The sequence below is a fragment of the Lotus japonicus genome, chromosome 1, assembly GCF_012489685.1.
Source record: "Lotus japonicus ecotype B-129 chromosome 1, LjGifu_v1.2".
NCBI classification, from domain to species: Eukaryota; Viridiplantae; Streptophyta; class Magnoliopsida; order Fabales; family Fabaceae; genus Lotus; species Lotus japonicus.
The window spans coordinates 122,422,810-122,563,071 of NC_080041.1; the positions used below are offsets into that span (position 1 = coordinate 122,422,810).

General features: G+C 37.5%; 15 protein-coding genes, 1 long non-coding RNA gene, 1 other non-coding gene and 1 pseudogene across 29 annotated transcripts; 9 read left to right on the forward strand and 9 right to left on the reverse strand.

The window, feature by feature from the left end:
- Positions 1–19,708: 19,708 nt before the first annotated feature.
- On the reverse strand, positions 19,709–26,123 carry LOC130723079 (F-box protein At2g41170-like; annotated as a pseudogene).
- Positions 26,124–26,298: 175 nt separating this feature from the next.
- LOC130730074 (F-box protein At2g26850-like) lies at positions 26,299–30,370 on the reverse strand. Its single transcript, XM_057581961.1, has 5 exons — positions 29,814–30,370; positions 29,675–29,736; positions 29,206–29,378; positions 27,957–28,031; positions 26,299–26,865 (listed from the first exon to the last, which is right to left on the reverse strand). Exons 1-5 carry the CDS (start codon positions 30,255–30,257, stop codon positions 26,675–26,677), a joined length of 945 nt encoding a protein of 314 aa, XP_057437944.1. The 5' UTR covers positions 30,258–30,370; the 3' UTR covers positions 26,299–26,674.
- Positions 30,371–30,730: 360 nt separating this feature from the next.
- Positions 30,731–31,806, forward strand: LOC130730076 (calmodulin-like protein 3). Its single transcript, XM_057581962.1, has one exon. The coding sequence runs from the start codon at positions 30,962–30,964 to the stop codon at positions 31,418–31,420; it is 459 nt and encodes a 152-aa protein (XP_057437945.1). The 5' UTR covers positions 30,731–30,961; the 3' UTR covers positions 31,421–31,806.
- A 12,606-nt stretch (positions 31,807–44,412) lies between these two features.
- Positions 44,413–47,570, forward strand: LOC130730077 (protein MAIN-LIKE 1-like). Of its 2 annotated transcripts, XM_057581964.1 has the most exons (4): positions 44,413–44,694; positions 45,222–46,208; positions 46,293–47,053; positions 47,145–47,570. In XM_057581964.1, the coding sequence occupies exons 2-4, from the start codon at positions 45,227–45,229 to the stop codon at positions 47,469–47,471; spliced, it is 2,070 nt and encodes a 689-aa protein (XP_057437947.1). In that variant the 5' UTR covers positions 44,413–44,694; positions 45,222–45,226; the 3' UTR covers positions 47,472–47,570. The 2 variants fall into 2 exon arrangements, with proteins under 2 accessions (XP_057437947.1, XP_057437946.1); XM_057581963.1 differs by lacking the exon at positions 44,413–44,694 and having other exon boundaries at positions 44,835–46,208.
- Positions 47,571–47,660: 90 nt separating this feature from the next.
- Positions 47,661–50,907, reverse strand: LOC130723195 (PKS-NRPS hybrid synthetase cheA-like). The gene is made up of 5 exons (XM_057574159.1): positions 50,719–50,907; positions 49,419–50,602; positions 49,008–49,315; positions 48,067–48,935; positions 47,661–47,972 (listed from the first exon to the last, which is right to left on the reverse strand). Exons 1-5 carry the CDS (start codon positions 50,890–50,892, stop codon positions 47,778–47,780), a joined length of 2,730 nt encoding a protein of 909 aa, XP_057430142.1. The 5' UTR covers positions 50,893–50,907; the 3' UTR covers positions 47,661–47,777.
- Positions 50,908–51,483: 576 nt separating this feature from the next.
- LOC130730078 (pentatricopeptide repeat-containing protein At1g80270, mitochondrial-like) lies at positions 51,484–54,965 on the forward strand. Its single transcript, XM_057581965.1, has 3 exons — positions 51,484–51,648; positions 51,754–52,297; positions 53,488–54,965. The coding sequence occupies exons 1-3, from the start codon at positions 51,614–51,616 to the stop codon at positions 54,739–54,741; spliced, it is 1,833 nt and encodes a 610-aa protein (XP_057437948.1). The 5' UTR covers positions 51,484–51,613; the 3' UTR covers positions 54,742–54,965.
- Positions 54,966–57,803: 2,838 nt separating this feature from the next.
- On the reverse strand, positions 57,804–63,987 carry LOC130730080 (uncharacterized). 8 transcript variants are annotated; one of them, XR_009016232.1, is made up of 5 exons: positions 63,747–63,986; positions 62,177–62,275; positions 60,182–61,390; positions 59,820–59,910; positions 57,804–58,560 (listed from the first exon to the last, which is right to left on the reverse strand). It is a non-coding gene; the product is annotated as an uncharacterized LOC130730080 (long non-coding RNA). The 8 variants fall into 8 exon arrangements; XR_009016233.1 differs by lacking the exon at positions 57,804–58,560 and having other exon boundaries at positions 59,330–59,910; positions 60,182–60,365; positions 61,081–61,390; positions 63,747–63,981; XR_009016235.1 differs by lacking the exon at positions 57,804–58,560 and having other exon boundaries at positions 59,330–59,910; positions 60,182–61,362; positions 63,825–63,987.
- On the forward strand, positions 58,226–63,252 carry LOC130730079 (uncharacterized). Its single transcript, XM_057581966.1, has 8 exons — positions 58,226–59,256; positions 59,367–59,499; positions 60,136–60,351; positions 60,676–60,831; positions 61,051–61,303; positions 61,868–62,262; positions 62,639–62,755; positions 62,848–63,252. Exons 1-8 carry the CDS (start codon positions 58,226–58,228, stop codon positions 63,181–63,183), a joined length of 2,637 nt encoding a protein of 878 aa, XP_057437949.1. The 3' UTR covers positions 63,184–63,252.
- A 1,625-nt stretch (positions 63,988–65,612) lies between the features above and the next one.
- On the reverse strand, positions 65,613–80,986 carry LOC130730081 (DNA gyrase subunit B, chloroplastic/mitochondrial-like). The gene is made up of 21 exons (XM_057581967.1): positions 80,736–80,986; positions 80,237–80,381; positions 79,826–79,906; positions 79,616–79,729; positions 79,467–79,523; positions 78,624–78,725; positions 77,956–78,106; positions 77,776–77,852; positions 76,442–76,552; positions 74,221–74,291; positions 73,820–73,961; positions 73,197–73,295; positions 72,914–73,042; positions 72,419–72,533; positions 71,650–71,717; positions 70,347–70,460; positions 69,503–69,619; positions 69,368–69,421; positions 69,172–69,277; positions 67,824–67,954; positions 65,613–66,109 (listed from the first exon to the last, which is right to left on the reverse strand). The coding sequence occupies exons 1-21, from the start codon at positions 80,891–80,893 to the stop codon at positions 66,041–66,043; spliced, it is 2,211 nt and encodes a 736-aa protein (XP_057437950.1). The 5' UTR covers positions 80,894–80,986; the 3' UTR covers positions 65,613–66,040.
- Positions 80,987–81,379: 393 nt separating this feature from the next.
- LOC130723206 (protein MAIN-LIKE 1-like) lies at positions 81,380–85,441 on the forward strand. The gene is made up of 5 exons (XM_057574168.1): positions 81,380–81,778; positions 83,229–84,243; positions 84,325–84,862; positions 84,970–85,084; positions 85,166–85,441. Exons 2-5 carry the CDS (start codon positions 83,229–83,231, stop codon positions 85,424–85,426), a joined length of 1,929 nt encoding a protein of 642 aa, XP_057430151.1. The 5' UTR covers positions 81,380–81,778; the 3' UTR covers positions 85,427–85,441.
- Positions 85,442–85,719: 278 nt separating this feature from the next.
- LOC130732576 (uncharacterized) lies at positions 85,720–86,664 on the reverse strand. Its single transcript, XM_057584593.1, has 4 exons — positions 86,218–86,664; positions 86,032–86,133; positions 85,884–85,949; positions 85,720–85,791 (listed from the first exon to the last, which is right to left on the reverse strand). Exons 1-4 carry the CDS (start codon positions 86,575–86,577, stop codon positions 85,732–85,734), a joined length of 588 nt encoding a protein of 195 aa, XP_057440576.1. The 5' UTR covers positions 86,578–86,664; the 3' UTR covers positions 85,720–85,731.
- Positions 86,665–87,091: 427 nt separating this feature from the next.
- On the reverse strand, positions 87,092–90,841 carry LOC130730082 (protein FAR1-RELATED SEQUENCE 5-like). 2 transcript variants are annotated; one of them, XM_057581968.1, is made up of 5 exons: positions 90,534–90,841; positions 90,116–90,276; positions 88,810–89,987; positions 87,567–88,719; positions 87,092–87,457 (listed from the first exon to the last, which is right to left on the reverse strand). In XM_057581968.1, exons 2-5 carry the CDS (start codon positions 90,269–90,271, stop codon positions 87,266–87,268), a joined length of 2,679 nt encoding a protein of 892 aa, XP_057437951.1. In that variant the 5' UTR covers positions 90,272–90,276; positions 90,534–90,841; the 3' UTR covers positions 87,092–87,265. The 2 variants fall into 2 exon arrangements, with proteins under 2 accessions (XP_057437951.1, XP_057437952.1); XM_057581969.1 differs by having other exon boundaries at positions 90,116–90,290.
- Positions 90,842–95,102: 4,261 nt separating this feature from the next.
- LOC130723226 (uncharacterized) lies at positions 95,103–96,260 on the forward strand. Its single transcript, XM_057574197.1, has one exon. The coding sequence runs from the start codon at positions 95,103–95,105 to the stop codon at positions 96,258–96,260; it is 1,158 nt and encodes a 385-aa protein (XP_057430180.1).
- Positions 96,261–100,454: 4,194 nt separating this feature from the next.
- LOC130723233 (uncharacterized) lies at positions 100,455–101,732 on the forward strand. The gene has a single exon (XM_057574207.1). It carries the CDS (start codon positions 100,455–100,457, stop codon positions 101,730–101,732), a length of 1,278 nt encoding a protein of 425 aa, XP_057430190.1.
- Positions 101,733–102,437: 705 nt separating this feature from the next.
- Positions 102,438–108,394, reverse strand: LOC130730083 (microtubule-associated protein 70-2-like). The gene is made up of 11 exons (XM_057581970.1): positions 107,935–108,394; positions 107,748–107,833; positions 105,973–106,038; positions 105,711–105,881; positions 105,370–105,540; positions 105,097–105,252; positions 104,839–104,985; positions 104,357–104,428; positions 103,790–104,275; positions 103,524–103,705; positions 102,438–102,781 (listed from the first exon to the last, which is right to left on the reverse strand). The coding sequence occupies exons 1-11, from the start codon at positions 108,107–108,109 to the stop codon at positions 102,763–102,765; spliced, it is 1,731 nt and encodes a 576-aa protein (XP_057437953.1). The 5' UTR covers positions 108,110–108,394; the 3' UTR covers positions 102,438–102,762.
- Positions 108,395–114,981: 6,587 nt separating this feature from the next.
- LOC130730084 (transcription factor TGA2.3-like) lies at positions 114,982–121,629 on the reverse strand. Of its 4 annotated transcripts, XM_057581971.1 has the most exons (13): positions 121,480–121,572; positions 121,329–121,385; positions 120,834–121,012; positions 120,042–120,145; positions 119,243–119,316; positions 118,961–119,152; positions 118,703–118,753; positions 118,570–118,629; positions 118,207–118,284; positions 118,014–118,065; positions 117,464–117,735; positions 116,177–116,425; positions 114,982–115,597 (listed from the first exon to the last, which is right to left on the reverse strand). In XM_057581971.1, the coding sequence occupies exons 3-13, from the start codon at positions 120,944–120,946 to the stop codon at positions 115,451–115,453; spliced, it is 1,392 nt and encodes a 463-aa protein (XP_057437954.1). In that variant the 5' UTR covers positions 120,947–121,012; positions 121,329–121,385; positions 121,480–121,572; the 3' UTR covers positions 114,982–115,450. The 4 variants fall into 4 exon arrangements, with proteins under 4 accessions (XP_057437954.1, XP_057437957.1, XP_057437955.1 ...); XM_057581974.1 differs by lacking the exon at positions 121,329–121,385 and having other exon boundaries at positions 118,961–119,146; positions 121,480–121,629; XM_057581972.1 differs by lacking the exon at positions 121,329–121,385 and having other exon boundaries at positions 121,480–121,629.
- A 7,265-nt stretch (positions 121,630–128,894) lies between these two features.
- LOC130734958 (small nucleolar RNA U3) lies at positions 128,895–129,114 on the forward strand. The gene has a single exon (XR_009018290.1). It is a non-coding gene; the product is annotated as a small nucleolar RNA U3 (small nucleolar RNA).
- Positions 129,115–139,211: 10,097 nt separating this feature from the next.
- LOC130730085 (sigma factor binding protein 2, chloroplastic) lies at positions 139,212–139,916 on the forward strand. Its single transcript, XM_057581975.1, has one exon. It carries the CDS (start codon positions 139,261–139,263, stop codon positions 139,708–139,710), a length of 450 nt encoding a protein of 149 aa, XP_057437958.1. The 5' UTR covers positions 139,212–139,260; the 3' UTR covers positions 139,711–139,916.
- The last annotated feature ends 346 nt before the right edge of the window (positions 139,917–140,262 follow it).

Here is a 140,262-nt window from a genome sequence, read left to right on the forward strand (position 1 = left end):
GCGTGAGGTTGGAAAACTGATAGCGGCAGGAAAACCTACTAGAATACAGGGCGGTAATGCTCCGGTACCTAAAGGAGTACACACGATCGCCGGAGGATTTGGAGGAGGAATCACCAGTGCAGCTAGAAAGCGGTACGCTAGGGCGGTGAATACGGTAACAGAGTTTCCTTTCGGCTTTTCACATCCAGACATTACCTTTTCATCCGATGACTTAGTTGGAATAAAGTCACATCTAGATGATCCGATTGTAATCCTCCTTCGCGTCAACCAACTTAATGTACAACGAGTACTTTTGGATCAAGGGAGTTCAGCGGACATCATTTACGGCGGGGCGTTTGATCGGCTCAGTTTGAATGAGGCAGACCTCACTCCTTATGCAGGGACTTTGGTGGGGTTTGCGGGCGAGCAAGTATGGGTGAGAGGCGTCCTTGACCTTGACACCACATTCGGCGAGCGGGAGAACGCTAGGACGCTGAAGGTGAAATACTTAATCCTAGGAGCGGAGGGATCTTACAACATGATAATTGGCAGAAACACCTTGAACCGGCTGTGCGCCGTGATTTCGACGGCACACTTGGCGGTTAAATATCCTTTGCCGAATGGACGAGTTGTGAGAGTTCTGTGGACCAGAAGACTGCGAGGGAGTGCTACTGCAACGCGGTAGACCGGTATGGGAAAAGGAACGCCTCGGTAGGGCACCGATGAAACGAGGTCGAAGCGTCAGAAGAAAACCTAGATCCGAGGGGCGAGGGGTGAGTCAACAGGCCCACGCCAATCGAGGAAACCAAGGAACTGAAATTCGGCGAGAAGATACTCAAAATAGGGACCCGACTGGATGAGGTCCAGGAACAAAGATTATCAAAGCTATTGGGCGAGAATTTGGATCTCTTTGCGTGGAGTCACAAAGACATGCCAGGAATAGACCCGAACTTCATTTGTCACAGGCTGGCGCTGAATCCCGGAATTAAACCAGTGACCCAGACACGCCGGCAAATGGGCGATGAAAAGGAAAAGGCAATCCAGCAAGAGGTGAACAAATTACTGGCGGCAGACTTCATCCGGGAAATTAAGTATCCTACTTGGCTGGCGAATGTGGTGATGGTAAAGAAGGCGAACGGAAAATGGCGAATGTGTGTAGACTACACAGACCTGAACAAGGCATGTCCGAAAGATTCTTATCCATTACCGAGCATAGACAAGCTAGTGGATGGAGTGTCTGGAAATGAGCTGCTGAGTCTGATGGATGCCTATTCGGGATATCACCAAATCAAGATGCACCCGTCGGAAGAAGACAAAACAACATTCATGACCGCTGGGGTAAACTATTGTTATCAAACCATGCCCTTTGGACTGAAGAATGCGGGGGCGACGTATCAGCGGTTGATGGATAAGGTATTTGAGGGCTAAGTAGGAAGGAACATGGAGGTATATGTCGATGATATGATCGTGAAATCGGTTTTGGGATCAAGCCATCATGAGGATTTGACGGAAGCATTTGGCAGGCATCGAAAGCATAATATGAGGCTCAATCCAGAGAAGTGTTCTTTTGGTATACAGGGCGGGAAGTTCTTAGGCTTCATGATTACGTCAAGAGGAATTGAGATCAATCCATATAAGTGTAAAGCAACCCAAGAAATGAAAAGCCCCAGCAGTGTAAAAGAGGTGCAGCGCCTGACAGTGCGGATTGCGGCCCTATCCAGGTTTCTCCCTCATTCAGGCGAAAAGTCGGCCCCATTCTTCAAATGCCTCAAGAAGAATGCGACGTTTGAGTGGAGTTCAGAATGCGAAGAAGTCTTTAAACGCCTTAAAGAGATGTTGTCCGCGCCACCCGTGCTATCAAAACCTGCCCAAGGCCTCCCTTTGCACTTGTATTTTTCTGTCAGCGATCATGCAATCAGCTCTGTCATTCTTCAGGAGGTAATCGGAGAGCAAAAAATAGTTTACTTTGTAAGCCATACACTTCAACGGGCGGAGATTAGGTATCAGAAGATAGAGAAGGCGGCGCTCGAAAGCCTAAGACCTTACTTTCAAAGCTTCAGGTAAAAATAAGAACTGATCTTCCTTTGAGACAGGTGTTGCAGAAGCCAGATTTGTCAAGGAGACTTGTCGCACGGTCGGTTGAATTTTCAGAATACGGTTTGCAATACGACAAAAGGGGGAAGGTCGGTGCGCAGACTTTAGCTGATTTTGTGGTGGAGTTAACGCCGGAAGACGGTGAGAAGGTGAGCATGCAATGGACATTGTTTGTCGATGGGTCATCAAATGACAACGGAAGTGGAACAGGGGTCACGCTACAAGGGCCTGAGGAGTTGGTATTAGAACAGTCCTTCAGATTCCAGTTCAAAGCCAGCAATAATCAGGTAGAATATGAGGCCCTGATCGCCGGGCTGAAGTTAGAAATTGAGGTACAGATTGACAGCTTGCTGGTTAGAACGGACTCGTTGCTAGTAGCAAACTAAGTAAATGGGGAATTCCAGGTGAAAGAACCGGCCTTAATAAAATATCTAGAGCGTGTACGACTGCTGATGGGTCGACTGCAAGAAGTGGTAGTTGAATTCGTGTCAAGGGCGTAGAACCAAAGGGCGGACGCCCTGGCGAAATTAGCCAGCACTCGAAAGCCTGGAAACAATCGAAGCGTGATCCAAGAGACGCTCGCCAATCCTAGCATTGAAGGAGAGTTGGTAGCCTCAGTTGACCGCCAAGAAACTTGGATGGACCCCATTGTAGACATCTTGGCGGGTGAGCCAAGCGAGGTGGTAAAAATACTCAAAGGAACAAAGGAGAGAGGCAGAACACTACACATTACTCGATGAGATACTCTTTCGACGAGGATTTAGTTCGCCACTCCTGAGATGTCTTCCGCCTGGGAAATATGAGGTTGTTATGGCAGAGGTTCACGAGGGGGTTTGCGCTAGCCACATCGGAGGAAGGTTTCTGGCTAGCAAAGTCCTCAGAGCGGGTTTTTACTGGCCTACAATAAGAAAAGATTGTGCAGAATTCGTGAAAAAATGCGAAAAGTGTCAAGTGTTTGCAGACTTGCCCAGGGCCCCAGTGGAACAATTGGTCACGATCAGCTCCCCATGGCCCTTCGCCATGTGGGGAGTTTACCTCGTCGGGCCTTTCCCCACCGCTAGGTCACAAATGAAGTTCATCATGGTGGCGGTGGACTACTTCACCAAGTGGGTGGAGGCCGATCCCCTCGCAAGCATTATTGTGGCCAAGATCGTAAGTTTTTACTGGAAAAGAATCGTATGCCGGTTCGGGGTACCAAGGGTGATCGTTTCGGATAATGGGACGCAGTTTGCAGGTAATCAAACCAGAGAATTCTGTGAAGAGATGGGTATTCAGAGAAGGTTCTCTTCAGTGGAGCTTCCACAGACTAACGGGCAAGCAGAGTCGGCAAACAAGGTAATCCTGCGGGGTTTGAAGCGCCGGCTCTCGGAGGCGAAGGGAGTCTGGCTAGACGAACTCCCGGTTGTGATCTGGTCCTACAATACGACGCAACATTCAACCACGGGGGAGACTCCGTTCAGGATGGCTTATGGGGCGGACGCCATGCTTCCTGTGGAAATAGACAACAGTTCTTGGCGAACAGCGCCGTGGTTCGAAGGCGAGAATTCCTCGAACATGGCGGTGGAGCTAGATTTGTTATCAAAAACACACGATGGGGCTCGCATCAGAAAGGTTGCGATGAAGCAGCGGGCTGCGGCGAAGTACGACACGAAAGTGCGTCCAAGGGCGATGCAGAAGGGGGACCTGGTGCTTAAGAAACGAACCGGGGTCACCGGGAACAAGCTGAGTCCAATCTGGGAAGGCCCCTACAGAATTTTGAAGGCTTTGGGAAAGGGGGCTTATCATCTGGAGAGCTTAGATGGAAGGCGAGTGTCGCGTTCCTGGAACGCGGCGAGCCTGAAATACTATTACAGCTAAAGGATCGACAAGGAGCTGGTTTCGGCGCGGGGACGCGTCTCGCGGAGATTTTAGGATCAAAAACGAAGAAGCATATTCTTGTTCTCCATTTCGGGAGTTTGTTGGCCAAAGCGCCTAAATAGTAAAAACAAAGACACGTTCTTGTTCTCCATCTCGGGAGTTTGTTGACTATCACGTCTGATTGAAAATACAAAAATTGTATCCAGCAATTTCAATCACACTGAATTGCGGCAAGAGCTAGGTGGGAAAAATTCCCTGAAGGTGGTGATCCCAACACGACCTTGAAGTCTGGGGATCGCTCCGAAAAGCCGACGCAGCTCGCCGTCACTCGTCGGTGATGTGTGCGGATAAGCTTCTTATCCTGAAAACCTCCCCGAAATATGGGCGAGCGAACATAACTAGGCATAAGTCTGGGTAAACCTATATGGCCATTGGGTCCCTAGCAACAATAAGTCCTAGCCGGGGCGAAACCGGCGAGGCCACACCTAATCTTACGGGAAATATTAGTGTGACGAAAGCCTCGGTTCCAAAACTGAGCAGAAGTCCTAGTTAAACAAGGCACACCATCAATGTCGTCAGACGTAATTCAGGAACAAGGAAACTATGGGGGGGTGTAGCGAGAGAAGAGAAAATCCGGAAAGCGCTAAATCAAACATAAAACGTAAAGAAATAAAGCTGAATCGATTAACTTGAAAGTAAAATACAGGCAAAGAGTTTAAACGAAATAAAGAAGTGTCAGCGTTACAATAACTCCAAACAAGTTAACATTACATTTTTCTCTCTTATTCAACAGCGTCTCCAAGGTCAACGGGAACAACTTCCGGCGGATCTTCCCGAACCACCAGTCCGGTGGGGGTAACCCTCTTGGAAATCCCCAGGGAGACAAGGTTAATATTTGGATGGAGGTGCTTGACTTGGGATTTGCAAATTAGGAAGCCGCGGATACGCTCGTCAGCCGTCGCATAAGCAACTTCTCTCTTTATCTGCTCTTCCAAGGCGATGGCCTGGGCATCCTTCTCGGCCAAGAGTTTGCATTTCGATTCCAAATCTGACCGGGCCTCGGCAAGCAACTCACCCTTGGCCGCCAGCCCTTCGCGCAGATCAGCAATATCCTTGTCTTTAGCAGCAAGGGTTTCCTCCTGAGAAGCAATGATGGCCTCCTTGGTGCTAAGGTCCTTACGGAGTTCCTCAACCTGGGTTTCAAGTTCCCTTTCCTTCTCGTCCGCCACTACCTGTGCAAGCTTCGCTTCCGCGAGTTTTTTCTACATCTTCTTTGTCTTATCCACCTCAGTGGCTAACTGGGTAGACAGCTTGGAGCAGGTCTCGTTGGCTTGAAGGTTGATGGAATGCAGCTTTTCTACCTCTTGGCGGAGCCCCGCAATTCCGGTGAGGGGCCGAGCCTGCCAAGCCACCTGGGCGAACAGACAGCCGGCGCGAAGAAGACTTGACACAGCTTCTTGGGCAAATTCCTGCGGGTTTTGGCTGGGTACTTCCCTCAATTTTTCAAGGTAAGGGTGAGAAAGTAAGAAGGAGAAGGGGTCGGCGGAAGAGCTGCTGGAAGGGTCCTTTGGGCGGTTCGAAGGAAGATTTTCGCCTCACCATGCTGATCGGGAACCAAGGAGCCACGTGCGGGAAGGGTCCTTTAGGCGGTCCGAAGGAAGATTTTCCCCGCCGCCAACCCTAGGAGAGTTAGGAGGTAGTGAATCTTGAGTAGTCTGGACGGGTCGAGGAGACGAAGGGCGGTCAGAGAACGGAGGCTGCTGGCCCGCCATTGAAGTCAAGGGGCAAGAGGTATCCACAACAGGGGAAGTTTTCGCCTCGCCATGCTGATCGGGCACCAAGGAGCCACGTGCACTATCCGAGACAGTGGGGACGGACACGATGGACCCCTCACCCGCAACAGTCAGAGGTGTAACTTCGGAGCTTGTCTAGCCCAGTTTTCTTTTCTTGGGAGAGCCATCGCCCGCCGGCGAGCTTCGCCTTTTCTCTTTAACCTGGGCCGGAGAAGGTGCCTTAACGTTCCCATAGAGGAAGGCCTCCAGCAGTTCGGAAGTAGAAAACTTCATGTTCCCTGAAAAGCAAAAGAGAGAATCATCAAAAGCGAAGAGATTAAGAGGAAGGTGTGAAGAAGGCAGTAAAAGGAAAACCTAATCGAGGAAACAGTTTGGATCCTGGAGGAGCGCCAAGCAGTTCAGCGCAATTGAAGATAGGGAGTTGGGATAAGACACCAATGACAAAATTTTCTCTAGAGGAGGAAGACGTTTCGGGAGAATCGGATATGGGTTTGGGACACTGTGTCCAATAAAAAGGGAAAATGACTCTCCCTTCCTTCTGTGTAAATGACGAGGGGTAAGCAGGGTGGACGATGACCCGGAAGTACCGGCGGGCCAAGTGAGATTCGGAGTCAACCTGGTAGGGGACAAACCGTTCTCGGCCCGGCCGGGGCACCAGAACTACCCAACCATGGGTCTCCAGAGATCGAGAATCTGCTTCGAAGAAAAAAGAAAATAGGGCAGAGGAAGGCGCCACATCAACGCTGCGGTAGAGAATTTCAAAGCATTTTAGATAGGTCCAGGAGCGAGGGTGAAGTTGGCAAGGAGAAACGTTGATATCACACAGCACTTGGGTAAGAAAGGTTGAGAAGGGAAGTTTAACACCGAGATCAAGAAACAAGTATTTGTATACAAAGAAGAAGTGGGAGTACTTGGGGTCATTAAACACACGGTGTTGCCAAGGGTGGTCTTGTTCCCGCCAACCGGCGATGCGAAGGAGGCCCTCTAATAGCGGGGAACAACAAAGCCCACCAACCCTATGGGCAAGGTCAGAAATGGATCCGCTGGTAGAAAGCTCTGATGGTTGGTCAAGAATCCCCTTATCGGGAGCCTCGGAGATGGGGGAAGGGAGAGTGGCAAAGGTTGCCAAGCGATGGGCTTTGATTTCCTTCACGGAGGAAAGGGCCCCTGCGGAGGGCATCGAAAAAATAGAAGAAGAAAGAGGGGATAAGAAACTAACCAGGAAAGGACTGTGAGAAGAGGAGCAAGAAGGGCCGGAGCTTTGAGTTCGCAAGATCGGCAAAGGGAACTAGTATGAGAGTCAGGGATGAATATGGGAACAGTTGACGGTAAGAGGTGAATGATGGAAGGGGAAAGGATTTAAAGGCCAGGGAGAGTAGCGGTTGGGGAATCGTGCTTCGACGTGGCAGGATAAAATGAATACTCAAGGGAGTGCGGCGCGAGTTTCGGGAAGAGGAAACAACACATTAAACGAAAGGTTACAACGGTTGAAGCTTATTGGTTTGAATTCAAATTGTCAGGGTTTACTATGATTCGAAGGGACGTTTCAAAGATAGCGATTGAGATTCCTTGGATTCGCTGACTTTTGCATCACTTTAGGGCGCAACGCGTGGCGCAGGCTCGACACATGTCAAAAGGTCACGATCCAGGACACAAGCATGACTATGGCAGGGTGGGCGGGCCGAGCGTCACCGCCACAAACTTGCTTGTGGACTCGGGCTGCCAAGGGAGCGTGACAAGACGTTCAAAATGTGAATTTTTAAGTTTTCAAGCTTTAAGTTACCAAGCCATGTTGACAATTGTTCTTTGTTTTCATACCTTTTTTTTAGCACTAGTTAGTTTCTTATGGTCATCGCCTTGTTTCTTCTGTTTAAAGACACACTTAGCTCTCATGCTTCGAGCTCGGTGTCTTGTGGACTGGGCGAGACCCCAGGGTCCCTCGCTCAGGAGCGCTGGCCTAGGGCGATGAGCGGGCCAGGGACTTGGGCCTTCCTCCTGGAGGCCCAACTAGCCCATTAGGATGAGTTAAAGGCGCTAAGCCCAACTCCCCCAACTATAAATAGGGGAGGGATACCAATTGTAAAGGACTCTTGGCTCATTTGTGAAATAACAAGATTGAAATTCAGTTATTCTCTCCAAAACGGTTACGCTCTCATTCTCTCTAGGAATCTCACATCACATTCCTTGCACCTTAGGTACTATACCTCATCTCAATGTTCATGAATAGAACACCCACGAGCTGTAAATAGTGAAAGACATATAACGTTAAGTGCTAATTAAAATTTCCATACTGCCTAAGTTTCTCATGCTAAGCATATAAGCACTCATTCTGGTGCTACTTTCAAACAGGGAAGTAGCCTGAATTTGTTCATAGCTGATAGTCATTTGTTCCCCTACTCAATTTTCTCCTAGGCCAAGAAGTTTTCAATATCCGCAACATGAAAAAATATAAAATTTGTTTGATAGTATGTATAGTACTAACTAAAGACAAATCCCATAGCTTTTTTTTTTTTGGACTGAAAGATCAGATGGATTAAAAAGGGGAGGGCTAGGCCCAAAGCCAGAGGCAACCCGGGAACAAGCAACAACCATAACCGCTTGGCACAAGAGGGAGCATTAAAACCCGCCAGCTGGTTGGTGAAAATAGTAAAGAAACAGAAAACTACAATAATTGCAGAGATGAACAAGCTAGTAAAACAACAAGGAATAAGCGGGAATCCACAACTGTTTTAAAATCTTGTCTTCTAGTCATTGGTGCTCGAAAAACTTATCCAATTCCTGAAGGGGGCACACCTGGGAAAGGGCAAAGAATTGTCCCAAAACTGATGCTGTGAGCCATTCTTGAATTTTCATCTGTACCATGAGTGTTTGATGGCTGGTGTGTATGAGAGCTAGAAGCAGTTCTGCGTTGCACTTCTTGAGGCTGGGGAGTAGATCTATCAGCAGCCAGAGCTCTAGCCAATTGGGGGGGATGATTCCAGATCCAGCTTTCAGGCAGCTTTCCATGGTGGCCCAGATTTGCAATACAGTGAGCAGCTTGGTTACCCTTTTTTCTTATCCAAGTAAAGCTCCAATTGTGATGATTTCTGCTCCATACTTGGATGTCTTTTGTGATGTGTTGTATCTCTCCCAGCTTTACTTCCCCTCTGCAGGCTTGAATTAGCTTCAAATTGTCTGATTCAAATATTGCTTTCTCCCACTGCATGTTGCCTGCAGTTAAAATAGCATCTCTGAGGATAATGGCTTCAGCTACAAGGGGAGTAGAGGCGTAGGATTTCCTTGTGAGACCCCAGGAAAGGTATCCTTTCTCATCTCTTACCAAAATAGCTCATGTAGTTTTCTTGTTCTGCTCAGAGAAGGCTGCATCTGTATTAATTTTGATGAAATCATTTGGAGGCTTCTTCCATTGCAGGTGGGGGTCATTAGGATGTGGGTTGGGGTTGGGTGTAGTAGATTGTTTTATCGGCTGGGAATCTATGAATTCCTTTACTGCCATTTGGATCTTTCTTATGGAAGTAAGAGGATCTGGATTGACACCCCTGAAGACAAATTCATTACGGGCTTTCCAGATCTCCCATAGGGTAAAGCCAATAATAGTAATGGGGAGATCTGAATCTTGAGGGAGATGAGCAACACTGATAGTGAAGTGGTTAAGCCAAGTGCTGAAAGAAATCCCATAGCTCAAAGACCAATTTATTCTCGTTAAGAACCTCTCTCCTTGTTGGGCCATAAAGTCATTCTTTATGTTCAACAACTACTTTCTAACTAGCCCAATACTGTAGGAGAATTCCTAACTAAAATTATAAATAACTCAACTGCAAACCACATAATAATAAATTTATTTTATTCCACCTCAACCCAGTTCAAAGGGGACAATCAATAAAAAATTTGAAGAACAAATTTATTTAAATAACTCAATTGCAGAACACTTAAATAATTTATTTTATTCGACCTCAACTCGTGGCAAAGAGGACGATCATAAAAATTAATGAAATTTTTAAAAGACATTAAAAGATGGAGTAATAATTATTTTTTTATTTAAACGCTTTGCCACACATGAACACTAGTATTGCACATCCTTTTGATATGTTAGTTTTATATATTTCTTTTTAGAAAATCACATTTTTCATCAACAATTCCATTAGAAAATGTCCAATTATATGTAGTAATATCCAATTTGCCAAATTTCATCATGAGGTATAAGAGACAATTATTATTGAGTAATTTATTGAAAGTAGAGCCTAAAAACTCTTTTACAGTGTGATTATGATTGAATAAATGGAATTCACATTATTCAATGGATTAACAAGAGTGTGTAACATGCACCTTTTGTATCAGCCAAAGCTGAGAACAACTAAGCGGCTTAGAACACTTTATTGTGTGAAAGTGATGATGGAATTAGCATATGCTAACACACCAAGGCCCAAGACAAATAATCTATAAATACTGTGTTTTCATAATTTAAAGAAATCTCTTAAGATGACTGTTTAGAGGCAAAATGACCATAAGTTGAGGGCAGATTGTTTTGTCATCAAATACAATTGCAAGTTAGCAAAAGCACAATCAGCAAACAAAACAACAGCCTAGGCTAAACAGACTTGCTTCAAGCAAAGAACTTCTAATAATTTAATGGAAATGAATCAATCCTCATATAATTAATGATATTCAAGCTCTAGTTTTTTTTTTTATTACAAGAGAAAATATTCATGCTCTAGTCCTCTAGTCCATAGTCAGCAAATTCTTTAATAAGATCAAGATAGGTCGCATAACTTGATTGAGCTACTTCAAGAGATCATACAAGTAGTTCATGCTTCCTCATCGCATTGCTCCTTGGCTACTAGAAGGAGGCTAAGAAGACTGAGACAGAGCCGGGGGATTGGATTGTGAAGGAAGACTTAGGGTTGACTAAAAACTTTGGCTGGAAGGAGACAGAGATTGTGCGGGGGGAGTGGAACTCGAAGGCGGTTTCCAGGTTGACGTAATAATCTCAAGGAATCCACAATTGTCATCTCTCTGCCCATACACACATGGACTTAAAATTCTCACCATAACACAACAAACACCAATATTTTATTTTATGTACAAAGGCGGTGTGGCAAAAGCCACGTCCACAGGGACAATGCTTGAGTTCATCCTCAAATGAGTAGAATTTACAATCATTGATGTTATTTGTCAGCCAAATAATAAATGTTAAGATATAACATTTAAAATAAAAGTGTACAAAAATTATTTCAAGCCTTATCAGAACCAGGGCATTTGTAATATGGACGAGTCACGTTAGGGGCTTTTATTGTTATCTTCCTGATTAGATATTCATTCCCGCAGGAACATGTAAGTTCAATAATTATTAAGTTTAGTTTACACTTGATTAAAATTTAATTATCTAAGACATTTTATGAAAAAATACAAGGAAATAAAATAATTTATGAAAAATGAACACATAAAAGAAAGAAGAGATTTCTATCATCACTTAGCAATTAACAATGTAACCAAAATCCAACTTACAACAACTTGTTTTCAAAACCTATTAATCTATTCATAAAATATAGCTATAAATAATCATCATTCATATTTTGCAGTATGATTAACACATGGTCATTTTGAAGTGAAATTAAATTCATTCTTTTGTATAAATCACTACATAAACACATTGTCATTAAGTCTAGACTCTTAAGCGATAGCTTCCACATATAAAGATGTTCAACCACTGCTTTACCCCAAGCATATGTGTTTATTTTCTCCAACTCCAGCAATGGAAGATACATTGATGAAATGTTGTTGGAGTTATTCAGGGTCGGCCCAACACTAAATGAGGCCTAGAGTCAACTTTAAAGTGAGACATTCTTTTGGGGTCTTTTTGACTTAATATTAGTGTTTGGTTTTTTGGGGGCTTTTTTACTTAGTAAAAAAAAATTGAAGGTTTTTTCCTTAGTAAATTTTTTTTGGAGGCCTAAAGCCCATAACTTGGGTGGCTTTACTCTTGGGCCGGCCCTGGAGTTATTGGGAAAAAAAACTTTTCCCAACAAAAACAGAAGAAAAGTCTTCACATAGGCATCATAGGAAATGACGCCTTCACGTACCTTCTCAAATTTTTCCTTCAACTTAGCTAGAGAAATGCTATTAGAGTTTTGGCTCACTCTCTTGTTTAGCAATTTCTTACGTACCTTAAAATTTGTTAGTTATTCCTAAATGTTATGAATTTTTTTTAAGTGCATCATCCTCATCACCCTCCTTTTCAGAGACCTACAATTGCCACAAGCATATAAAAAATCAAGCAATGAATTGTTTTGTTATTTTTAATTGAATGAAGTAAAAATAAGAAATATTTGTGTGCCATCAATTGGAAGTCCTGTTATATGCAAAATATCTTCCAAACCAAAATCAACATATTGTTGTCAAACTTAAAGCAATGCTTATTCGGTATATAGCACTCAACTAATGCATTGATTAAAGTCCAATTTTGTCTAATATTAATATCCGAGAGATCTAAGAAATATTTAAAGCAAGTCTTTTCAAATATTTTCTTGACACTATCATTCAAATTTCAGTCCTTGAACAAATTTAAATGCATTTTTGTTGTCATTGGTACCTGCATGGCTGCATGAGCAACAATACAAACTAACAATTTAGTTGAGAAAAGTACTTCAAAATTCACAGCAATATTTAGGTGCTAAAAAATTACAGCAGTTTAATCCCTTTTAAGCATCCAAATACTACTGTGATTTTTTAAGAACTTTTAAACTGAATTGTCACTTTGTATTGTTGCTCGTGCAGGTACCAATGGCAACAAAAATGCATTTAAATTTATTCAAAGACTGGAATTTGAATGATAGTGTTAAGAAAGTAGTTGAAAAGACTTGCTTTAAATATTTCTTAGATTTCTTGGATATTAATATTAGACAAAATCGGTCTTTAATCAATGCATTAGTTGAGTGCTATGTACCAAATAACCATTGCTTTAAGTTTGGCAAACAATATGTTGATTTTAGTTTGAAAGATTTTTGCATATAACAGGACTTCCAATTGATGGCACGCAAGTATTTCTTATTTTTGCTTCATTCAATTAAAAATTAACAAAACAATTCATTGCTTGATTTTTTATATGCTTGTGACAATTGTAGGTCTCCGAAAAGGAGGGCGGTAAAGATGATATGCTTAAAAAAATTCACAACATTTAGGAATAACTAACAAATTTTAAGGTAAGAAATTGTTAGACAAGAGAGTGAGCCAAAAATCCAGTAGCATTTCTCTAGCTAAGTTGAAGGAAAAATTTGAGAAGGTACCTGAAGGTGTTGTTTCCTACGATGCCTATGTGAAAGCTTTTCTTCTGTTTTTGTTGGGAAAAGTGTTTTTCTTTTCCAATAACTCTAACAACATTTCATCAATGTATCTTCCGTTGCTGGAGTTGGAGAAAATGAACACATATGCTTGGGTGCAGCAGTGGTTGAACATCTTTATATGTGGAAGCTATGACTTAAGAGTCCAAACTTAATGACCATGCGTTTGTGTAGTTATTTGTACAGAAGAATGAATTTAATTCTACTGCAAAATGACCATGTGTTAATCATAATGCAAAATCTGAATGATGATTATTTATAGTTATATTTTATGAATAGATTAATAAGTTTTGAAAACAAGTTGTAAGTTGGATTTTGGTTACATTGTTAATTGCTAGATTAATAAGTTTTTATCTGCTCATTATTTTTTCATAAATTATTTATTTTCTCATATTTTTTCATAAAATGTATGAGAGAATTAAAGTTTAATCAATTGTAAATTAAACTTCATAATCATTGAGCTTACATGTTCCTGCGGGAATGGGCATCTAATTATGAAGGTAACAACAAAAGACTCTAACGTGACTCGTCCATATTACAAATTCCTTGGTTCTTATAAGGCTTGAAATAATTTTTGAACACTTTTATTTTAAATGTTATATCTTAACATTTATTATTTGACTGGAAAATAACATTAGTGATTGTAAATTCTACTCATTTGAGGATGAACTCAAGCACTATCCATGTAGAAGTGGCTTTTGCCACACCGCCTTTGTACATAAAATAAAATATTGGTGTTGTTGTTTTATGGTGAGAATTTTAAGTTCATGTGTATATGGGCAGAAAGATGATGATTGTGGATTCCTTGAGATTATTAAGTCAACCTGGAAATCGCCTTCGAGTTCCCCTCTCTCCGCACAATCTTTGTCTCCTTCCAGCCGAAGTTTTCAGTCAACTCTTAGTCAGCCTTCGCAATCCAATCCACCGGCTCTGTCTCAGTCTTCTTAGCCTCCTTCTAGAAGCCAAGGAGCAATGCGAAGAGGAAGCATGAACTACTTGTACAATCTCTTGAAGTAGCTCAATCAAGTTCTGCGGTCTATCTTGATCTTATTAAAGAATTTGCTGACTATGGACTAGAGGACTAGAGCATGAACATTTCCTCTTGTAATAAAAAAAAAGGACTAGAGCATGAGTATCATTAATTATATGAGGATTTTAATCGGGTGGAGGAGAGCGACGTGGTGGAGGAGAGCGGCGGTGGAGGAGGGCGACGGTGGAGAAGAGCGGCACGGTGGAGGAGGCCAACAGTGGAGGAGAGCGTCGGTGACAGAGAGGAGAATCGAAGAGAGAAGAAAGATCGAGTGGAGTGGTGAATCGAGTTGGGAATGAGAATATATATGAGATTTAACGTCGTTTCCAACCGACATTAGTATATTTTTAAAAATTTATGATTTTAACGTCGGCCTTAACCGACGCTAATCGTAAAATTAATTTAATTTTTAATATATTGTAAATAAAGTGGCGGTTCTAACCGACGCTAAACACAAAAAACCGCCAAAAAATTATTTTTTCCTTAGCGGCGCCCGTTTTAACCGACGGCAGTTTATGGTTTAGCGGCGGTTGACGGTAACCGCCGCTAGTCGGCTGCCGCTAAACCTCCGTTTTCTTGTAGTGGCTTATTTAAATAGATAAGTGCTACCAACACTAATATCTACGATAATCAAATCAAATAATCAACTAAACATAACAATTTGATTGATACGAGACAATTCAATTCTTGCAAAATGATTTCTCACCTGAATCACGGCAACTACAGTAAACCCCATTCTCCATGAATCCAAGTGACCAATAATAGCATAACACCAATCTGCAAACCATTCATTACGATTCCTTAGTAATAATTGATAAACCTTAATAATGCATTACTCAGGTATTCATTTTGCAGATGATAATTAAGGAAAAGCTATCAACCATACCACTGACTAGAAAAGTTACTAACATGCAATGCAGACAGAAACTGATAATTGAATCCTACATAAATCTGATCCAATCCAATGGTTGTTTTCATCGTAAATTAAAATTTTATAGAATAAGTTCAATTAGAATGTAGAAACCTACCATAATGAGTTTCACTCTTTTTTTTTACGTCGAATCTCAAACATGATCATCAGGCTTTTAAGTCTTCCAAACAATCAGAGACATAACGAACACACGGAGGGGCTTCAACTGGGGAAAGTCTCAGCTTTTCCCAGCGGATACTGTGCCCCAGAAGCTGCCATCCCCCACTTCGTGACCTAGTATAGCACATTTGAATTAGTATTTATTTTTCACTAAATCAATTCTGTCACCAAGAAGTTTCTCGTGCCAGAATTGAGTTTAGCTTCAGAATAAAGGATTTGTAAACATGCACTAATCTATAAATTAAATTTAGTCACAAACCGCCAATCGTATAATACTCAAACCAATTCCCCAAATAATCCCATTAAATATAATCATTAATGTTGACAACATTTCAAAAGTGAAAACTGAAAAGGGTTTATAAAAATGTGTCATTTTTTGAAGTGTGCCATTCTTCCCTTACCTTGACATAAAGGTATCATCAACGGGGTCATAGCTAAATAAGGCGTCGCGAACGATCGTTCCCTGAAGAAAAACAGCATTGATAATTTCATAATGAAAACCCTGAAACTGGAATTAAATAAATGAAGCATATTTTTTAGTTTTACCCAGTATACTTGAGCTGGAAACCAGAAGTTGCCACTCTCTAGAGACAAATAGAGACCCATCATGGAGTTATTTGACAAGAAGCTCTGAACATGGTTACAACATTCCAAATATGAACCAATGCATAGCACAGGCCAAGCACCATAGAAAGACCCAACTGAACCATTCTGATTCATGTGGGATTATAAAGACGAAAGCGAATGTATAGATATTCGAAGAGTTATGAGTGGAAACCGCACCAGTGTTTTGGTCTTCCTAGTGCTCCCACAGTTACATAGTTATCATACGAGGATTAATGACAATGCACACTTACCAAGAGAGTGCTATACTAACCATCTCTCTTTCAAACTCTCTTTTTCAACACTCTTTCACCACGTATAGTTTCGGTCAAATTTACTTGGGTTAATGTTTTATTGGAGTCAGTATAGTACTAGTTTTGTTTGGGTATTGAAATTCCAGTTTTAACTTGGGTTCGAATGACTATGCTAACCCAAGTTTTGTTGAAGTTACAAAATTAAATGTTACGTTTTTTGTTTTTCAAAACTTCAGTTTAGTGTGGAAAATACTTTTTTTACCCATATTATCCTTCAGTACAACTTTTTAAAGGCATTTTAATTAAATATAGTTTAGTAATTTTATCCTAAAAGTGATTTCAGTTTATTCTATTTAAATAACATTCATGTTTTTAAAACTTACTTTTACACTTCATTTCCTAACACATTCATTTTTTAAACGTTATCCTTTTTTTTAAAACCATAAAAACGTTATTCTATCAAACTTTTTTTTTGAAAGAAAGAAAACTTTTTTTTTTGGTATTAGTTTATAATTAACTCTAAAAATACAGTTTCTATTTTCCGCTGTACCAAAAAAAAACTATATAAACAAAAAAAAAATTCAAGCTCCAAATTAAAGTGATAGCAATAAAAGTAAACAATCTTTTCAAAAAAAAAAAACAATTAAGTAAGTAGACAAACCTATTAGGTAATTAGAATCAGGTACAGTGACAAATTGGAAGCTATTTCCAGGAATAACTGAGATTGAATTACGTTTACGACAATAGTCTTTTTAAAATTGAGTTTATAATTATGCTTTGTAGCCCTATATTGGCCAGTATTTGCACCTATGCCAGAATTTTGAAATTGATAAACATTCTCTTCTTGCAGATCTTTGTAAAAGTATTTCATACTATTGTCAACGAAAGCTTGAATTTTATCTCCCTGAAAAAATGAAAAAATATGTTTAATAGTAAAAAAACACAATTTACTTTTTTTAATTAATATTATATCAATAATAACCATTAATTAAATACGATAAACAATTCACAATTGACTTTTGTTAATTATTCTAATCTCAAAAATAATCATTAAATGTCATATTTTTTAAAGAGATATCATAGTCACATTTGTCTTTTGTTTCATTAATCATTAAAAAATTAATTTTCTTATCTTGATATCCAAAAAAAAAGGCATACCACATTTGTCTTCTGTTTCTAATCCAAATCATACATTGATTTTTTTTTCTAATCCTAGCTACGTTTAATACCTTTATATCCAATGGTTATATTTTATTTTTTAATATAAAAATAAATATAGTATTTTGATATAAAATCAGCATACATCTTTTCTTAAACTATTTTGATATAAAATCCTATAGTATAAATGTCAAAAATGTTTAATAGTAGAAAATACACAATTGACTTTTGTTAATTAGTCTAATATCAATAATAACAATTAAATGTCATAAATTATTCACAATTGACTTTGGTTAATTATTCTAATCTTAATAATAACCATTAAATGTAATATTAATACCTTATTCATTTTAAAAAATATGCAATTATTTAATATTTAAATTACTGAAAAATCATAAAATATAAATATGACATCATCAACTTACTAATAATAGTATGAGAGAGAAAAAAAACCAAAAAAATGCATTGCATGAGGATGTGACACTTGTCGGAATTGCTACTTTTTTGTTTCGAGAATAGTATACATTACGTATATGATAGGATAGAATAGGATTAGCGTAGAATACTCCAAACACTTCCATCGACTCGGTTAGGGCACTGGGTCAATGAGTCACCTTTTTTTTTGGATAAACCAAAGAATTGCATTAAAAGGGGCACAAGGGGTGCCCCAAACCTTAATACAAGAGAGGGAAGAGAAAAGAAAAAGAAAAAGAAAGCAAAACAGAGCAAAAAAAATAACACCAGAGAAATTAGTACAACCTTTGACAGAATCTAGCTAGCTAATAGTATCATCAAATAACCTCCAAGCAAAGCATTGGGTGAGATTGCTATTCAAACAATGTGTATGAGAATCACTTAATCTTGGCTTTTAACCAGGACCCAGTGTGTACGAGAATCTCATTGGGTCAATGGGTCACTTGTCTGACCACTAAGTCACTGGTTTTTTTTTTGTCAAAGTGAGATGGTTTCAATCATAACGGGTCAAGCCCAGAAGAAACGAAGGGATAAAGGCCCTTAAAACAGCTAACATTCGCATAGCTAAAAGATACAACGATAGAAACAAAGCTAGCATAGCTGGCTAAGGGAATAAATTCCACCTAGCAGAAGACTAAAGCCATAAAGGCACAGACTATGAGGACCACAAGGATGCCACTAGAAACAACACGGAAAACAGAGAGGAGCATCTGTTGACCAGAGTAAAGGGAAGAAAGATTTAGAAACCCTTGAGAAGTCCAACTTGAGCCATGGAGGTGGAACAGATTGTCCCCAGGGAAACACTTGGCAGCAAGGAATCATCATCCATATCTTCTATCATGATTCAGCAGAAGCAGGAGAGATGGTGGAGGTTTCCAAAGTCACTGGTTCGAATGCTTGATTCAGTGTATATTAAAAATTATAAAATAGGGCATACAATAAAAAATGGTCAATAATGGTATACTACTACTCTACAACAATTTGAAAGGCCCAAATATTGCACAACTCCAAAATGGGCTACCATGTACAACCCATTATCAACATATCATACAAAAAATTAAAAAACACAAAATAGGTTTGACAAAAACAAAAAAACAAAATAGGTGACTCGCTAATTCAAAAAAAAAACGGCCGAGCCACCGGTTTTTCACCTAAACCGGCCGGTTCATTTCAATTTAAATGCATGGCCGATCCGATTGTCAACTCGAACTGGCTAAGCCGCCGGTTCACAGTCGAATCGGTTGACCTGGTCGGTCCGAGTTTTATAACTATGCTTCCAATCCTTATATTTGTGTAAAAAAATTAATGGACAGTTCATACAAATTAAATCAAACGTCAATATAATTCAAATTTCAACTTTAGAAAATATATTAATTTTTACAGAAAAGGACACTAAAAAAAGTATGCTAGGCATCATATATTAAGTGTTTTCCTAGCTGAATGAAAATGAACTTAGCTGTTTTCCTACATAGTAAGTACAGCTTGACAACAGAAAATAGGGTCTGCTTACCTTCGGTGTCTATTCTCATTCACTTACCCTCTTTAATTTAACCCTCTATATATTGTATGGTTAAGACTTTGCTCGTCTCACATATATATTACTAAACTTCTCACATGTGGGCACAATACACTAATAGCATGTTTGAATTCACAACATCCGGAATCAATTCTACTCCCACAAAAACTATTAGAAATAGTTTTTTTCAAAATCAGTTCTCTTGCCAAAGTAAAAATCTTCCATGTATCAAAATATGCCCCGAGACAACTTTTATACCAAGAGTTGCTAATATGTTGTTTCATAAGACTGTTCAAGGAAAAATAAAACAGTAATAATACGCATTATAAAGCATTCTCAGACAAAATACAAGAACAGCTAAGTGGTGGAGAAAATCACATAAAGCCATAAAGGAGTAACCATACATGATTGGATTGGTATTCTGAGTCCATAATTCATTTCAAGCGTTTTGTTTATAAAAATTTAACAATCATTACCGATAATAAAATATATTGAAATGCAAAGTTTTGGTTTGTGAACAAAGCTAGATCATGAGGCCCAAATTCTCCTTCCATTTTTCAATTTTCATCTTCACTCCGAAGCTTTCTAATTCCTCCAAAGAATCCGATATCTTGGTCTTCATCTCTCCCATTCTTATGTCTCGGTATCTTTGCTCGTCTCTTGCTGTTCCCGGGAGGATATTGCCTGAACTCTAAGACCAGTGTCTCTGTAATGTAATCAGGAAAGAAAATCAAAAACATACAACTATATATGCCATGGATCCAAATTGTCTCACTCACTCTTTTCTGCCACTATTCTTGTCTCGTCAATTCAAAATTAACACATGTTGAGGAAAAAAAGGCACAACTTGATTCAGACAGTACGATAGAGCGAGAAAGCACGAATAAACCACACAGAATCTTTGTTCACGCAGTTCGGCCAATTAAGCCTACCTCTGCGGCTATAGAGTAGCTATAGCCCCCTTTATTGATTATCAATAATCAATTGTGTTTACAATAGCAATTTCTCTCAACTGCCTAATTGTCTCACACATCTGCAATAGCAGTTTCTCTCAACTGCCCAATTGTCGTGTACCCTCGCACACCGCCATGTTGCGGCGCACTTGCACACCGCCCAATTGCGGCGCACTCCGCACACACCTGGCGCTAGGGGTGTTCGCGGATTGGATTGGATCGGTTTTGAGGAGAAAAATCATCCGATCCGATCTCATCGGTTTTATGATTTTGTCATCCAATGGATTTTTTACTAAATTCAAATCCGAACCAATCCGATCCAATCTATAGCGGTTTGGATTGGATTGGATTGTTCGGTTTTTGTTTCACTTTTTTATACTTTGAAATTGTGTTGTATAAATTTTAAAAATATATAATATATGATAAATAAAATGATACATAATTTATAACATTAATATAACATTCATAAATTATAACATAGTCAACATATTTTAAAATTATGATTATAATTGTTTACTTTGATGCATGTATATAGTAAACTTTGATGCATGTGTGATATAATCAATATATATACAATAAATATGTACTATGTAAGTGTAAATGGAATGATATATGTATAACTAAAAGTATACATATTTGTGAATGTTCGGTTTGGATTGGATTGGTTCGGTTTTGGAAATCAAATCCGAAATCCGATCCGATCCAATAAATAATTTCGGTTTTTTCAATTTTCAGTCCGTTCGGTTTTCGGTTTGATTGGATTTCGGTTTTTTTGGATCGGTTTGTCGGTTTTGTTTGGATTGGTTCGGTTATGAACACCCCTACCTGGCGCACACTAGCACACCTTTTAGGGTTAGGGGCCTTATCTATTTATAGGATACTACTAACTCTAGTATTACAATATAAGATAATCTTAACCGATAAGATATAATCTTATCTAAACCCATAAGATAAGATAAGATTGAGTCTTATCTAAACCCATTAGATAAGATACAATCCATCTAGTCATCTACACCCATATCACAATCCCCTTAAATCAAATTCAAATAACTGATAAGATAATGAGCCAATCCCAACAATCTCCACCTTGGCGAATTCTCGAACCCTCGTGAAGATCAATTGCTTAGCTTATGAATCCTGATTTCCGGGACTGTGTTCTCCATTAAATCAAATCCTAATAAACTGAATATTAGGCCTCAAAATAAAATCTGCGGCCCCAAGATTTTACTAATGAGTCAATTCTCAACAATCTCCACCTTGGCGAATTCCAAACTCCCTTGTGATGATTTGTTGCTTCAGTTTCTTGAATCTTGATTTTTTTGGGATTGGTGGTGACTGGCTTGGTCAACATGATCGCTGCACTCTGACACTCGAACTCCACCTTGCTCAACACCATGTCCCGTGTCTGTTAGATCCGTCAGTTTCTCCTCTCGCTAACTTCTACAATCCTCATGGCCTTTATCCGTAGCGGAAGATATCCAACCTTGCACCGCCGTTCGCTCCACCGTGAGAAACGGAACACTCCACCTGACTACACCGTCAATGGATACTTTCGGCACACCAGCCTCGGTCCCGCGAACCAAGCGCTCTGATACCAATTGTTGAGGAAAGAAAGGCACAACTTGATTCAGACAGTACGATAGAGCGAGAAAGCAAGAATAAACCACACAGAATCTTTGTTCACGCAGTTCGGCCAATTAAGCCTACCTTTGCGGCTATAGAGTAGCTATAGCCCCCTCTATTGATTCTTAATAATCGTTTACATAGCAATTTCTCTCAACTGCCTAATTGTCTCACACATCTGCAATAGCAGTTTCTCTCAACTGCTCAATTGTTGTGTACCCTCGCACACCGCCATGTTGCGGCGCACTTGCACACCGCCCAATTGCGGCGCACTCCGCACACACCTGGCGCACACTAGCACACATTTTAGGGTTAGGGGCCTTATCTATTTATAGGACACTACTAACTCTAGTATTACAATATAAGATAATCTTAACCGATAAGATATAATCTTATCTAAACCCATAAGATAAGATAAGATTGAGTCTTATCTAAACCCATTAGATAAGATACAATCCATCTAGTCATCTACACCCATATCACAATCCCCTTAAATCAAATTCAAATAAGTGATAAGATAATGAGGCAATCCCAACAACACATGTTTTAAAAATGTGCTGGCTAAGATAACAGCGCTAGAAGATGTGGAAAATCTTAAAAATGTGTCAACTTTTAACTGGTGCCATCGGAATTGAGATAGAAAAATGGGAGAGGATCTCAATCCCTATGCAGAGTGAATAGTCAACTTGAGTCTTGAAGTAAGCTCGCTTCCTTTTTAGGGACTAACTTGTCAGGGTGAACTTCAACTTTTTCCTTCTTCCAAGGACTAACTTGCCGGCGGCAAAATCATTCAGAGACCAAGTGAACATTCACTCATTTTTAAAAGAACCAGCATAAAAGAAAGAACAAAAATCATGTGCAGACGTTTGTAATTTTTTCTATCAAAGCATTATTATGAATGGACTGAGATATTTGAACAATTAAAAAAGAATTAGAAGTTATGATAGGATGAGTGATTAGTTAGCAATAACCAACTCAGTTAGTTGGTTATGATTATATCAGTGGCTAACCAACATGTTAGATGTGATTGTACTGTTATATAAAGCTGAAGCTTGCATTCAATATTGTTGATAAGTCTCACATGACTAGAGATACGGCCAAGATAGCCCTTATATATGGGAAGACAGTCCTCACCTCCGAGCTAGCTTTTGAGGTAGAGTTAGACCTCCCAAATTCTAATAAATCCTACTCAGTTCTACAATGATCAAAGGTTCCTAATACCTTTCATGGTATCAAAGCCAAATCCTCACCATGGCTTCTGCCACCATCCTTACTTTCTCTAACCTTAGCTCATTCAAGCTAACAGACTCAAGTTATCTTCCATGAAGCATCAAGCTCTTCCAACAATCAGAGGATACAAGCTTCACAAATTCATCATCGAACAAGGTGCTCCAGTCAGATATAGTGAACAAGAAGCGATGGTGATTTTCAAGACGATGTTGATCCAGAACTTGCTCATTGGAAGCAGCAAGATCAGTTACTACTTTCCTGGCTCCTTTCTTCCACTTGATGAGGATGGCAAACCTATTTCAGTTGGAGATCACATTGAAGCTATTATCAATGGTTTGGGAGATGAGTATGAGGCCTGCCTTAATTCTATTTCTCACAAATGATTCTCACACTGTTGATAAAATCGAAGCCTTGTTAATGGCTCAAGGAAGGAAGGCTCGAGAAGCATAAAACTCAGGCTGGTCAAGCTAATCTGGCTCAGTCTCAATACAAGAGAAATGATACTAATTAAAGCAATTGTCAGACTTTTTAAAATCCTGGCTAAGGTAGAGGTTTCAGCAGAGGAGGAAGATCTTCTTTTCGAGGAAATTTCAACAGAGGAGGCACTGGATTTTCGTCTGTGTAGCTCATGTTGATCAGTTTGGTCTACAATGTTAGTGACACCCTCTGCCAGCTTTCTAGGCTGCTCATGTGGTAGCTTCTTTATGGACTTTAACCAAAAATGGGATTTCTTATTAGCTAATATTTGAGAAAAGACTTTTGATTGTTTTTCTTGAAACTTTAACCTTTAATTTCACCTGAAGTAACTCAGATTTATGTGTAAGGGTTGGAGAAGCTGGAAGCCATTATACTCCATTGAATAAAATTTTCTTTGTTGGTAAAAAGGAAAAAAATGTTTAGTGGGTGTTTGAACTTTCAAGAATCCAAAACGTCATTTAATTTGGCATCAGAATTCAGAAAGTGAGATCTCGCATTCTAGGCACTAAACATGAATGGAGCAAAAATGTGTTGTTTACGTTGAATGGAACACAATGTCTATGTGAAAAGACTCTTACTCTCCAAAAATACTAGTTAGCTAAGTAACGGAGGTCTAGGCTTGTATCATTATCATTTTGTGTGACAGGAGGATCATTTAACTTAGAGGAGGGCTACCAACACTCATTTGTTGGGATAATCAAATCAAATAATCAGCTAAACATAACAATATGACTGATACAAAGAGAATTCAATTATGCAAAATGATTTATCACCTGAATCACCACAGCTACAGTGCTCATTCTCATTACATGAGTGATGAGTCCAAGTGACCAATAACAGCATACCACCAATCTGCAAACCATTCATTGCAATACCTGAGTGATAATTAATAAACCTTAATTGTTCATTTGCAGATGAATTTTTTTAGGTAAAGCTACCAATTGTCACTGATTAGAAAAGTTAACACGCAATGCAAACAAAAATTGATACATCAGCTACCAATTGAATGGTTGTTTTCATCTTAAAATTTTATAGAATAAGTTCAATTTAGAAAATAGAAACCTACCATAATGAGTTTCAACCATTAGCTTGCATTGGATCTCAATATGATCACCGGGCTTTAAGTCTTCCAAACAATCAGAGACGTAACGAACACATGGAGGGGTTTCAACCGAGGAACGTCTCAGCTTTTCCCAGCCGATATTACGCCCCATAATCAGCCATCCCCCGCCTCGTTCCCTAATGTAATAATATGTTTAAATTATTTTTCTTTTCACAAAACCAATCCTGTCACCAAGAAGCTACCCAGAGAAGCTTCTCACGACAGAACCGATTTTAGCTTCAGAATAAAGGATTTCCAAACATTCTCTGAGATATACATCTAGTTACAAACCACCAATTGTATCATACTCAAACTAATTCATATTCACCAAATTAACCCATGAAATCACTAATGTTATAATTAAGTTAACATTTCAAAATCTAAAACTGAAAAATGTTAATAATATTATATGATGACATTTTTTACCTTGCTACAAAGGTATCACTTTTGGAGTCATAGCTAAATATGCAATCAGAAACAAGTGTGCCCTGAAGAAAAATAGCATTGAGAATTTCATAATGAAACCATAAAAATTAAACTAGAGAGTTGAAGGCTTGAAGGGTTTACCCTGTATACTTGAGCTGGAAACCGGAACTTGCCAGTCTCCAAATAAAGAGCAATCATGAATTTATTTGACAAGAAGCTCTGAAGATGGCTACAATCTTCCAAATATGAGTTAAGGCATAATTTAGGCCAAGCGCCACCACAGAAAGACAAAGACCCAAGTGACCCATTTTGATTTATGTTTTGATTGAAGAGGTTTTCTTCTTCTGACTTGAATTTTGCAATGTGCCATTGCCATTCCTTGAAAGCAAAATCACCAATGATTGTACCCCATTTTTGTTGGAAGAGGTTTTGCCATAAATGATCACTTCGACATGCATCCTTTAAACAAGTGCACACCACTGACATTTTGATGAGTTCGGTTGGTGAGAGGCGTTTGAGGATGCAATCCAGAATGGGTTCAGGCAAATTCAAGAGAGAGATCATGTTACCACGTTTTTCAGTGTTCCCCATGGAAGCGAACGTGAATGTTCAATCTTCTCCAATTGAGTACCGAGTGGAAATTGTACCAGGATGTTTCGTCTAGGACTCCACAGTTACCATACCCTTATTTAATACCGTAAGCATTTTGTCACACCCACTGTGTATTTTTTTTCTATAATACTCACACCCACTATTTAATAGGACTGTACAAAGAATTTCTACCAAATCGAAATTCGATTCACCTAACAAAATTGTCATCCAAGAAATCAAATCCTAAAAACGTGGATCATGCACCACCAAGGCGGATCCAACTTCATAGTGTCATCTTTTTTTTTTTTATTTTTTTCTTAATTAACAACCCATATGAACCTACCTGACAAAACTACGACCCGTGCAAACCGAACTCTAACAACCCGTAGCCGCTAATTGGTCATTGGCGGGTCTGATCTTTTGATGTTTTTCACCCAAGTCTGACCGATGGACAACCTTACTATTTTATTTACCTACCACCACTGACCACAATTTTAATCAATTACTACTAATTAATGTATTACTTTCATACATTATCTTTAATATATAACTCAACCAATAAGGTGTTGGTCTAGAGATATGCAAACTAAATTCTTAGAGCATCTCCAATGGTAGTATCTAATGTTAAATAAATACTCATATGAGTATCTATTACCATTGGAGTACATATTTAATTCCAACATGGCAAAGATGAGTATGTGGGAATAGATACTTCACACTAGACTTGAAATGTGAGCTTGTATTTATTACAAACACTTACAATTAATTAAAATGGAGATAAATAATAAAATATACAAATGTGATGTTGATGGTGGGATCCACTATAGAAACTTTTAAGAGTTGTTGGGTTGGAGTAAAAAGTTAGTAAAATGGGGTAGATGATGTGACATTATGGGAAATTGAAAAAATGATGTGTAGATATTTTAGTGAGTATGATGGATGTAGATGCTCTTATAAAGGTGAAGTCAAAAGATTGAAGATCGGAAAAATCATTTATTAAGAGAGATTGTTGTGAATTTGAAGTTTCTTAAAATAGTAAATGTATTTAGTTCCAAAGATTAGTTGGCTTGTGATGATTGTGACCAAGCTACATATAGCGACGATCATAAGGTAACAAAACCTTCCATTTTTCAATCTCCTCTTCACTGTGAAGTTTTCTAATTCCTCCATAGAATCCGATCTGATTGCCTCCTTGTTCCCCATTATTATGTCTGGGTAGCTTTGCTTGTCTCATGCTTGCACCATGAGGGTATTGCCTGAACTCTACGACCAGCGTCTCTGTAATCAGGAAAGAAAATTAAAAGCATATAGCTATATATACACCCAGGATCCAAATTGTCAATTTTTTTTCCTCTCTATTCTAGTCTAAACAGTTGACATGTCATTTAAAATTTTTCTTGTCAAGATAACAACTTTAAAAGGTCTGCAAAATTTTAAATGATGTATCATCATATAATTGATGGGATAAGAATTGAACAGAAAAAATGAAACTAAAAAATGACAGACGATCTCGATTTAGTTGTTCAAGAGTTCACTGATATATGTTTGAATTTTTTTTTATAACTGATTCTAAACTCATAATAAATTTTAAAAAGAAACTTCTATGAGTAGTTTTTGTATTTTAGAATTAGTTTTGAGGAAAAAAGTTCAGCCTTAATTGTAATAGTGCCAACGGTCACATATGTCACATATTGCTTTTTCTTCTTATAAAAATCAACTATTTAAAAGTAGGAAAATGTTTTGTAGATATCTTCATAGTGTAGACATTTAGCATGCACTCAAAATAAGAAAGAAAGATAAGAGAGAAGTAATTAATGTGTTATACGTAAGAAAAGAGTGGTAGAGAGAAAAATGAAATGTCTATTGAATTTTGCGTTATTTTTAATGTTTTTTTTTGTCATTTGGTCACCAGTCTCTACGGGAAAAGGGGCACCACATGACTAATCTAGCTCGGGATACGGTAGTGATGTCCCTGACCACAAAGATATTATTTTTTACCTCAGAGGGGATCGAACCCGGGCCAGAAGCCTACGTGAAATCCCTTAATGTTGAACTATCATTACTCTTAAAAGCGCATGCATTGTTTTTTTTATGAATTTTGCTGAGCTTTTCCATGTTCATTAGGCTTTTCCCTTAATGATAACATTATTATTAAGGAGCTCTAGAAACTCTTAGCACAACAGCACAAATTGCATCAAGTCCTTTTTACTTCAATGCACACTGACATGATCTCTATCAATTCTGAAAAATGACAGAATAAAAGTTTCTCATATGTTGAATGTGAATGTGATATACACGAGTTTGATAAAACATAGGACATTCTTATTATAAGTCTGAATGTAATATTTTGATGCAAAATGATTTCTCACCTGAATTACAACAGAGACAGTAATTCTCGTTCTTATTACATGAGTCCAGGTGACCAATAACAGCGTACCACCAATCTGCAAAGTCCATTCATTAGTCCTTACAATTACCTATGATAATTGATAAACCTTAACTAAACACTCAATTATTTATTTTTCAGAGGCTTAAATACTCTAAAGGTCCCTGTAATTAGAAAGGGAATCAAACCCGGTCCCTAAAATATTTTTGCATCAAATGTAATTCCTAAAAAAGTTTTTTTAATCCAATTAAATCCGAAGTGTGTCAATTGCTGATGTGTTAAAAAATTTCCCACTTACCATTTCCACGTGCTTTTATCATTTTTTTAAAAACCTGCTTAAATAATACTTCAATTGCAAAATTGTCAAACTCTAAATAATACTTCCTTGCGTAAGTTGCGTTCATCTTCAATCCTCTATCAATTCCAAAATTCTCAAACTCTAAATAATACTTCTTCTTCACTGTTCATCTCCTAATTCGTCACCTCAAGGCACTTCCAGAAACACTCCAACAGAGTAGTGCCAACAGAGAGAGACACAAAGAGAGAGAGAGATCTGGTTGTGATACATATATCTGGGTGCGAGACCTAAGAGACAAAGAGAGAGAGAGAGAGAGAGGGAGGGAGATCTGATTGCTAGACATTGTGAGATAGCCTACAACAAACTCCCCTTTTCATTCCCCTGATTTTATGAGGCAAGCCAATACAGCACCTTCGACTACAGCACCTTCAACGAACGATTGGTTATCCACCTTCGACTAACATCACCTTCTTCAACCTTCGATGACTGTGAATGGATCATCTTCTCCTTCGTCGTTCTCCCTCGATGGCTCTCTCTCGCTCACGATGCGTCGTAGTCGTCTCCTCTCTTCTTCGTTCTCCCTCTGTGTTCTATCTTCTTCAACAAACCTAGGGTTCTATTTGGGGCTAAGATGATTAATTGGGGTTGAGATGGTAATATTAGGGATTATTATTGATTTGCAATAAAAAAATATTTAATGAGGTTTTAAAAAAATGTTAAAAGCTACGTGGAAATGGTAAGTGAGAATTTTTTTTGACACATCAGCAATTCACACACTTCGGATTTAATTGAATTAAAAAAATTTTTTTAGGGACTACATTTGATGCAAATTTTTTCTAGGGAGCAGGTTTGATTCCCTTTCTAATTACAGGGTCCTTTAGAGTATTTAAGCCTTTTTCAGATGAAAAAAATTAAAAAATAGAAAGAAACCTACCATAATGTGTTTCACTCCTCAGTTTCCATTGGATCTCAATGTGATCACCGGGCTTTAAGTCTTCCAAACAGTCAGAGACGTGACGAACGCATGGAGGGGTTTCAACTGGGGAAGCTCTCAGATTTTCCCAGCTGATACCGTGTCCCATAAGCTGCCATCCCCCGCTTCGTTGTCTAGTACAATAACGCGTTTTGAATTAGCTTCATTTTTTACAGAATCAACTCTAACACACTCAAAGTTTTTCACTAAAATCGATGATTTTGTATTCAAAATCAATTATAAAAGGATATCCAAACTAGCACTAAGGTATTATACCTTTAATCACAGATCACCAGTTCTTCATACTCAAAGTAATTCACCAAATTAACCCATTAAATCACCAATGTTATAGCTAAATTAACATTTCAAAAGTGATAAATGGAAAGGGCTTGCAAGGTATCATTTTTGGAGAGTGACATTTTCTCCTTACCTTGCTTTAAAGGTATCATTTTTTGAGTCATAGCTAAATAACGCGTCGCGAACAAGTGTTCCCTAAAGAGAAACAGTATTGAGAATTTCTCATTGAAAATCAAAAAAATGAATTTAGATGTTGAAGCTAGAGTTTTTACCCTGTATACTTGAGCTGGAAACCAGAATTTGCCACTCTCTAGAGACAAATAAAGAGCCATCATTGAGTTATTTGACAAGAAGCTCTGAAGATGCTTACAATCTTCTAAATATGAGCCAAGGGATAGCACAGGCCAAGCACCACAAAAGGACCCAAGTGACCCATTCTGATTGATGTGTTGATTCAAGAGGGTTTCTTCTGACTTTATAGTTGTTATGTGACATTGCCACTCTTTGTAAGCAGCATCACCAATGATTCTACCCCATTTCTGCTTGATGTAATTTTCCCACAAGTGATCACTTCGACATACATCCCTTAAACAAGTACATACCTCAGACATTTTGATGAGTTCAATTGGTGTGAGGCGTTTGAGAATGCAATCCAGAGTAGACTCAGGCAAATTCAAGAGAGAGATCATGTTACCACGCTTTTCAGTATTCTCCATGGAAGACAAGGTTGAATATTGATTCAATTTTCTCAGACTTTAAGTGTGACAAAGAAAATGTGAGAGTGATGGAATACAAAAAATTGAATCTGTGAAGAAGAGTTCCTAGTGGAAACCGCCACATAATGTTTTGAATTCCTAATGCTCCCACTTGGACTGAGTTACCAAGGCTCAGGTACACAGAAATGTGCAACAAATGATAATGCAAAATGACCAACTTTGACACATTGAAACGAAATAGATTAATTTACAAATATGTGTTTTAAATTTGTAAAGGGTTGAAAAATCCTCATACAATTACATGTGGAAATAAAATGCACAAATTACAATTTTAAATAAAAACATATTTTTTATTTCCATTTTTTCGTGGCTATCAGTGTATCTTATGTCCGAAACTGTTTCTAAACAACCTATAAAAGGACAAGCCAAAAATAACCTATGACTTAACGCAATTAAGGATGTGTCATCAACTGCCAACAACATTTTTGGCTCAAAATTTGGTTTGTTATTGAATAACCTTTCCCAACCTTGTGGTTAAAACATTGTTTTTCCCCCACATTCTTATCTCTAGCCATCTGAATCTTCATACATTAATCTCCATTTTACAGCCAATTTTTTTTTCCATTTGTTGTCAATTTCTTAATTTTCAAGTCTTGATATTCATTCTCCTCCTTATAATTTTTATTCGATTACTACCACGAGCGATGGATCAAGCAGAACTTGGACGAGTTTTTCAAATGTTTGATCGAAACGGGGATGGTCGAATCACGAGGAAAGAGCTGAGCGACTCGCTAAAGAATCTGGGAATTTGCATTTCGGAGCAAGATTTGATCCAAATGATCGAGAAAATTGACGTGAACGGAGATGGGTTCGTTGACATTGACGAGTTTGGTGAGTTGTACCAAACGATAATGGATGAGAAAGATGAGGAGGAGGACATGAAAGAGGCATTTAACGTGTTCGATCAAAATGGAGATGGGTTCATCTCGGGTGAAGAATTGAGCGCAGTGTTATCTTCATTGGGCCTAAAGCATGGGAAAACATTGGAAGATTGCAAAAATATGATCAAGAAGGTGGATGTGGATGGTGATGGAATGGTTAACTACAAGGAATTTAAGCAAATGATGAAAGCTGGTGGGTTTGCTGCAGCTTCCTTCAGTTGATGGCTATAGAGGGTGTGAGTCTTTTTTCTCTTTTATGAATAGATGATTTTTGCACATAAAAGAAGAAACAAGATACCCTTTTGTAGAATGTTAATGTGTGTGAATGGAAAGGGGAAAATGGTTTCTTGGTTGGTGAATATATTTGATGGGAATTGCTCAACTTTTTGTATGGTTGATTTGATTGATTCCTCAATTGATATTTTTCCAATCTATATATCATATTGGTGAAATTCAAACTTGCTTTTCTAATTCTCTGTCCCAAAAGATGGGAAAAGAGACAAACTTGCCTCTTTCTCATTTTGCCTTTCTCTTCACACACGCATGGTCCAAGGCCATGAAAAATCCACATTTTAAGTATTAATTTTCATCATATGCTTTCAATTTGGTAATATTAGGTTCTAAAATATTGATGAGGAAAAGGATAACCAATAGAATAAAATTCACCTCCACGGTTCCACATGCAACAACCTTTTTATTCCAATCTGCAATTTGTTGATTTTTTTCTTTTCCATTTCAAAAAAGAGGGATCTGTTAATTAGTTGTTTCTATATCACAAGGCGCTTATGCACATACCAATACTACCCGTAGTGCACTCATAATTTCATTCCTTTATCATTAAGCTATATGGGATGAGTTGAGTAATGATGTATAACATACGAATTGCTCCAGACACCGTTCAAATATGCATATTAGCAGATGTTATTAACCTCCGCAAACATTTGTGAGGGTTATAATTTATCGCTAATTTGTATGTCAGAAAAGTATCAGACAAATCTGTCAGTTCAACTAGTCTCTTAAAATAGATTAAGCACCCTAACCCTCACCAAGAGTGGGGTGGGTTCAATTGGAATTCCATGAAGACGTTGATAAAAATAATTCATCTCCATCGGTTTAAGAAAAATTGTGAAGAACTCAATTCTACATTTTTCAACATTTTATCTGAATCTTTCACTTATACACATTTCCAAATAAACAATAAAATTTGGAAGTGGGTATGGATTTGGCGTTTATATATGAATCTCGAACTCAGCCTCATTCTTTGCGTCTTCAACTTTAGGTTCGAATTTTCTCTAAACCTGATCAATGCGAATAGACTGAGCGGGTAACCACGAGTTCAAGTTTAATTTCTATGTTGAAAGTCCAACAATATAACTCAATGTTTGAATAAGATGCAAGCTGTTTGAGTATGTAGACTTCCCTTCTCAATGAAGACTACTATCTCCGTAATCAAAACAACGCCACAACATTTTTGTTCGCTCTATCCAGGGAGGCTTCCCTCAATGAAGGCTCATCCACCTCAGTGGAGGTTCGCTACATGTTTTAGTTGGGTTTCTCTCTCTTTTTAGTAAGAATTTTTCGCCTCGAAGGTTTTACTTTTCTATTTTATTTTTTCTTATTTGTTTCATCTTCCATTTTCCGTTCTCCTTAACCACCACCTTCATTTTCTTCCTTTCTGCCACCACCACCTTCTAACATTTTCCTTGTAAGTTTGTTTATCATTTATCATATCTTTTCCAACATCTCTTCTCCCACACTACACCTTTTAATTGACCTCAATAATACCTTTGTAAAGCTATGTTTGGTGCTGTAAGACCTGGATTTTCAGAACAAGCTAATTTCCGACTCACGCGTAGAATCAATGTAAGCGTGACAGGAGTTTGATATTTGAGAAAGATTAATGAAGAAGAAAGTTCAGGAATTGCTTGAGGAATGTTGCGTAGTCATTTTAGGAATTAGAGCGAGTCGTCTGCACACCCGCCTTATGGCAAGCGTGTCCAGAATAGGCTAATTTCGCTTTAGAGCAACGTTTTAAGTGAGATTTCGAATCCTTGGAAAATTTAAAGATTTTCTTTATTTTTCCTTCGACCAGCGTTTCATTTCGGAACTCTGGACTGTACGCACGATAGTATTCACTTTTCGGAAGTCCGACGACGCTAATTTCCTTGCTTCGAAACCCTAGATTCGAGCGATGGAATGAAGACTTTTTCTATTCGGGACTTCTAACGAAGTTTCCGTCCGCGTTGCCAGATTTGTTTCGACATTTCCAATCTTTCTTCAGAAGGAAGTTTTGTCGTCTGAGCATCACAGCAAAAAGTAGTTTAACGGGACAGATTAACTTACACCGCCTTTGGGATTTTAGATATCGTTTTTCCCAAATCATAGATAATTGTTTTGAGTTCTGGAATTCTGACGCCAGAATCTATCTTAGAATTCCTCGGTGGACGTGCTGCAAAAATCAGAATCGCGAAATTTTCATTTTCCCGCGATTTCACCTGCCTATAAATAGCTCGAAAAAGCAAAATCTCTTCATTCTCACCCATTCAAGGCCGCGAGCAAGGAGAGAGGAGGATAGGAGAAATTTTCGCGAAAACTTGACCAATCTTCGTGCAGTTCGTCCCTACTTCTAGGTATTGAGGTAACTAGCATGAATCCTACCTCTGTTTACTGTTTCTGTTGCGTTTCTGAAGTCGTTTCTGTGCTCACAGTTTTGAGCTTTTTCTAAAATTGTCCGATTTCCTTGATTTCTTGGTTGGGTTATGTTCCTTATGTTCCCATGAGTCTAAAACCTCTGTCAGTAATCGCCGATTGCGATTCAGTTGTCCAAGATCTGAAAAATTGATTCAAAACCCCATTAGTCGCACATTTCGAAACTTTATTGTCGAAAAGCTGTAATCTGACTTCGTGCCTTTAGGATTTGTTGTCACGGATGTCATGAGGATCAATGCTGTCAAATTTGTTTTCCGAACTGATAACTTTGAAGTTTTGAGCCTTTATTTTGGACCAAAATGCCCCTGGATAGTCGTATTTCGACCCGATTGTCCGAAAATTGTTCCGACAATTTCTTTGCCTTAGTTTTACCCTAAAACTACCTTGTGAATTGATTTAGATCGAAGAAAAAGTTCGAAAACCCTATTTTCCATAGTGGCCGAAACCTTATTGCTTGGGTACCGTGTCCAAAAATAATTTTTGGGTCTCTATGACCTGAGCCATTGCGTAGCTCTTTCAATTGTCGAAATTTTGGCGCCGGTTTCGTGTCATTCTGAGTTCTGTAGCTTGAGTTATGCTCGTTTTAGCGAACGAAGTCTCCGTTGTCAATTTGTGCCTAAATAGGAACTCTGAAGCTTTAGAGGCTTTCTTTACGATTTCGATTAGTATTAGTAGATCGTGTTGCTCCTAGTGAAGCTTGTGTTGATGATTGTGTTTTCTTTGTTCTAGGTTCGCAATTTCCATGCCCAACTTCTACTCACGAAGGTAAGGGTAACTCGGTTTTAGAGCGTCTTTGAGTCTTGCATGCTTTTATCGCACTGCCTGTGTTTGAGATGAAGATGTTTATATTGATTGGCAGATGATTATGATTATTATGCTGAATTTGGAAAATGTTTTCTGAGAGGCTTCGGCCGTTTACTGGTTTCTGTCGTTACTGCTTCCTAGTGGATGGAACATGTGGTTACTTTGGATTGGTCCTTGGGTGGGCATTGTTATTGTCTGACTTGGCATATAGGGCTTGAGTCAAGTGGCGATGAGGAGGTGTGTCCTATCATTGTCCCATCTTGCGAGATGCTAAGTGGCGATCAGGAGGTGTGTCCTATGATTGTCCCGTCTTGTGTGACGTTAAGTGGCGATTAGGAGGTGTGTCCTATGATTGTCCCGTCATGTATGACGTTATAAGTGGCGATGAGGAGGTGTGTCCTATCATTGTCCCGTCTTGAGAGACGATATTGATCGATCCATTTTGTTAGCAGCATATAGTTGCATTATAGGGAACTAACACCTGACCCTATGTTGTTGGATTTTCGTATTGGTTTATTGATATCTGATTTGATGTTACATTGTTGAGGTTATTATTATCTGAGTCCGATTTATGTTTAAGTTGTTGATATATGAGTTGAGTTATGTTGCTAGTTATTTACCATGCCAGGTAATTAAATTCGAACAGCATGATTTTTCTCTTTTATACATGGTAATTGCATGGAGTTAACCCTTTCTATTTGCTACTTGTTGTTTGGGCGCTTAACGCTATTAGGCGATGGAGATCCTTCCGCCGAGGCATAGCTACTCGAGTTGGAGATCGAGTTGTAAGCGGTGGAGTAGAGGTATGAGAAGCAGCTTTGCTTCTCTTCTTGTGGATTATGTTGGAGTCTCTTTTACTTTATGAGAACTCTGTTATTAAAGTCTTGCTTCCGCCACTGTTAAAGTGCGCATGTTTATTCTGAACCTTACTTATGGTATTGTAAACTATTATTACTGTATATCGGGAAACAAGTTATCTAAATAAAGTTATGGTATGTTTCCAACCTTTTAGCCGAAGTGTTTAGTTGTTTTACAGAAAAAAAATTCCCTTGGTTTTTAGGGATTGCAGAGTGGTCCTTAGACTTTGTTAGGTTACTAATGTGACTCCTCAGTTGAGAAATTGGGGTGTTACAATTGTGGTATCAGAGCTTTGGTCTAGAAAACCAGAGCTTTTGGGTAGAGTGCCTGCTTAAGATGTTTGAACTCTAAGACCGATTGATGGGGTGTCAATCGGAGGAAGAGTGTGCTTGATTACTGTTTATATAGATTATTTTTGAAGGTTATTCGTAAGTGAATAACCTTATGCTAGTTATTGTTAATTATACATTTGATATAAGTATATACATAGTTAGTTATTATAGAACTTTGTGTTGTTCTGGCCTGAGTATCTGTTGTGGTCTTTGACTGTTCATGAAAACAGGAACAGGAGGTTTCCACAACCGATCGAGACTCAAGGTTCAGACAGCATGAATCCGATGGAGCAAGCTATTGCTAATCTGACTGCCCTTATGGCACAACAAGTTACTAACACTGCTGCAAGGGAGGAAGCTGAAGCTCAACGTGCTGCTACTGCTGCTTTGGTGGCTGCACAAAACCAAGCTGAAGAGAATGCTCGCCGTGTTCAGCGGGAGGAACGTGAATTAGCTGCTGCTCAGACCAGGGGTCTGAATGATTTCAAGCGTCAGGATCCGCCGAAGTTCTCTGGGGGCTTCGATCCGGAAGAAGCTGACTTATGGCTCCAAGAGTTGGAGAAGATCTTTACCTTCTTGCGTACAACTGCAGAGATGACAGTTGATTATGCAACCTACCTGCTAACGGGTGAAGCTGAGTATTGGTGGCGTGGGGCTAGGGCTATGATGGAGGCTGACCATCAAGCCATCACTTGGGAGTGTTTCCGTGGAGCTTTCTTGGACAAGTACTTTCCTAGAAGTGCTAGAGCCGCTAAGGAAGCACAATTTCTGAGACTCCGTCAAGGAGGCATGACCGTTGCTGAGTATGCTGCAAAGTTGGAGTCGTTGGCTAAACACTTCCGTTACTTTAGAGGACAGATTGATGAAGGCTACATGTGTGAGCGATTCATTGAGGGGCTGTGTTATGAGCTGCAGAGGGCGGTGCAACCGCTAGGACTGAATCGCTACCAAGTGCTGGTGGAGAAGACCAAGGGGATTGAGGCCATTGATAATGCAAGGGGCAAATTCCAAGGTCTGAACAAGCCTTACCAAGGAAGTGGAGGTCCGGCTAGGACTAACCAAGGAAGAGGTGACAAGGGTAGGCATTTCCAGAAGAAGCCGTATGTTCGTCCTCAGGGTAGGGGGACAACTTCTGGGTCCTTTTATCCTACTGGTGGAAATGCAATTGCACTAAGAACCCCATCTGGGAATCGGGAGGATGTGACTTGCTTCAGGTGCAACAAAAAGGGGCACTATGCCAACCACTGTTCTGAGAGTCTTGCGACGTGTTGGAACTGCAACAAGCCAGGCCACACTGCTGCAGAGTGCAGGATTCCTAAAGTTGAGGCTGCTGCAAATGTTGCTGGGGCTAGGAGGCCTACTGCTGGTGGAAGGGTCTACTCGATCAGTGGAACTGAAGCTGAGGAAGACGATGGTCTGATCCGCAGTACCTGCGAGATTGCGGGTAATTCCCTTATCGCGCTATTTGATTCTGGTGCTACGCATTCATTTATAGATATAGCTTGTGCGGCAAGGTTAAAGCTAGAAGTGTCAAAGCTACCGTTTGACTTGACAGTGTCTACCCCTGCATCTAAGAGTCTAGTAACTAACACTGCATGTCTGGAATGTCCTTGGATGTACCTAGATAAGAAGTTTGTAGCAAACTTAATCTGTTTACCTCTCAAGGGATTGGATGTGATCATAGGCATGGATTGGTTGTCCCACCATCATGTTCTTCTTGATTGCACCAATAAGGTAGTTATCTTTCCCGATGCTGGACTCGCTGAGTTCCTGAACTAGTACTTTTCAAAGCTTTCTTTGAGGAAAGGAGCTTTGAGTTCTCTCATGTCTACAACCGTGGTGGAAGCTAAGGAGAATGGAGTACACGGAATTGCTGTTGTGCAAGATTTCGAGGATGTGTTCCCCGAAGACGTACCTGGAATACCTCCGGTCAGAGATATGGAGTTCACAATTGATATAGTCCCAGGCACTGGACCTATATCAATCGCACCGTATCGTATGGCACCGGCAGAACTGACTGAGCTGAAGAGTCAACTCGAAGATTTAACCAAGAAGGGGTTTATCCGACCTAGCGTTTCTCCGTGGGGAGCGCCAGTGCTGCTTGTGAAGAAGAAAGACGGAAGATCGCGACTTTGTGTGGATTATCGACAGTTGAACAAAGTCACGATAAAGAACCGTTATCCGTTGCCAAGGATTGACGATTTGATGGATCAGTTGAAGGGTGCTGCTATTTTCTCGAAGATTGACCTGAGATCGGGATATCACCAGATTAGAGTCAAGGATGAGGATATTCAAAAGACAGCGTTTAGGACACGCTATGGGCACTATGAGTACTTGGTGATGCCGTTTGGAGTTACGAATGCACCAGCTGTATTCATGGACTACATGAATAGGATCTTTCATCCATTCTTGGATCGCTTCGTTGTGGTGTTCATCGACGACATCTTGATCTACTCGAGGAATCGTGAAGAACACGAGGAACATCTACGTCAAGTATTACAAGTTCTTCGGGATAAGGTATTGTATGCTAACGCGACAAAGTGTGAATTTTGGCTCGAAGAAGTAAAGTTTTTAGGACATGTCATCTCAAAGGAGGGTATTGCTGTGGATCCCAGTAAAGTGGAAGCGGTAATTGCATGGGAGCGTCCTAAGACTGTGACAGATATAAGGAGTTTCATCGGTTTAGCTGGATATTACCGACGATTCATCGAAGGTTTTGCTAAGATTGCAGGACCATTGACGAAACTCACCCGGAAGAACCAACCTTTTGCTTGGACAGAGGATTGTGAACAGAGTTTCCAAGATATGAAGAAGCGTTTGACGACCGCGCCAGTTCTGACATTACCACAAGAGAAGGAACCCTACGAGGTTTACTGCGATGCTTCGTACCAAGGTTTGGGTTGTGTGTTGATGCAACACCGAAAGGCTGTGGCTTATTCTTCAAGGCAATTGAAGATACATGAACGGAACTATCCTACGCACGATTTGGAGTTAGCGGCTGTGGTATTTGCGCTCAAGATTTGGAGGCACTATCTTTATGGGAGCACTTTCACTGTTTTTAGTGATCATAAGAGCTTGAAGTACCTGTTCGATCAGAAGGATCTGAATATGAGACAAAGGCGTTGGGTGGAATTCATCAAGGACTATGATTTCACTTTGTTGTACCACCCAGGAAAAGCAAATGTTGTAGCAGACGCACTGAGTCGCCAGACAATTCATGTTTCATCGTTGATGATTAAGGAATTGGAACTTATCGAGACTTTTCGCGACCTCAGTTTGGGTATGCAAGTGACACCTGGAAAATTGAGCTTTGGGATGGTGACGATCACTAGTGATTTTCTGAACGAGATCAAGGTGAAACAACTGTTAGATGAGGAGCTGATCGAGAAACGGAACTTGATCATTTTGGGAAAAGCGCCGGATTTTGAGGTAGGAACCGACAACATTCTGCGTTGCAAAGGACGTGTCTGCGTACCATTGGACATGGAGTTGAGAAGGATGATTCTTGACGAAGGTCACAAGAGCAGATTGAGTATTCATCCGGGATCGACAAAGATGTATCAAGATCTAAAGTTGAATTTTTGGTGGCCAGGAATGAAGAAGAATGTAGCAGAGTTTGTGGCGGCATGTCTGACATGTCAGAAGGCGAAGATAGAACATCAAAAGCCTGCGGGTATGTTACAGTCACTTGATGTGCCGGAGTGGAAGTGGGACAGTATCTCTATGGATTTCGTGGTAGCTTTGCCAGCTACGAGGAAGAGATTTGATTCCATTTGGGTCATTGTGGACCGTCTGACGAAGTCAGCACATTTCATACCGGTGAAGACCACGTTCAATGTGGAGGCACTTGCAAAAGTGTATGTCGCTGAGATTGTACGACTTCATGGAGTACCATCGAGTATTGTTTCTGACAGAGATCCGAAGTTTACTTCGCATTTCTGGAAGGCGTTGCACGAGGCGCTTGGGACGAAGTTGAGGTTGAGCTCTGCCTATCACCCTCAGACGGATGGACAGACAGAGAGGACAATACAGTCATTGGAAGACTTGCTGCGAGCCTGTGTTCTGGATAGTCAAGAAAGCTGGGATGAGCTGTTGCCGTTGATCGAGTTTACTTATAACAACAGTTTTCATGCTAGTATTGGAATGGCACCTTATGAGGCTTTGTATGGGAGGAGATGTAGAACTCCTTTACGTTGGTTTCAAGATGGCGAACATCTTCTCGTTGGACCTGAATTAGTACAACAAACTACTGAGAAAGTGAAGCAAATACAAGAGAAGATGAGGACGTCACAGAGTCGACAGAAGAGTTATGCTGACACACGACGGAGAGAGTTAGAGTTTGAGGCGGGAGACCATGTGTTTCTTCGCGTGACACCAACTACCGGAGTGGGAAGAGCGATAAAGTCGAGGAAGCTGACACCGAAGTTCAATGGACCGTATCAGATTATCGAGCGAGTCGGTAAAGTAGCTTATCGGATTGCGTTGCCACCTTTTCTTTCCAAGATTCATGATGTGCTACACGTGTCACAATTGAGGAAGTATATTCCTGATCCCTCTCACATCATCAAGGAAGATGATATTCAGCTTAGAGACAACTTGTCTTTTGAAGTGGCACCAATGAGGATTGAGGAACGTAGGATCAAGCAGTTGTGGAACAAGCAGGTTCCTCTGGTAAAAGTGATTTGGAACCAAGTCACGGGCGATGCTACTTGGGAACTAGAAGAGAGGATGAAGGAACAGTATCCGGAACTCTTCACTGAGCCTTAAGTTTCGAGGACGAAACTTTCTTTTTGGGGGGTAGTATTGTAAGACCTGGATTTTCAGAACAAGCTAATTTCCGACTCACGCGTAGAATCAGTGTAAGCGTGACAGGAGTTTGATATTTGAGAAAGATTAATGAAGAAGAAAGTTCAGGAATTGCTTGAGGAATGTTGCGTAGTCATTTTAGGAATTAGAGCGAGTCGTCTGCACACCCGCCTTATGGCAAGCGTGTCCAGAATAGGCTAATTTCGCTTTAGAGCAACGTTTTAAGTGAGATTTCGAATCCTTGGAAAATTTAAAGATTTTCTTTATTTTTCCTTCGACCAGCGTTTCATTTCGGAACTCTGGACTGTACGCACGATAGTATTCACTTTTCGGAAGTCCGACGACGCTAATTTCCTTGCTTCGAAACCCTAGATTCGAGCGATGGAATGAATACTTTTTCTATTCGGGACTTCTAACGAAGTTTCCGTCCGCGCGGCCAGATTTGTTTCGACATTTCCAATCTTTCTTCAGAAGGAAGTTTTGTCGTCTGAGCATCACAGCAAAAAGTAGTTTAACGGGACAGATTAACTTACACCGCCTTTGGGATTTTAGATATCGTTTTTCCCAAATCATAGATAATTGTTTTGAGTTCTGGAATTCTGACGCCAGAATCTATCTTAGAATTCCTCGGTGGACGTGCTGCAAAAATCAGAATCGCGAAATTTTCATTTTCCCGCGATTTCACCTGCCTATAAATAGCTCGAAAAAGCAAAATCTCTTCATTCTCACCCATTCAAGGCCGCGAGCAAGGAGAGAGGAGGATAGGAGAAATTTTCGCGAAAACTTGACCAATCTTCGTGCAGTTCGTCCCTACTTCTAGGTATTGAGGTAACTAGCATGAATCCTACCTCTGTTTACTGTTTCTGTTGCGTTTCTGAAGTCGTTTCTGTGCTCACAGTTTTGAGCTTTTTCTAAAATTGTCCGATTTCCTTGATTTCTTGGTTGGGTTATGTTCCTTATGTTCCCATGAGTCTAAAACCTCTGTCAGTAATCGCCGATTGCGATTCAGTTGTCCAAGATCTGAAAAATTGATTCAAAACCCCATTAGTCGCACATTTCGAAACTTTATTGTCGAAAAGCTGTAATCTGACTTCGTGCCTTTAGGATTTGTTGTCACGGATGTCATGAGGATCAATGCTGTCAAATTTGTTTTCCGAACTGATAACTTTGAAGTTTTGAGCCTTTATTTTGGACCAAAATGCCCCTGGATAGTCGTATTTCGACCCGATTGTCCGAAAATTGTTCCGACAATTTCTTTGCCTTAGTTTTACCCTAAAACTACCTTGTGAATTGATTTAGATCGAAGAAAAAGTTCGAAAACCCTATTTTCCATAGTGGCCGAAACCTTATTGCTTGGGTACCGTGTCCAAAAATAATTTTTGGGTCTCTATGACCTGAGCCATTGCGTAGCTCTTTCAATTGTCAAAATTTTGGCGCCGGTTTCGTGTCATTCTGAGTTCTGTAGCTTGAGTTATGCTCGTTTTAGCGAACGAAGTCTCCGTTGTCAATTTGTGCCTAAATAGGAACTCTGAAGCTTTAGAGGCTTTCTTTACGATTTCGATTAGTATTAGTAGATCGTGTTGCTCCTAGTGAAGCTTGTGTTGATGATTGTGTTTTCTTTGTTCTAGGTTCGCAATTTCCATGCCCAACTTCTACTCACGAAGGTAAGGGTAACTCGGTTTTAGAGCGTCTTTGAGTCTTGCATGCTTTTATCGCACTGCCTGTGTTTGAGATGAAGATGTTTATATTGATTGGCAGATGATTATGATTATTATGCTGAATTTGGAAAATGTTTTCTGAGAGGCTTCGGCCGTTTACTGGTTTCTGTCGTTACTGCTTCCTAGTGGATGGAACATGTGGTTACTTTGGATTGGTCCTTGGGTGGGCTTTGTTATTGTCTGACTTGGCATATAGGGCTTGAGTCAAGTGGCGATGAGGAGGTGTGTCCTATCATTGTCCCATCTTGCGAGATGCTAAGTGGCGATCAGGAGGTGTGTCCTATGATTGTCCCGTCTTGTGTGACGTTAAGTGGCGATTAGGAGGTGTGTCCTATGATTGTCCCGTCATGTATGACGTTATAAGTGGCGATGAGGAGGTGTGTCCTATCATTGTCCCGTCTTGAGAGACGATATTGATCGATCCATTTTGTTAGCAGCATATAGTTGCATTATAGGGAACTAACACCTGACCCTATGTTGTTGGATTTTCGTATTGGTTTATTGATATCTGATTTGATGTTACATTGTTGAGGTTATTATTATCTGAGTCCGATTTATGTTTAAGTTGTTGATATATGAGTTGAGTTATGTTGCTAGTTATTTACCATGCCAGGTAATTAAATTCGAACAGCATGATTTTTCTCTTTTATACATGGTAATTGCATGGAGTTAACCCTTTCTATTTGCTACTTGTTGTTTGGGCGCTTAACGCTATTAGGCGATGGAGATCCTTCCGCCGAGGCATAGCTACTCGAGTTGGAGATCGAGTTGTAAGCGGTGGAGTAGAGGTATGAGAAGCAGCTTTGCTTCTCTTCTTGTGGATTATGTTGGAGTCTCTTTTACTTTATGAGAACTCTGTTATTAAAGTCTTGCTTCCGCCACTGTTAAAGTGCGCATGTTTATTCTGAACCTTACTTATGGTATTGTAAACTATTATTACTGTATATCGGGAAACAAGTTATCTAAATAAAGTTATGGTATGTTTCCAACCTTTTAGCCGAAGTGTTTAGTTGTTTTACAGAAAAAAAATTCCCTTGGTTTTTAGGGATTGCAGAGTGGTCCTTAGACTTTGTTAGGTTACTAATGTGACTCCTCAGTTGAGAAATTGGGGTGTTACAGGTGCACTGGGTCGCTAGCTCTATATTGATCTCCATCACAACAGCTCTAGAAGAGTAAAAAAAGTCCCAATAGTAGGGGCGATGAATAAAAAGCAATGATAATATTAACTAGAGGCTTGATTCTGATGTCAAATATATTTAAGGTGAATGTTTTTTTTTATGTTATGATGATTGTAATTTGGTGATCATGTATTCTATGTAGTGTCGTCGTCACCCATTACCACCTCCACTTTCACCACCACGACTATTGTCACCCTGCCCAATCATCGCAACCACCTCCACCAGCACCACCACCGCCTCATGCACCCTCGACTACCACCCACCACCAAGTAACAACCCCCCTTCACCGTAGTTGTTGCCATTAGGTACTACCGACCTCCATCACCTCTGCTACCTGACCCCTCCACCATCGTGTCATCGCAACCACTCACCGTCGTGAATTTAAAAAGCGACAAAGCTCTTTTAAATTAAAAATAATTTTTAAGCTATAAAAAATAAAAACTGACAATCTAACATTTACTTTCTTCTTAAATCTCTTGTTTTAAAATTTAACATAAAAATAACTTTTAAGACAAGATAAAGTTGAGCCAAATAGAACATTAGCATAAAAATTGAAAAGAATTATTCTTATTGTTCTCCAATGATATTGAGGTTTATAATTATCTACGGAATTCTTTTTAAAAAAATATTCAAAAAATTGAAATTTAATAATCTTTATCAAATTTGAATCGATTTACCTTTATAAAATAAATTTCACAAAAAACATGTAAAATTTCATTAAGCTAGAAAAAAAGGGCTATAACTATAAGGCTAAAATCCTAGGGATGCATAATGCATGGGAGTTGGGTTTGGGGCCCCCCCTATGGGGCTCCGCGCCCCACTTAAAGTGGGGAAATTACGGAAAAACCCCCTTTACAAGAATACGGAATATTAAATTTCGTATTCAATACGGAATATAAAGTTCCGTATTATATTACTATGTAAATGACAGGGGTTTTTCCAAAACCCATTTCAGCGCTCCAAAACATTTCAAACCCTTGCTCTCCAATCTTCGAGACCGACGATCTCCTTGCCTCAATCATCATCTGGAAAGTGTACCATCGTCTCCATCATCAAACCCATTCTCCCCATTCATTGCATTGAACCTAGAGGTAAGTAAGTTTGGATTTCAACTTGAATTCACCATTTAACTTGGAATTATGGAATCTTGCAACCCTAGGGTAGTCGATTTATGCTTAAGTAGATGTTATGTTGGCTGAAATTGTGTATAAATTGGCCTTTGGGGCGAGTTCCATTCATGCAATGTCGTTAATGGATCTCTGGTTCGATACGGAACATAATGTTCCGTATTCAATATGAAACTTAATGTTCCGTATTGGATACGAAACTTAATGTTCCGTATTGGATATGAAACTTAATGTTCCGTATTTGGTGTCTGTTTAGAGTTATAAACTTAATTTATAAAATGTTTTTATAAAACTTAATATAATTAGCTTAGTTTATTTATAAAACCTAATCTAATTAGCTTAGTTAATTTATAAAATGTTTTTAATTTAGTTATAAACATCGTGAATTATTTAGTGATTTTATTTAGAGATTTAATTGAGAAATTTAGTAATTGAGCGAGTATAATTTATTCAGTGAATTTATTTAGAAAATGTTTGCTCTGAATATATAGTGAGAATGAAGAACAGAAAGAGGTCTCGAGCTAGTGAGGATGCGGGGCCTACAGAGGATAGACACCGGCGATTACATGCTTCTAGCCGGCGCGGCGATCAAGCTGCGACCTCTCACGCGGTTGAGGCTTCAGCTCCAGCTCCAGTTGATTCTATGCAGTCGCCCATGGTAGAGGCTTCAGCTCCAGCTCCAGTTGAGCCTACTGATCGAGTTCCTACTCCGCCGTCTCCCATGGTTGAGGTACCTCGCCATGAGTCAGCAGGCGAGGAGTCATCAGGCGAGTCGTCATCCGGCGATGAGTCATCCGGCGATGAGTCATCCGACGAGGAGTCATCCGGCGAGGAGGGGTCATATGACGAGGATAGTATTCCTCCTCCTGATGTTGATGCTGATGTCGTGCCAGAGGCACAGGGTGGCGAGGAGGACCTGATCCAGAGGTTGCCGCCGTTTCCGGGGGGGCCTGTTGATCTGTCGCTTCTCACGCATTATGCTGATCACAAGGCTCCCTGGACGTGGCATGCACTCCTACGCACAGACGAGCGGTATGTGGACCGTCGACACTTGAGGGTGGCCACAGCTGGGGGGAAGGTTTGGAACCTTGCTTGTGATGGTGATTCAGACAGTCACAGGAGGGTTCGAGAGTTGATTGAGCAGACGGGTCTTCATCAGCTACCCTGGTGCAGCTACTCGGAGACAGATGCAGGCCTCATTTTGGCCCTTGTGGAGCGATGGCATGAGGAGACTAGTAGCTTCCACATGCCGTTTGGGGAGATGACCATCACCCTGGACGACGTGTCGGCTCTTCTCCATCTCCCAATGGGGTCGAGGTTCTATACGCCTGGGAGGGGGGAGAGGGACGAGTGTGCAGCGCTATGTGCTGAGTTGATGGGAGGATCTGTTGCTCGTTATCATGCTGAGTTTGATAAGAACAGGAGCCAGACTATTCGCTTTGGGGTCTTGCAGACCCTGTATGATGCTGCGTTGGAGGGTATGTCTTAATTATTACTTGATTAAATAGTATCTATTATTATTGTATTGTTATTAACTGTTAACTGAATTCATTTCATTGTAGAGCACCGATATGAGGACGCTGCACGGATTTGGCTGGTGAACCAGCTAGGCGCGACGCTCTTTGCTAGCAAGAGCGGTGGATACCACACGACCGTCTACTGGATAGGTATGTTGCAGGATCTCGGTCGAGTGTCCGAGTACGCGTGGGGCGCAATTGCGCTCGCTACGTTGTACGACCAGCTTGATCGAGCGTCCAGGAGGGGGACGGCCCAGATGGGAGGTTTCAGCTCACTCTTGCTAGGATGGGCCTACGAGTACCTTTCTGATCGCGTCATTATCCGGAGGGCGGATCCGGAGTACTCACAGGACCAGCCTAGGGCGCGGCGGTGGGTTATGTCCCGGGTCGGGCATGCAGGCCTCGATGAGAGGCGAGTCATGCTCGATGAGCTGACGGTGGATGACATTATATGGACCCCATTTGAGGACCATCGGGCTCATCGACCACGGGATCAGAGGGCCATGTATTCTGGCTACATCCGGACGCCATTTGGCCGTGTTGTTCGACGACATCTACCAGAGAGGGTTCTGCGCCAGTTTGGCTACATCCAGGATGTCCCTCGACACCCCTCCGAGATCCAGACGACTGGGTCCCTTGCTGAGACCGCAGATGCTGCCTATGCTGATTTTGTGCCGCACCTGCGCCCTCAGGGGATCCCTGTTACTCATTCGGGAGAGGCTGTGGAGGAGTACATGAGGTGGTATGGCGGTGTGTCCCATCGGTTCATCATCCCTGATGATAGGAGGGAGGAGTTCAGTGCTGTGGTAAGTTTGAATTTTATTTTTCATGCAATTGTGATTTTTTGTTCATGATATTTTATTTGTACACTCACATTTATGTACATTATTTTTGCAGACGGTTGTGCGTCGGGTCGTGGACTTGTTGGAGCAGTCACTGGAGGTGCCAGATGCTCTTGCAGTTGGCACGCATGCCCGATCCCTCACTGAGAGGGCGCTGGATCTTATTAGATCCAGCGCATTCATCGGTACCCAGGGAGTAGCCTTTGCTGCTGTCCGAGGAGCTGGAGCTGCAGGAGGCAGAGGTCGTGGAGGTAGAGCCCGTGGAGGCAGAGCCCGTGGAGGCAGAGCCCGTGGAGAGGGTGCACCTGCAGAGGGCGCTCGTGGAGGCAGAGCTCGTGGACCTAGAGGTCGGAGGGGTGGCGGTAGGGGTCGGGGCGAGTGACTGTATATTTGTATATATTTTTTTGTGTACTTTTATATTATGACATGTGACGACATTGTATGGACTCTTTTTATATTAACCACGCTTTCTATTTCCACCTATTATGTTTGGACTCTTATAATGAAAAATAACCTGTATAACTACACCGTGAATAATGAAAGGCAAGATAAGTAACATAAGGCCCATCAATATACCAATGACCATCAAATTACTATTATTAAAAGCAGCAATGAACAACATAAGGGCAAGGCCCATCAGATTAATATTACAGAGCGTTTACAAATGAATATTACACAAAGTGTGGCGTCAGTCTGTGGTGATGTCTACATAGCTTTGGTGACTAAGAGGAACACCAAAAGTAACAAACCAAGCTTCTAATTCTGATGTAAACCTGTGTAAACGTGTAACATATGGGACGCACCAGCTTACTGATATAGGATCAACATACCGTTCCCACTGGAGAGCAATTGGCGGCATAGAATGTCCAGGAGTTAGATGGAGCTACATTATAGAGAATAACAATAAAATTAGATAACTTACAAATACAACAAATTAATTCACAAACTGGATATTAGTGTACGCAATAAAAAAATACCTGTACAAAGTGATTTATCACATGACCAACAGCTATAACACGATGTACAGGAGGTGGACCTTCTCCTCTTAGTGGAAGGTATGACCAACAACCCTGAGAAGAGATGGATATGAAAACCACTTGGAACCTGGTTGCTACAAGGTATCCCATCTCTGGCAGTTGCATCCATTTATCCTCGGTAGCCGGATGACCAGGAAGAAGAGTGAGTCGAGAATGTAAGGCATTAACCACATGTCTGGACCACATTTCATCATACAATCCTCTGTGTCGTTCAAGTTCGTCTATCAACGCTTCCCTAACACATGGCCAACCTTCCTCACCTGATGGTAGTCCCAGTAATGCAGCAATGGCTCTATAGCCACAGTTACCATCGTCCTCAACATTCTGAACTGTGTGTATATATGGGTGGAAAAAGGATGGAAAATGACCCATGAAATAACTTGTATCAGACTTCTTCACACGCTTCTTCTTCTTTGGTGGTTGCGAAGCCTTCTTTGCCTCTTTGATCTCCCTATCAACATGCTCAAAACCTGAAGGATCACGAGTCAAGGATCCTATTGCTTTAACCTTGGGTGGTTTTCTTTCGTTCGAGTGTAGAGTGCGCTTGGACCTTATCTGAACCTCAGGAGTACAAAGTGAACTGCTTTCAGGACAATAGATAGCTTGAAGCTTCCTCCTTACCATACTCTGCCCTCCAGTATCCAAAGAACTGAAATAATGTGTCAATGCCTCAACTTCTGGTTGCATATCTCCATGGTTCATGCCGCAAATATGGTTGCTGATAGTATCTGCAACAGGTTCAGGTACATGCTCCCAACTCAGTCTCTTCCAGAATGGATGAATTGACTCATATGGAATTCTTTCATAACCTGCAAGTTCACAAAAGTGTCACTTTCAATAACAAATAGAATTAATTGACAAGAGAGTGGTTGACCGGTGACCTGCAAGTTCACAACCGCAAGGTAGTCCATGAGTCTCTCTCAACAAGCAATCGCATCCGCCGTAGGACTTCATTCTTATATGTTCATCGTCGATGAGCTGCAGGCATTTGTTTGACACAAATCCTCTAATATTTGTGTAAAATGGGAACATGAAAATGTGATCAATTCTGTGAATACTGCGCTCAAACGATGCTAATATTTCAGTATGTCGATTACATGTCAAACTATGCGACGCATCCCAAGAAGTGGCTAGGTCACCCTTGCAATCCCGCAACATCTTCTTCAAACTGGCATGTGCACCCTCAGCCCTGCAAACAACAAACAGATATCTTATTAACTCTCCAATGTAAACAATCTATCAAATGAAAAACATATAACAAGGCATAAATTAAGCTCATATAATTTTTGTACCTGTTACTTGTTGTTGTTCCAAAGTGCATCACATGATTTGTCCATGCCTTGGCAAATTTTTCCTTGTGGACCAACCATGTTGTAGAACAATAGGAGGTAAAGTTGCTGTATTTGTCCTTGCACATATTAAACAATTGCATCCATTGAACTTCAAATTCTTCAACTGTTGCAGCATCCACCACCTCTCCCCACTTCCCCATAACCAATTCAGCAAAATCATCTGTACCAACATAGAGTTTGCACTTTGCCAAAACACACTTGTTGATGTGCCACAAGCATAATAAATGGCTGGTGTTGGGAAGGCTTTGCTTAGCAGCACTCAATAAGGCAAGATCCCTGTCAGTAACAATCACCTTAGGCAACATGGCTTGATCAGCTAATAGAGACTTCATACACTCCAGTGCCCAAACGTAGTCATCTGTGCCCTCATTAACAATGTAGCAAAAGGCTATGGAGTATGTCTTATCTGTGGAAGTCAGTCCAACAATCTCAAGCAATGGAATTTTATATTTGTTTGTCTTGTATGTGCAATCCATAATCACTACATATGGAAATGTGTTGAACAATTTGATAGCATTTGGATGAGCCCAAAATACATCCCTAATGACTTCCGATCCAGGCTCATGTCTTTCAAAGTGGACGTACTTGTCACCGTCCAACTTCTTCAACAAGTGTTGCATTTCTGTCAATGACCCGCGGAGGGATTTTCTTAACCTCTTGCAAGCACCATAAATCTGAGATATGGTAGTCAAGTTTAAAGGATTGTTTTCCTTCAAAGTCAACAGCATCTTTCTCGGTGGAACCCAACTCTTTGACATTTTTTCCACTTGCTCCTTCTCTTCGGAATTTAGACGACCAACAAAATTGTGGCCAAGTAGTGACCTAGCTGGTTCATGGTTGTGTGTACCTTCCATCACCTTTAGCCGCCAATCTCTATCTATGCCATTTTTCATAGGTCGTCCTTTTAGTCTAAAAGGACATTCTGTCTTTTGTGTTCTCGTTCCTTCAACAAGGTCAGGGTCTCTGTAGGGAACATACTTACCATGCTTCTCGCACCCCAACATGACATAAGCTTTTCTGCTTCCATTCCCACCGCTATCTGACTTTGTGATCAACACAACATATCCATTTTCAATCGCAATTCCATGAACCCAATTGATAAGATCATCACGGGTAGGGAAAATCTGTTCAATGATGCATACCCAACACACAAACAAGGCATAAACAAGGGTGATCAAGACATAATAAGAATTGATATATTACACTTTCAAAACAATGCAAAAATCTGTTCAAAGAATACCTGATCAGTTGTAAATAAATGCGAGACATCTATACTTATACACGGGGGTACAAATGCTGGTGGTGGCACCTCTTCAGGTTGACCATTGTTCAATCCAACTTCAATCAATTGGGATTCATGAAATAAAAATGATTCTGTCATCCCTGGAAGAGAATACGGAACTTTATTATCCATATTGAATACGGAACTTTATAATTCGTATTTAATACGGAAATTTATAATTCGTATTGAATACGGTATATGAATTTCCGTATAGACTCCGAAACTTTATATTCCGTATTTTAACACATCTCAGAATTCAGAAAATCATCATTCTAACTACTTAATCTACTTAATCTAACTACTTAATCTAACAACTTCAACTACTTAAACTAACAACATACAACAAACAACTAACAACACTTACCTCAAATGCTATCTTTTTGCATCCAATGGTGGAGAGCTTGCCAATGAAGGAGTTGGTGGTGGTGGTAGGAAGAATGGAAGTGAGGATGAAAGTGAGGTAGGAGAGGGTGAGAGAGAGGGTGGTCTGGAGGCATTGAGGGGGTTAAGGGGGCTGGTGAGGGGTTGGTGACGGAGGAGTAATGGTGGAGGGGTTGGTGGAGGGAGGAGTAATGGTGGAAAAGGTGATGACTGTCAGAGTTATAATACGGAATTTTAACTTCCGTATTCTATTTTATAGAATACGGAAGTTTAAGTTCCGTAGGGCATTTATGGGTTAAAAAAAAAGAGGTGGGGCGCGGAGCCCCATAGGGGGCCCCAAACCCAACTCCCATAATGCATTGACAAAAAAAAGCGAAGGCAGAGAGAAAGGGTTTAAGCAAACCAAAACTAGGGTTCAAGCAAACGCTTCCACCACCACCACCACCACCACCACCACCACTGTTTTCCGATCATGTTGGCTCTTCGTCGAGCTTCTCTCCCTCTCAGGTTCGCTCTCTCTTCATCACTCTCCTCCATTTCTCATTTCCATTTCTACAGAGAGCGAGAGATTTTTGATTTTTGATTTTTGATTTTTGATTTTTGTTTGTGTAGGAAAAGAGGGTTTAATGTTAGGGTTTCATGTGCCAAATTAACATCAACCACTGTAGAAGACAAAGCTGAGTCCTATCCAACGATTCATGCTAGTGTTGGTGTGTTTCATCCTTCACTGAATGCTAGTTTCCATTCTTTGAAATTCAATGTGTGTGGTTCACGTCACCTTTCGTCGAATGCCGGTGCGAGTAGCACCAAAGACGACGAGGATGATGATGAGTTTTCTGAACTGGAGAGTCCGGTTGCTGCTGGTGGGGATGAGGATGATCTGTTGAGTTCTGATAATGAATCGGAGGGTGGTGAGGAACCGCACGATGAGCTGGAGTTGTCTGATGGCGAGACTGGTGAACCGGCTGAGAAGAAGAAAGCGTACCGGAAAAGGATTGAGTCGGAACTGTGTAATAAGATTATGGATGCTCCGGGGATGGCCATTCATACGGCTCTGGATAAGTGGGTTGAAGAAGGGAAAGAAATGAGCAGACAAGAGATCTCTCAGGCCATATTTCTTCTTCGCAAGCGTAATATGTACGGGAGAGCTTTGCAGGTAATTGATCAAAAAAAATTATTTGCTTTTGATTTATTCATTTTAATATTTGAAGTTTTGATGCTGAGAAACTAACCCATGTGCTAATAATTTTCATTAGATATCTGATGTTTGTTTGTTATTGTACTTTGTGGTGATATATTTCTCTGAAACTCTCCATAGGAGCAATGTCCTGCATGTGATGGAAAGGAGGGAGATAGAATATGTTTAACTATTAGGTCTTTGAAGAATTGTAGTGTTCTGTTGATATAAAACACTAATCATGGTTAAGTGCAAGTTTTCATCTAGTTCTAGGCGTGACCCCGGCCCAAAATATGGTATTGACCTCCTAACACAATAATCTAACACTCCCCTCTAGATAAACCTGACTAAGATCTGTTACAATTAAGCAAATTGAATAAAAAAACACAACAACCTACTCATAAACAGGGCCAAACAAGGCAACTGGGGCAAAGAGTGCCAGTTGACCTCACTGGTGGTTAAAAACAGTTGATGATCTCAGCATTAGAAAATTCTGGCTTGAAGATGGTTTAACTTTCCCTCAGTTGCCACAAGGTGTGGAGCAGGGTCAACAGATGAGCAATAATTCCATCTTATTGAAGGGTTTGGTCAGCTGGTCGGAGGGTTGTGAGTTCAGTAGCGGGGACATGGGGTAGGATCATTGGAAGGGGATCAATCATGGACAGCGGTGAATAGGAACAACTGTAAAAAACATCACCAACGGTGGGGGAAAGCAGGAACAGCCACAAGAACAGGGCGTGCCAGAATAAAAAACTGGAGGGGTGTTGGTGAGTCTGCTACTGGAACAAAGACACAGCAAGGAAAGGAGAAAGAAGGAGGCGAAGCGATGAATGCATATCCGGTGCCTGAAACAATAAACACAGCCACCAGAAAGGATTACAGATTACTCCCTTTTCTCATAGTGATGGGATTTAGGTACTTGGATTTGGATCAAACATAAACAGTGCTAGTTCCGTATGTTGCATTTTGCTGAATTTTATTATTTATATTCTGATTGTGGCTGCATAGGAGGGAGGAGCATTCATATATTGAATGTTGGAAATTGTGGGCAATTGTGGTTTATGTGGCCAAGATAATGGTTGTTATATTTACTTATCTTTTTCCAATTTTATGAGAAGATGTTTTGTTGTCCAATTTTATTTACATTTTTATTTTGGTTGCTTTTGTAGCTCTCAGAGTGGCTCGAGTCAAAAAAGCAGATTGAATTTATTGAAAGGGATTATGCTTCTCGAGTTGATTTAATTGCCAAAATTCATGGCCTACAGAAGGCAGAGGCTTACATTGAGACTATTCCAGAGTCTCTTAGAGGGGAGGTAATATACCGAACTTTATTGGCTAACTGTGTCCAAAAGAACAATGTGAAGAAAGCAGAGGAAATTTTTAATAAAATGAAGGATTTGGATTTTCCTCTTACGGCATTTGCGTGCAATCAGTTGCTTCTTCTATATAAGAAGAATGACAAGAGGAAAATAGCTGATGTGTTATTGTTGATGGAAAATGAGAATGTCAAACCTTCTCCACTTACTTATAACATCTTAATAGATGTAAAAGGCCTGTCCAAAGATATTGCTGGAATGGATCAAATTGTTGACAAAATGAAGGAGGAAGGCCTTGAACTAGACGTAAAAACAAAGGCTGTTTTGGTTGGGCATTACATCTCATTTGGGCTTGAAGATAAAGCTGAAGCTTTATTGAAGGAGATGGAAGGTGAGAACTTGAAACAAAATCGGTGGGTATGCCGAACTTTGCTTCCCCTCTATGCAAACCTGGGGAAGGCGGATGATGTGGGAAGGATTTGGAAGGTCTGTGTGACAAACCCTTACGTTGAGGAGTGCTTGGCTGCAATTGAAGCTTGGGGGAAGTTGAATAAAATCGACGAGGCAGAGGCAGCTTTTGAGATGTTGTCAGGAAAGACGGAGCTTTCTTCCAAGAACTGCTCAGCAATGCTGAGGGTTTATGCAAATCATAAGATGCTAATGAAGGGTAAGGATCTTGTTAAGCGAATGGCGGATAGTGGGTGCCGAATAGGTCCATTGACATGGGATGCAATTGTGAAACTTTATGTCGAGGCTGGGGAAGTGGAGAAGGCAGACTCTATTCTTCAGAAGGCAACTCAGCAGAGCCATGCCAACCAGGTGAAGCCACTATTTTCTTCCTATATTGCTATCTTGGAGCAGTATTCTAAGAGGGGCGACATCCATAATTCAGAAAAGATTTTCTACAGAATGAAACAAGCTGGTTATACATCGCGAATAAGGCAGTACCAGGTTCTACTACAGGCCTATATAAAGGCCAAGCTTCCAGCCTATGGAATTAGAGACAGATTGAAAGGTGATAATATATATCCAAACAGAAATTTGGCCACCTTGTTGGCTCAAGTTGATGGATTCAGGAAGACTCCTGTTTCTGATTTGCTTGATTGAGAGGTTGTTTCTACTGATAACTAAGCTACTACTGTTGGTTAAATAGTAGGTTAAGTATATTTCTTTTTGAAGTTTTCTATGCTTGTTTGAAAAACTCTTGGATTTAAGAACAAGTATGCGCATGTTACGGTGTAATCTGTATTTTTCTGTTACATCTCTCGCCATTTGGGTTGAATTGCTAGCTTGTAAAAGAAAATGTGGAAATTACATATTTCCTTTTCCTCTGATCAGATGTCAGAACATATAAAAAACGATAAATATGGCAAGTGATTTCAAGACAACTAGAAGTGCTATTTTTTGAAATATAACAATTTATGTTTCTTGTACATTATAATTTGATCTTGAATTTAGCATCAAAATGATATATCTATGAAGATGAAACATTTGGAATGGGGAATGGATCCAAGTTAACCTCACTTTGATACTTTCCATTATGTCAAGGGTTAACAACTACAACCAATTAGTTTGTTGCAAGTTATTTGAACTTGTGTTTCAATTATATATTTACTCATGCGACGTAGATTAGCAAGGATGCTCTTCCATATGCTAAAAGTTTGTTTAAATTGTACATCTTTAAGTTTGAGTGGTAAAAATTTGATCATTCACTTATGATATGAGATGACAAAGTTGTTTAAATTGTACATCTTTAAGTTTGAGTTATAAAAATTTAATACTTCACTCATGATATGAGATGACTGCATAGAATCAGAAATGTGTTAGCATTCATAATTATAGTGACCAACTTACCAATTTCCGTCCACCAACAAAACTAAAATGTAAATGTGTATTAAATAGAAGAGTAAATCATTTTTTGATATTTGGAGCTTTAGGAGTGGGAAAGAGTGATTGGATTCAAGGTCTCACAAGTGGAATTCTTCATCCACATGCTTTATTATTCTCTCTTTCTCCTTCTCCTTCTCTTTTCTTGCTTTATTTCTTACTTTCAACATGAGTGTTTGAATTAGATGTAATATAGCTTCAATCTAATTGCATTGATGTAATTATGCATTTGATTGTTAATTTCCTGTATTTGTGATTTAGTTTCTATGCTCTTAAAGCTAAATTGGGATTGACCAACCTTAACTGATCTTAAGAGTTCCTTGAATGTATGGATATGACTTGGTTAACTTGGAATTAGAGAATTTGACATTAATTAAGGGATGATTCTAGGGATGACAGTCCTCAATTGATGTGATCATTTCGAATTTCAGATCTTAATGCATGAATACATCAAGTTTCACATAAGGGATCAGGATTTCTTAATGAGAAGATGAGGACTTTTGCACTAGTGGATTTAGTTTATGTTAAAATTAAGTGAATTAGTTCATCCAAAGGTACTCAATGGTCACATGGTGGTTTGTGGCCTCCCTGTACTCGTTACACCATTAATGTGTGAGGAATAAAACCTTCACACCGTGGATTTTGATTGGTTTGAGCACGTCTAGGGCCCTTTCTACCATCCTGTGACGCGAATGTGGGGAATCATTCAGATAATCTGGTTCTTCGTTTGACTAATTTTCTTCAATTTTGTGAATCAATAAACATAAACGGTGTAAGTGAGGACACAAATCAGGCTAAACATTCCCATTTTTTGCAAGTGATGACACTATTTGGTCGGATATGCTATTTAGTAGTCACTACATTCTTGAAAAGTACTCTTAAGTCTTAACTGATGACCAATGGAAGTTCATTGCTCTAATTTTTTTAATCATCATTTTAATACAAGCACACTAAATATAAATATTACTTAAAAAATTTACAAATTTATACATCGCATACCACTTATTTGTTCTTCCACCACTCTAGTCAAGTTTAAGGGTTTAAGTGAATAATTATTTGTGCATCTTCACCCTCTAGTCAATTTAGAGGCAGCGCTTGTGCGAAACAATATGATTATATCTTGTTTAGTCATGTGCTAGCTCTGTTCAGCTCACTTATTGAAGTTGGTTCATGACCAAAGGTCTATCCTAAATCCTAATGCCATGAAGGCTGAAAAAAAATTAAAATTATATCCACTTAGTTTACAGTTTATTGTGCCTATCTGCTTAATTAAAAAATAGGATGATCAAAATTGTCGAAATAAAATTTGGGGGACCAAAATTAAGAAAGCATTAAATTAAGGTATAAAAATGCAATTAAGCCAAACATATTTTAGCAAATAAGAAGATTTGTAGGAGGATATTGTAAAATTATCCTGAAGGACATCATCAACATCAAGAAGTACAATCCCCTTCAATCTCAAATTATTGAGGTATTTGCGTATATCCATAAGGATTATGTGTTATAAAGTTAACCTGGACTTGTTTGAGTGCAACGTTCAAGTAGAATCATCACATGTTGAATCTTCTTCATAACAAGACCAGATACAGTTTGAATGACCAGTGGAAAGTTGAATCCTCATCCTAATAAAAGGACCCTATACTGTTTGAATGATCCAAGAAAGTACTATATGAGTCACTCAAACAAAAAACAGAAAAACATAACAATAATGATCACATACACTGGAGAGCAAGATCCTAAACTAAGAACTTTTTCCGACAATGAGGGAAGATTCATAGTTAGGAATAGTTACGCGATGTAGGGAAGATTCATTCGCATGCTTTGAACGTTATTCCGGTATTTTCATGTTGTTGTGACAGTTATATTGCCACAATTTGGGTTACGTACATATGAAAGTTATTATGAAAACTTGTGACACAAAACTATGAACATATAAACTCATTATAATAAAGAAGCAATATCAGTTAACTTATTTAATAGAACTTATAACAAGAGCATGTTTGAGAAAACTTATGTTGGCTGTATTAAGTTTATTCTTTATTCACAATAGCTTACGAATGAATATATAAGAGTTTATGTTTTCTTATAACATATTTTCAGTTTATTTAAATAAAATTTTCAAATAACTCATGAATAAACACTTGTCATAAGCGCTTAATTAAATTGTTTAACTAAATTCAGTCAGATCAGATTTAAATTTGAAAGAAAAAAAAATCAGTTACATTCATTTTTAAAAATCACATTTAGTCGGAAGAAAATCATGTTGATACTTGACACACATGTGTAGCTTTTGAAATAACGTGCTTTGGAGTGCATGTCACATGCACATCCAAAATTACTTTTCCCTTAAAATCGATTCTATCCCATTATTGAAAACCCAACTCCTGCCAAAATACCTAAATATAAATGGACATAAGAAGGAATCTCTGGTCATCAAACTCTTCACTGCCATACCAATCAATTTTGGTTGCTGTGACCATACCATACCATACTCTTCTTTTGTTGAATAGAAGTCAAATAGGGCCTTATGACACGCTAAAGGACTTTTCCATCCTCTTTTGACAAAAAAAGGGACTTCCCATCCTCTTTCTAGTGTTGCATGCAATGGAAAACTATCTATAGAAAACTTCATAGGTAACCCAAGAACTCAAAAACATCATTAAACTAATCATTTCATTTCTCTTCTACTAAGTTTATTTCTGTCATGGCAATCCTTAAGATAAGCAAAAAGCACCACAAGCTTTTCAACAACCCATTCCCTTCTTCTGCTTCAACCAACATTCCTTGTGTCCAAGGTTCTCTGTTCATCAATTCCAAAACGTTACACACAGATCAAACCTTCTCAATTGGCAATGATTTTCAGCTTCTTTGGTCCTCCATCAATGGTGGGCACCTCTCAATTTCTCATCTTTCTCAGGCAACCAGATCCATTTGGTCTACAATCCCAGGGAAGGCTTTTATTTCAGCTGCACTTGTTGACACAGAGGTGGAAGAAAGCAGGGGATCCTTTCTGATCAAAGACAGAGATGTTCATCTGATCTGTAACCATCAAACCATTGAGGATATTAGGATTATCAATCAATTTGATCATGGTTTGGAACATGAAGTTGTTGCAGATTCTTCATATGGGAATGCAGGATCAGATTCAGACCAGAACACTGATGACGCAGAAGAAACCAAGCTTCCTGGTTTGTTGATCACAGGAAAGCTTTTCAACAAGACTAAGAAGAACAGAAGGCTTCAAAAGCATGGAATTCAAACAAATATGCAGTTTGAAGCAAAAGGACCCTCTGCTTATGCAAAGTATTGGGTTTTGTTCAATCAGAAAACCAAACATCAGGTGGGGTTTCAGGTGAAGATTGAGAAAGCTAACTACGTCGTCTCGCGCAACCCGGTCTCTCCGGCAGCTTCAGGAATATACAAGGGCTTTAAGAAAAGGCTGAGTAATAGAAAAAAGAGGCTGGGTTGGTGGTGGTACTTTTCAAGGCCAAGAGGGTTTGTCCTGGTTTCTTCTGTGGAGGAAGAAATAGCAGACTTGGATATCCCAAAATCTAAAGAATTCAACAGAGTGTGGTTGACATATGCAAGTGATGAGAATGAGAGATTTTATGGTTTTGGGGAGCAGTTTTCTCACATGAACTTTAAGGGCAAAAGGGTACCCATTTTTGTTCAAGAACAAGGTATTGGAAGAGGAGATCAACCTATCACTTTTGCTGCTAACTTGGTCAGTTACAGGTAATGCAATGCAATAGCTTCATAAACCAAATTCAATATAGTAAAGTAGAAGGTGCACATATTTTGTTGACGATGACAATAAAATGATAACATTTCATTGTTATTTACAGGGCAGGGGGTGATTCAAGTACAACATATGCTCCTTCTCCATTCTACATGACATCAAAAATGAAATCTGTCTACCTTGAAGGATATGATTACACCATTTTCGATCTTACTAGACTTGACAGAGTACAGATACAGGTATTGTGACACAAATTATGAGATACAAATAGTTCAAGTTTTCTATATTAACTGGCTTGATCTATTTGAACTACTCAAGACTAGATGGAGTAATTATTGCTAGGAAATTTTGAACTAGTGTGAAAATGAGGAGCATTGCATAGAGGAACAATGAACTGTTATAAAAATACACAAAAACTTGTCTACTATTTTGGTAAATATTTGTAAGAGTGGGGTCAATTTTACAATAAAGGCAGTACGGTGCAATTAAGCTCCTACCATGATGGGGTCTATGAAAGAATTGAATTCATTATGGGTCTTCTATAATAACATTATCTTACATTTGCAAGAGGTCTTGAGCATCTAGTCACACAGCATCAACGTCAACCATAGCACACCAAGGCTCTCCTTATGTGGTCCATCTCACAATAGCTGAAAGAATTTATATGTGATGACAAATGAATTTAGTTGATACATTGAGGAAGTTGAGCTACATATAACTCTCCATAATGGAATGATGGATGCATCAAAGGTCTCAACAAATTTGGATATACTTAATTATTATAGTGTATAATGAATACGGAAAATCATGACTCGTATACTTGTATATAAAGTTAAAGTTGTGGTTTCCAATTTTCTGTATACTGGCACTTACAGATACATGGAAACTCAGTTGAAGGGAGGATATTGCATGGGAACTCACCTTGTGAACTGATTGAACATTTCACTGAAACCATCGGAAGGCTACCTGAGCTTCCAGAGTGGATAGTATCTGGTGCTATAGTTGGAATGCAGGGTGGCACGGATGCGGTGCGTCATATTTGGGATGAACTAAAGACTCATGACGTTCCTGTCTCAGCATTTTGGTTGCAGGTAATCCCTCAGTCCTACACTTAAAGAAAGGGGGGGAGTATTCTAAGGACATATACACTATCCTGTTTCAATAAAAAATACTGTAATTCACAGTACTATTTGCTTCTATAGAGCTTAGAGCTTATTCAATTTGATTTGAACTAACCATTTGCAAGAATTAAAGTAATGTAATTTACGCACACAGATTTCTAACAAGAACTTTGGAAGCCACTAGAAATCAACTGGGTTTCACGTAACTGGATTTGTCCACACACCCTCACAGACTCGCAAATATCATGATTCTTTGTTGTTTTGAAACTTCATTATTTACTGGAAACGTCACAGGATTGGGTAGGGCAGAGAGAAACAATGATTGGTTCACAACTCTGGTGGAACTGGGAAGTGGATGCACAAAGATATTGGGGGTGGAATGAACTTATCAAAGAACTTAGCACTCAGCATATTCAAGTTATGACTTATTGCAATCCCTGTCTAGCTCCGGTAATGCTTCTTTTACACTCCAAGTATAAATGTTATTGTCATTAACTTGTTTCTCTCGAATCAAACAGCATTTTTATCATTAGTTCATAATTATTCTTTAGCATTGCTCTCACAACTTCATTCCTTTCTAGTCAATTAAAATCATGGTAGTAGTGCCCCTGGTAAGACATGCTTGCCTAGTTATATGAATCTTCTTTTTCCTTTTCTCTGATCCTATAGGTTGATGAGAAGCAAAACAAAAGGAGAAACCTGTTTGAGGAGGCAAAACAGTTGGACATATTGGTGAAAGACTGTACTGGGAATCCATACATGGTTCCAAATACGGCTTTTGACGTTGGAATGCTAGATTTAACGCACCCAAAGACTGGAACTTGGTTCAAGCAGATTCTAGGAGAAATGGCGGATGATGGAGTTAGAGGGTGGATGGCTGATTTTGGTGAAGGCCTTCCTGTTGACGCTATTTTATATTCAGGTTCCGATTCCCATATCTTTTTTTGTCCCAAAAACTTGTTCTCATTGCAACATTCTGACCTGCTCCATGAGTTTTTTCTAATGTCAGCTGATAGAAAACCACAAAAAGAAAAGTGGGTTGAGTTAAAGTATGAAATTAGTTCATCCATTGACTGCAAATCATATCATAACTTTTATCATCTAGATACTTTCTTTAGTTTCTAATTTAGCTCAATGTGTAAAGTGCACTAAATAGGCCAGTAAGTGCATGTTAGGATACACGGTGGAATACCACGGTGAGGCCAGAATCACGGTTGGCAGAAGCAACTTTCCTTGGCTTTTTAGCGACTGTCCACCATGATTTTAGTCTGGGTGTGGTTTTCCACCGTGTATCCAAACATGCACTAAAGTTGTTCTTCATGAGGTCCTTAATTACCAAAACTTCCTCCAAGGATAATTTTCTGAATATTTTCCCACCATTCCACCTCTTATCTTCAAGGAAAAAAGAGACCAAGCCAAGACTACAGCTTGTACATCATACATGAGCTTGTGATTGTTACTTAAGATTTGGTACCTTCCATTTCAGGTGAAGATCCTATTTCAGCTCATAACAGATACCCAGAACTATGGGCCCAAATTAACAGAGAACTTGTGGAAGAATGGAATAGTAAGAACAAGGTGAAGGAAGACCAAGAAGAGGGCTTGGTTTTCTTCATGAGGGCTGGTTTTAGAGATAGCCCCAAGTGGGCAATGCTATTCTGGGAAGGAGACCAAATGGTAAGTTGGCAAACAAATGATGGAATAAAGAGTTCTGTAGTTGGCCTACTCAGCAGTGGAATTTCTGGCTATTCCTTTAACCACAGTGACATTGGAGGATATTGTACAGTAAACTTACCTCTAGTTAAATACAGAAGAAGTCAAGAATTACTTATGCGATGGAGTGAGCTAAATTCTTTCACCACAGTCTTCCGCACCCATGAAGTAAGTAAAATACCTGCAATATGACATAAGCCTTCATCAAGCTGATTTTTTCAATTTTCTATCTATTAATCGTTTTATAAATACTCAGCACAGATGCATGCATAATAGCAATATTTTGCATTACTTGACTCTAAAAAGGGAGCTTCACCCTCAAAAGTAGTACTTAGCTGTGCATCTTAACATAACATACCAACTTGTTGTTACATGTTTATTCTTCACAAATAAAAATGAATTAATCCACAATATACTCAAGAAATACTGCAATCTGAATATTAGGGGTCATCTTATGGAAAAAAGAAAAGTAACATTTTATTCAATCAATTTCACTGTTTAGAGCTCAATAGCAATGAGTTACTGATGCTTTCCCTGCAAGCAGGGAAACAAGCCTTCATGCAACAGCCAGTTTTACTCAAACCAAGAAACTCTGTCACACTTTGCGCGCTCTGCAAAAATATACACAGCATGGAAATTTTACCGAATTCAACTTGTGAAGGTGATCCCAAATTCTATCTTTACTCAGTATTTTAACCATAAATTGTGCAAACTCAACAGGCAATTAAAAATCCCATGTTCTTCTGTAAACAGGAAGCGGCGCAGAAAGGACTACCAGTATGCCGCCACCTATTTCTCCACTACCCTAACGATGAACGCGTGCATCACTTGAGTTATGAGCAGTTCTTAGTTGGTTCTGAGTTCCTAGTGGTGCCTGTCCTTGACCAAGGAAAGAAGAAAGTAAAAGCTTATTTTACAATGGGAGAGAGTAGCGGTTGGCTACATATCTGGACAGGAAAAGTATTTTCCAAACAAGGAAGTGAAGCATGGGTAGAAGCTCCAATAGGAAACCCTGCTGTATTTGTTAAGGTTGGCTCCCATGTTGGAGAAACCTTTGTGAATAACCTAAGAAGTTTAGGCATTCTTTAATGAAGCATTCATTATATTCAACATAGCATCTGATCTAAGTAACTTAACAATTCATGCCCCGGAATCACTTGTGCCATGGCAATCAAAGCTAAAAAAATATAGCTAGAAGGATCCCAATCATAAATATCAAATTCACTAAACTTCTTAACAAAGAATGATAACTTAACAGTTTATTTGGACAGCTTGCACATTCAATTCCAGTAAATAGCTCTACGACTGATCGAAATAAAGTATCGCGAAAATGTCCCATAAGTGCAGCAAATGAAATAAATTTTCATTTCATTCTGTTCAACTTTATTAGCTCAATAATAATAACAACTCAAAATGCAAACATAATTAACTGCACTAAGCATTTCTTTAGTAGTATGTTGAGAGGCTAATTATGTTGTTGTTTGATTAAACAAGTTATTATGCAATAAAACATGAAAAACTATGATGATCACTTTTCCTATATAGGAACCTGAAAATGGTTGAGACAATCAAATTATTCAAATATCATAAAGAACAGTATAATTGAACTTGAGCCTCTAATAAGTGAATCAATCAAATCAAACTAATCTTACGGGTTAGTCTTTAGAACACTCAGAAATCAATGCATGGTTGTTGAGACTTGAGAGAGTGGGCATTGAGACTGCACTTACAACAAGCCTTCAACTTTCACAAATGGGTTGTCTTGTCTTCTACGAGCACCGTGTCGAAGTAAAACAATCGCTGTATTCATGAGTTTATGTTCGGACAAATGTTCATATCTCTCTCTCTCTGTTATGGCATATTCTCTATCTTGCGTGCCACTCACCAGCAATATTCTTCTAGTTTGATGCAATTTTATGGCATATTCTTTTCTGATTCCTACTACCTTTTCACAAAGTGTTTGTTGGTGAGTCTCCAATTTTTTTTAAATGTTTGATCATTTTTTTCTCATTTTTTCTATCTATACTTTCTAAGAATCAATTTGTAATTCATGCTACAGTACATTGCGTTTAGAACGCCATAAAAAAAAGTGTCTCAGTAGGATAACTCAAGTAGTAGAAGTTGAGAGACATATGGATTGAGTAAGGGAGGTCCAGGAATCGATTCCTGGCGGATGCAATTTATCTTTCCGATGTACCAAAAAAATAAAGACCGTTATAAAACACGTTTATTCATGTTTTTCACTTTGGGTTGAAATGTGATGTGGTGTTGTGTCCGAGATTAATCTATATTTAAATTTTATCGGTGCTTTTACTTTAGTCGCTTAGTGATACAAAAGTGAATGCGCTACTTTCTCTCACCACCGGTGAAGTTTGCTACTGAACTTGCCACCTAAATAGTTAACAAGTAAAATCATTTAACTAAATATTTTTTTTAAAGGAATGCATGAGTCATGAGAGAATATATAAGCTTTATTTTTTAAATATTACAAAAACAATAAAAATTACTAAAAGAGTTTACTTTAGAAAATACTTACCAATCAAAAACCCTATATAGCTGCATGCATTACATTTTGTTTGTACCATCATAATTTCTATTTTTTTATTAAATTGCTTGCGCAATATCGAGACCGTAGGCAAGTGGACGACTATGAGTGACAAAGCTCTCTATCAAGTATTTAACGCAGCTGCATTTACAATAACTTTGAACCCAAGACCTCTGTTTTAACTAGGACATCCTTGTGTCAGTTGATCTACACACTTGCTTGTACCATTATAATTTCTTTTTGAGAAAAATATTGCCTACATTTGAGAAATTTCCGAATTTTCTGAGAACAACTCAACGTAAATCATTCAAATGAAGTTTAATTTTTTTGAACAAAAAAAAATGAAGTTTAATTATTTCTTACCACTTTTTTCACAATTATACCGCCATATTTCTTGACATTTCTTCGTATACATTCTATTAGCAAATGTCCTCATTTTTTGTCATTAAAATATCAAATTTTCGTTTTTTATTTAATATTGATTTTCAATTACTTTGCCACTTTGCATTTACTTGAAGAGATGTGTTTGCGAAACCTCAATTGTTTTTTTTGTTACATCGGAAAAGAAAACCTCAATTGTTAATAAACTTAAACTTAAACTTTTTTTAAAATTAACTTAAACTTAAATGTCCTATCAAATTTTACTATCTCACAATTAATTTTTGCTTATTTAGAATTAAAGAAATAAAAGAGAGTTAAACCAATGGGTCAGAGTCCTCGTAGGATAGCTCAAGTGGTAGGAGCCGGGGACATATGGCTTGGGTAGAGGGAGAGTTAAACCTGACGGGTGCAATTTATCTTTCCGATGTACCAAAAAAAGAACCAATGGGTCAGATGGTTAAAATTAATGTGATCAAGAATTTTTACAATTAAGAAGATTTTGATGCCAAATTTATAATAGTTAATTGCTCATCATATTGTAGAGTTCAATTTTAAACATCACAGCTAATTTTATAATAATGAAAAAGACAAATTTGTCCCTACCGAAGTAAGTTGGATTGAATACACTACAATTTAAACCTTTACATTGCAAGATCAATAACTGAGTTCAGGTGGTGGTAACTTTTGAAAGGTAACATCTGAATATGATTACACAAACAGATGCAAAAATGTATGATCAGAAATAGGTGAGGCAGAAAAATATACACTTTTCAGATTTGAAGAAATCAAATTAGACCTCCAACAAGCCTCTCAAATTTCCCAGCAACAACAAAATGGTCGCTCCACTGTGCCCTGTGTACATTGTTTTAAACTCACCACATGACTCCAATGAAAAGTCAGGAACCTTGCTTCCATTGAGACGTCTCCGTATTCAACAAAGAAAATTCCTTCTTGACTATGATGAAGTGTATGGTAAATTAACAAGGAAGACATTCAATTTCTACACAGCTAGCAGCACCATCAAATATCTAACTGATCCATATTAATCATGTTTGCAGCATTTCGTATCAGCTCCTTTCGACCATCCACCTAAAACAAATTACAATCAAAATTCGGATTATGGCCACATTACCACAATGATTAAGTGCGTGTTTGTTTAGCCTTTCAAACAACATTCACACACTTCAATCCAAAAACACACATTACAAAGCTCAGAACGTGAAAGAAGGTATTGTACTCCGCTGGGTGAATGTTATTGTTAGTTGACGTTGGCAATGCAAACAGAGCCTAATTAGCTGACTGGAGATCACCTGTTATCTATTGTGCCTAGGAATCTACACGGTTAACCGAGGAAACATTCTAGTAATTTTAAGCTCACAGCACAACTCAATATGAACAAATTTTCAGTACGCCTGTATGATTGAAGACTCAGTACAAGTTCTAGGACGACAATTAGTCTCTTTTTTCACATCAAAATCTTTTTTAAAAAATGGTCTAGTTGACCAAACATGTCAGGTATCTTAAGTGTGTGTATTGAAAAAGAAATCCAGTGTGACATGCATCATAATGGAGGAAGAACAAAGGGAACATAACAAACTAATCGTTACAACTTCTGTATAGGTACATAAACCACCGTAGTTTCCACCAGCAAGATTGTGAGAGAAAGATGGAAAAATACCTATATGTTTAATGTTTGTCTCAAGTCTCAACATAAGAAAAAAATGCATATCACAAATTGGGGGATCACAAAATGAACTTCAACCTTTAAGCATATTTGGAAGTTAAAAAATAGTATCATTTGAAATCTAAAATGCCATTTTTGAACGGTTAACAAAAATATATTTTGAAAGAAAACTTAGATTAATGGAAAATTCAAACAGAATATTAAGAAAACAAAGAAACAAGTGCAAAACAAGAATTTACTGGCTAGTATAATATATCAACTAGTTCAGAAAAGGACCAGTTTATCTATCATGGTCCTTAAGTTCATTATATAGAGCATAATGTCATGATTCAACTTTTTAGTAGGATACTGGGTGGCAACAAAGATACTGTTAGATATAATAATATAAAATCATTCATGTGGCCCATACCCAATAGCTAAAGTTTTTGGGATAATTGGTTATTTGACATGGTATCAGATCCTCTATAATCAAGCGGTCTAGAGTTCGATGCTTGCCGCCCCAAATTCTTCTAATAAAAAGTTTAATTTCAGCACATGGTAAGTGGGCTTGTGCATTGTCTACGCTTCAAGCCCAAACAGGCTATTGCGTGAGGGGCGTGCTAGAAATAATAATATAAAACCATTCAAGTGGCCCTCACCCAATAGCTTAAGCATTCAGGATAATTGGTTATTTGATAGATACAACTCATACCATTTGGTCATAAGAGCTCTGATACCATGTCATAAACCAGCTATCCGAAAAGCTCAAACTATTAGGTGAAGACACATGATGGTATTATATTATATTATATTTCTCAAACATAATGACATAATAGTATAATACCATGAACTTTTATCACACTTCTCCAACCATATTGACCTTTCAATTGTATGTGGTGAAGGGATTTGACCTTTTTGGAGTAATTTTAATTAGTTAATGCATAAATAGATTAAATTACTAAATGCATGGATGATTTCCCCCCTTTTAGGTAGAGCATGTAACTGAAAATTTGAAATCACAAGTTACTTGTCAAATATGGTCCCTAAAAATTTCTTTATGATCAATGTATTTGTGCTTAAACATATGGAAACTACAAAATTCAAGTAAAAATACACATCAAATAGAAATAGTGCACATACCCGAGCACCCATAAGAGACGAGAAAACAATATTTGCTTCAGCTGCATCTTCAACCTTTAACTGCTTCAACAACCTGCTTTCTGGATTCATGGTTGTTTCCCATAGTTGCAAAGGCATCATCTCTCCCAACCCTACATTTGTAAAACAAACACGAGCACAATATTATGGATAGAATCATGAAAACATTGTAAAATAACTAGCTCCCAGAGAAAGACAATAATTCAGAACTAGGGAAACATAGGAGTCTCTTCTAGAATAAATGGGCGGTAGATGTGCATTAAGAAAAAACTTCAGAGACAAAAATCTTTCTTTCTTTTTTAAACAAACATATTGTTCACTACAGGCATCTGGTAAACACCCCACTGATGGTAGAGTTAATTAAAAGCCTAGCTTTCAGACAAGAGGTCACTTTTAATTCACTAGCATAGCATTTTGAGAATATGAAATGGATTGAAACCACTATTCCGCTCATTATATTTGGTAAGATTTAGAATGGAATGAATTTTTCTCTACATTCCTCATATTAAATATGATGCAAGTAAAGCCAGAATGTATAGGAAAGAACTCTTTGACATTAAAAATGGCTAATTTCCTCTAAGATTTATGCAGAAGTTTCACAGAAATCAGGAATCAAGAGTTAAGGTTTGCACTACCCCTTATAAAGGCTATCTATGCTCTATCTCTAGCCAATGTGGGACTTCTAACACACCCCCTCACGTCCAGGACTGAACAACCTGGAACGTGGGATCAACAACAACGGGTGCCCCAAATATGGGAAGTCTCCACAACAAACAACAAATGGATCTAGGATAGGCTCTGATACCATGTTAGAGAAAACAGAAAGAGAGAAAAAGAAATGCATCTGAAACTATTATTATGAAATCGGTAATCTGATACAGAAGAGATGAATCCTTATATAGGATTGTAGAAGCATGTTTAGCAAGCTAAGCTAACAACCTAACTGCTATAACCACTTCCTAACTGAATTGACAGCTGGCATAACAGAATTGACAGCTAGCATAACAGAATAACAGAAAAGATAAGTGTGTCCAGCTAGCATTCCAGCTGGCACAAACACAAGTACATATAGGCGATATTTTCATATCCCTAACCTTCCTATTCACTCTAATAGGGTGCATGCACAATTATTTTGGAACCTATTTCTTACTTCGAACACCCATAATTGTGAATCCATTTCCTCTTTCAAAGTCAAACATGTTTCTCCACTTTGTAACTCAAATAAATAATTTCATGCTTTATTTTTAATTTATTCTATCAAAATTGATATACAAGCCTACAATTAATTCTAATACGAGAAGAATGTAACTAACACAACTTTTAATCATACCTTTAAACCTTTGCAAGTTGTATGAAGCATTAGGAGGGAATGCCTTCTGAATATTTTTAAGATCAGCGTCATCATAGCAATATTGCACTTGTTTTCCCCTAGCGACCTGGTTATTTCAGCAAAGATAGCAGGAAGTTAGCTTGATTATATATTTATATCTGATAAACCTTCCATGTAGCAAAAACTTAAGGCAGACCTTGTATAGTGGCGGAACACCAACATATATGCAACCTGCATCAAACAAAGCTCTCTGCAAGAAAACCACATCAGTTTGATCATTTTTATATATTATTCCCAGTGTAATTTTGCATGAATTTCCGGTATACTTAACCTGATATCTAAAGAAAAATGTCAATAGCAGAGTTCGGATGTGGGCACCATCTACATCAGCATCAGTCAAAATAATAATCTTGTGATATCGGAGTGCATCCATTTTAAAATCCTCTCCCTGAACCATAAAAAACGCATTTTTAATTAAATTGCTACATAATAGTTGATGAAGTTAAGAGCATAGAATTCTGGCATGAGTGAACAAAGATTTATACTTTTGATATATTTTTTTTAAATCAATATTTACACTGGCTTGGAGAATACTAGTCATAACTTGGTTACATTGCTATCCAGAAGTCGCTTTTCGAATTCAATTTTACAATTCATTACAGGTCTGCAATGCTAGTAATAACTTAGTCACATTGCTATCTATAGGTGGTTCCCATTGTAAAACCAACATTAACACCCAATGCATTTGTAGGCTTTCTTGATTACCATTTTCTCATTCTGCCTATCTCTACTTTTCTACTTTTGTCTCCAAATTCTCTTTAAAATTCATATCAGTTGTCATCTACTTGGTTTTATGTAGTCTTTCATTTGGGAGTCACAACAAGTTAAAGGCTGTCTTTACTATTTAAAATCAGAAATTTTTTATTTTAAGCAGGTTGCTTGAAAGTTACTCTTACCATTGAACTCTTCCATATGATTAGGAATTAGTTTCTTCAGATAAAAAAAAGCTTGATACAACTTGCACTTTAGCTATAAAAGAGCCTTCCTGTAAGTAATAGTTAAAGCTTGATAATGGACTGTTTTTTAGTTTTTACAGATCTTTCATTCATCAATCTTTTCATTTCTCTGCTTTAACACCATTAATGGCAAACAAATGAAACAGAAACAGTTCTAACCTTCACTCCAAGACCAAGACCAAGAATTAAATTTTGTATCTCTTGATTTTTGTACATTGCTGCTTCATCCTTCCTTTCAGTATTCAGAATCTTACCCCTCAAAGGGAGAATGGCCTGCAAGAAATATGGTCTGATTACATAAACTTAAACAAACCCAAATATTTGTGCATTTTTCTCTTTTTGTTCAGGTAATGAACTTCCAATCTAGTAAAGTGCTCCACACATCAGTAAACAGAAAATATAAATGATTAGATACAATAAGTAGAAAAACAAGCACTAATACACACAAACATAAAATGATTTAGTAAAGACTTCCATGAGTTCCCTCTAGAGATTTGATTTTCAAGATCTAATCAAGTGGCAATTTTTAAAACACAAGTCCAATTTTACATATCTTGGCTTCTAAATAAAACACTAATGCATATATTAGTCAACAAGTTTAATCAATATTAGAAATATAGTACAAAACCGTTCTCGTGTAGCTGTTGGGTGAAGACACCTAAAGGGTTTCATATTAGATTTGAATGGTCTTCAATTAAAAGATTAAGCATTTAGATGGTCATGACAATTAAGAAAGAATAAAAACTTTCTGTTACAGATATAATATTTAATAAAACCAGTTTAATCTTTCACCAAAGTGCTTAAGCTTCTAGGAGAGTTAGCCCTTGATATGATATCAAAGGCTTCTAGACAAGTGATCAGGGGTTCAATCATTGCTGCCTCCATTCTAATAAAAAAGAAGAATTTTAGCACAAGGTATAGCGAGGTTGAGTGTTGTTCACAATTACACATTAAGGCTAAAGGGCTGTTGCTTGTTAGGGGTATAGTATAAAAACCATTCATGCGACTTTATCTAACACCTTAAGATTAAGAAATAGTTTATTCAAAACTTGATATTAGAACCTCTATAGCCAAGTGTCTAGAGTTTGATTACGGTCTAATTTCTCCAAAGTAAAGGTGGGATTTCAGCAAATGGTGGGTGGGCCAAGATACTAAGCACACTTCAAGCCTAAATGGTTTTTGTATGAGGAGACATGTTGAAGATATAATATAACAGTCATTCATTTGCTTTTCCTAATAGCTTAAGCTTTTGGAAAAGGTGGTTCATGTAATGATATTATATGAGAATGTGTGTTTAATGAAACACATACTGTGGCGAAACTTAAGAGCTCAATATTTAAGAGAGCCAGTCCTCAATAGTTCCAAACTTTCGGTAGTTTGTCATAAAAACAAGACTAAAAGTATATATTTCCACGTCAGGTAGCTATACTTTTGTGGGTTTCATACAAAATGTATACTTTACCTGGAAGCGCCTATCACGCCCTTGCTTTGCACTTCCTCCAGCTGAATCGCCTTCAACTATAAAAATTTCTGCCATATGGGGATAAAGAACAAAGAACTTTCCACTCAAAAAACAATGGAACGACATTAAAAGATTAAGCCAAAAGGATCTCAGTTAATTTTATCAACTACGCTAGAATACATGTCAGCTCTACATATGTAATGTAAATATATTGAGCATGTTTTATAAATGTAGACAGATGGATTATATCCCGATAACTAGGGGGCGAGAGAGCCAAAGGAAAACTAAAGGTCAAATCATTAAGAAAGATTTGGATTTAAATGGTCCGTAATTAGACATGATTCATGATAGAACATGATGCGTCATTTGATCTGTTAGTAGACCCCAACTAGTGGAAGAAGGCTTTGGTTGTTGGTCTAATTAAACGAATGTTATGTTCTGTCATATTAATATCTGGCTTTTTATTCAGTTAAGTTGATTATGAAAGGATGAGCAATAATCACTAAACTGCTTAAGAGATACAAGAGCAGAAAAATATATACCAAAGAGATGACATATGGATTGTACTTTCAAATTAGTATGAAACATAGAAATTATGGCAATTTTACAAAAAATTAAATAAAAATAATGACACATTCTAAAAGTAATTGATACGAAAAATTCTTATCATTGGACTAGATCAGACAATATCGCACAACTATGGTTCAAATGAATGTCTTAATATGAAGCAAGAACCAAAATTACTCCCATAAAATAGAAGCAAGTTTACCACATTCTTCAGGATTTGAGGATGAACAATCAGCGAGTTTTCCCGGAAGAGATGAAGATTTCAATACACTTTTTTGTCTCACCAATTCCCTTGCTCTTTTTGCTGCCAGAGCTGCCTAATAAGGCAAAAAGAATTCACAAGAAGAAAGTTTTCTGGTTAAACTATATAATAAAATAATAATGAAAATGAAGAAAAGCCTAAGGTCCTGTTTGGTTTTTTTTTTCTCAGATTGAATTTAAAAACTGTCACCTTGTTTTCATTTTATTTTTTGTCTTCAAAATTTTGTATAGCTAACGGTGAAAGCAATAAAAGATGTTTTCACTGATTGAATTGAAACAAATTGAAAACAGTGTAGCAGTTTTATAATTAAAACTGAAAATAGAAAATGGAAACCGAAAAAGAAAAGAGAAACCAAACTGGTCTGGCCCTAAAATTTCTATCTGGAGCAATGGGGTCTAAAAACCCTACGATTAAATTTGAAAAATAAATTACTACCTTGAAAGCATTAAGGGCTTTAGATAGCACTAACTCAAGAACGTCTGGATGCAATTCCAAATACTCAGTAAGATACTCTTGAATAGATTGATCAACCACTTTTCGCACCTCTGGATTGCCCAACCTTGTCTTGAAGCAAGAAAGAGAGCAGTAAAAAGTAATTTAAAAGAATGCCATAAAATGTAAGGAAAGTATAATGGACTCTGAAAAAATTAATATTTTAGTTAGGTAACCTATGATGCAATAATATAAGCCGTCCAATAAGATATACAGTAGGCAGTACCTTTGTTTGCCCTTCAAACTCTGGATTTGGAACCTTGACTGAGACAACACAAGTTAAACCCTCTCTGACATGCTCGCCACTTAAAGTGATATCCTTTTCCTGCAAAGAACAGATGATGATATGTAATAATGGAACTTTGAATAGACTTTTAATCATAAAATAGTCCATTTCAGATAAAGGAGCTTTTGTTATCTTTCAATTACCATATTTAACAAGCCATGTGTAAATGTTGTTAATGGCGGAGAGCCAAAAACCCACCATATTTGACAAATAATGATGGCGGATTATGGCGGACTATCGCGGGATATCGGCCATGGTGAAGAGCCAAAACCCTCTATGAGATTCCGCCATGGTGCCATAACCCTACTACAAGTTCGGGTTGTGTTAAGGATACAGTACAGTATTAAGGAAAGTAGTTTGGTGTTTTATGTAGTAGTTACTGTGATGCACACAAGTTGAGGGGTAAAATGGTCATTATATAATTGAAGTATAACTATAACTGTAAATAGAGTCACAGAGAATATCAAAGTAAAACATTCTAAACTGAGAGTCTTCTACTTTATGAGTGCACAGGCACGATAACAGTGCAAAAAAAGGAAAAAGAAACAACAGTTGATGAATACCTTGATGACTTTGGATTTCTTTCCAAGACTATTCAGTGTTCTTGTTAAAGAAGCCTTCATACCATCTATATGTGTGCCACCGTCAACAGTGCGTATACTGTTAGCATATCCTAGTATTGTATCTGAATATGCATCTTCACACCTAGTAAAGAAGAAACTATATGAATCGCCCATACTGACAAAAGGAATTACGAATAGTTCTCAATCGTATTACAGAAAATTATACAATCCAATAGTCAGAATGGACTTATGAACTTTTAACCTTTAACTTCACAAATAAATCCTTCTTTTCATTAAGAGTCAAGCGCCAAATAGAGATAATCAAATCCAAACACACTTGATGATAATAATCCAGCTAACAGAGATGTAAGTGCAAGACTGAGGAAGAAGGGAGGGCTTACCATTGCAAAGCTATATCAACTGTGATTCCATCTATTTCTTTTCTGAAACTCAGGACATCATGCAAAGCTTTCTGCAACAGGTCATTAGTCCATATTATCTTTACAAGTTAATGAAAACATCAAAGCCAAATATGGCATGCTATGTAGTTTTTAAATTACGAGGAACAAATTAAAATAATGAACCATTTTTAATACACTGACAAAATCATGTTGCCGCTAGTCCTAATGTTGTGAAAAACTAGATTCTACGTAGAATCGGAGAGGGGGTTCAAAATCGTATAATCGTAAATTGAATCGTAAGATTCTACCATAAATAGAAAAACAAAAAAATAGCATTGATATCTTGTAAGTCACATCATTTAACAAAAATTGGAATAAAAATTCATCAGATTAACATCCATACAAGTCATAATCTCAATCCAAAATCATAAGAGTACTAGAACATGAAATTAAAAGATGAAACAGAGACGTTGAAGAATGAAGGAAAACAAAGATGTTGAAGAATGAAGAGAAAACATAAGAGGAAGAGACCTAGATAGAGACTACAGAAAACAGAGCATGAATGCGTGATTCAATTCACTCTACTATGAGTGAATTAAATAGGCAATTAGAGGCATGAAGGTTGGGTCACATAGGTTGATTTTTCGAAATATACAATCAGTTATTAATTCTTGTCAATTAAACATTCAAATTTGGCAACTACAATCAATTAGAGCTTCAATTTCGAAATCCCCTAAATGCTGGGTGGTGGGTTGTTTTTTCCACAAAGTCAAAAAACTCTCTAGTTTCCCCAATTTTAGGAATCAGCTTCAAAAATTAAAAAAATACTAGAATCGTAAGATTCAATAGGATTTTACGATTTTACGATTAAAATCTAAGATTCTACGGGATTCCACCAAAAAAAGATTTTGCATGCATTTTGAATCGGAACAGTGCTGCAAAATCGTAAAATCTTAGGATTTTGCGATTTTGCTATAGATTTTGCTAACATTACTCCTTAATATACAGCCAATAGATTACACCATTTACATTCAATGGAAACCCATCCAATTGCATAAAAAGAAACTTGAAATTAAATAAGACATCAACCAGAGGTATCATTGCCGTTAGAGCATATATATTATATAGGTGTAATGGCAACCACACAACACAACCAACAGTAAAATGCAAACATGCATGCAGGCACTGGATCACCCTGCACAGATCATTAAATTGATACACTGCAGAGATCGAATATGATCCCAATTGTTTGGATCTGAGAATCATATTTTGAGATTTCAGAGAGAGATGAGATAACAGAGAAAGGAAAAGATAAAGAATACGTTAACATTTACTAAAATGACATAAATTTAAGGAGAGAATTTTCCTTCTAGGTTTCTCCTTCACAAAGGGTTTCTCCTTTCTGAAAGGAGCCAATGCTCAGTTCACAAATGTTAACAAACCTGAATGCTTCTATTCTAGCCTCTCTACTACTTAAGCTATTCCCTACCAGGCTTGTTAATAGCGCGTGATAGCGGCGCAATAGCACTATAGCGTAGCACCCTGGGGGTTCACCGCTACTCCAATATTCACCGCTATTGTCCGATATAGCGCTCGAAATAGCGTTTTTTGGGCTTGCCGCTACCACTACGCTACGCTATCCGCCATTAACAACCTTGTTCCCTACACATAACAACTTTAACCACCCAACCATTTCATTTCTATAACAATTCTAACTAACTACTATCTGGCCCTATCACCAGAGATTGAAGGGGTGTGTATGTGTTCAATATTGCTTCACCAGTTATATTAGAGTAACACGCACATGTATATTATGGTCTCATTATGTAATGGTCAGTTAGCTGATAGAACTGATTTCAGATAATAGTCAAAGCTCTCAGAAGACTTCTGTAGGCTGTAAGGCTTAACCATCAGATAAATGTAGCAACAGTGCAACACTCTCGGTTGAACTTGTTAATCTTAAGCGCCAAGTGAGTATTCGAACTAGTGAGCATAGAGTTGTGAAGTAAACACCATATCCTCTGTGATGGATATTTTATAGAAAAATACAAACATAGATCATAATATGTACAACTATAACAGAAATTTACATTTTAATTGACGAGTAAAATGAGGATAGATAAGACATCCTCCCTAAGCAAACTAACACCAATGAAAAAAAATGAAAATGGAAGACATTGACCATGAAATACCAGAATAAAGGTAAAAAGTAGAAGAGGACCTTATCAGTGTTGAGCAAATTCACATATTCTACCAATCCCCCAGCATAGAAAAACTCATTATATTGGACCTTTTCTGGATCACTGTCATCTTTACGAAGCGTGATAGTAAGCTGCAAAGTTCAAGAAAAGGCAACGGTAAGATGCAAAGCAGATAGAAAAAATGCACTTCTAGAAGTCTTTATCTATAGGTGGCTAGACGACCAGTAATGGACACAATACATTAGACAGCTCAGCCTCACTTGTATAAGTCTTTACATCAGATTCCTTTTCTCTCTCCTCTAACCAACTCAGTTGCATCACATCCTTCTAACTAATTCCCACATTCTGCATACTATTCTTAGTTGCCTTAGCTCTGCAGAGGAAAACACTTGTAGGACCTTAGTTTTGGGCTAAGCTAACTGTGGTTCCTCAATCATTAATACCACCCCTGTTAAAGGTGCCTTGTCCATAAGACAAATATTAGGAAATCGGCCTATGATATGGCTTTACTCTTCCCAAGTACCTCAACTGGTTTGGACTTCCAAAGAATTAACTACTCAGTCACCACTGTGGTCTGTTGAGATATATGTTATACATTTTAGTTTGTTGGAAAAATTCTCTTAGGATATAGTTTATTGAGTTTGGTTTTAAGGTGTTATTATTCCTAGTTATCTTATTGTCGTAGTTTAGTAGTTTGTTTCTCTATTTAGTTTAACTAGGACTAGGAAACCTTATATATTAATATTGTTCTTCTGAATCATATCAATTATCAATCAGTTATTCAGAATATTTCCAGTTTCAAGATGGTAACAGAGTCCATCCTAGATCCATTTTTGGGCCACCTGCTGAAGTTTAACATTCCTGGTAGATATCCCATGATGGGCATGAGGGCATTTCTATAAAATATCAAATTTGTTACCTCCACGCTCCATATGTACAGGCCTGGGTGTGGGGGGATGTTAAGGTCTTCCATCGACTAGAGATGTGGCCAAAGAAATCCTTATAAATGGTACGTCAATGCTTCACCTCTAAGCTAGCTTTTGGGGTAGGGTAGACTGGTATAGTAGAGTTGGGCCTATAATTCCCAAAAAGAATGCCATGCAACAACTCCTCCAAAATCTTTAGTTATGTGAAGGCTCAATTATTCGTGAATGGTTGGTTTTATATCTAACATTAAAGAAATGTCCCTTCTAGTTAAGAAAGGAAATTCCATCACTAATCTACACATTCATGAAATAACGAAACCCCACTAAAACATTATGACAAATTATCCACATTAAAGACCATTTCTGATGAGAAAAGTGAAATTCTATATGAGACATTACAAATAGACAGTTTATATCAACAACTTCACCTTTGGGTTGAGGAAAGCCAACTCCCTAACGCGCCCAGCTATTGTGTTGTAATCAATCTGAATAGTGGTGGTGAATACTGCATGTCAAGTAGAGATAAAAATGTAAGCATATTTAAAGACTGAAACTCACAATAACAAGCAAACCATAGCCCAAAAATAAATGAACAAGATTATATGGACCTTCTTTGTCAGGCCAAAATCTGATTGATGTCCCTTGAAGATCTCTCTTTTCAGCAGGAAGCACAAGGCCTTTCAGAATTGTAATTGGTTTACCACGAGAATACGTCTGCATGTATTCCATTCCATCACGCCAAACTGTTACCTCCAGTGCCTGTTAAGTTAGATAGCAAATAGGATCTTTAGATAATACTGATCACTAACCAGAATAAGCAACCTCCGGCTAAAAAGAAAATCTGAAAGATCTTTAAACAACATTGATAACTAACCAGAACAAGCAACCTCTGAAAGAAAACAAAATATGACAGCGATTGTATTATGAGGAGGGTTAGCAACACATTCTTGAATACTCTCTCTTACACACTCCCTGTGATTGACCTATTTTCAAAATAATCAATATATTTTTCTCACTTATTAAAAAATGTTGACTTTTAAAAAAAAAAAAAACCAATCACATGAATTATGTTTAAGAGTGTGTTTGAAAAAATGTTGCTAGAATTTCTATTGTACTATTTGTTATCATCTAAATAAACGTTCGATAAGAATGTGCCAAGATGTGTCAATATCAGCTATAACGTCAATCCTCAACTCAAATTCTTTATCCCAAGCTTTTCGGGTGTGCATTGTAAAGTTCAACTGGGGGGAAAAGATAACTTTTAAAGAAGACAAACCTCAGACAAAGCATTAACAACTGATAAACCAACACCATGTAAACCTCCTGAAACAGAGTAGCCACTTTTGGCACCACCGAATTTTCCACCAGCATGCAAGACCTGCAAAGTTAATCAGAGTGAATAATCTTTATCTCAATAAAAAATCAGGCAAAAAGATTAAACGCAAAAACATATTCCAAAGGCCAGGAAATTTTTGTTATGACATATGACCCACAAAAAATGAACGTTTTATCTAAACAAAATGATAAGGTCCATCCACAGTACAGATTTACATATAAATTAGTTTATTCAGTTCTTTGAATTTCAGTCTCTGAGCATTGTCAATACAACTTGAAGAATAATACAAAGAGGAGAATATCAATCACATACATGCAGAAGATCAAATAATTTTATCATCAAATTAGCATAGACAAGCTAATGCATGGCAAAAACACCATGTTCATATCACATGTTTATAGAGTAAATAGATAATCAGGTAAGGAAATAACTCCATACACCACATGCGTTGAAAAGGTTGAAAAACTTTATTCTTTTACCTGTGCCATGGAATGACAAACTGAAAATGTGAGCACATAGAAATATAGAATAGCAAAATCTACAACAATAATTGTGGGGGGGGGGATTAAATCCATAATTCAACTGCTCAATTAATTTCCAAATAGGAAAATGCATTTCCTTACACTACAAACATAAGTTAGTTTCTTGTTAAAATAGTATAACAGGCTCAATTGAGATTTAATAGTTGTATGGTATCTTGAGAACCATGCACCTTAGACCTTCCGAAAATGTTAAAAGCATAGCAATCCTCTAAACTAAGTATTCGAGAATATGCAACAATACCGTCAAGACTGTCTCCAATGCAGATTTATTTGTAGTTGGATGCATGTCAGTAGGAATCTGCATTCAGTGAGAGAAACTAGTATGTAAAGTCAAATCATCTGCAAGTATACCAACATAAATCCATGAGAAAAATCAGTGACAAAGCATACCCCACGACCATTGTCAGTGATGCTCACAGAATCATCTGCAAGTAAAACAACATCAATCCTGGAAGCAAATCCAGCTTGAGCTTCATCAACAGCATTATCCAAAATCTCATACACCTAAGGTAGAAAATAAACTCAACTTCAATCAGAAAATTCTCATATAAAAAAACAATCAAACTGCTGCAAAAACAAAAGTAATTATCAAAAAGATACCAAATGATGCAACCCACGGGGGCCAGTGCTTCCAATATACATCCCGGGCCTTTTTCTTACAGGATCCAAACCTTCAAGTACCTAAACAACCATTGAGGAATAAAATCAGCAATCCATAAACCATAACCCCATGCCATATCCAAGCATACTTGATAGAGCAATATTCTAGAGGGGACAAGAAATACACATGACATTACATGAATTAACATAACACTCATGCACTTTTTGCAGCACAATAGCATTTTACATCAATCAATCTACAGTCATGTCAATACGAAGACCAACCGGTCACGAAGCTTATCCGGGAGATATTTTTTATTTGCATCCGCATCTTTTGCGTCTCCTATTGATTCTACTCCCGATTCATAGCTAGAAAGTACAATCCAAAATTAAAACCTTCAAACTAAATACCTGAATTTGATCAGAGCCATAAGCTTTAGAACTTTCATTTTTCTGAGAAGGTTCAGCTGCTGGCACCGACGACATATACGCCTTTGGAGTCACAGAACAAGGTACTAAAGGGCAAATAGACCATTTTCTCTGAGAAAAACTCGTCCTGATAAAACGAACAAAATCTTCACAACCTTCGTCAATAGACACTTTTTAACAAACAAAAAAAAGCAACCACCTTTATCAGCTATTCAGCACAAAAAAAGTACCCCAAGAACCCCATCATTCTCATTTTAAGAAACCACAGGTAAAACTCAAAAATGACATTGTTCCAGCTTATAGTAACACTACTAGTACCAACTCTATCAATTCTCACTAGAAAATGCACATGGGCAGGTAAAAAATCGTTTCTTTTATAAAAAAAACCGATTTTTTTCAATTATTAGGAGCAAAAAGGGACAATATTTTCTGGGAAAGTAAAAGAAAACAAAGGTAAAGCAGAAAGCGAAGGACTTTATACCTGGGTTTTGAGAGGGTAGAAAGAGGAAGAGAAGAAGTGGAAGAAGAAGAAGAATGAGGATAAGGAAGAGAACGAAGAGAGAAGGAAGAAGCAGTGAAGAAGTAGCGAGAGGCCATGAAGCGAAGCAGAGGAGGACGAAGAAGAAGCACAGGTGCCATCAGTGAACTCTAACACATTGGAATTGAACAGTGCTCTCTTCTCTTTCCCTCCTTCACAGTTCACTGTCTATCTTGTTCTTCCTGTTTTCTATAAACCCTATTGTCTTGTTAAGGTTTTTCCCGAGCTCTAGATTTGGCACCCCAGGGCTTAGAAATGTCACCCCACTTAAAAGTGGGGAAATACTATTATGCCCCTCCGTGTTTTATTTCGGACTACCAATTTCCGAAATATTTTGGATATATCGATTCCGATATGCATCGGATGGTAAAGTTCCGAACACTGTTACTATTAAATCCAAAACACGGGCTCATTTCTCATTTCATTCCGAAATCCTTCTTGAACTTCCATTTCCGAAGCCCTCCAAACCTTCACAGCCTTCATCGAGCTCGCCTTCATCAGAGCTCTCTCTTCATCATCTTCTTCGGAGCTCTCTTCTTCGTCATCTTCTTCATCATCTTCTTCGTCAACTGCAATAGAGGTAATCTTCGTCATCTTCTTGTTAGGGTTAGGGATTCGAATGGGTTTTAGGGATTCTTGAAATTAATTTGTGGATTTAGGGCTTTAGCGATTTGAAGATGTCTGATTGTTGGGTGAAATTGTTGGGTGAAATTGTTCATGAACGGGCACCATGTTTTCACACCCCAGAACGAATTGAAATCCACATCCCTTTCACTGTTTGTTATCTACCCTGAGTTTTGAGTTCTGGAAGCTGCATTTTCTCACCTGTTATCTACCATGTTTGCATTTATTTTTCTTAACATTGATCCATTAGTTTTTATTGATAGGCAAGCAGTTGAAACTGTGAAATTCCCCTCTGAACTTAAGAACTTGAGCAAAAAGATTTGATTGAGCACAAAGGGAGAACTTGACTTATCTTGTTTCAGGTACACTTACTCTCAATCTCATGAATAATTGAGACAGAACCATTACTCTTTTCTAGCATAACTTTTGATTTGCATGAAATGGTAGCTGTGGAACAATAAATATAGGAAGTATGTATACGTGTGTCATCATTGAGAAATCATGCTAATGGGACTAAATGATAGACAAGTTAAAGTTGAAATTCATGTAATTATACCTGAGACTCAAGACACCAAGTCAGTAGCTGCATAGCTGCATATATTTTTTGTAAGCAGTAGCACTATCCTTCAAGTTTCTAATACTATCCAATTTATATTGCCTAGTTTGATTACTATGTCTTTTTCCCAATGTATTTTCTATTATAACAAAAACATTAAGGAAGAAATCATTCAGTACTAATACCATGGAGTATTTGGGTCCCAAAATATTACCATTATCTCAATCTTTGGTCTGTAACAAATCTGATCCTATCTCACCTGCCCAGATCCTATCTCAATCTTTGGTCTGTAACAAGTCAGTAGCTGCATATATTTTTTGTAAGCAGTAGCACTATCCTTCAGGTTTCTAATACTATCCAATTTATACAAATCCTGTGACCAGACTATACCATGTTAATGGAACAATAACCAGACCTCTGTTTGTTTTACTATGTGCAAATATTTTGATGCCATATTTGGTATCTTTGGTGCTGCTGTGTAAAATTAGCTACCATTGACTCATCTATTGACTCCAATTCCAGTTATCTACATAATTATGCATGATTAATGACAGAATGTTATGGAGTTAGCTACCATTGAAAGTCTGGGAGAATTGCTCTAGAGTTGTGCATGATTTAATGACAGAATTGCTCTAGAGTTAATGACAGAGTTATGCATGATTTAATGACAGAATTGTTCATGAGTTATGCATGATTTAATGACAGAATTGCTCAATAGTGATTGATTTCACCACTAGAACACATTTAAATTCTTGTGGGTTGTTGGTTCTTGGTGAGAGAAGAAAGGGGGTGAAAGAGATGTATTATAAATAGAGGGACAGTACTAGTCTCATGTTGATGTTATCAATAGGAGTTAAGCTCAAAATCTTATGTATCAACACAGCTGATCATGTCAATAATGCTAACATTCACTAATCACATTTCAGCTAGGGTATAGTCACCAAGTGTTAAACCAACCTCCAACAATAATTGAAGATAATGGGCTGATGTAACCAGATTTATATAGTATGCTTGCATTGTATCAGCTTATCAACTCCAAATGATGTAACCAGATTTATATAGTATGCTTGCATTGTTCCACTTCTGTTTGTTTCTTTTAATATTGATCATGTTTAAAGAAAAGTTGATCTAAACATCCTCAACATACTTGATAATCTGTCTTGGTACATATCTCTTGCTGATTGCATGAATATTCAGTTATAAAGCTCATCAATTGGTACTTTTACAATTATCTGATTAGTATTATTTTTTAATAGATGGCTAAGAGGAAGAGCCAAGGGCGCAGGAAATCACATGTTGCTGGGAGCTCCCATGATGCCACGGAGGATGTTGAGGATCGCCACACAGCCCCGGATGATGTTGAGGATCGCCACAGACGGCTGCATGCTTCTTTTCGTAGAGTCAGAGGCAGATTTGGTGAGGACCAGGATGTTGGTGGGACATCAAATGAGGAGCGTCGAGACCCTTGTGAGATGATTCCTGAGCCTTCTCGTCAGACGACTCCCGAGCCTTCTCCGCCTTCTCCGCCTTCTCGTCAGACGACTCCCGAGCCTTCTCCGCCTTCTCGTCAGATGACTCCTCAGAGTTCGGCAGAGAGTGAGCATGAGGTTGATGTGGAGCATGAGGTTGATGTGGAGCTTCAGGTTGATGTGGAGCCTGAGGTTGGTGTGGAGCTTGAGGGTGATGCTGGAGCACGACGGGATGAGGTGCCAGTCCAGACAGAGGCACCGTTTCCAGGGGGGCCTGATGATCTGTCACTGTTGGTCCGTTACCCACATCACGTTGCGCCGTGTCTGTGGCATCATATTATAGGCATCGACCCGCGTTACCCCGATAGAGGTGTGTTGAAGTTTGCCAGCGCTGGGATGAAGCTGGCAAAGCTGACATGTGAGGGCGAGGGAGACGATATGAGCGCTGTTCGTCAGCGTGTGGAGGGGACCGGACTCTATCCGCTCTTCAGTTGCACCTATCTGGAGATAGACACACCCCTTCTATCTGCCCTCGTCGAGAGATGGCATGAGGATACCAGCAGCTTCCACATGCCATTCGGGGAGATGACCATCACCCTGGATGACGTGTCATCTATACTTCATTTGCCGATGGGTGATAGGTTTTATACTCCCGGACAGGCCAGCAGAGAACAGGCAGCGGAGACCTGTGTTCTGCTCTTAGGAGGGGTAGCCACGGACTACATCATGGAGTTTAAGGCGGTGAAGACCATTGGCTTGCGATTCGGGTTCTTGCAGACTCTTTACACTAGGGCTCTTGCTGGTTAGTTGTACTGTATACTTAATTTATTTGCAACTATTATATGTGAATTAAATGATTAATGGTTTCTTTGTTGTACTTTAGAGCATCGGCATGACCATGCAGCACGGATGTGGCTACTTCACCTCCTCGGCTCGACCTTGTTTGCGAACAAGAGTGGAGGACACTACACTTCTGTCCATTGGATCGGCATGCTGCAGCACCTTGATCGGGTGTCAGAGTATGCGTGGGGCGCCATTGCACTAGCTACACTGTATGATGCACTTGGTCATGCCTCACGGAGGAAGACCAAGCAGATGAGCGGTTGTTCTTCCCTCCAGGTAGCTTGGGTGTTTGAGCACTTCCCACCCACCATTATTCAGCGGATTGAGGTCCCCGAGTACACGGAGGACCAGCCCAGAGCGTGCAGGTGGATCGAGTCCCGGGCTGGGCATGCTGGACTGATGGAGAGGCGAGTTCTCTTCGATGAGATGACGGCAGAGGACGTCATATGGACACCGTATGAGGAGCACAGGAGTCACAGAGAGCTGGACGTCCGAGCTTTATACTCAGGCTACATCCGGACTCCCATCCGGACGGCCGTGCGACCTCATCTTCCTGAGCGTGTGATGCGGCAGTTTGGGTACGTGCAGCCTATCCCGCGACACCCATCTGTTGTGATGGGCATGAGTTCTGCTGCGGAGGTCGTTGATGCAGCATACCAGGATTATGAGCCACACTTGATTCTAGGGGGGTCCCTAGTATAGTGGATGGAGCGGCAGTAGATGATTACCTGGACTGGTACACCGGTGTATCTCACCGGTTCATCATCCCGGATGAGAGTAGGGCCGATCTCAGTGCTGTGGTAAGTGTGAACTTAATTTTCTTTATGCATTTGTGGTTTTGTGTATGCGGTTTACTAACATGTATATTGATTTATTTTCAGGCTTCTTTGCGTCGGGCCGTTGATTTGCTAGAGCAGGGACTTGAGGTCGACGACGGTCCCCCTAGAGATACACGCTCCCGCACTTTATTAGAGAAGTGCCTCACTGTCATCAGAGACTTGAGCAGGACCCAGGGCGTCACTTTCGTTGGTGTACGAGGAGGCAGAGGTCGAGGCAGAGGAGGAGGCGGAGATAGAGGAGGTGGCAGAGGCGGAGGCAGAGGTCGTAGGGGTAGGGTGGGTCGTAGGGGCAGGGGGCAGTGACATTATTATTATGTGTACTTTTATCGCACTATTAGTTTATACACGCTTTATTATCGGTCTGTACTTTTATCGCATTATTAGTTTGGATTTCACATTATCACGCTTTACTTGATTTGATTACATTTTTATCTCTTTTTAAATCAGGTAAAATAACAAACAAAATCCAATGGGAAGTGAAATAACGCACATAATCCAATTGAAGCAAAATAACGTACATAATTCAAGGGACGCAACATAGCCTACATAATCCAGGTCAAGGATTTTTTAAAGTTGCAAATAATTCAAAATTAGTCAAATAACATTAATCAATCTTCTGTAATGTCGGTGAATGTTTCAGATGGAGGTCCACAGTCACTGGAGAATACCTGTGAAAATTCACATAAACGAAAATTGAGATGTGTAAAAATCCACAGTCACTTTTATTTTAATTATATATGTGTAAAAAAGATTTCCATACCTTAACTATGTTGGGCAATGTTATGTTCAGGTAACAATTAGATTTTCTAGGAGAAAACACAGCTACCTAAAAGCAAAAAAGGAAGAAATAATGTTCAACTTGTCTAAAGAAGTAGAAACAATAGTCAAGTCGGTTAGAAATAATAAACCTTCTGGATAAGCATAACAGATCCAACATTTATGTCCTTCGCGAATTCGCTTTCAGTGAAAACCTTGTGATGGACACTAGCACCGACAGTGCCCGTAGGATCCTGAAACTCAAACCCATATGGCATTGACAGAGGACATTTAAATACCATGACATTGATGAAAAAGAACGCGGAAGATGGAAATACCTTCAGGGTAACTGACACATCGCCGAATCCGTTTGGCGTGCATGATTTGATAACTGCGACGATGAGATCGACCCTTTCTAGATGGTGAGTGATTGAACCCAGAGGAGTTGCAGATCCGCCTAATTGCAGGGCTGAAAGCCAAGCATTGGAGTGAAAATCGGGATCAGTGTCGTGACCGTCTTCGACGACGCGCCTAACAAATTGTTGGGTTGGAATGAGGTGTCCGTCGGTGGTGGAGCTGCGTTGAATCATGGCGGCCTGGACAACACCAGCAGGGCCGGGAATGAGAGAACGAGAACTTGCAGAAGAGTTGCCTCGGAGTTTGCAAGGGCGGATGAAGGTGGGCAAATCTTGTTCCATTTTGATTTTGAAGGTTTCGTTGAAAGAATGAAAGGAGAGGATGAATACAAGAAAGCTTAAGTCAAGCAAATTTATAGATGAAGGAGTAATGGGGTTGGTTGTTGTTGGTTCTTGATAGTAATTAGGTTGGCTGTGGTTGGATGAGAGTAATGAGGTTGGTTGTGGTTGGTTGTGGATAGTGATGGAGAGACTTAAAATTAAAATGAGAAAAAAATTAAAGTTCGGATCCCCAGATTTCGAAGTTGTTCGGATCCTATAAATCCGAACTGTCTCGGAAACCTAAATGTCGAAGATTGTTTAAACTTAGGGGTGCCAAGTTTAAGTATATGACACGGAAATGGAAAGGAGTCGTCCGAAACATTTCGGACTCCGTAGTTCCGAACTATTGTTTTCGGACTAGAGCCTTCCGAATGGTGAAAACAAATAGGGTGGCATTTTACCTGACTCTAATAATACGGACATTAGCCTTCCGAAGTACTTCGGAAACCAAAGTTCTGAAATTATCTTAACCAGTTAAAATGACAGTACCAGAAACAATGCAGGCAGAATCACAAGTTCTCATAACCAGCTACATTGCAGGGCAGAAACAGATAAAATGCACATGAGAAATAGTTTAATACTACATCATAATACTTTGAACTTCTAATTAGTTGTACATATGTCATTGCTACAAACATCAATCCTAGTCTCAATCTTCTCCAAGGTCTATAAAGACATTCTCTTGAGGACCACCCGTAGGATCAATCCAAGCATTCAATTCTGCCGTAAATGTAGCCAAACGCGCCGCATACGGGAAGATCCATTGGTCGGTGGGTTCTTTGGCCAAAAACGGCCATTGGGGAGCTATTGTTGGCATAGGATGTCCCGGCTTAAGCTTGAGCTACATTTGAGAGTATAGCAATAAAGTTAGATAAGAACAAAGTGGCTGAGTACAAAGTATACTAATTTAACGTGACAAGCGAGTGTAAGGTACTTCATAAAAGTTATACCTGAACAAAGTGGTTGGTGACGTGACCAACTGCTATAACGGGATGTACTTCCGGTGGGGCGCCTCCTCTCAATGGCAGATAAGTGTAACAACCTTTTAGTGAAATGGAGATGAAGACAACTTGCAACCTCGTAGCAATGAGGTACCCCATCTCCGGTAGAGACATCCACTTGTCTTCCGTTGCAATTGTACCAATCGGAAGGATGAGACGATTTTGTAGAGACTGAACCCTCTCATAACCAAATATGTTGCTATAGTAAGCGGTATTCTCTGAGAGTTCTACAAGCAACTCTTCCCTAATCAAAGGCCAACCGTCTTGACCTATGTCGGGTCTGAACAATGCAGCAACTGATCTATAACCACAATTACCATCTGCAATAACATCTATGACTTTTTCTATATATTGATGGAAGAAAGATGGCAAATCATCCAAGTATATGCTGGTGGAGGACTGCTTTCTCTTCTTAGACTTCTTGCTTCGAGGACAAGAGACTTTGTTAGGTGTTGGCTTGAGGCTATTGTTAACATGTTCCCAATAACAAGGATCACGTTGTAAGGATGGTTTTTGTTGACTAGGTGGTTTACTCTCCATAGCCTTGGACGAGCGCTTGGGCTTTATCTTCACTTGAGGAGGACACAGTGAACTACTAGAAGGACAATAGAGCTCTTTTACCTTCCTCCTTAGCATACTTTGGCCCGCAACATCCAAAGTGTTGAAATAAGCGGTCAAGCCATCAATCTCTGACTTGAGGTCTCCTTGGTTTGAGGCTTGACTCCCAATGGGTACATGGTCCCAACCAAGTATCTTCCAGAAAGTATGGATTGCCTCATACGGAATTCTATCATAACTATGAAGTGCACACGCACAAGGAAGCCCATGGGTAACTTGGAATGCGCATCCACAACCATCACGCATCACTCTGTTCTGTTCATCTTCCATGAGTTGCATGGCCTTTCTGGACACAAATCCCCTGATATTTGTATACATGGGCGACTTGAAACGATGTTCTACAAGGTTGATACTGCGCTCAAATGATGCCTTGATTTCATTGTGTCGTACAGTGGTCAACCTATCCACTGCATCCCACGAGGCGCACAAGTCACCTCTGCCGTCTTTCAGCATCCTCTTCAAGGTTGAGTGTGCACTTTCAGCCCTGCATACAAAAGATCATACTTTATCAATTTTTGGTAATAAAGCAAGACTATGAAATGAAAGATCACAACCAATAAAGTGTGCATTGTACCTGTTACTCGTTGTAGTTCCAAAATGCAACACAGAATTGGTCCACGCACTCACAAATTTCTCCTTGTGCTTTAACCATGTAGTAGAAATGTAGGATATGAAATCTGGGAAGTCCTTACACATGACACACATTTCCTTCCATTCCTCATCAAATTGTTCCACTGTTTCAGCATAAATCAGGCATTTCCAGTTCTCCATCACTGAAAGGGCAAAATCATCCGTGCCAATCAACACTTTGCACTTTGCCTCCACATTCTTGTTTATGTGGAACCGGCATAATAAATTGGTACAATTGGGAAGACATTGCTTAACAGCACTCAGTAAAGCCAAATCTCTGTCAGTCACAATCACTTGAGGTAATCTGGCATCATCGGCAATAAGAGACTTCATGCACTCCAAGGCCCAAACATAGTCAATTGTGTGCTCCCTAACTATGTAGCAAAATGCTATGGAGAAAGTCAACCCCGTAGAAGTGAGACCAACCATTTCAAGCAAGGGGATCTGATATCTGTTTGTCTTGTACGTGCAATCCATGATGACCACATGAGGGAATGTGTTGAAGAGTCTGACCGCATCAGGATGAGCCCAAAAGAGATCCCTAATCTCACTTGAATCAGCTTGTTGCCTTTCAAAGTGAACATACTTGGCTTCTACCAACTTCTTCATCAAATGTTGCATTTCTGTCAATGGTCCCCTCTCCTCTTTTTTAAACCTTTTGTTGCAACTGTAAACTTGAGTGATTGTAGTCAAGTTACTTGGATTGTTTTCCTTCAATGCCGCTAGTATTTGTCTCGGTGGAGTCCAAGTACTAGTCATGGTGCCCACAAGCCCCTTCTCTTCCTCTGTTAGTCGACCAACGTAGGGGTGGCCAACTAGTGATTTAGCTGGTTCATGGTTGTGTTTACCATCCATCACTTTCAGCCACCACATTCTATCACCCTTCGTAGGTCGTCCTTTGAGATTAAACTTACAATCAGTCTTTTGTGATGCGGTCTTTTTGTACTTGAATGTATTCGGGTCCTTGTATGGCCTGTAAATACCATGCTTCGCACACTTAATAGTAACAAATACCTTTCCTCCACTTATAGCATAGTCAGACCTTGCAATCACCAGCACATAACCATTCGCCTTTCCAACATTCTTAGCCCATTGTTCAAGCTCATCACGAGTATCAAATATCTGTTCAATGATAACATATTGCTTTAGAAATAAAACATCCTACCAACCATCACTAATTATTCAATGATCATCACATCATTTTCCAAATACATAGTAGTATGTTCCAACAAAAATTATTCAATGAATACCTGGTCAGTTGTAAATAAATGTGTGGCGTCCACGCTTATACGAGGGGGCACCCACGGAATGATATTGCTAGGAGGCTCAACATTCCCAGAACCGCATGCGGCATCGCATGCGGCATCAACCAGTAAATCTTCTTCATATAGGTACGGTTCAGTCATTCAGCCTGCATGTAACAAACTGCAACTGGTTAACTACTTCGGACATTGGGATTCCGAACTCGTTCCGATACAGACAATCCGAACTCGTTCGGATACAGACAATCCGAACTCGTTCGGATACAGACAATCCGTATCAAGCTCGACAGCATCAGAATACAAGCAAACAATGGTGGTGCAAAACGAACTTCCAACAAACAACAATGAAATGTAACTACAATGATAAGTAAAGCAGGATATGAAGGGGGAGAGAAATGAAACTTACCAGAAGGAACTTGGTAGCAAGGTGGAACTTGGAAGGAGATGGTGGTTGAGGGTGGAGCAAGTGGAACTTGGAAGGAGATGGTGGTGAGGGGGAGGAAAACAAACGTGGAGGAAGAAGAGGAAGAGTGGTGGTGGTGGAGTTTTTTGAATCTGATTGTAATGGGGGGGTGGTGATGGGGTTGGTGGTGGATGAGTAATGGTGATGGAGTTGGTGGTGGAGGAGTAATGGTGCTCAAAAGGTGGCAGTGTGCGACAGGTTTTCGGATTCAACGAATCCGAAGTACTTCGGATTGTACGTTTCCGAATTATGTCTGTCATTTAAGTGTCAGATTCAACAAGGTATTATTCGAAACTTTGGATTCCAAAGTGTTACGGATACCCGGTGTCCGAAAGGGTAGTTCTGGCATTTTTTAAAAAATCTGGGGTGCCATTTCTAAGCCCTGGGGTGCCAAATCCAGAGCTCGTTTTTCCCTCCACATGAAACACTGTTTTTTGTGAGAAGAAAAATGTACCCCACACACACTCTTGTGTTGTGCTTCAAAGAAATTGTATCCTCGAATGATAGCTCAAGTGGTAATAGCTAGGTCACATGTGAGTTGGATCATGGATAGGGAGGTCTAAGATCAAGAGATTACTTTCTCGCGGGTATAATTTATCTTTGGCTTAATTGCACTTTTGGTCCCTGATGTTTGACCTTTGTGCAATTTTGATCCCCTTTGTTTTAATTGCGCGATTTTAGTCCCCTTTGTTCCAATTTGTGACAATTGGGTCCTGTCGTTAGCCTTCCATCTAATTGCTAACGGCAGTTGCTATTTTCACCCCCCTCTTTTGCTATCTGTACCACCTAAACTAAATTAAAAATTATTATTATTCTTTTATTTTATTTTTATATTTGTATCTACAATGTAAAATAAAAAATAAAACACCTTCTTCCTAAATCCCTTTATTCTCCTCCCACTCATCTTCTTTTTCTCTCCTCCACCCAGATCCACCAAACCAAAACCGCTGCCAAAACGCCACCGCCGCCCACAACGCACCGCAAACCCCGACCAGATTTATTATCTCCCTCACCCTCATCCACCCAACCCGACTCCAAGAGCATGAGAGAGGGAGAGAGGATCCCGATTTGGAAGACGGGGATTACCACCACCACCCGCATCAGCAGCAGCAGTGGGAGGAAGCGGTGAAGCAGGTGCAGGGGATCAAAAAGTGAACGCGATTTGAGCGACTTAGGGTTTGGTGAATTGGGGAAATAGTGGAACAGGGGGATTTGTAGGAGTTTAGCCCAGATCTGGGTTTGGGTGAGTTGGGGAAATGGAAAAGGTGAATAGGAAGAAAAACAATATGATTAGGTTACCTTGTAGTTGTTGTTGGTCATGGGATGATGAAGGGAGGTTAAGGTCAGGTTCGCGAGCAGGAGGGCGACGCTTGAGGCGGGGGAGGAAGGGGACCGGAGAGAAGGTGGCGATTTGATGATGAGTGGCGATTTGATGATGAACTCTCTCTCTCTCTCTCTCTGAAACAAAGATGATGATGATGAAATTGAAATGGTTACTTTGAATCTGTCATCAACCATGCACACTGAGATTTGACGGAAAATTACACTTAAAACATGTGTTTGAACTGGGTTTGTTCAAGGTTCCAGATCTGGGTTTGTTGATGATGATGGATGAATACATGAATTGATGATGTAGATGATGATGTTGGGAGATGATGTTGTTTAGAGATGATGATGAAGAATCATTTAGGTTTTTTTTTTTTAAATTACTGAAAATATTTTTATTATTTAAAATAGTAAAATCCAAGTCATATGTATGTGTAAGCTAACGGCGTCACGGATTTAACTGAGATTTGACGGAAAACCCCAATTGTCACAAATTGGAACAAAGGGGACTAAAATCGCACAATTAAAATAAAGGGGATCAAAATTGCACAAAGGTCAAACATCAGGGACCAAAAATGCAATTAAGCCTTTATCTTTCCAATGTACAAAAAAAAAGATGAACCAATAGAATTTAAGATAAGTGAATATGAAATTTTATAATTTTTTGTTTTTATAAATATTTTATTTATCCATTAGAGTGAGGTTAAATCACATTCATGTGTAATTTAGACGATCAGTAGAATTTGAGTATTTCTTTTACAATAAGAGGAGTATATATGAATTTAGAGTAAACCATTATATAACACAAGTAAATATAAGATTTTATAATTGGGGTCTAATGTACACCACAAAATGGTCAACTTTGCACCACCTCTCTTTACCTAATCTAGTCACCTAGTTTGAATGAAGTATTTTCAATTAAATTAAATTTAATTAAGCTTAGGTTAATTAATTATACACTGTAATTGATTCTTGTAGTCCATTCTCCTAGCCACATCATTTTTCCAATCTTCTAGAACTCCAATTCTCGACTCCCCGATCAACCAACTCTTAACCTCTTACATCTCTCGAGTGGACCTGTCAATTTGGCCCACCTAAAAAGGTCGGTAGACCATGAACAATTAGATCCCCATGAAAGGGTCGAGTGATCTAAAATCGGCCCTAAACCTAGACACTAAACCCACAATGAGTCGGTCGAGCGATTAGATCCCCATGAAAGGGTCGAGTGATCTAAAACCGGCCCTAAACCTAGACACTAAACCCAACATGAGTCGGTCGAGCGACCAGAACATGTCAGGTCAACCTAAACCTTAAACTTGGCCCTCGACCCTAAACTCGACATGAACCTATCAAAATGAACCGACCTGGCCTAGTTGACCTGAACGAGACAGGTGACATAAATCGGAACTCTAATATCTAAACACTTAACCATAAACCTGCCTAAATAGGTCAGGGCGACCCGAATGAGTTTGGATAACCCATACACTACACCATAATATGTAAACCCTTAACACTAAACACAACTTGAATGGGTCGCGTGTCGAGTGGCCACCGTTGCGTCAAGCGGGTCGGTATCGAATCAGGCAGGTCAGTGCTAAGTCGTGCGAGTTGGTGTCGATTCAAGTGAGTCGATGTCGGGTTGGGTCGGCACCGAGTCGGCCAACCAAATGGGCTAGTCGGTTTAGAGTATGGGTCGAGTTTAGGGTGATTTTAGGGTTCGATACAGGTCAGACGTGTCGGTGTCGGGTCAGCACATATTCAGAGGAGTCAGTGATGAGTCAGGCAGACAAATGTGTGGGTCAAATTTATGGTTTAAGGTTGATTTTAGGGTTCAGGTTGGTTGTAGGGTATTTGGCCAATTCAACGGTTCGAGTGAGTCCACGTTGAGTCGCATTGATTTGGTCAGGCGACTCAGCGTCGCGTCAATTTGGAATTAGGGTCCAAGGGTAATTTGAGAATTACATTTTTTATTTTTTTCTCAATTTAATTTATAAAAAATAAAAATCTAAATAATGTAATGTAATCACATTTGTTGGTCAACTATTTTTTTTTAATATTTTGGTCAATTATTAAAATGATTAGGTGTGGGGTTGCATTGCATCCGGTCTTTGTTCTAACCCACATCTTCAGTGGACTGTAAGGTGCCTCTCGAGTTCGATAGATTGAGTTAGGGTAATAATATGAGATTTGGTGCGTTGACCCTAGGGCCATTGTCACCTCTACTCTCAAATGTAATATTGTATAATAAATAATTTATTTATGGTAATAATAATAAATCAGGAGCAAATTCATAGATTAAGAACAAAAATATCTACCAATCTCAATAGTTTATTTGATTGATTTTTATTTGAAGAAATTTTAGTAATTTCTAATGATATTTAAGAAATTATGTTATTTGATTAAGATGTAAACTAATAAACGTTTTTTTTTTTGAAAGAACTAATAAACGTTAATTGATATTGATTTACACCATCATTCAATCTCAACCTTCCATTTTCTATTTTAGATATTATTAAATTCAAAATTAATTGTGAGCTAACAAAATGGAGGGATGTGATTGAATGATGGTGTAAAACTTATTTACACCGTCAGTGTATAGAAATTAATCTCTTTTCTAATTATAAATTTGAATATGTATACGTTCAAATTTTTTTTGGATATTTATGATAACACGTGATTTAAAGAGATTTCATATTCGAATTGTTAAATAATGGATTTTCTCCTAATATTCAGAACAAAAAATTATTTTCTCCAAATTTTACTCGATCCATTATAAAAATAACACATATCATTGTGGTGGTTGTCAGTTGTCACCATTCAAATTCATAACCACTCTGAAAGTTGTTTATGTTCTGAGGATGTTCTCCTTCTTTTTCTTCTAAGGTATTTTTCTTAATTACTTTGTTTTTTTCTCATGATAGTATCGTTTTTGCACATGATAATATTGTTCTTATTTTCTTTGATCAGTTTCGACTTTGATTTTTACAGCATCTTGTTTTCAACGCAGCTTGAGTGAAAGTGGAGTAATAAAAAGGTGTTTGATTTTACATTATCCTGTTGAAGATGTCACTACCCTATGGAAATAAAAGTTTTTTGGGTTCATCGCCGGCTAAAACACCATGCAAAGAAGAGAAGAAAGACATCAACCTATGGACTCATCTCCCAGGTGAGATCCTAGAATTGATTATGAAGCGTTTGTGCCTCAAAGATTACCTTGCATTACGTACAATATGTTCCCCTTGGAGGAGTACTGTTACTAAAGCCATTGCAAACAAGCATTGTTACCCTTTACCTGAATTGCCACTAATTGTCCTTAGATCTAAAGAACAAATACTTTTCAGCTTGAGAACAGAAAGTGAGCATTACACCAAAGTACCAATATTTGAGAGCACAAAGATTACCTGTCATGGTTCAGTTGAAGGGTGGATGATTATGTCTAATTATGTTAAACAGGGCAGTTTATTGATCTTCTTCTTCAATCCTGTGACTAATCGTAGAGTTTCAATTTCATCACCATTGTACTTTCCCTCAAGCTCTCCAATCCAAGCTAATAAATTGCTTATGGGGAAAATGGTGGCCTCTTCCGCACCGGATTGTCATAAATCAGGTTGTTATTTGGCTGGTCTACTCAACGATTGTTGTCATATTGCATTTTATAGACTCTTTGACAAGTCATGGAACATGATTGAATCAGATAGGAAGTTAGGGGTGTCTATTTTGGATTTGGAAATTATGGGTTTCAAGTTGTATGTTAGCACAGTCAAACAGGACTCCATATTGGTTTATGATCTTCAAGATTCTGGTGATGGCTTGCCAAAGCCTAAAATGTTAGTTATGCATCCACAAACATCGGCACCATTTGCATCAAGAATAATTGATAATCAACGTCATGTTTCAGGTGGAGCCATTTTCTATATGGCGAAACATGAAACATTAGAACAATTATTTCTCATTTCCATGATCGTCACTGCAAGTTATAAACTAGAAGATGTTGGCCATTTGAACCGTATCAAAGAATTTGTTACCGCACCTGAGATGACTGCAGTAGAAGTGTTCAAGTTGAACATGAATAAGGAACCAATTGAGTGGATAAAGTGTGAAAGCTTAGATGATAACGCGATTTTTATTAGCCATTGCAAGAGCATGGTGATGTCAAGAACTTCCCTTAATCGCACTCAAGAGTCAACGATTAGAGAAAATAGTATCTATTTTGCTTTTCAATTTAAATGTCCTACGGATCCATGGAAAGGTGCTCGGTTGGGGATAAAGCACTTAACTGATAGTGGCATTAAATATTTTTCTGTAGCGGCATCACATCCTATGTGGTTCGTACCAAGTATTTGACAGTTCACTTTGTTGAGAATCACATGTGTTTGATTCAAAATTTCCAATGTCATCATATATGAGTAGTTCATTGCTATTTAATTTTTGGTCATGTACCTACAGATCCATGTTGCTAATCCATTATTAGAGTTCTTAAACTGATCTTGACTTCAAAGTTTTTCAGTGGTTTCCTTTTATTTGTATACTTTTATCTTTTTCATTTCCTTCGAAGGACCTCTAGCTATATCCTCTTACACAGGACTATTGAGTATATATAGACTATGACGGCGAAGCCTAAGCTTTGATCCTAAACCAAGAACTCAGTCAATTTCTGGATGTGTAACTAATCTAGCATTGCAAGTCCTTTCTAGATTTGCTTGTTTCAATTTCCTCTTCTATTTTCCTTGCAAACTATGAATAAGAGTTTATATAAAGATGATGCTGCATATATACTAGATGAAACAATGTTCTGTATATTATATAGTATGTATCGTATATAATCATTCAACATCAACTAATAAATCCCGCTAAACTTCAAGTCTATCTAAGTTGCTACCATTTTCTCTTAGGTGTCACATACAGGTTTTGGTACCAAATTGCCTTCAAGATTATTGCCTTCAATAATAGATTATAAATTCTTCAAATAAATAAAGTGTTTTATTACTTGAATCAATCAAAAGAACTTAGAGAAAGGCATATCAGATATTTCCACAAATCTGCGTAACCATTAATTATAATTCTTCTTTCTGAATATAGTATACAATGAAATATGTACAAAACATGGATTCCCAGCAAATCACCAGGGTCATAACCTTCCCCAATAGACACAAATTAACAAAACAAAACAAAAAACAACCCCATTTGTCAGCTATTTCAGCAAAAAAGTACCCCCAAGACCCATCATTCTCATTTTAAGAAACCACAGGTAAAACTCAAAAATGACATTTTTCCAGCCTATAGTACAAACTCTAGCAATTCTGGCTAGAAAACACAAGTGGGCATTGAAAAAATCGTCCCTTTTATTTTAAAAAACCGCTCTTTTATATTATTAGGAACAAAAAGGGACAATATTTTCTGGGAAAGTCAATGAAAACAAAAGGTAAAGCAAAAAGCAAAGGACTTTATACCTGGGTTTTGAGAGGGTAGAAAGAGGAAGAGAAGAAGTGGAAGAAGAAGAATGAGGATAAGGAAGAGAACGAAGAGGGAAGGAAGAAGCAGTGAAGAAGTAGCGAAAGGCCATGAACCGAAGCAGAGGAGGACGAAGTAGAAGCACAGGTGCCATCAGTGAACTCTAACACATTGAAATTGAAATCAAAATACAATACGAACAGCACTCTCTGCTCTTTCCCTCCTTCACTTCACCGGCTATCTTCTTCCTTTTTTCTTTTTTCTTTTCTTTTTATGGGCAAATGTTACTGGTTAATTGTTAGTAAATTAATTCATGCGTAAGGATTCGAACCATGATCCTTCACCCTGCAAAATCTCTTCATTTCCCTTAACTCGCCAAGTGATTTATCCTTGTTTCTATAAATCTTATTGTCTTGGCGTAACTCGCTTGTGGAGGTTTTTCCCTCCACACGAAACAATGTTTTTTTGGTGAGAAGAAAAATGTACCCCACACGCACTCTTGTGCCCAAAGAAAGTGGTTTTTTAAAAGACCATGGTGATTTAACCTTAACTTACATAGGCCAATAAAATTTAAGGGCGATTTAATCGGATCAGGCAGGTTCGCGCTAAGTTGGGCGAGTCGGTGTTGGTTTGAGCAAGTCAATATATGGTTGGGTAGGCACCAAGTCAGCCAAGCAAATGTGCTGGTCAATTTAGGGTTTAAAGTTCAGGTCGAGTTTAAGGGTGATTTTAGGGCTCGGTGCAAGTCGTATGTTTCGGTGTTGAGTCTGCACAAATTCGGGCGGGTTAGTAATGAGTCAAGAAGACAAACGTGTGGGTCAAATTTAGGGTTTAGGGTCGATTTAGGGTTCAGGTTGGTTGTAGGGTTTTTGGTCAAGGGTTCAAGGCAAGTCAACGTTGAGTCGCGTCGGTCAGGTCAGGCGACTCAACATTGTGTCAATTTGGAATTAGGGTCCAAGGATAAAATTTGGGAATTACTTTTTTTTTATTTTTTCTCAATTTAAATTTTAAAATCACGTTTTAAAAAATAATAAAAATTTAAATAATGTAATGTAATCACATTGTTTAATCAACTATTTTTATTCAATATGTTGGTCAACTATTAAAATGATTAGGGTGTGGGCTTGCCTTGCGGCTGGTCTTTGTCCTAATCCACATCTTCAATGGGTTGTAAGGTGCTCTGGAGTTCGGTAGGCTGAAAAAGGTAGAGTAAAATACACTCCCCTCCCTTGAGGTTTGCCAATATAACACTCAGCCTCATTCTTAATTAAAATCTACACTTCACCCCACCTACTCTACCAAGTTAACTACATCTTAAAAGATGCTCACGGAATATTCTCTTTAATTCCAAACTAATAGATTTAAATTTTCAAATAATAAAAAAAAAAATTTATTATTATTTTTATTTAAAAAAGTTTAAGAAATTTACGATTAATATTTTTATAATAATCTATTTTAAACTATTTACTGTATTATATTTTGACGAAAGCTACAAATATTCTCACAATATAATTTATGATATTATATGATTTTTTTCTTCATAAAATTCATCTTGGATTATATAATTTCAAGATATATGAATTATATTTTAATTTTATATTGGTACATTGAAAAGATAAATTGCAACTGCCCATACCCAACTCATATATCCCCAAGCTCTTACCACTTGAGCTATCATTGGAGGACATACAACATCATGTGATTGAGATTACTAAGAATTTAAATCCATTTTTTTGAGATATGAAACTATACCTCATTTAGTTATTCTAGTATACCAAGCACCTCACGTAATAATCATCTGTTATTTGTTGCATTTCGCATTTTATTTGCTAAGATAATATTGCATGTTGCAAGTGCAACCAATCTATGAAGCTAATAATATACTAATTGAGAAGGTGACTAGAACAATCATAAATTTGTTTTTGAGCTTTTCAGTGGAATAAATATCATCTAATTAATCATGAAATTTTGTTAGTACAATTAATCATGAAAATAAGTTAAAAGAAAAATAGAAGTATTTGTTTAGTCTAAATTTATATTTGTAAACTTAAATGTTATTGATATTCCTATACAACATTGTGAAAATATTTAATTGTAAATATCTTAAACTTCTTGAAATAAAAAGTAATAAACGGAATTTTTTAATTTTATTATTATTTAAATATTTAAATTTATTAGTTTGGAATTAAAGAGAATATTCTGTTAGCATCTTTTAACATGTAGTTAACTTGTTAGATTGAGTGGGGTGAAGTGTAGATTTTGGTTAAGAATGAGGCTGAGTGTCATTTTGGCAAACCTGAAGGGAGGGGAGTGTATTTTACTCAAAAAGTTAGGGTCATAATAAGAGACTTGGTGGGCTGACCCTAAGGCCATGGTTAGGTTGACACCTCTACTCTCGAATGCAATGTTTTTTGAACAGTAAATAAGGTATTTTTGGTAACCAAAAATTAAATGAGGAGCAAATTCATGGTTTATTTGTTTTTTATTTTTTGGTGATGTTGTAAACTAATAAACATACTCCATAAATTTTCTAATTATAAATTAGAATATTTATGATAACACGTCATTTAAAGAGATTTCTCTTAAAAAAATATTTAAAGAGATTTCATATGTGAATGAATTGTTAAATAATGGATTTGCTCCTAATATTTAGAACAAAAAATTATTTTCTCCAGCTGTCAAAAATAAATAAATTATTTTCTCCAAATTTTACTCGACCCATTATAACAATAACACAGATCATTCTGGTGGTTATCACCATTCAAATTCATAAAATTTCAGATACAATATCCGCTCTGAAAGTTGTTGGTGTTCTGAGGATGTTCTCCTTCTTTTTCTTCTAAGGTATTTTGCTTAATTACTTTGTTATTATTTGAGTTGTTTTAGTAAAACTCGTTTTTGCACATGATAATATTGTTTTTTCCTTTGATCAGTTTCGACTTTGATTTTTACAGCATCTTGTTTTCAACGCAGCTTGAGTGATAGTGGAGTAAAAAGGTATTTGATTTTACTTAATCCTTTATTTATTGTAACAGAGAAAAAATTCAATCACTGATTGCGTGTTATGTCTTTCCTTCCCTGTTGAAGATGTCACTACTCTACGGAAATAAAAGTTTTTTGTGTTCATCCCCTGCTAAAAAGCTATGCAAAGAAGAGAAGAAAGACATCAACCTATGGGCACATCTTCCAAATGAGATCCTAGAACTGATTATGAAGCGTTTGTGCCTCAAAGATTACCTTGCATTGCGTACAATATGCTCCTCTTGGAGTAGTACCGTGACTAACGCCATTGCAAACAAGCATTGTTGCCCTTTACCTGAACTGCCACTAATTGTCCTTAGATCTAAGGGACAAATTTTCAGCTTGAGAACAGAACGTGAGCATTGCCTCAAAATATCAATATTTGAGAGCACAAAGATTATCTGTCATGGTTCAGTTGAAGGGTGGATGATTATGTCTGATTATGTTAATAATGGAAGTTTATTAATCTTCTTCTTCAATCCTGTGACTAATCGTAGAGTTTCAGTTTCATCACCATTGTACTTACCCTCCATCTCTCCAATCCCATCTAATCAATTGTTTATGCTGAAAATGGTGGCCTCTTCCCCACCGGATCATCATAAATCAGGTTGTTATTTGGCTGGTCTCCTCAACGATTGTTGTCATATTGCATTTTATAGAGTCTTTGACAAGTCATGGAACATGATTGAAATTGATAGGATATTAGGAGATCATTTTTCAGATTTGGAAATTATGGGTTTCAAGTTGTATGCTAGCACTGTCAAACCCGACTCCATTTTGGTTTATGATCTTAAAGATTTTGGTGATGGCTTGCCAAAGCCTAAAGTGTCAGTTATGTATCCACAAACATCGACACCATTTGCATCAAGAATAATTGATAATCAACGTCATGTTTCAGGTGGAGCCATTTTCTATATGGCGAAACATGAAACATTAGAACAATTATTTCTCATTTCCATGATCGTCACTGCAAGTTATAAACTAGAAGATGTTGGCCATTTGAACCGTATCAAAGAATTTGTTACCGCACCTGAGATGACTGCAGTAGAAGTGTTCAAGTTGAACATGAATAAGGAACCAATTGAGTGGATAAAGTGTGAAAGCTTAGATGATAACGCGATTTTCGTTAGCCGTTGCAAGAGCATGGTGATGTCAAGAGCTTCCCTTAATAGCACTAAAGAGTCAACGATTGGAGAAAATAGTGTCTATTTTGCTCTTCAATTCAAATGTCCTACGGATCCATGGAAAGGCGCTCGGTTGGGGATAAAACACTTGACTGATAGTGGCATCAATTATTTTTCTGCAGCGGCTTCATATCCTATGTGGTTCGTACCAAGTATTTGACAGTTCACTTTGTTGAGAGTCACATGTGTCTGATTCCAAATTTCCAATGTCATCATCATATATGATTAGTTCATTGCTATTTAATTTTTTGTCATGCACAGACAGATCCATGTTGCTAATCAGCTAATCCGTTATTAGAGTTCTTAAACTGATCTTGACTTAAAAGTTTTTCAGTGGTTTCCTTTTATTTGTATACTTTTATCTTTTTCATTTCCTTCGAAGGACCTCAGCTATTTCCTCTTATACAGGACTATTGAGTATATATAGACTATGACAGCAAAACCTAAGCATTGATCCTAAACCAAGAACTCAGTCAATTTCTGGATGTGTAAATAATCTAGCATTGCAAGTCCTTTCTAGATTTGCTTGTTTCAATTTCCCCTTCTATTTTCCTTGCAAACTATGAATTAGAGTTTATATAAAGATGATGCTGCATATATACTAGATGAAACAATGTTCAGTATATTATATAGTATGTATCGTATATAATCATTCAACATAAACTAATAAATCCCACTTATTTTCTCCTCAAAGTGACAAGGTTAAATATATATATTCAAGTCTAAGTTGCTAGAATTTTCTCTAAGTTTTGGTGTCACATACAGGTTTTGGTGCCAAATTACCTTTAAGATATTGCCTTCAATACTAGATTATAAATTCTTAAAATAAATAAAGTGCTTTTCAAAAAAAAAGTGTTATATTACTTGAATCAATCAAAAGAACTTATTAGAGACAGCCATATCAGATATTTCCACAAATCATGCGCAACCATTAATCATAATTCTTCTTTCTGAGTATAGTATACAATGAAATATGTACTAGACATGGATTCCCAGCAAAACACCAGGTCCCTTCATCCACTACCCCTGGCGAGACAGCTATACAGAGCGCCTAGATAGAGGAGATAGAGAAAAGAGAATAAAGAATGATAAATCAACAACTCTATTCAGCACAGGAGGGAAGAATATAAAGAGATACATTTCTGTCTGGTCATACTTGCATGTGATCAGGCAGAGGCAAGTGAATTTGCCTAAAAGTTACGTGCACTCCTGAAAAATCCAATGAAAAAGGTAAATGCTAAAAAAGAACAGTATGTTTTCAAGATCCCAGCCTCACTTTTATACCAAACATTAGGACTAAAATGCCATACATTTTCAGTATCAAACTCTTTCAGTTATTCTAATGTATTGTTAAGTATATGGAACCAGATTAGGCAGGGAAGTTACTCAAGTATTAGGAAGAAGAGCACAAGAGATAGTGCTTACTGTTTGCCAGTGCAAGGCAAAAGGGCCAAGGCACCAGCTTCAATGGTGATAAAACGTGACACGTGAGAGGTTCATTTTTCAAATTTTAACATCATATTGACATGGTACGTGTTAGGAAATCTTTCTACAACTGATTCCAGAATCAATTCTCAAGAGAAACTCATGTGAGTAGCTTCTGGGTTTAATAATCGATTCTGATGAAAGATAAGTTGATCCAAACATGCTAATCATATAGTTTGAGATTGTATCCATTAAAGTTCAGCATGAATTTATGTTTAGATAACCTTAGATGAGAACTCAACAAGTTTTCACGAATTCAAAGATTACTATCAAGTTGCTTGAAATATTTAAAAACTAAAATAGTTGAACCTTCCATCAATGATAACCGGTGAGGCACTTTGTATCCTACACCCAGAGGATTTTACAGAGATAACCATGTTCAAGCATTTTGTCATGATAAATTTACATATGACATGAAGAATAAAAGAAAACTATCATGATAAAGAAAAAGAGATAGAAAATTTACCTGGCAGAAATTGACTGGGAATTTACAGCCGCCCTAGGAGCACTGGTTCGCCGTATCCTATGGTCATCCTTACTAACCCGCAGAGCAGCAACCTCCTTTTCCATGGAAGCTACTTCCCTACGCATTCTTTTGGCTTCAACTTCCATAGTTTTATTCAATGTGTCAACCTTCTTCGCCAACATCTTCCAACATTAAAACAAAAAATTCTATTAGTAGAGAGAATAAAGTAGAATATGTAATTTTGTTTAAGAAATGAGATATAGAACCTCTATTGAATCCTCCTTGTTTTTAAGATTCTGATCCTTGTCATGACAAGCTTTCCTCAGAGATATAACCTCTTTTTGCAACATGTCATAAAGCATTCCTGAAACAAAGTCTTCATGTTCTGGTTTAGATTTTTCAATTAGAGTACTATTTTCACTCTCTTCATGTGTAGTATTTGTTTCACTAGTGATGGTATGATCATTCGTGTTGGTTGGCATGCCATGACCTAGCCCATTTGCTTCTGAAAATTTTCCATTCTTTAGTAACATATTACCACTGTTTGATCTTAGAGACCCTGATTTTAAACTCAAGTTTTTCCTTGATAGACATCCATTGGAGGAGAATGTCGAAAGACTATCAGCTCCACCAAAAGATTGACGACGTGAAGGTCTAGAAATGTTCCTTCCATCTGGTGCAGTGATTTTGGAATTACCATTAGATGCCTTAATCCTTTCTTCCAAAACTTTGAATCGCAATTGATATTTTTCCTGTGAAATCAATGATGTTTTTTCGAAGAGGCTTTTAAAGAGGAATCAAGAGTTTGGAGTAAGATGGAACGTAATTTATACCTTCATTTGTGCTTCTGCTTTTGCAGTGCGCTCAGCTACAGTCAATTTATCTCGTAGTTGTTGCATTTCACCCTACAAAAGTATACAATTGAAAAAATAAATCAACTTTCAATAAGACCTGAACAAGAAGTCCTAATTTATGTGCCATTAAATTCAAATAACTTCATTCTAGATTTCAAATTCTTGCAAATAAACATTTCCTAGATTCAATTACAGCATTTTCCTGCTTATGATGACTATTGAATATTGATTTCAAATCATCATTTTATTTGAAAGCAGGGAGAATTTTATCATGTTTAAATTAATTAGTGATAGCCAAGAAAACTAGTGTCGTAAGATAGAACAGTAAAACTGACATATATATTACAACATGACTCCGTTTGCAAACATCAATAAAATAGAGTATTTGAAATCAGCTACCAAAAACATCCAAATAACTGGCGAAAAACAAAGAAAAAGCAATTTCTGAGCTGTTTACAAACCTGGAAAACTTTTCTTTCTTCTAGCCAATGCTTTACAGGCATCACTTTGTCGTTAGCATCTTTCCACTCATTCGCAACTACAGTGGCAACCCTGTTTGCAGTAACTTTAGCACGAGCTACTTCCCGCTCCAAAACTTTCCTTTCCTCCTATGTCAATTTTGAAGGTTAGATAAGAATTAAGAAACTAAGGGCATTTGCAACTAACTCAGAACAACAAACACTAGATATCATGAGCATCTAAATAATGGTAACATTTACATTCATCTCTTGCACTTGGCGCTGGTAATCACGGACAGCATTAGCAGCAGCACCACCTGCCAAGACAGCCTCTTCAAGTTCACGAACAGTTTGGGTTAGCTTTTCAACTTCAGTAACCTTTAGGCGATGCATTTTGTCCACGATTTTGTTCTCCTCCTGACATAAGAGCATAAAATGCTTCATTAAATTCACATTCACTAGTTCATTATATAAACTATGTGCATTATTGACTTTCTAGCAAGTCTAAACAGAGATAAAACAAGCATTGCAAACCTGGCATATTTCAATCTGTTTCATTAATTCTTGATTTTTGTTTTGCAGATCATCAACCAGGGATGCTTTCGCCAAAGCGATTTGAACAGTTCTCTCAGCCTCAAGAAGTGCAGCCTCCTTTGATTTGGTTAGCCGATCCAGTGCGCTATTGTCATCTTGCAACTTTTCCACCTAGAAAAATATAGCAGCAAGGATAAGTAAAATGTACCCCTTTGGTCTTGATTCTGACCATGGAACAGACAAGGAATGACTGAATAAACTACCATCTTGTCCCAGCCAAAAGCCAAGTCAGTGTGTATTTATTTCACTAAGGACATAAGGACATAACCATTAAAACATACCTCCATCCTAGCAAGCTTAAGCTCTGCCTCCAGGGGGGCGATAATAGCTTCAATTGGAGGCATTTCATCGTCTTTCTGAGCAGCATGGACCCTTCTAAGTGTAGCTTCTGCAGCAAATTGTGCAGCCAATGCTTCCTTTTTCTCATCATTAATTTTTTTTATTTCAAGGTTCTGTCAAACATAATACCGCACTAAGTGACTTTAAAATAATAATTATTGAGAAGTGAAATAACTCCCATGAGGCAATAACTACTAATACTACCTTACTTTCGAGAAGAGCTTCGGTTACTTTTAGCTTCTCATCTACCTTGTTCAGCTCATCTGTTAGCTGAAATGATTAAACAAATGAAAAAAGAGGTGTCAAAAACTCAAAACACGTAATAGTTAATACTTAATACTTCAAGTCAATAAATTACTAATAGCATATAGTTGTAGACAGATGAAAACATTGTGAAGTGAATAATGAGGAAAACAGAATGAGGTAATTGACTGCTTCAATAGAATACGTGATCATACCATGTAAAACCTAGGTTCCTTGCGATGAAAAATACAACTACTAAAAATTAAAACCTATACAACCCTGGACCTTGAACCAAAACAGTTGAGGACATAAGCATCACCTGCTCATGAAGGCTGAAGCCTTCACATAACAGAATTGTCAGACAACCAAGAATACAGTTTCCTCATGTGTTATCTCAGTTTTTGAATATTATATATTTTAACTTTTCAAGCTCAAGTGATTGAAATTCATTGCTGCTTCTTTAACATTAAAGTTTGTAGCATCATTACTAGAATGCAGGGAGATATCATCTATTCATGTAGTCAGGTGTCTTCCTTAGTGATTGTGATACATGTCTTCTAAGTTTCAATACCAAATCAGATTAATACTTTCTTTTAATTAGTTACTTAATAAAATAGACTCTTACTTTCATTATGATTTTAAGTAATACTTAAATATAATGAGATACTATAGATATAGTCCTGCACAGCTGAGGGACATATGGGTTGGGTAGGGGGAGGTCGAAAGATCGATTTCTGGCAGGTGCAATTTATCTTTCCGATGTACCAAAAAAAGATATAGTCCTGCACGATGCAGGGTAGGAAAAGAATTGTTTTGTTAGATTAGAAAGTGATATATTAAGTATTATTAAATTTTGTGAATCATGAGTTCAACAACTTATAGTTTTTTACTCCTAACTAGTGTTTTGTTGGGTGTGTCTGGTTAAACTTCGAATGAGGATTTATTCTTCACTTATTGAAATAGAATTATGTATTTCTTTGGATGAGTTTTTCTTGAGTTGCATTTGGTGATTGTTTCTTTAGTTTGTCTTTTAAGACGAGTTCTTATTCTTCCTTGAATGATATTTGTCGTAGGGAACATACTCTCTTTTCCGATGTATCAAAAAAAAAGGAAACATACTCTGTTTTAATAAGGAAAAGATGTTAGTAGTTTTTTTTTCCGCTGTTATTGTATTTTTTATTCCATCGATTTACTTTATTTTTTTATCTATCAACCTAGGATTAAATTTTTTGTTTCCTAATGAAAAAATGTTTAAATAAATATTTTATAATAGTGCAAGTTGCTTCCTAAATATATAGCTTAATGCTCACAATTTTTTTTTTCAAAAAGTTGAATATATTGATAAAAGAAACATTCATGTAAGTATTTTATATATATACTTAGATTTACTCGTATCATCTAATAAGAGGTTGGTCTAGTGGTAGACAAACTATATCTCATATAGGTAATAATAAAATTTTGAATATCAAAAAAGACATTTGTAGAGAATAACTTCACATTCTCCCGAACGAGATTAGTCTTTGCCCTCGAAGAGTAGGGACGCACACCAGGGACCAAAGTAAAAGGACCACCTATGGTCACTAAGCAAAGGACCAATGGTGCCTAATTTGATGGTTGGTGGAGGATACACACTATTCCACCTTAGAAATTGACACAAAACACAAAATTCACAAAGCAGATTAACATCACATTCACATTCCCAGGCCATTGAATTGAAGAGAAGTTCAGTTACATACCTCTTCAACCGCCTTCTGTTTAAGACGCTCTGAGTTCCTCAAGGACTTGATTTCCGCAACAGCATCCCCAAACTCTCTGTCTTTCTCTGCAAAACCACCACGCAAATTCAGTTATAACAAACTCAAGCTTTTGCATAGAATTTCAAATTTCAAATTTCAGTAAACAGAGGTTGGTTTCTAGTGAGACCTCGGAGTTCATTTTCGAGGCGAGTGAGCTCGACACGGACGGGATCAGAACCGTGCAAGAGGGTGAGGAAGTCGTCGTCGACGACGGCAGGAGGCTTTTTGGGGCGGCCTTTGAAGAAGGTTTTGCCGTCGTGTTCACCGCCGGCGTTACCAATGTGGCTGCTGCTAGACGACATTGTTTGAAATTCAAAAACACAGAGAGAGAGATAGAGAGGTGTGTGCAATGTGTTGTGCTGTGTGGTGTTTGAATTAAAAAGAGAAGAGAATGGTGGGGGAGAGAAAGACGGTGGAGTTATGCTCAAGTCATGGCTTTAAAGAGCAACAAGAGTGAGTATACTTGAGTTTTAGCTGTGATTCACCAAACTAAGTTATATGAGCATTTTCAAGGATTTATTTCTTAGTTCTTAGCACTATTTATGTGGACTCGTATTACCACATGTACTTAAGCAACTCTCAAGTAATTTTGTTCCAACCATGAGTTCTTATTTCTTAGTTCTTAGTTCTTACCACTATTCATTTTGTCTCATCAACCACATTATTTATACTTTTTATTTTCATAAAGTAAAAAACAAAACTTATAAAATAATAAAGTAATTTGAATGAAAGAGAAATAATTAATATTTTAAGATAAGAACTCAAAAAGCAAAACTTCTTATATAAGAACTGAGTTTTTATTTTTAAGAATTAAGAGCTCCATGTCAGAACCTCCAATGGTAAAGTTTTTAGTTCTTAGTTCTTAACTCAAAAATAAGAACTAAGAACCTTGCATTGGAGATGCTCTAATAGCTCCAAACAAAGCTTTTCAAGGTTGAGTAATTTTTTTTTCTTGCAAATATATGTATATATATATTTTGCTCCCACTAGATTTTGTAAATGAGTAAGTTAACAATTAACACCTTTTCTATTGGACTAAAACTGCCCCCATTTTTTTGTATAAAAATATTTAAAATGTGGGTTTCTGGTAATTTTTAAGACCCAAAACTTCATTCAATTTTAAAATTTAAAATTTTCTATCTCCACATTTATCACTTTCTTTATTTTTCTCTTTCTTCAACTTCTACACTTTTGCTTTTCTACAAACTAGATATTATACTCGTGCGTTGCACGGGTTTATTTACGACATTTTTTAATATTATATGAAAATTACTATAGTTTAATTATATAAATACTCAAATATTTCTTTAGTATAGATATAATAGAAAATATTATTGTGTTTAGACATCTAAATATATAGTATTAGAGTTCCTTTGATGCATTAAATTACTTGTATTGGAGTTCCTTTATGTAAATAAAGGATATTACTGAAATTTAATAAAAAAATTTGAAAAGGAAAATATCATTAATAACATAAGAAAACTTTAGAAAATATTTTTACTACTATATAATATATAAAAAAACATATTTGAAATTATTTTTCAAATAATACACACATACAATATATTTAATAGTAAATATCTTATAGAGACATTTATTTAATTTTGAAACTATTTTTCTAGATTGTTCATTAATAAATTTTATCTTTACTATTTTTTAATTTAAATTATTAATATTGTCTACATATAATATATTTGTTAATTTTTTCCTCTGAATTTATGATTGATAGTTAATATTCTAACTATTTTTAAGTACTACGTAATAAATTATTCTTTTCTATAAGAAAATGAAAATTAAAAATTAATAGTTAACAATAAAATTAATAACATAAAATATTCATCAATAATTTATTACTATCATTATTAAGAAAAATCAAAAGGAAATTTAAAATTATTTTTTTAAATAATACAAAACTTCATTATAGTTAATTTAAACAACATGCATAATCATTTCATATTTTAAAAGTAATTTTCAAAATATATACTTACAAAAAGAATTCAACCATTAACTAATTTCAATATTTAACATGTTTATTTTATATAAAAGATAGTAATTTGTGCTATTTTTGTATCTTTTCATTTTTTCAACCTTATGTCAATAATTAATTGAAATGAAAATAAAAATTTAATGAATCGTGCCAGTAATGTAGATCTCAAGTCCAATATTTTTATATTAAGATGATATCTAACTTTTGTACTTAATTTTTATTTATATTTAAAATGTAGTAATAAGTTTTATTGGTTATTTTTAAAATTCACCAACTTATGATTAATAATTAAAATTAAAATAATAATTTTAATCGTAATATATAAGAATTTGAAATTTTTTACAATTAGTTATAAATGTAAAATTTAGTTTACTATATATTTTTATTAATGTAAAAGTAGTCATTTTAAATTATTATTATTATTATTATTCAAAATTTGTTCTCAAGTTATAATTAATAGTTAAAACTTAATAAATATTAAAAATTATTTTAAAATATGGAAAATTGAAAATTTTAACAATTATTAATTAATATAATGAATAATAAAGTAGATGTAGTTATTTTTTTAGTTTTGTATTTTATTATCTAATGTATTTAATACAAATGTAAGGTAATCAATGCAAAAAAGTTCAAGTCTCCTTTACATATATATATTGCTTTGTCTTTCTCTACAACAAAATCACCATAAACATTAAACAACGTGCCACCAATATGGTTCCGTGAATATTTTAACCCACCAAGCAGGAAATCAACCCCCAAGACATAAAAATGAAAACACGAAAAAGAAAAAAAAAAGGAAAAGCAACAGAAAACAAGTTGTGAGAAAAATCTTAATGGAAAAAAAGAAAAAGAAAATGGGAATGATTCATTATATCCCATGAATAAAAGGTTGCTCTCCCTTTCTTGGGTTTTTTAGAGCAACCCATTCCAATGACTATGGTAAGGAGAAGAAGAAATAGAAGCTTGAAAACACAGGTTTGGGAAAGAAGATTGACGTAATTAAATGATGAGAGAGAAATGAAGTTTTTAAATTTAAAATTTTAAAAGTAAATTACATAAATAGCCTTCATTTAAAGTTGGTTTTAAGAAAAAAAAATTTGGTTTTTTTGTCTTAAAAAAAAGGTGTTGGTTGTTAATTTACTCCTACACAAAATCTAGTGGGAGCAAGTTAACAAACCCATATATATATATATAGTATTTTGAATTAAGTCTCTGTTTACATTTTTTCTGTGATTTAATCTTTTTGAAAATATAAAAATTAAGTATATATGGAATAAAAAAAACTACTGCTGAAAAAAGGCCTAATAAATCACAGAAAAAAGTAAACCAACACTTGTCTCCTTTCACTGGTTCCCTTCCTTCTTGTCACCTTCCAAGTCATCCTCAATTCCATCAACTCGCCCCAAAGGCTTCTCCACCATCGACCTCAAACTCAAGGTGGCCTTGCTCCTCCTCCACGACGCTGTTTCGCGTGGGGATTTGGATGCTGTCAGGAACTTGATCAGACGGAAAGAGATGAAGCTAGGTCTCTACTTGCACATGCAGAAAGCCAGTTCCCTATTTCTGCACCAAATGCCATTACATTTAGGGCAAAGAGAATACATCCTGGAATATCTAAAAGCAAAATGGATGAGCTAACAGACTGCAAAGATGCTCTTTCTCAGCAGAGGAGAAAGCGCCAGATACCTGCAACTTTGGCTCCTGTTGACGAATACACCCTAATATCCAGTCGAATTCGGTCCTGATTCAAAATACGTAGCGGTTGGATCAGTGGACCGATATCTTAGAATATTTGGCTTGCCTGGTGAAGATGATGTTCCTGCTGAGTCATAATGTGCCTCAGTTGCTTAGCATCAAAGTCCTTTCCTCTGGTGTGACAGTTGCTGCTGCTATTGATGAGTTGGAGAAGTAAATGAAAGTTTTAGTTTATTTTTCCTTTCTTTAGGAATATAAGGCTTATTAAACCAAACTGTTTCAGGTAAGGCATATGAGGATTTCTATCCTAATAAGTGTTTGGAACCAATCTTTTTTTGGGTTAGTCTAAGACTTCTTTGGTTTATTCCTTGACTTTATTGTGCTTGTGCACATAAAGTCTGTTGCTGTATATATTTGGCACTCAAGTGTCTTTGATGTTAGGCTTTAAGTTATTTTTGCAGCCTATAGTTCTGACTAGTAATGCATATGACAACATGTGGGAACTTTTATGATTCTTAGTTCTTTTTAAGACATAGCTACACTTTGATACTGCGCTTATCCCTTATTGAAAATGCATAATTTTGGCATATTAGTTGAACTTGAGCATCATTCAACTTGTTGTAAAGCTCACACAATGTTTTAAGGTGATGTTAAATTCATTTTCTCCATTAATCAACTTTAAAAATGACTTTATGTTCAGATTTTGTTGTTTGTATTCAGAGTTTCATGAACTCTTTCACACTTGACATCATATGAATCATGCAATTAATTAGTAGATGTTGTTCATGATGGGAAAGTTTTAAATCTAAAAGTTAGCTCACCTATATTTATTGGAGTTAATGTTCACTCTTGAGGTCATTTTTGTTATCCCTTTCAAATGTTATAAAAAGAAAAACATCCTCTTATGCACTTTTTCCTACCATGTAGCAAAGTCTGCTAAAACTCTTTCTTCATCTAGCTCCTTCAAATTTATGACTTGGTTTATTTACCTACTCATCCTTTCTTTTTCATACTGACATGGCATATAGATGGTACATATATTTGTCCATGCTTTCATACTTGCTGTTAGGCAAAGATATTATATCTTCATTATGAGGAGTTTGGAAGATTATTACATAAACTTACTTAATAAGAGAACCTTACATCTGCTTTTGTTCAGAGTTTGGACTCATATATGTTACTCCTCTATTATGTGCTTTTACAAAGTGACACTTGAATCTTTACATACTTATTCAATGGATTAACTTGGTACGAAAAAATTGGGACTATTTATAATTTGGAATACCAAACTGAGATTGATTTACTAGAACAAATGTTGTTCATATTTCATTTATTTTTTTATCACATCAATTATCATATCTCTTACAATTCTCTCTTATTTCTATAGCTTTCTAGGTGTAAGTTGGAAAAATAGTGTGAAGATATACTTTTCAAACAAAAATGAAAAAGAGAGTCATTAAATAATGGAGGGGTTGGGTGGGAAAAAGAAAGGTAGAAAGTGCACATGCGAGTGGGGGAAGCGTAAAGTGCACAACCTTACAAATCTTGAATCCTATTCTAACCAATGTAACGTCTTAGGTCCCCTCTTATTGTTTTTTCTTCACTCTAACAATTGGATTGATTCCATAGCAAGGTGGAAGACTTTTAGTTTGTGTTTTTCATTAAGATAGACTTATTTTCTAGTTTCAAAATAATGTAAAAAGAAGTTAACTTCATAAATTGGAACTTGTAAAAAGTTACGAAAGTTATATAGGAAAATTTACTGTCTCGAGTTTGATATGATTATCCTTACTTGTTGAGACTTGAGAATACCTATATTAGCCTTCTCCAACAAGTGGAAAAACCTCATAAGGGGAGTACGTAGGTCCAATCAAAAATAAAATAAAATATCAATTACTTGAGTGAAATGTATACTGAGACCTTATGAGTCTCTTAAATCCTATGTGACAGTATACACCCACAAAAATTGAGTTAGGTCCCAAATTAACATCTCTTTATTAGAGATGCTAACAATATCTTCTTCATTTACATGTTAGGATGTGTTTTCCGGCTGAGTTGACACGTGAGAAACCAAACACAAGCTCACATGTCTTTGTAGACTTTCTTTTCACTTTCAAATTCTTAGCAACCTAGTTTTGTTAGTTTGCATTTAGCTTGTTGTTTATTGGTTGTGACGGACCGGGGTGTTCCAAAAATGATGCAATCGTCTTTCTTTTTTAATCAAGTAGTATGTAAGTGTTGTATTTGCCGCCCTCAAAATTTTGATAATGTCTTTACTCAATATTTCTAGTTTCGTCCTGTTTATTGGGTATTTAATTTTTTTTTCTAGTTATATTTACATTTTAGTTAAACGTTCTTGTCAATTTGTGTTTTCTCAAATCCTTTTTGTTTGTTGTCATTACAATGCATGTACTTTTTTCTGACAAATTAAATCCATTACCAAAAATATTTTCTTGTATCTGACAAAAATGTCATTTTCTGCAAAGAATCTATCAAATCAACTTGATCCACTATCATCTTAAGAGCTACAACTCTTAAAAGTGGTGACCACAAATAGCTTCATTCCATCAAGACAAAATCCACCACAAACAATTGCCTACCTTGGTATGGAAGTTGATGGAAACTTGATAGTTAGGTTACTGATATGACAGTTTAACGGTTTGACATAAGCGGAAAAGGAGAACATTTCAGGCTCCATATGAGAAGAAATGTCTCACCAAGAGAAGGAAGTGGTAAAAGAAATGAATACATAAAACTATTTCAATTTGCAGCTTGTGGTATATAAACCTCACATTCAAATTTCAAACCCATAAAAAGGAATTAAATCCCTAGTTAGATCTCTCTTGCGATCATAAATGATATTTTTTTCCACCTCAGGTATTATCCAAGAGAAGTAATCATATTCGAGTCGAGAACATAATGAAATAAAAAAAATGAATACAACTGGATTTTAGTACATTAAGTACAATTAACATCGATTAACTCGTTTTCAAAAAAGAAAAACAATGATTAACTCGAATAGATTTAGGGGTTCATGAGGGCGACTACTATATTTGAATATCATTATATTGAGGGAAAAAATCTCTTGGAGAGGCGGTTGCCCCATTTTATGTATTCTTGGATCCGTCCCAAGGATCATTGTGGAGCTAGCTCTCCCAACGAATTTTTTTCCATTCACAAGACTCAAACCCGAGAACTTAAGAAAAATCAAACATGTACCACATAAACAACCAACTGCCCTTTGGTACATGCATACTAACTCCAATCATCATCGATATTTACACAGATGGATCCTGCCCTCCTCTTATTGTGAGTAAAACCCCAATGATCCATGCTAATTATATGTAAACATGCATGCAAATTGAATTTAGCCCGCACCATTGTGGTATATATTATAGACTGCATAAGATGTTTGTCATGAGACAAATTCAGTTACTAGTTAGCAATGTCTTGCTTTTTTTTATTTTGGTTCATTGTGATGTCTTTCTAATGTAGCAAGATAAAACGAATACATATAAACATAGACCAGCTCACCAGCACACAGGTCCATGGAGTCATATGTGCAACCACAAACCATTAAGCAGGAAAAGATACAAAAAGAGAGGAAAATCTCCCTCAAATAAGCTGATTTCTGAAATACAATTACCAGCTGTAACCTAAATACAAACACTATTCTACATTTTCCCCTTCACCTCTATCTATCAAACACCTACACAATCAAATTATTGAGACTATTTTCAAAGCAAGGGAAAGCTTAAATAAAAATGTTGCACCACACCAGCATCAGGTGGAGAGAAGAGTAATCACATTATCTAATGTTTACAGCACAGCTAGGCTTCTAGAGGAATTCATTGCCAAAGGACACCAGCTTCCAATTAACTGATTTAATGCAGAAGATTCAATCCTCATGTTGAATGTGATCTGGCTTGAAAAAACTTCATGAATGGAGCCTTGATAAACTTCACTCCCGTGGCCTGGCCAGCCAGAGAGAACTCAGGGCTCGCAGCCGGGAGAAATAATCACTTATTGCGAGAAGGGCTCGAGCGGATTGTCTAGTTGTTAATATCCTAAGCATTTGTTGCAATGTTTGCTGCCGCAGATTATCAGCCTAGTAACATGAAAAAGTGAATCGACAAATATTGTAACTACTGCTTTCATTTCTGATGAATCAATCAATCACATTTGTACTAAGGTGCATTTTTGGGTAAACAACTTAATTAAGCACTTATTGAGTAAGCATTTATTCATAAGCTAATTTGAGAAGCTTATTGAAATAAGCTCAAAATATGTTATAGGTGCATATATAAGCACTTATTCATAAGCTCAACTTAGTAGCTTATGAAAATAAGCTTAAAACAGTTTAACGATAGGTCATAAGCTATTTATATTTTATATATGTTCTCCAAAACATTTACTATAAGATAAACTCGAATAAACTCTTCCAAACGTGGCCTATATCTAGAATAGTTTGCATCCGACTTTATACAAAATGAATAGATCTTTTTTTCCAAATGGAATAAAAAGTAAAAACTTCTTTTACTTAAAAATAACTGAGAAACAAAAAAACACTTGGTTCTATTTCTATGTCCATCTAAAATTCAGTTCTAAACTCCTGATTTCTCATCATTTCAAAAAGATTTAAGTTTGAGAAATTGGAAACAGATGCAGATACAATCAGCTAGTTTACCTGGCGAAGAAATCCAGCGAGGGTACCTAGCTTTCCCATCGCCATAGCCATTTGCCCCATGTAGTTGGCCACATTTCCTGAAGAGCCTGATGGGTTGGGTGAACCATTAGCCAAGGTCTCAGATAGTGATTGCTGCAATGCATCCATTCCTTGGGATAGAGCATCTTCGGCCTGTTGGGATGACTGTTGCAAGTTGTAGATGCCCATCAATTGTTGCTCAGTTAAAGGCTCCAATTGATTTACAAGAAGCTGAAATAGTGTCAACCCAGTTTTAGATGGCATCACATGACAAAAGGGAATGAACTTGATAATTCAAAACCTGAATAACTTGGTATCAAGATAAGGTTCCTCAAGAATATCTTGGATTTTTTTTTTCAACAACTTCAAGAACATAGGGGCTGAATTGCTGTATATTTAGAATCCCCTGGGCTTTTCCCTCACTTTATATATCATATATATTCATAGTGCGGAGGATGTGGTGGGTGTTCAATACTAGGGAAGTAATTTTCAAACCAAACTAGAAGGATGGGGAAAACAGTCCCCGTTAAAATTGTTTCCACATTTCGATTGAATGATTATGGAATTAAAACTTCTGAAGAACATTCAAAAGGTCTGAACCATTGTCTTAGTTAATTTCCATTGGACTTGTTGGAATCCCCCCCCCCCCATCCCATAAAATAGAGAAAAAAGCATATCGGCACAAAGATAGATTTATAATACCTCTTTATCTATCAAAGATCTAGGGCAAGATGAAAAATGAACAAGGAAAATGTCTTCTCATACAACCACCTAGCTATTTTCAACCATCGTCTTCAAACTCTCACAGTTCATAAAACAGCGCACAAAAAAAATGTTTATTGTTAGCATTACAATATATATTATTCCTCCTCTAGCACATCAAGTGATCCAATTTCATCATTCAGTACCATACAATAACAACACATGTCAGTTTTATTGTGAACTAAAAGCACGTTTACACAGAAGTATGTACACCGGAAATGAATCACATGCTTGAGAGATGCATGAAAAACAGCTTCATATGATTGACCATTCCCCAAACCTTTTAAAGATAATTAATTAGTTAAACATTAGCAAAAGGTAAAGCAGACTGTTCTTACAGAGATTGCTACGGAACTTCCATACACACACTGGATGAACAGAACACAAGCACAAAATGTTTTTGAGAAATCATAATAAATTGATTGCCACACTTGTACTTCAGCACATTGTTGACCAGGAAAAAATCATATCTAACCATAAAGCATAAATAAACAAAAAAATTCTCACCTTGAGAATTTCTGAAGAGCGAAAGCCTCCAATCCACATGAAACACCTCTCAGCTGGAGTCTTCCACATTCCAGACAGGATGTGAAAAACATCAGCTTTTGCAGCGATACCTTTCAGCCTGAAGAGATCGTCAAATTGTGTCATGAAATTGTCAACAATGGTACGAAGTTCAATGTCTCCAGCATGAGAATTGATAGCAGCCCTTAGCTCATTGGTATGCCTATTATGTTCTTCTAACCATCGCGCATATTCAACATCAAATGCTATAGCACCTGCATACCAAGATGATTAATCAATGGATTAATGATCTGAAACATAACAGAAACATACGGAAAATCCCAGCCAATGACCACCATGTGGTGCTATGTTGTAAGAGTTTAAAATCATATAACAGGCTTGCACTTATGCACATACACATGATGCTGTCCGAATCACATCAAGTAAAACCATATTCTATCATGTACAATAAGTGCTTAAGTAGAAAGGATTTCAATGCAATAAACATTTTCAAGCTTGAGGCATACGATTAGAGGTAAAAGAAGATTAATACCATTTCCACTCATTGAATGGGCCTGCTCTCCGGTGCTTGAAATAAATATTCCCTGGAAAAAGATTAATAACCAAATTGTCACAGAGGCTGTAGTAACATAACTAGATTAATGTAAGCTAACGAAAAAAAGGGTTTCAAAAGGATGAGAACAAAACTTTGAATGGATAAAATGAATAAATTAACACAACCAAACCTGCTGGCGAGCTCGCTGGAGCTCTTGCTCCAGTTGTGTAAGTTTCAACCTACTACTCTCTAACTGTTGCACATATGCCTGAATGAAAAGAAATAAGGGTTTAAAGAATAAGAAATCAAAGCATGCAAAATATTTAAAGTTGTCATTTGTCAACAATGTAAGTTTCAACCTACTACTCTCTAACTGTTGCACATATGCCTGAATGAAAAGAAATTAGGGTTTAAAGAATAAGAAATCAAAGCATGCAAAATATTTAAAGTTGTCATTTGTCAACAATGTAGCAATGCTACATTTAACAACTAACAAAGCTACAACAGAAGGAATAAGTTTACAAGTTCATTTACAATTAACAAAAGGCCCTACCTTTTTCCTCAGTCGGCTTTTTCTAGCAGCTTCACGATTTTGAGCCAGCCGTCTTAATGTCTGAATGGAACACAAAAATTTAACATATAGTACCAAAAGCTTATGTTATGTGAATATGATTACTTTATATAACCTTTTGATCTGTTTTATCTTTTGATCTATCACTGGATTCACCCCTTTCAACCTGCAAAATAACAATGAAGAACCATTTTTAAAGTATGAATAACATGCTCTTAAAAGTTTGATAACAATGAACAATTAGAAGGAAAAATTATCCCCAATATCACATCATAACTCCAGGGGGCATCACCAATAGGCATTTGATTTCAATCGATGAATAGATTGAATTACAGATGCTGAATAAACTGTATAATTAAAGTAAAATAATCACCATTTGATTTTTATCATCTGTATCATCTGTTGATGTAGGGCTCGCATCACCCGTGTTGGACTCGCCCCAGTTTTCGCGATGACCTCCAGATGTTGAAGCCAGATTTGGTTGCGAGTCTTTCTGTAATGGCATCATCTGAGACCCCGCAATTGCAGCAGAGAGGTTATTATCCGAGGTTGCAATTGACTGTATCTTACATGCAAGAGAAATCCAGGACTTCATCATATTGCAGTTAATTGATTATTGAAAGCACATAACCGCATAAAGAAGATATAATTTTACCTTGCTCAAAGCACCGAACTGAATATCAGCACCAAGAGCCTGGCTATTTGATTTCATTTGATTGAACACAGGATCTGAAACATAATATACAAATAAAAGGGTCATGGTGGTTAGATTAAGTGCCAACAAGAGGGGGGCGACTATTCTAATACTATGTATTTCTATCATTGTTCAGTTACTTTTTAATGAGTTTTCTGTGAGGTTAATGAAACAGTTTTTGGTTTAACATCTAGTTATTTTATTCCAACAATAATCCTATATCTTCTGATTGCTTTTGAAGGATCACACTTGAGGAAACACAAATTTCTTCTAGAACAGTGTAGGTAGAAATCTGATGAAGGCTCATGTTAATAACAGATTAGGAACAAGTGAAAACCATTGGAGAAGATATGATTCATTAGATTTTAAATATAAATTATACAACATCAGACACAGTAAGCCATGGTGAATTCACAAAGTAATGCTCAGAAAGACAAAGATCCACAAGAAAAATCAAGAAAACCAAGATTTCCTTGAGGTACAAACATTTTAGCATCATTCATAGCAATAAAAAATTTAGCCCCGAGAAGTAGAAATAGAATGGAAGGCCTACTTTAGCAGCAAGTTACAAACAAATGTAATTGGAAAGGATATGATTCACTTTTGAATAAAAAGCATTGGCAAGCACAACAACATAAGCAACGAGAATGCGAGACAAGATCTTAAATTCATAAAACAGCAGCCCACACTTCACAGTAACAAGAAGTACGACATAAAAAAGGTAGTCCAACTGTTAGAGATCAAACAGTGAGCAACATACTTCTGCTAAGATTCATGGTATCTTCAATACGAAATCCAAGAGATTGTTCGAGGGCTCCAAATTCAGAAATTCGAGAAGGATGAACATTAGTTGCTTCAATGCCCCTGAACACCAAAAGCATGAGAACATGTAAAAAAAGAGTTATTAAAAGCATATCCAAATTATCCACTGGAGGATCAGAGAGCTATGACGACACTGGTGAAATCCACCTATTCAAGCTAAAGAAAAGTCTAACTTGGCTACTCGAGATATAACAACAAATCCATGAGATGATTTGAACACAAAAAGTCACAGCAATCTTTTTAAGTCGCCAATTAAGAAAAGCTTTCAGAAGGTTGTGCACTCTCAACTTTTAAGAGTTAAAAGAAACGGTGACAGTCCGCAACAGAAGGATCAATGAATAAGCAACAACCAGTAAAATTAAAACATTATAAAGATGTTTTTTTCACACTACATGCTTTCCTCTGGAATCTTGCAACCGACAAGGCCTAACGTCAACAGCAAAGGCTCTTCAATAACATGAATACATGAATTGCTCCTACTAGTATTACAGGACTTGTACAAAAATAGTATAGCCTGTTTGGATAGACTTCTTTTTCCTCAGAATCAATTCTGTCCACCAGAAGCTACTCACAGAAGCTTCTCCCAAAATTGATTCCGGCTCTAGAATCAATTCTAGAAGGATTTCCAAACATGTACCTATACATATTGACTTGATCCCAGAAACCTATTATAAGACCAATCATGAGAAAAACCAAAAACATGGAACAGAAGGGGCACTGGAAAATTTACATGGAACTAGAAGTAGAAGGCAATGGAGGAGGAGCGTAGCTTGGCATCCTGTTCACAACCTTGTTACTGTCCTCAGTGTTATTAGCATTAACTGTTCTACTTCTACTACCCATTAATAACCATGCTCAGCACATCAACGATCATCTTATATTTCTCCAAAACATTAATCCAAAGATGCCCTGAACCAATTTCATAAAGCACACAACTTTAGTCAAACCCACCTCAAAATATCAAAAAACAAAAACTCAGCAAGCAAAATCTCATCAAGGAAACCACAATTCAACAAGCTACAAAAATTGAATTTTTCATACAGACTAACAGCAAGCTCAGGAAACATGAATCAAGATAAACAGCAAAAAACATGTTATCAAAACATTGGCGGCAAAACATCAGAAGTAGAAAAAAAAAACAGCATCACTTGAAACTCAAAAACCAAAACCTTAGCAGCACCAAAAAACCAAAACTGAATTTTGAAAAGGAAAATTGAAGGCCCACCTTGTGAAATCAAAGCTGAGCAACATGAACTTGAAAAGGAGGAGCTACCCAAGATTGCTATGGATAAAAATTGAAAAGGGTAGAGATAAAAAAAGTGATTTTGAACAAAACCAAGCTGAAAAAATGAAGTTTCTAGAGATTTAAGCAATACCCAGAAGAAGAAACCGATGGAAAATTAGACCAACAAACCCTAACAAGTGACAAGTTGATGATAAATATCGAGGCTTTTTGACTTTTTTGATCGAAAGGAATACCACTTTAATATTTGAGTGTAGGTGGAAAATTAATCTCACAGTTACCAACTGAGAAAATACATCTTTGAAGCGAAAAAACATCATGTTTTCAAGTTGATCATTTTAGTATAATATAAAATATATTTCAAAGTTTTCATTTAATCAACACTAATTTTTTTCTTCCATATCTATTTCACTCACTTTCTCTTAATTTTTTTCTTATTACATCATCTATCCACTTTCATTTCTCTTTAATCTAGTTATTTTATTTATTTATTTATCTCATGTAGATGTGTTTAGAGTGTGAATAAATAAATATTTTATAATTTATGAATGGTAGAAAGAGTAACGGAGAGAGAGAAAGAGGGGAGGAAGCGTGACTTTTAGACCATTCCAATTTCTTGCATACGTCCTTTTCGTCTGAAACTCATTTTTTCCATAAAACTTCCTTTTTAAATTCTTCAAATTTCTGTTAACTTTACCGCTTTTTGTTTTTTCGTTATTGTCTTCATATTTTTCTTAGTTTTACTTTACTTTTGGTTCTTAATTTGATCAAAGTCTCGTTTTAGTCCATTAATAATTTTTTATCAAATTTAGTTTCTTATAATCCAGGTTTGAATTATGGCTTCCACCTTCCCTGCACCTAAGAATAATTTACAAATTCATAAGAGCAAGAAAACAATATGTTCGACGTGGGTAACCGGACTAGAAGTTTTCATGTGTTTCCCTTAGAAACTCAATAAAGGAGTTGTTGGCTTCCGAATGGTCGATCCATAGTGCAACTGACTCCCCTTCAAAGCCATCCACTAGAGGGGGTAGCTTCAATCCGTTTATGGGTAGACCGAGGATATTGACCACGTTATGAAGAGTATGGATCATCATGAAAGCAGGGAAGATGAAGTCGTTGGCGAATGTCAATCAAAAGCCATCAAAGCCGAACAAAAACTCGGGGTAGCAGGGGATGGCTTCATGGGACAACATGACCATATTGTAGATACTCCACCATTTCCAGTTATCCCCACGGAACGACACTATTCAAGCCACCCATTCGTCATAATGCAACATTGAGGCAGGCCACCCATGGAATTGGCAGGGGCACCAATGGTAATTAAATATTGTATGACGATGGGTGGACGATGGTGATCGACTATTATGAACTCAGTGGCGATAAGATGGTACGCAGTACGATCTCGGTATGAGGGCCCAATGGGTATTGTCACCTTGCAGATTAAAGGGGACTAGCAGTCAGGCTTGAGAGAAGCTTGTCGATCCCCCGAAAACCACTAGTTTTCCTTGTTGCATCAACAACATCGCTTGTCGGGGGAGAAGCACAACTCTGAGAATAATCAGGGGAAAACATGATGATGAATGTTATTTTTCAGGTTATCTAAGGCAAATGCAAGAAGTAAACATGCTAAGGGGAAGGATAGTCGAACTTCTCGAAGACGGGAAATCAAATCCTTGAGTGGTTCAAATTGTTTTTTTTTCTCGTGAGTAGATCAGTACTTTTTGATACAACACGTAACAATTAAATCAAGAATACATGGGGAAACATGTTGGCACCTAGAAATCACAACGACTACTTTGGCAACCGAAGAAACATAGTAGGCATAACATTGAACTAGATGTAGGAAGAGTAGCCGAAGGAGGGAGGTTAGTCGTTTGCACAACATGATGAGACAATTAAGTGAAAGGGAGAATGCCTTTGGGCAAGATTCGTGGACAAGTACAAATACTTGGGCAATTATTAGTTTTTAATTAGTACCATGTAAGTGTTATGTGAGATGCAAATAAGTAACACAAGAAAGGGGGGTTTGAATTGTGTACTTTGAAATTTAAGTTTTAAAGCTTTGTTTTATGAAAAGAATACAAGTTCTTTTAAGAAAACGTTTAAGTATGACTTTTCATAAACTGTTCAGTGCAACGGAAGTAAAACAGTAAGTAAGACAAAACGATCAGCACACAAGGATTTATACTGGTTCACCCTAAATGATTGGGCTACGTCCAGTACTTGGCCACCACCAAGATTTTCACTAGCAAGTATCAAGGACTTCTCAAATACAAGTATTCGACATGACTTCTCCAAGTATTATCACAGACTTCTCCAAATATTCTACATGACTCCTCCTACAAGTATTGTTCAGGACTTCTTCAAAATCTCACAAAGATTTAAATCACTCTACAGGGTTTCTCTTCTTTCAAGAGTGGAGGTAGAGAATTTATGGCACTGGAACTTTATGTGTTTGGGTTCATATTTGACTTTAGGTCACTTATGAGTTCTAACGTAAGAGTAAAGAGAATAAAGAGGTTTGACTCTTTTCAGGTACGAGGTTTTCTCTTTCACTTGCAGAAGTAATGGCTTGTGTTTGACACTTAAGAATTTCTGCTTGAGCTTTGAATGCTTTTGAGAAGTTTGAAATGAATGCTTGAATGCTTGTATTCTCAGGATTAATTCTCTCTGTCTTCAGATCTTCAAGAGTATCTTAAATACATGCTTGTTAGTGTTGTAGCCGTTGAGAGATGAGATCCAACCGTTGCATTAGTCGTTGTGAAGTAAGATCAGACCGTTGATTCGAATGGCTTTGGTTGGTAGCTTCGTTTAATGCGGATTCAGAAGCAAATCTATCCTTTAGCTATAAAGACGATATTTGTCAGCTAGTAGGTGGTGATAAACTTTGGGCTACTTTTCAGACATGAGACAATTTGGCAATTTGATGTTGACGACTTGTACTTTTCCTCATGTGTCAGCGTGCCTTTAGCTGAAGGAAATTGTCTTCACTTAATCTAGTTTGAAAATCAGTCAAATGGTTGCCTTTTGATATGAATGTTAGACATCTGGTTGTAATCAAACTATAACTTTTGGCGCTCAAAATATTGTCTTCAAAAAATCTGACTAATAACGTGGCAATGAACGGTCAGACATTTGAGGCTTGAATAAGAGTTAGTTCTCTTCTGCAGAACTGTTTTGCAACTGCTAAAATCTTCTTCTATCTGCGACATTTTCCTTTTTGAAATGATAGAACGTTGAAGCGTATAGTCTTTACTCGAGTTTCTCCTGAAATTCAAGTGTAGTGGCGAGTTCAATTTTCAGCGAAACTTCTTACTATAAAATTTTTATAATCAAAATAAGATTTTAAAAACGCTATGATGCGTTTGTACTTAACATTATGAGGGGCAGTTATTCTTAGCTAGGTTAGCTTGATTTGCCCATTTTCTGTTTTCATGTTCAACGAAAAAATAGAAAATACATGACTAAAAACATGTTTAGATTGATATTTAGAAAATGAAAATGTTTTCTTAGAAAATAATTTTTAAAATATGACCAAAACAGAAAACAAAAAAATTACTTTCATTTTTACTATAAAAAAATGAGTTGTCGCTACTGTCACTACTAATAATGCCGCCACCGTTGGCACCAACTTGTGAGATGAAAAGGAGTGATGATGGAGTTTGGTGGTAGCAGCAGCAGAGACAATGGTAATGGTGATAATGGTATCAACGACAATGAAAGTGGTGGTGCGGCAATGGCGACAGTGGGGGCAGGTGGGAGGTGGTGAATGTGATGGTAGTGGCGGCGACAGAGATGGTGGTAGCAACGATGGTCATGGCAGTGGTGGCTACGACAATTATGGCAACGGTGGCGGCGGCAAACGTCGATCATGGCATAAAAATGAAAACATAAAGTTAAAACAAATATATTTTCAAATTTTTAGAATTTAAAATATAAACTATTTTCAGATAATGAAAATAAAAAATAAAAACAGAAAATATTTTTTTAAACCAAACATATTTATTTTTTTTCTGCGTACACATCACTATAATTTTGTATTTATCAATAAAATTTGTTGGTTTATATAAAATATAACACAACGTCAATATTAGATTTAAAATACTATTTAATTTATATGTTTTAATTTGTACACCAATAATACTTTTTTGGGTTCAAATTGCAAGCTCGGTTCATCTGGCTTATTCGGCGTATTGCTCACTATATATCCTCAGGGTCACAGCAGCTAAGAGCAATGATTTGCTTTAGTAAAAAGTAGTGCTCAGGGTTTCATTATCATTATGCTTTAGAATACATGAGTCTTGAGCATGATTTAGTTGTAGATTAAATGTTCAATTCAATCATATCATATAAGTATTCAATTCAATGAAAACCAGAGTTCCATTTATGTTTTAATTTGTTTTGTTCTATGCTTGAATTACCCTTTTTTTAATTAATCATGAAATTATTATTTTTAAGGTAATTAATCAGGAAATTCTAAAGCTACTTATGATTTTTTTAGAAATTAATTTTAACGTTATATAATCAATTAAATAAAAAAATTCAGTACTATATATATTTTCTCTTCTTAATTCATTGCAAAATGCAAATGGATGAGACCTAATAATGATTCTGCAGCCTCGTGTGAAGGTCCCAATAAATAATAAATAATAATGATAATAATAATATGGTATGGTCCCTCACGTGCAATAATGAATAATATACCCTTCCATGCACGTTAAATCACAACATGGCCAGTGAGCAACGCACTCATTGCAACATCTATGGGATTGAGGCAGTGGCATTTTCATAATTTCCACAAACAAGAGGGGCCTTTTGGTCAAGTCATTGGAAACCGTGAAGCAGAAATGAATCTGGAGCCGTCTTCTTTGAACTACAGCGCCGCCTGCTTGCTTCGAAGGAAGCTAACCGAGAAGTTTCGTTTTTTTGTCGGAATGACGATAATACCCCTATGACAACAAGTTCAAGGAGATTACTTGGACTCAAAGAAAATTGTCAAATTGGAATTAAGTAACTCATCTCCCACCTGCTACTGTTGCTAGTGATTGAAATTATTGATTGTTTCATTACCCTGTTACGAATAAGTCAAAAAGGGTATATATCCCTTTTGTTTTCGGTACAACCTTTATATTGTAGGACAACACGATGTTTAGGGAACAATAATCATTAGCCATTTGGGTAGGTAAGAAGATAAGCACTCATTAGTAAATCTCTAAAATCAATCGTGAAATCGATTTAAGTTAAAGAGAAGACCCTCCCCATTGAGCATGGATCATGTTTATCTAACGGTAGACATACTAGATATTCATAAAGGAGATGATACAAGTTTAAACTCTAAAAAAATCATCTATTGAAATGGATTATCATAGTTTTCCACGCGGGGGTTTACACTAGTCTAAAGATCTTAAAAAACATTTTCAGCTTAAAATATTTTGAATAAATATTTTGAATAGTCAGATGCAGTGTGACAAGTTCTTCCTCTGCTAGGAGAGCCACCTCTAAGTATTGTGTTTTCCTCGGTGATAAATTAATCTCCTAAAAGAGTAAGAAACAAAATATAATGGCGATCAAGTGCAGAAGGAGAATATCGAGCCTTGTTATAATCACTTGTGAACTTATATGCTAAAAAGTGTTTCAAGACCTGAGATTTGAGGTTGTTTCACATATGACACTTATTTGTGACAATCGGATAACCTTACACATTGCCTCAAAATTCATTGTTCCATGAGAAGACAAACACATTAACCTTGATTATCATACTATTAAAGACAAGATTTTATCTAGAGATAATAACACTAGATTCGTATATTCATGATCAGTTGGGTGATGTTTTTGCTATATTTTTGAAACGTTTGTTGCGCATGACATATGTGCAGTAGCTTGAACAGATGTTAGATATCTTCTAAATAAGTTAAGATATTTTCTACTAATCGTAATTGGATAGTTTTTTTTTTTTTGAACAGAGTAATTGGATAGTTTAATCAATGTAAATTAGGAGGAAACAATAATACTTTGAATTTGTTGTACCTATTTTATAGGGTTAAAGGTCATATTAGTCTCTATGTTTGTAAAAGCGTTTGATTTTGGTTCCTCAGTCAAAAAAACGCCAGTAACTGTATTATAAACCGCCCGTAATTGTAAAAAAAACCGTCACTAAACGTCATTTTTTGGCTAAGGGATTAAAATCAAACCCTTTTACAAACACAGGGACTAATATGACCTTTAACCTATTTTATATAATACTTTGAAACACACTGATTTAGTCCAATACCTCTCAATCTCAATTCAGTTAGCAAGCTTGATAGAAGATGATTAAGTTGAATGACACATTGGAGGGGTTTACTTGATCCAGAGTGCTTATTCATTTGTCATCCCCATGAAAGTCGTGTAGATATATAGCAGCATATTTGGGAACCTGAAATTAATAGCTAGTTTTAATTTGAATTTCAGGAAGGAAAGATCTTCGTCAAGCATTTTTAACATTCCCCTCCACTGAATTGGATCATCATGCTCTGGCATGTTCCTCAAATGTGATTGGATTTATGAGCCATATTTGGATTTTCAGAAACATATGGTACATCATGGAACAAAGCTATTAATCTGCTGTCCTAATCATCTTAGATCACAACAAGCAATAAGCATGAAACTTTGGCGCTGAGAAAAAATGTATGGGATATAGAAAGGGAAAAATTACAAGATTCATCAATTGGGTATTTTAATTTTACCTCCTCATTTTGTTCTAAGGCTGCAAGAGATTTCCATAGCCACAATAATTAAGTCCTCTCATATGATACCCTTATATATATGAAGTGTATCATGTCAGTCAGACAGAGGAAGAATTACTCTTGCCTAATTCAATCTTACATGATAATCTACTTATAAGTTTGCCACTCACTTGCAAAACATCAAAATGTCATCAAATTTTGTCTTTGATGGAAAGATCAAAGATGGATGACCTGCAAAATCATTGATTCACAACATGTAAATAATCTTAGCCCTTTCATTCAAGAGTGAGAAGCATTGGAAAATCAATAACTTGAAAGCATTAGTCACAAACAAAATTTTCACAAGGAGATATACTAAGAGAAGGTTAAATTAAATTTCCCAATGCAAATGGAGACTATCTGCTCTTATACGATTTACTATATAATACTTGAACCAGGCAAAACAGAGAAAACGAGGTACAAAATGGTTTTATAGAGAACTACAGACATTAGATTAGGATACAAACAAGTTTTGCATAGTATTTTGTGACACTTATGTTCTACTTTTTTCCCCCATTTTGCTTCGAGGCAGAAACTTATTGCATCATTTTACCTAAATTTTTTGAGTCAGTTCTAAAAGGTTTGAAGAACTTCAGAATCAGATATATATCAACAATGAGCTAGGACAAATTCCTCTAACGTTTTGCTAAGCCATGAAGGCATAGCGACATCATTTTACACAACAAAAGTCAGAGCAACCAGAATAATAACATAAAGTCCCACATCGGTAGCGCCACACTATATTCGAAAGTTTATATACCACACGCTGACAGTTCTGGTCACGACCTTACTTGAACAGGATCTGTTCTATAGGCTCGTACAACTGTATCCTTGAGTTCTAAGGAGACAGGAACCAAAGTCTGGTTGATGAACACTGACCGTGTGATCAGAGCGTGATTAATAGTCGTCCGATTGACCTTCGGGTTCATCAGATCGACGGTGGAGGATCGTTCTCAGCTGGTATCACCGGCTGGGGTGGTCACACGGTTGTCTGACAGACTCCTACTTTTTTTTTTAATTTTTTATCGACATTTTTACAAAGGAAAATAGAGACTAGGCAGAAATTAAGAAAAATTTGTGTGCTGGGTTAACTTCCATAGCAGTAAGCAATGAGTTTTGAGTTCCTAAATTCTTAGTTTTATTAAATAAATAAATGAAAAACAAGATTAAATAAAAGAGCAAAGGGAAGAACAAAATAGAAGTAGAAAATGCTTGATTTGATTACCTTTACTCCCACTCAAAGTAACGATTTTGCTTCAAGAGTAGGTCATCACGTTCAGCTGTTGTTTGCTTCATGGTGAAAATGTGGTCTCACAGTCACTCTACTTGAGGATAAATTGAGTTTCCCTTTTCCACAAACTTAAGAAGTAGTCAATGTTACAAAAAAATACAAGAAAAAGAAAGAAAGCACAGTAAGATGGTAGAGGCAACATGCAAGAAAAATTTGCAAAGATGGAGAAAGAAACGGTTCAACAGACCAGGTGGAGGCTTGGAGCTTCAGTAAAGAGTTAAAGATAAAAGCTTGGTACATAGATATTTGAGGTTGGAAAATCGCCACGTTGAAGGGGTGAAAAATTTATTTACAGAAAAAAAAGACCTTCACCAAAAGTAAAAGGCCTTCAGGGGGGTACAATTCTCTACAGTCTTAGACCATCTGTAACCAATGAATGGGCTTTTATTTCTCTCAGAAGATTTTGGAAGCCCAACTTACAAGGGGTTTGTCAGAAGAAGAAAAACTTACAAAATGTTATTAGAGAATATATTTTTCTTAGATGTGGAAAAAGAACAACAGAAAAAAAGTCCCAGCTACCTTTGGCTGATTTCTTTAGTTTTTCCCTTGTTTAGTCACAGCTAGCAGACCCGTTTGATTTGTCTTGTTATTATTGTTTTCTTTTGGGCTTCTGTAGAATTAGCTGTTTGTATTAGGCTTCTCAGCCTTGGGCTTGGCCCTTTATCATTGAATCACCACTCTTTGACCAAAAAAAAAAAGACAAGTTGCACAATATTACTGAGAATACTCTAATCCTTATTTTCTAATTCATTTTCTATTACTTCAATCTCTAATATTATTCATATTTTTTATTTTATCCTTTATTTTTAATTCAATTTATCATCTTTATCTCTAAATTTATATTAAGAGCTAAAAGATGAATCTATTTATAAAGCTGCACAAATGTTTAAGGACTGAAGGGCAATACATTACTAAGATATCAATCAAGATAGCCTGATCTAAACATAAGCTTTTTTTTCATAAGCTATCCTGAATAGCTTATAAAAATAAGTTCAAGGCCATAAACGCTTATGCTATCAGATAAGCTCAAATAATCTCTTCCGAATCCTACTATAGGATTTTGAAGAACTGTACTTACCGAACGTAACTATCAATTACAAGAACTCGACCTATAGGATGAAGGCAATTAGCATGCATTACAATGTCTGAGTCATACAGAAAGGTGGAAGTGTATGAAGCAGGGAAACCATAACCTCCAAAATTAAATAGCCGTCTATGATCCCAAATTAAAGATTTTGAGAAAGTGGAGTCTAATGCTATTATTGGGCTTGTGCTTGATATTTTGATCACCAATACTTTTTTGTATATTGAAAGATAAATTACACCTATCAATGATTGATCTCTAAACTTTCTCCTTCCCAACCAATATATTATGCCGTTCATGTCACTTGAGTTATTTTTCGGTGACACTGATCATCAATCATCACTATCGAGACTCCAAAATTAGGAGAGAGTTTATTTTTATCTGAACTTTCAGCATTGTCTAGCGATAACCACGATCTAATCAAGGTTACTTATGTTTTGGGGAAATCCATGTTAATTAAACGATATAATATTAATATTTATTTGTGGTGTAAAAGATTAAGTAACAAGTAGGGATGACAACGGGTCGGGTCGGGCTCGAGTTTTGCCTATCCCAAACCCAAACCTAAACCCAAACTCTCATATAAACCCAAACCCAAACTCGTTGTAACTCTCAAATTCACGTCCTAACCTAACTTGATGTATAGATTTTTTTGCAAAACAAAAGGCAACTTGTATTATTTTGTTGTGGAAAAAACCTTTTATATCTTTTTTGCCAAAAAATATGACACCTTAATGTTAAAATATGATCAAATTGTTAAAAAATTAAGTTGTTAACATGATATGTAAGAGTAGTTTTGCTATTTCATATATAATGTTAGGGTTCGGTGCGGGTTTCACCAATGTCAAACCCAAACCCAATTATATCGGGTTTTACCTGTAAAATCGGGTTCGGACGGGCCCCACGAATTCGGGTTCCGTTGCCATCCCTAGTAACAAGACCGTTGAGTTCACTTCATGTCCCTTTTGCTAATTCACAATAAGTCTAGCCGCGGGTGATCGAGTCCTTCACGTTTGTTACTTGCGTTAGCAGCCTAGATAAATTCTCAAAACCTAGCAATATACATTAATTTCTTATCATCCATTTGGACAGTCTGGTTCCGCATCCCAAGTCTGGAACGTACCACCTTCGTTTGTGTCTACGTCTCTGTTTTTGGATGCTAGCTAGTTTTCTTTTCTGTTAATTTTCCTCTTGTAACCAAAAAAAAATATTAGTTGATACATATTGTCCATTGAAATTCAATTACTAATATTGGGTCAATAAACTTGCTGGCTCATATAATTAGCTTGTTCGAATTGGGGAGAAAGTTGATTAGACATTCTATTCTATTGTAGGAACTCCAAAATAAAATAGATTTCCGAAAATGTAAGATCAATCAGTAAGATTCTAGAAAATTAACTTCCTGGTCATAGATTATGGTTAAGGATTTCAACCTTTATTCATTTCATACTCCAATTTTGTTCAACTTTATTTTACTTAAAAAAATAGAGTATTACGCCTGATGAAATTAGACCTAATAAAATTTACTGTATAATCGTACTGTTTAAAAAAACTTTATCAAATAATTAACTTTAAAAACTATTTGATAACTTATCAAATAGTTATTTTTAAATAGCGACGTTATGGACAATGAAGGGTGGTGTTGGGGATGGTAAAGGTGGCGACATCGGTGGTGAAGACAAAAGAGTCAACAATAGTGGAAGGTGGTGACAACAACAATGAAGGGTGGTTAATGTGGCAGCAATGATTTCGACGACGATGACGAAGGAGGAGGGTTGTGGTGGATGAAGGGTGGTTAATGTGGCAGCAATGATTGCAGTGACGATGACGAAGAAGAAGGGTTGTGGTGGAAAGTGTTGTTGTGTTGTATGGTGGTGGTGGCAACAATGGTAGTGATGTGCAACATTTGTTCTAGTGGCGGCAACATCGACGGAGGGTGTGGTGGTATTGGTGATGACTGTGGTGATCGTAGTGGTGGTTGCAAAGACAATGAAAATATATGACAACAACAACATTGGTGGTAGTCGTGGAGGGTAGTGTTGGCAGCGACGATAAGCCAGGGGCAATAACATGAAGGTTGAGACAGTAGTGGCATTGTGGCAGTGCTGGAGGGTGGTGGTGTTGGTGGTGATGGATAAAGTATTTTCATGTAGCTTGTACGTCGCTATCAAATAGCTGACAAGATATAAAAGTATAAGAGAGGATTGAAAAATAACATGATTAATTACATTTTTTAATATTTTTTTAAAGTTTGGACAATTAATGAGAATCAAAGATAGGAAATAAAATATTCATTCAAAAAAAAAGATAGGAAAAAATATAATCAAATGATTGGTAGAGATAAAAAAAGAAAAGGAAAAAGAAAATAGATAAAAATGAAATGAAATAGAAGTGATGTGTGAATGGTAGAAAATTGAAATAAAATTGAATGAAAATAAAGAAAGTTGATTGGAAATTAATAAATAGATAGGTGATTGATTACTGATAAGAGCAGCCGATAGCAGGCTGGACTGACAGCTTCATAGGCAACTTGTGGACGATGACGTCATCTAACGTCCTTTCATGAGCGTCATCACATCTAATTTCCCCTTTCAGCGTCTGCCACGTGGCGTCATCATTATTGATCAACTTGCTCACATAATTTCACCCCACCCGCGCGTGTATAACACCTATAAAAGTACTCCTCCTTTATGTCATGTACTGTATGCACATATCTTATAGACAACAATTAATTATATTTAATATCATCATAAAATAAAAATAAATTATACTTCATCTAATCAATCAATTCGTTGTTGACTGAGGAAATTTATAATTGAGGGAGGGTCATCAAAAAAGTGAAGTGAGTTACCCAAATTAGATTATTTTTTTCTAAACTTCAGATGAGCTAGCTCGAGTGGCATATGAGTTGGTTGGACAAATTTGATTTGATTTTTTTTGAACTTGATTTGATTTGATTAGTCTATAAGAATGTGAATTGAGTTAGGTTACCACACTTTTAACATTTGAGTTAAAAATTTCAATTCAACCCATATTTTAGCGGGTCATGCCGCTTCATGTTGACTCACTTATAAATGTAGTAAAATAAAATAAAAATTATGCATTCAACATGTTAAAATTAGAATAATCACAACATTATATTTGTTCTTTATCTTTGAAGTTATGAGCTCAACAAAAAAACTTCACCGATGACAATACCATACAAATATTTATCATGTCTTATTAAAAATAATAACTCTAACCTTAATGAAAATGATTGTGTATAAATGTCAATAACCTTCACAAAATCATTAGTAACTGTCCATTTTTCTTTCGTACGCAATCACAAAAGCTTCTTAACCTTACAATGTATGCTCTACAATCATATGCAGGAGTTTATTTGAGTGATCAATAATAATCAACCGGTAACTATAAACGATATTGTCATGCAATTATGAATATTTTAGACAAAACATAATCTACAACTAAGAGTAAAAATATGAGTTGTTGAGCCGATCGTCCAACCCGCCAAAATGCAAGTTATACTAACCTACTTTTAAAATTCAAGTTCAAAATCCAAACCCAATCCACCACCAAAGATGGTGTAAAACCGACTTGTCTAAAAGACGAAGCTCATTTATCTCTCTTGTATACATTTTTAGGTGTTTGTTGTGGTACCTTATTTTGGGTTAAGGTATGGAACCCAAAATGATTGACATAGTAATAAAGTGAGTCAGCAATTGTATTTTCCTAACAATGTACCTTAAGATTAATGACATCGACTCAATCAGTGTTAGACGTCTCCCTTGATCGAAACATGTCTCTCAGACTCACTCTTGAGATCGAGATTCACGACAACTGCTTTAAAGTCGAGATGAACGCCTGTATTTTTCCAACAATGTACCTTAAGATTAATAACACCGACTCAATCAGTGTTAGACGTCTCCCTTGATCGAAACATGTCTCTCAGACTTAATGTTATGATCGAGATTCACTGCAACTAATTTAAAGTCGAGATGAACGCCATCAAAGATCGTTAGAGGGCAGTTGAGTTACCTAGTAAACAAGAGCATTATTGCATCAAAATCATACTTTTTAAGAATTATAGTTTCAATTACTACTTGTCATTATTATATTGAATTATCTAATGTGAGTATCTTACCTATAAAAGAAAATACAAATACAACAGAGTTCACATTTTTTTAAAGGTATACCCGGCCGGTTATTTTAGGAAACTGAGTTTGCATTTGTGGGACTAGCCCAATGTGGCAACAGTAGATGCAGTATGTATATGAGAAAATGACGTACAATAATAATACTAAATAGTAATGATTTTAAAACAATAAATAAATAAAAGAAAAAGGTGCACACGCGCGTACAGTGTCCATGAGCTTCCCTTCTTCCGTTCCGTTCCTTCGCAATAACTTCCCCATATGCCCCATCCGAACGCCCTCACAGTCACTCATCACTTTCCTTCCATCGTTTTCTCCCCTTTTGTCTTTTCATAGGACACTCTCCCCCTTTCCCCTAATTATCAAACACTACCCCCCTTCTTTATTCCATGTGTACAGTTGTTAAAAAAAAATCAATTTGGAAAACTTCCTGATCTGACGACGAGTCTCACAATAACAATGCAAGAGATTCATGCGCTTTCTAAGAAAACTTCTCAAGAGATTAACCGTACAATTTTAAATTTTTTTCATGACGAACACACTTAACTTTAGAGTTTTATGGACTGAGCTACTTAAAACAAGATGCACATTAAGTAATTAATATCTGACAAATTTTATTAGTTTTTCTCATATGTATAGTCTCATATTCATACGGTATTGGAATATCCCTATTTATGGTACCGTGGGATCGATTCAGCCATGTGTTCACTCATGTAGAAATCTTGTTGTAAGACCCGAGTTTTTAAGCTTAGAATAAGTGGAAGAGATTTCCATTTACGATTAGGCTTGATGTATCGTGAAAGGAAACCTGAACAAGAGTTTACCAAATGAAATAAATTTATGAAGGAGAAAGTTCAGGAAAAGTCAAAGGATCGTATCGAAGTCGATAAAAGTTATAGCACGATCGTTATACGCTTAAACCTAGGTCAGAAACCCTAATATATAGCTAATTTTCATTTATAGGCACGATGGAAGTTAATTCCAAAAATCTTCAGAGAAATGTTAGAACTTCTCTTTTTCCATATATCACAATCGTTTCGAGGCGAAACTCTAGGATCTACGAACGTCCGATTCCAATCATCGGAAGTTTGCCGAAACCGAAACCCTGGTATTTCAAAACCCTAGAAATTCTTGACAATGAAGACTTTTTCTATTCAGAGCTTCAAATGAATATTCCACTCGCGTACACCCATTTCTCTTGATGATTTCAATCTTTCTTCAGAAGGAAGTTTTCCATTCCGACATTCGATGCAAAAAGCAACTTATCGGGTAAAATAGTTTTATACCGACTATGCATTAGTTGCCAAAAATACAAAGAGACCTCATTTTAGTTTTGGAATTCTTTCGCCAAAACATATCTATTAATTCACGGAGAATGACGCCGGAAAAATCAGATTCGCGAAACTTTCATTTTCCCGCGAATTTCCAACCTTTATATATAGCAAAGAAAGGAAGAAAAACTCAAATTTTCCTCCATTTTCTCTCCTCAAACCCGCGGCCAAGAACAAGGAAGAAGGAAGAAGAATTTTGTTAATCGCTTGCTTGATCGTTGATCCGTTAGTTGCTACTTCAAGGCTTCGAGGTATAGTCGCTAATCCTTACCTCTGATCGCTTTTTCCATAGCTTTTCTGTAGAGTTTTCTGAGCTGATAGTTTATGGGTTTTTGCAAAACTATCCTGAATCTTTCATTTCTGATTCTAAACCTCTTCTATATGTGCCCAAGATCACTTCTGCCGGATTAGATTTTCCGTTATGTCGCCGGAATTCCGCCGGAATCAATTTTAGCCTTAAATACCCATTTTTGGAGTTTTTGAGGTAAAGCTTCAACCTTTAGGCTAAAAACTATCGCCTTAGCTTAGTGTTAGTAGGATTAGTTGTCATAAACGTCGTTAGTAACGTCCCTGCAAAATTTGGTTTTTGGGATTTCAGTTTTGAAATTTCTAAGTTAAAAATCATGACCAAAATACCCCTGCGACAGTTTTCGATCCGATAATTTTTCCGAGTTCAGAATACCCTTAGTTACGGCTAATGAAAGCATAGGAACCAAGTTTGATCGAAGAAAAATCGAGCCCCACAATTGTGAAAAGTGGCCGAGCCCTATAGGGGAGGAGGGGGAAAATTCCTTTTCCGAAAACTTGTCCTTTCGCGCTAGATTATCGTACCTCGGAGTATGAACTACTTCGTGTAACCTTAGTGAGCATTGATAGCTTAGTTTCCGATAGATTTTGATAGAATTCTGTGGTTTTACTTTAAAGGTTCTTTTGAAGAATTTCCTGAAGATCAAGGAGCTCATTGTGAAGGAACGTTTGAGGAGAACGCTGGAATAACTAGAGGTAAGGGCAACTTACCTTACTAGCTAATGCTTTAGGTGTCGACGAATTCGACTTGATTTATTGTTTATGCACTTGTTTGTGATTGACTGGGAAAAGTTTTCTGAGGCTTCGGCTGACAATGTAGATGATTCATCTACTGAATGTTTTTGGAGATTGACTTACATGCTATGTGCTATGTGGGTAATCTAGGATGTGTGGTGCATGCCTTATATGCTAAGTGCTATGTGGTTATTGCTTATTATGTTGATATATGACATGTTGATTGATGGTGCTGAGTTATTTATGCTTTAGCAATGAAATCTGAGTTTCTGAATAGTGAGAATAGCGGGCAGGTCATGCCGATTTTATTTTGAGAGTTTTGAGAAAGTTTGATAGGACGAATGAGATTCGGGCCTTGTTATGGTGTTTTATGGATCGAGACATTCTCTGGTGTCATTTGGGGATTAGGAGATCCCGAGAACTGATAGGATTTGCGATAAGACTAAAAGGATACTATTTTGTAAAGAAAACTCATAAGACATTAAACAACCTCTACATCTTCAAATAATGATAATAAACTCGAAAGGAAGCTTGGGATGCAAATCTTAGTTTTTGGAAAACGAGAAGTGTCGTCGGATCCAAGTGTTGAGGAAGTTGAGAAGTTTTGAGTATGTTGATACTCTTGTGCTGTTGGAGCAGCGGGGTTTGTTGGGCTATCCGAGGGATAAGCCGGGAAATTGATAGTTTCCGAGTATGTTGATACTCTTGCTCGTTGAGTAGTTTTGACCATCGGATGGAGATGAGTCGGATGATTTGGAGATCATCATGAGATAATGTTTATGCCTTCGGGTACAGTTTATGCCTTCGGGTACAGTTTATGCCTTCGGGTACAGTTTATACCTTCGGGTAATTCGGACATCGACGGGGGATATGATCGACCGTGAGGTTAGGATCGACCTGTTGATTGTCGGGCATAGCGGAGGGAAAAGTCGACCCGCAGGGTTAGGACTGATCCGGCTATGTCAAGGTTGTAAGTGACACTCGGGGGTTATGGTCGACACAATGCCAGTGTTAGGACCGACTCAAACGTGCCCAGCCTACTCTTTCCGGAATCGTCGAGATTGACGTTGCATTGACATATCATGCACTCTAATTATATTCGTTGGGGATTTGGATGAGTAGATGTTGATAAATATCGTATGTGCTTTGATGATTGAATTGTACTAGAGATTTGATAACATGCTATGTTTAAACCTTAGGGTAGACAATGCAGAACTTATATGTATATAGACAACATATATATATATACCCCTTATACTTTATCTGGTGTCTTGTATTCTCTATCCTATATTCCGTAAGTTGACCCTTGCACGTGCTACCTGTGTTTGGGGGGCTATGTATGCCCTTTTTGTCAGATGTCGTTGGTGGATTCTTCCGTGATTCCTCGTCGTTCGGGGAAGACCCGGAGCGAAATGACTACTATTGAGCCTTCGACGTGGACCCGGACTTCATGCATGACCAGATGGGAGTCGATGATGGAAGTATGGGGGATGGGTGATTAGAGTCTATTAAGGTTGGGTGTTAGTGTCCTAGCTCTAACTTATTCTTATTTTTTAGGGCTTGTGTTGCTGACACTTGACCTAACATTTTGGGATTGTACATTTTGCCTACGGGCGTTACACTTTTCTACTTTCCGTCATTGGAGGTTACTCGTGACGAGGTCGCTATTTACAGCGGGGGATGCTATATATATTGTATATTAGTTCTGTTGCCTTTCGCATTTGGGTTTTATTTAATTCAGTCTTGTCTTAGTTATTATCAAAAAAAAAAAAATATTTACGTTTTTCCGCATTAAATTTACTTTTAGTTACTAAAGTGACGCCACCGAAATCGGGGTGTTACACTTGTCAGGAATCACTATTTGTGCATGCCTTCTCATTGCACCGGCCGACCATCACTCCCTGCCCTCGTCAACCCCAGACGATACATGCACAATTTTACTTAACATTGTCACGCTAGGATAGTGAAAGATTTCAAAGTACTTCTCATTGTAGTGTGGTGAATGTAGGCTAAATGCACGATAACGTTTGGAGGGTCGAGATGTACATACAAAAGACATTAAATGAATATTCTACTTTTATTCCGCTGATTGTTGGACGAGATAAATCCCGTTCCGGTGGCTGTGGGCTTTATGCCATGTGGGCCCACCAAAACATTTATTTCTAAATAACAGCCCAAGATCCGTACGTTGTTGTTATCCTTTATATTTGGATTATGAGGTCTATGAACACACGGATACTACCACAACCATGAGCAGCAACTCAGTGATGATGATGAGCAGCGTGCAACAAAGGACACCCACAAAAAGAACCAAACCCAAAGAGAAGCACACCAAACCCATCAAGGTAGTGTACATATCAAACCCCATGAAGATCAAGACCAGTGCTTCAGAGTTCATGGCCCTGGTGCAAGAACTCACCGGCCAGGACGCTGAATCGCCACCTGACCCTTCAAGATTCAACTACGACGACCCTAATCAGATGGTGGAGAAGATCATTGACCATGATGAAAATGATCTTGTTGACCTCGTGGTGCCAGCTCCACCGTTGGATCCTACTTATCAAGGGCACAACTCTAACTCGTTTGAGAGTTTTGAGCCGTTTGATGATGTTGATGATGGTGTTTTCACTCCTCAGATGCTGGAGAATATTTCAGCTCTGCTTCCCCCAACTGTTTTCTACGACCCTCATGAGTGGTGATGCTGATGCTGATTCTGATTCTGATGCTCATGATGCGCTTGCAGTGTACTGTAACTATAATTAGTTATTCTCAATCTGTAAGGTCGAGTTTCTTAGGCTTATAACTGTTTTCAATTGTTCATTGCGGATTATTAATATGTCAGATCCATATATGTATTGCTTGTTAATTTGTAAGTATTAATTAATTTTATCATTACTTTATGCAAGAGTACTGAACCTGATGTTGGAATTGGTAATTAATTAACAGTAACTTTTTTTTGACGGAATTAATTAACAGTAACTTGAAATGTTAACCTTGTTCAATTTGAATATGTTCTTTATTTTATTTGGTCCAGAATTTGTTCTTATACAAGGCAATGGATAGAAAGGTTTGGAAGTTAGGTTTTGTAATAGGATCAATTTAAGTTGCCTTAGGAATTATTGGAAGCTAGCTAGCTTGATTTGATTCTTTCTTCAAAGAGTTGCAGCTAGCTCAGTTTTGTTCTCTAGTGTAAAGATAATTAAGAAAAACAAAGCTAGGTGCAAGAATTATTGATATGTTTTCTTTAGAAT

Bases quoted from the DNA above. Each gene is read 5' to 3' on its own strand.
- LOC130730076 (XM_057581962.1), top strand. From the start codon at position 30,962: ATGGATCAAGCAGAACTTGGACGAGTTTTTCAAATGTTTGATCGAAAC.
- LOC130730085 (XM_057581975.1), top strand. From the start codon at position 139,261: ATGAGCAGCAACTCAGTGATGATGATGAGCAGCGTGCAACAAAGGACA.
- LOC130730082 (XM_057581968.1), bottom strand. From the start codon at position 90,271: ATGACTGAACCGTACCTATATGAAGAAGATTTACTGGTTGATGCCGCA. The intron at 89,988-90,115 runs GTATTCATTGAA...ATCATTGAACAG, and splicing joins ATTTATTTACAACTGACCAG to ATATTTGATACTCGTGATGA. The intron at 88,720-88,809 runs GTACAATGCACA...TTTTGTATGCAG, and splicing joins GGAACTACAACGAGTAACAG to GGCTGAAAGTGCACACTCAA.
- LOC130723206 (XM_057574168.1), top strand. From the start codon at position 83,229: ATGGCTAAGAGGAAGAGCCAAGGGCGCAGGAAATCACATGTTGCTGGG. The intron at 84,244-84,324 runs GTTAGTTGTACT...GTTGTACTTTAG, and splicing joins TTACACTAGGGCTCTTGCTG to AGCATCGGCATGACCATGCA. The intron at 84,863-84,969 runs GTACGTGCAGCC...ACTTGATTCTAG, and splicing joins CGTGTGATGCGGCAGTTTGG to GGGGGTCCCTAGTATAGTGG.
- LOC130730078 (XM_057581965.1), top strand. From the start codon at position 51,614: ATGTTGGCTCTTCGTCGAGCTTCTCTCCCTCTCAG. The intron at 51,649-51,753 runs GTTCGCTCTCTC...TTGTTTGTGTAG, and splicing joins CGAGCTTCTCTCCCTCTCAG to GAAAAGAGGGTTTAATGTTA. The intron at 52,298-53,487 runs GTAATTGATCAA...TTGCTTTTGTAG, and splicing joins TGTACGGGAGAGCTTTGCAG to CTCTCAGAGTGGCTCGAGTC.
- LOC130730077 (XM_057581964.1), top strand. From the start codon at position 45,227: ATGAAGAACAGAAAGAGGTCTCGAGCTAGTGAGGATGCGGGGCCTACA. The intron at 46,209-46,292 runs GTATGTCTTAAT...ATTTCATTGTAG, and splicing joins GTATGATGCTGCGTTGGAGG to AGCACCGATATGAGGACGCT. The intron at 47,054-47,144 runs GTAAGTTTGAAT...TTATTTTTGCAG, and splicing joins GGGAGGAGTTCAGTGCTGTG to ACGGTTGTGCGTCGGGTCGT.
- LOC130730079 (XM_057581966.1), top strand. From the start codon at position 58,226: ATGGCAATCCTTAAGATAAGCAAAAAGCACCACAAGCTTTTCAACAAC. The intron at 59,257-59,366 runs GTAATGCAATGC...TGTTATTTACAG, and splicing joins GCTAACTTGGTCAGTTACAG to GGCAGGGGGTGATTCAAGTA. The intron at 61,304-61,867 runs GTTCCGATTCCC...CTTCCATTTCAG, and splicing joins TGACGCTATTTTATATTCAG to GTGAAGATCCTATTTCAGCT.
- LOC130723195 (XM_057574159.1), bottom strand. From the start codon at position 50,892: ATGGATAATAAAGTTCCGTATTCTCTTCCAGGGATGACAGAATCATTT. The intron at 49,316-49,418 runs GTACAAAAATTA...TGTTGTTTGCAG, and splicing joins GGAACAACAACAAGTAACAG to GGCTGAGGGTGCACATGCCA. The intron at 48,936-49,007 runs GTCACCGGTCAA...GTGAACTTGCAG, and splicing joins TTGCGGTTGTGAACTTGCAG to GTTATGAAAGAATTCCATAT.
- LOC130730083 (XM_057581970.1), bottom strand. From the start codon at position 108,109: ATGTCGTCTAGCAGCAGCCACATTGGTAACGCCGGCGGTGAACACGAC. The intron at 107,834-107,934 runs GTCTCACTAGAA...GTGGTTTTGCAG, and splicing joins CCTCGAAAATGAACTCCGAG to AGAAAGACAGAGAGTTTGGG. The intron at 104,276-104,356 runs GTATAAATTACG...TTGATTTCACAG, and splicing joins AAGCAGAAGCACAAATGAAG to GAAAAATATCAATTGCGATT.
- LOC130730074 (XM_057581961.1), bottom strand. From the start codon at position 30,257: ATGGAGAATACTGAAAAGCGTGGTAACATGATCTCTCTCTTGAATTTG. The intron at 28,032-29,205 runs GTAGGTTTCTTT...TGGACTTTGCAG, and splicing joins GAGGAGTGAAACACATTATG to ATTGGTGGTACGCTGTTATT. The intron at 26,866-27,956 runs GTGAGAAATCAT...TCCTGATTACAG, and splicing joins CTGTCTCTGTTGTAATTCAG to AGACGCTGGTCGTAGAGTTC.
- LOC130732576 (XM_057584593.1), bottom strand. From the start codon at position 86,577: ATGGAACAAGATTTGCCCACCTTCATCCGCCCTTGCAAACTCCGAGGC. The intron at 86,134-86,217 runs GTATTTCCATCT...TTTGAGTTTCAG, and splicing joins ATGTGTCAGTTACCCTGAAG to GATCCTACGGGCACTGTCGG. The intron at 85,792-85,883 runs GTATGGAAATCT...GAATTTTCACAG, and splicing joins CATTGCCCAACATAGTTAAG to GTATTCTCCAGTGACTGTGG.
- LOC130723226 (XM_057574197.1), top strand. From the start codon at position 95,103: ATGAAGCGTTTGTGCCTCAAAGATTACCTTGCATTACGTACAATATGT.
- LOC130730084 (XM_057581972.1), bottom strand. From the start codon at position 120,946: ATGGGTAGTAGAAGTAGAACAGTTAATGCTAATAACACTGAGGACAGT. The intron at 118,066-118,206 runs GTTTGGTTGTGT...ATCTTTTTCCAG, and splicing joins TCCAGCGAGCTCGCCAGCAG to GGAATATTTATTTCAAGCAC. The intron at 117,736-118,013 runs GTATTAATCTTC...CTTGGTATGCAG, and splicing joins CCATTCAATGAGTGGAAATG to GTGCTATAGCATTTGATGTT.
- LOC130730081 (XM_057581967.1), bottom strand. From the start codon at position 80,893: ATGGCACCTGTGCTTCTTCTTCGTCCTCCTCTGCTTCGCTTCATGGCC. The intron at 79,907-80,236 runs GTATTTAGTTTG...ATGGTTGTTTAG, and splicing joins ATGGCTCTGATCAAATTCAG to GTACTTGAAGGTTTGGATCC. The intron at 73,043-73,196 runs GTACTGCCTACT...TCTTGCTTCAAG, and splicing joins AGTTTGAAGGGCAAACAAAG to ACAAGGTTGGGCAATCCAGA.
- LOC130723233 (XM_057574207.1), top strand. From the start codon at position 100,455: ATGTCACTACTCTACGGAAATAAAAGTTTTTTGTGTTCATCCCCTGCT.